At 38.0% G+C, this 144,179-nt stretch overlaps 1 protein-coding gene across 2 annotated transcripts; it reads left to right on the forward strand.

The window, feature by feature from the left end:
- Window positions 1-36,970: 36,970 nt before the first annotated feature.
- LOC131040576 (flap endonuclease 1) lies at window positions 36,971-114,618 on the forward strand. 2 transcript variants are annotated; one of them, XM_057973521.2, is made up of 18 exons: window positions 36,971-37,232; window positions 37,341-37,457; window positions 47,423-47,481; window positions 47,611-47,670; window positions 47,808-47,861; window positions 48,018-48,066; window positions 48,195-48,242; window positions 74,773-74,838; window positions 75,158-75,208; window positions 75,399-75,518; window positions 75,628-75,712; window positions 78,501-78,582; window positions 112,789-112,903; window positions 113,010-113,066; window positions 113,163-113,209; window positions 113,291-113,345; window positions 113,507-113,626; window positions 113,781-114,177. In XM_057973521.2, exons 1-17 carry the CDS (start codon window positions 37,221-37,223, stop codon window positions 113,570-113,572), a joined length of 1,143 nt encoding a protein of 380 aa, XP_057829504.2. In that variant the 5' UTR covers window positions 36,971-37,220; the 3' UTR covers window positions 113,573-113,626; window positions 113,781-114,177. The 2 variants fall into 2 exon arrangements, with proteins under 2 accessions (XP_057829504.2, XP_057829503.2); XM_057973520.2 differs by lacking the exon at window positions 113,781-114,177 and adding an exon at window positions 114,272-114,618 and having other exon boundaries at window positions 36,973-37,232.
- The last annotated feature ends 29,561 nt before the right edge of the window (window positions 114,619-144,179 follow it).

Here is a 144,179-nt window from a genome sequence, read left to right on the forward strand (position 1 = left end):
AATGCCTTGCTTTGCTAGCTTAGATTTTTAAGTCCTATGTCGCCTACCTCTATTGGTTTGCAAATTTTATCCCAGCCAATAAGTGTTATTTTCTTATTTTCAGACACACCCTGCCAATAGACAGACCTCATTTTCTTTTCCAGCTTTGCTTTAGCACCTTGCGTTAATGTTAAGCATGACATTTGATACGTGGGAATTGCAGTAAGGACTGCTTTCAACATTGTAGCCCTTCTTGCATTTGATAACCATTTCCCTTTCCATGAGTCAATTTTATGCTCCAATCTTTTTTCAATTGGCTCCCACATTTTATTTACCCTACATCCTTTATCCAATGAAAATCCTAAATATCTAAAAGGTAGCTTACCTTTTTTAAAACCTAATGTTTGACAAATTTCTTCCTCTATATTGTTATTAATGTTCAGAAAATATATTTCTAATTTATTTGCATTTACCACCTGTTCTAAAGCCTTGAAATATTCATTTAGAATTTTCCCGAATTCTTTTGTCTCTGTGTTCCTTCCTACACCAAAGAGCATTGTGTCATTTGCAAATTGTTGATGTGTAATGTTTGCAATTCCCTCTGTAATCTTAATCCCTTTGATTTTCTCCTATTCTTGAGCCTTACTAATTTCCCTACCAAAGGCTTTAGCCATGATAATGAATAATTTTTTTTTTATTGGATCCCCTTGTCTAAGCCCTCTTGATATTTCAAAATACCCTTTAGGGGTTCCATTAACCGATATTGAACACCTAGGGCTTGATATACAATTACAAATTAGTTGTATGCATGATCTTGTGAAACCAAATGCTTCCATACATAAATTGCATAAGAATCTCCATTCTACTATATCATAAGCCTACTTTATATCTAGTTTGATGAGCATGCTAGGTTTTAGGTTATGCTGAGTAGAGTGGATAGCATCTTGTGCTATGATAACCACATCAAGGATGGATCTACCAGGAACAAATCATGTTTGCTCTTTCGAAATATTGAATGGCAATAGTTTTTTTAATTCTATTTGCCAGTGCTTTTGAAAGAACTTTATACACCGTATTACACAGTGAGATGGGTCTAAAGTCATCCAATTCTTTTGTTTTCTCTTTTTGGGGGATGAGTATAATAAAGGTATCGTTTATCTCCCTCAGTATTCTCCCTGCGTTTCTCATGTTTTCTATTGCTTCTGACATTTCTAATCCTAAAAAGTGTCAACAATTTTGAAAGAAACATGCTGGGAAACCATCAAGACCAGGAGCCTTATCAGGGTGCAACTCATTCAATGTAGCTTCTACTTCTGATAATAAAAATTTATTGGTAAGCATTTTGTTTTGTTCCGCTGTAATGACTCTAGGTATACCATTAAGCAACTACTACCATGAAGAAAGGTCTGAACTTTCCCAATTGTTTAAAGTCTTTTTGAAAAAGTTTATAATTTCTTGAGCTATCTCTTTAGGGTCTTCCACTATGTTCCCCTGCTCTTCCTTTTATCCCAATGATTCTGTTAACATTTCTTCTAAAGTTTGTGCTATTATGATTTTTTTTTTGAATTTCTATCTCCATCTCCTAGCCAATTCTCTCTAGAATTTTGTTTCCAATAGATTTCTTCCTTTGTCAATATATCTTTGTACTTGAATAGCAACTCTTTTTCTTTGGCATATTTCACTTGATCCATACCATCTTTTATAACACTTTCATTTAGTTTATCTAATGCTACCTCTAATTCTTCTTTTATTGTAAAGATATTCTTAAAGTGTTATTTATCCATTGAAGCATTTTATATTTTAACTTTTTTAGTTTTGAAATGAAACAAAATATTTTAGATCCACTTACATATTCCTCCTTCCATCATTTTTCCAAAAGGTTTAAAAAATCTTTATCTTGGAACCACATCTTTTAGAACTTAAAGGGGCAATTCCTTGGTCTTAACTCTTCTTTCACTTCTAGCAAGACCGGAAAGTGATCAGATCTTGCTGAAGTTAAAATTGAAGAGCCGAGTGTATGTATGAAATCTGTTAAATCTCCTTTGAAAAAGAACCTATCAAGTTTTTCTGAAATATGGATGAAACCCATCCTTCTTTTGTTCCAAGTAAAAGTTCCATTGTTTGTTTTAATGTCCATTGGATTATTACTTCTTACCCATTCCTTAAAGTCTTTTGAGTTCGAGACTCCTGTTGAGTACCGCCTGTAGACACCTAAAATTGTCCAGTCTAATTAAATAAATATCTTTATTTATTTAATTAATTCATTTATCCTCTTCTAGCCTTATTTCTCATTTAAATAAATACTTTTATTTATTTAAATTATTCTTTTTCCTAAATTAAATAAATACTTTTATTTATTTAATTGATTCCACTTCTTCTATTAATTAAATAAATCTTTATTTATTTAATTAATTCATTAGCCTTTTCCACCCACGACACATGTCATTCATCTCCTAATTCCTACACTACCTACCCTCTCATTATTTTATTATTTTCTTTACCTACCCTCTAATCATAGCCGACCTCTTTTATACCTCTCAATCTTAGCCCTCTATTTCATATAGTGTCTTCTATATAAGGAGATGCTTCCTTCATTATCAAACCCTGACTATTTGATCAATTGACTATACTACGCCTTTGCACTTTCATATGCAATCAAGCCTACTTGCAACCACATTTCCGTTCTTTGTTGAGCTCTTGTGCACATAAAATCTGAGAGCAAACATATCAAGCAAGATCAATGGAGATAGGAAGAATGGAGATTCAAACCCTATTGGACATGTGATGGTATAATCTTTGTGATTTCATTTGATTTGCATTGTCTTAGGTAGTCTTCATATGTTATGGTGGATCTTTGTTGTTAGGCTAGGGTTTTGTGGTTGAATTCGTTTAGTCTTTCAATGTTATTGTTGTTTCCATTTTCACCATATACATTTTGGCACGCCTGGTGGGACTCTTGTCCCTTTGCATTTAACATCTTTTATTGCAGAATTTGTGTTTTGAAGTTGTAGATCAGACATTTCCGACAACATTTTGATATTTTCACGTCTGCGTACTTTTAGATCACGTTTTTGATTTTCTGTCACGTCTGTGACATCTGGAATTGCGTCTGCGTCTTCGACAATTTTTTTTTTGGATGATTCCTGAAACCATGTTTGTGTTCTAAAACCGCGTTTGTGAGGTCTACACGCGCGTCTACATCCAGAAGTCGCGTTTGTGTTTTGTAATCGCGTCTGTGTCGCATATAAGCGCATCTGCGAATTGGTATAGCGTTTGTGTTTCAAACAATCGCGTCTGTGTGCAGTTGTTTCATTTTGGGGTTTTGATTCCATTTTTCATCATTTGGATTTTTCAAATTTGGTTTATTTTGAGCTAACATCTTCAGATCTAGCTAACAAAATTGGTGCAGCTTGTCTTGAAAGCAAAATCATTTTGTTGAAGGCCCCTATTTCACAAAGTCTTTTGGATTTAAAATTTACCTAATTTGTGTGCTTGCAGGAAGGGGTGATCATTTGAAACAATCCAAACTACTAATAGATCTTTGTTGCAGGACCTTGGCAAGGGTTTTTGATCTTTATTGTGTGCCTTGTTTTCATAGACTAGCAAACACTTCAATTGGTGCACTAAAATTGAACCATTGTCTTTTGTGTCTTGAGCAATAGGCTCTTTTTGTTTAATCTTTAGAGGGCCTGTCTCCCTGTGTGGTCATTAGGACTACTAGTGAGGAGAGAATGACCCAAGTGGTAGCAAAAGAAAAGCCATCTTCTTCCAAACCACTATAAATAACTGTATTCGTGGTGAAAACTATGGATAACGTGTGTTGATTAGTTCATACTGACACTATGTCTCCCCATAAACCCGTTTGATCAAATTTATTTGATTAGTTGTAGGGCATAACCCCTACTGGCTGGGAGCCTTCTGTATTTATAGAGCTGAAAGTGCCGCATGTATGGCCACACGAGCAGATGCCCTTACTAGCACCTTTTTGTTTTAGAAGCCAAAATCCTTCTAGTTGTTGGGGCAGGAGGTCGGACCTCTAGTAGCGGCCCACACACATACAGTTCTTAGTAGAGATACAAAGTTCACCACAGGGAGTTTTCGTGGGGACTGATGCTTGGCTGCCCCAAGAAGTGAGTGCTGAGGGTGGAGCCAGTGGGGTCAAGCATCTAAGTATCCGCTCTGAATAGCGTAGCCTTGGGGGAAACTCCATGTGGGATCAACAACTATTATCATGGCCAGCCATAAGAATTGTGCTTGACTTATTTTAAACATTCAAACATTCAAGAGCAAACATCAAAACATTGTGTCTTCAAGTGTATACAAAATAATTTTACATCAAACAACACACTTTTTTTTGAGTCATTTTGAGTCTAAACACTTGCAAACATTGAGTCCTCATCAACACTGTGTCTTCTTGTCACAAAAAATAGTCAAACGTTCAGATTTGGTCACAACAAGCAACTTTACAAATTGGAAAAATTGCACTCAGTTTGCAGAAATGCGTCTGTGTCTGACAGGATAGCGTCTATGTTGTCAAAACGTGTCTATGAAGGGCAGAATAGCATCTGTGTCTTTTTAGCAACTTTGCATTTACAACATCTTAGAATCGCGTTTGTGTCTGACAGAATAGTGTCTGTGTTATTTAAGCGCGTCTGTGAAGTATACAGGCACATATGTGTTCAAGATTGAAAACTTTCAAAAATTCAGCAAACAAGAATAGTCAGTTTTAGACTTATTGAGCTTCCTAGGTTATCTCTCTGGGTTTTCATCTAGCATTCAACCTGTCTTTGGGTCTCACAAAGTCCATCATTGCTTTACACCTTACATTACATTCACATTTGTCTAAACTTGAGTCAAAAGGTCACTTGCTTGTCCTCGTCATACTTTGTCAACACCCTACATACAACAACATTTTGCTAAGTGGTCCCTCATCAAGGTCTATCACCTTTGGGTCTCATTTGGTCTTACTTAGAGTCAAGGTCAACTTACCTCATCAAGAGAAACTATCATCTCTTTGGAAGCCACGCCTACTCTACTACATACATACTTGGTCTTATACTTTGGACATTGCAAGTACACTTCAGATTCATTTACATTCCATCCAATTCTTGGTCTTCCATGCTCTTTCCATTTTCATCTAGTCTCACACATCTTGGTCAATACCTAGTTCATGGTTGAAACCCATTCCCAAAAATCTAGGAGAGAAACCAAAGAGGCTCAAGAGTCCGCAAGCATGAGTGTCTATGAGTATGACAATGATGTCTTTTTCAATTATAATCATAACACATTACCTGACATGGATGCCTATAGAAACATTCCAAATGTTGAGAACATGGACACTACAAACAATAATGATACACACAATGACGATATGGACAACTTTTTCGTACATTCAGTAGAAGTGGAAGACTCCATTATGGATCCCTGTTTCAATCGATTGGTTGAGGAAATAATGAGGAGAGATAGACAATACTTCTTACAAATGATGGCACAAAGTGGAGCCAAGATACCTCGTGATTTTGACATGTCTCAAATAATGGAAAATCGACCTTTGCAACAACCTCACCTCAACATGGATCGAAGGAGGCCTAATAGTGGAGGTAATAGAGGAGCACATCTTGTGCTTGAATCACCATCATCTTTGTTTCAAAAACTAGAGGTCCCATACACACATGGTCAAGCATATGATACTCACCTTCGCAGACCCTTATGGAAGTATTATGCAGAAAAATATGCTCAATCATATACCAATGCTAAGGATCAACCACCAAAGCAATTGGATATTCAAAGGCATGCTCAAAATTTGGACACAAGGAAACCCCGCGTCAAATTTGGGGGCAACACACTAGAACAAACTCATGACATGCCTATAGAGTATGGTATACAAGGACAAAGCAGATATTCTATTCCTTAACATGACTCTATACCAAGTGGTCCTTATACGCATACGCAACATCATTATAGACCTCCTCCATATGAACATGTGTATGATCAATATCATCCCTATATGCAACATGCTCCTCCACACATTGGTTCGGGCATGGGGTATGGTCCAAGAAGTCGGTCTCCACCTAAGAGCAATTTGGAACAACAAACTAGGGACTTACAAAAGAAAATGGAGGACATAAATACACCGAAGCCAACTTACACAATGAGAGACATATGTCCTTATCCATTTGACAAGAGCATTCCAATGCCTCCATTTCCTACACACTTTATGACACCTAAGTTTGATAAGTATAGAGGCAAAGGGGATCCTAAGGCACACATAAGACAATTTTTCACAGCTTGCATTGAGGTAGCAGCAAAAGAGACATATTTGATGAGATTATTCCCACAAAGCTTAAGTGATCAAGCTATGGAATGGTTCTCCCAACTTCCACCTGGTATTAAGTCTTGGGGTGATCTAGCAGAGGCATTTATTCAACATTTCTCATACAACATAGAGACAAAAATATCAGTCACTACTTTGTGTAATGCCAAACAAAAGGGATGGAGAATCTTTTTCATCATTTTTACAAAGATGGAGGAATCTAGCCAGCAGATGCTCTTGTGAAATTCCACAAAAACAAATGGTAGAAATGTTCACCCAAAATGTTAACAAAGACATTGGCTATGATCTAAGGAAAGCTTGTTTGTCCACCTTCAAGGAAGTCATTGAAAAAGGCTTAGCAACAGAGAAGGTCCTAATTGAACAAGGAGTCATTAAGATATTCAAGGAAAAAAAACAAGACTTTAAAGGAAAAGACAAGCCAAGATTTTGGAATAAAAACAAGAACACAGTCAATGATGGTGTTGTTGATGCCAATACAGTACGACCCAAAATCATTTTTTCTGGATCAAGCTCTACAAACAATCAAGTGAATACTCATACAACTTCCAGATCACCAAGGAAGTACACCCCATTGGGAGAACCACTTGAGTCAGTTTTCAAAAAGCTAGTGGCAAACAAGATAATCACAATCCCAGATCCACCTCCATATGAACCAAAGGTTAAACCAAATTGGTGGAATGATGATGAATATTGTGAATTTCATAAGAGCAAGGGCCACAAGACAGGAAATTGCCATCGACTGAAGAACATCATACAAGATCTCATTGATAGAGGTGACGTTGAGATTGAAGGACACTCATCCAATCAAGAACATGAGATGTTTAAAGAACCATTCCCAAAGCATGACAAGGGAAAAGCCAAAGCCACTAATGACCAAACCAACTATACCAGAGCATCTTATAACTATGTGTAGTCACACAAATCTGTCCATTTTAATTAAATGAATATTTCGTATTTATTTGATTAAAAATCCACTAGCCATCAATTAATTAAATTAATATTTAATTAATTCATCCCCAAACATTCTTCTATTAATTAAATAAATTATTCGATTTATTTTAATTAATTCATTAAAATCAAATTCCCATTAATTAAATAAATAAATCAATTTATTTAATTAAAATCCCCCTTTTCCTCTTTTAAATAAATTAACATTTATTTAAATCATTTTAAAACCCCCCCACTTGCATTTTCCTACAAATGCAACTTGCACACATTTTGAAATAAATAAATTTTTATTTTAAATAAAATCCTATTTTCCCTCACCCACCAAATCCACTTGCAAAATCTAATCCCCTTCTAGATTCTTCTAACCACTTCCTGATTAGCCTAATCCATCCCCTAATTATTGTCACATTCCTAAGCAAAATGGAGTCACTTCTCAAAGACTCCAAAGTCTTTGAAAAACATTTAATGCTTTGTGTGTTCAACCAATTAACCCCCAAAGTCTTCCAAGACCACTAATGGCTCTTACATGACCATTTATGGCTCTTACATAACCATTTATGGTTATTTCAATCTTGTCTCCCCAAACATTTATTGTCTTGACCATATTCATCCATTTCACATTTGCACAAGAGTTTATCCATTTGATAAAAGCTTTATTCTTTGAATAAAGAGTTTATTCATTCAACCAACCTTGACTCAAAATCCCAAGGTCATATCAGGCATTTAATGCTTATTCCCTCTCCTCTTAACCTATCTCACAGTGACACTTGTCATCCTGGGATTGGGTTGAAAGCCCTCACATGGATTTGAAATCATTCAATCCTGACCCTTGTTGAGATTACTCAATCTCAACCATCCATTGCTCCATTTTTCCTATAAATAGAGCCCATTCCTTCATAATCCAGATCCTGAAAACTTGTAAGCATTTAGACTATAGCCATTTTAGAGAGCATTTAGCATAGCATAACTAAATCTTGTCTTTTTGGTTAAAATACTTCATTTTAGCATTAAAATAGCTTTTCATTTCATATTTGGAGCTATTCTACAATCTCAATCCTCCATAAGCATCCATAGTGCAAAAAGCTGCTGAGAGCTACACTATTTTGGAACTTGGAGAGGAGAGGAACAAGGGAGAAGAAGCTAAGGCCATGCTAAGAGGCAGTTGGAGATGTCTCATGATCATTTGTTCTATTTATTAGATATATTTAGCATGTCTCTTTTAGTGTCTCTTTTGGAATGCCTTCATATGTTTTAGTTTTTGATTGACTAACGCTAATACTTTGTGTGTTTTTGTGTTGTTTGATCTTAGACTAAACCATTGTGTGCCATTTAGGAGGGCATCATTTGGTGAACCCGACGTGAATCGAACACCAAAATATCATTGTTTTTAACAAACTAACATGTTTGAATGTTGAACTTGACACACAGGTCGCGCTTTGGCGCTTTTGTCGCGTTTTAGCGCTATTGTTTTTTTTGTCTTTTAGCGCTTTTGTTCTTACAATAGCGCTATTGTCAAAGAATTAGCGCTTTTGTCAAAGAATTGGCGCTTTTGTCAGTATTTTAGCGCTTTTATTCATTAATTAGCGCTTTTGTATTGTTGTAAAATTCTTTTCTTTTAGCGCTTTTGTAATATTTTAGCGCTTTTGTGTTAAAGTAGCGCTTCTGTTTTCACACAGACTAGCGCTATTGCAACAGAACGTTATAAAAAAAAGCCTTGTAACCGAAAAATTGAGTATCTTAGGCTTGTGGAAGCCCCCCTTGAACACCGATTTTTACTAATTTGTTTTTGTTGATACAGGTTAACAACTCACTATAAATATCACAAATTTGTCATTTAGTGCTTAAAAAGAACTTAAAACTACAAAACAAAAAAAAAAGAGAAGTTTCATTGTTTTCTAGTTAGGACTCATCTTTATTTTTGGTGCTTAAAATCAACAACACAAATTTGATTTCCTTGCATCAATTGGGACCTAAAATTTACAATCCACATTTCAAGAATTTGGTGCACATAAAATTGACAAACCACTTGTTTTTTATTTATTTTTGGCAAACAAATTTTCCTTCAAAGCAAAACGTGTTTTTCATTAAGTTGACCAGGATTTTCAAAATTCTAGATTACAAAACACATTGCCTTTGAAGTTAAAAAGAACACCATGACTGTTGGAGCAACATCTCCAAATAGTTAGATCATATTGCCATGATGGATTAAAAAGAACAAGTGAATTTCGTGTTTGGCACGCTTGTGCACAAAAGTCAGTCGAGTGGACCTACTTCTAACACACACTATCCTCTCCCTTGGCTCTCGTGGTCCTAGGTGCAAGAGAAAAGTGTTAGTAACACTCAAAATTTTATTTTTTAAGAGAGGCCTGCCAAGGGATCGATACTCTTGGGAACGACCTCGAGCGGTAAATCCTTCGAGCCGCTATAGAAATCAGGTGAGAGCGAAAGTTGTAGCCTTGGGTATAGCTGTTCCTATAGTGTAACTGGCCGAAAGGACAAATGGGCCCCACCACCAGTTACAAGGCTCTTAAGTGAGTCACTGCAGAATGAACTTGTGTCCAAAGCCATCGAACATGACTAAACACTTTTAAGTAGTAGCCCACCTGTTCTATTGATTGAGGATATTTGAGGTATAATTTAGTGCAAGAGCATAGATGGTTTTGCTCCCAAGATACTCACCATACATATTTCCTTGAGTAGAAACATAGCTTTTTGAAAAGTCACTTGTGGCTTGATAAAAGTGGTGACTCCCCCATCATAGGGATCATCTATTTGTTATGCTCGTGCAAGACTTAGTATATCACATCCTTACCTGCCACGGCGGGATTCATAAGGTATGTAGTACCAAAGTCGAAGAAATATCAAGATGTGGGCTAAATTTATCACAACTGGCCATTTGACCTTAGGGATAAAGAGTGTTTGAAGTGTGTTCGTTTTACAGACCTAGAGCAAATTGAGCCGACTTCAGGCTTTGGAAATACACCTTAAAATGAATCTAAAGGAAGGGTCAGAAACGAGTCCAAGAATTGGGTTGATCTAGACCCATACTCATTTGTGCCTTTTTAGGCAACATTCTTGTGTTTGTGTGCTTGCTTTGTTTTCTTATCAAAGAAAAATCAGAAAATCAATCCCAAAAACAAAGTATTCATCCAACATCTATCAACACAACCAAAAATACCAAAAACAAAGTGCAAACAACACAGAGTCACAACTTTTATGACCATTCTTCACATCTTGCGAAAGAAGAAGTGTCATCAGAATATTACCTTGAAAAGAAGACCATTAAGCTCAAAAGCTTTAATCAAAAGGAGGAAATTCTTCTATCTCAATAGACAAATCTTTGTCTCACATAGAGTCTTTCTACATCGCATGCATCTATACCTTCAAGGTAAAACAAACGAATTTGATTCTGAATCATTGAACCGCAGAGCTTTTATGCAATATAGAGCTCTGAGTTATCACAAAAATCAAGGAGGAAAGATTAATCCCAATTTCTTCCCAAACATCTGTATCACCTACAACACAGCTCGAGAAGTGCCACCAACGCCTGAAAGGGAAGAGGTAGAGTTTGTCCCATTTGTGACACAGAGTTTTTATTGAAGTTGAAAACATTTTCATCCATCATCTTTCTCATCCATCATCATTTCATCATCAATCCATCCCAAAACTCTCAAAACATTAAGAGGTTATTGTCCCAAGATTCCATTTTAGATATTGCTTGAAATCAAACACATCACATCACTTTTAGATTGTTTCTACATCTAGGATAAGCTCATCCTAAGAGACACATCTACGCAGGTTAAAACTAGTTCATGAGTAAATCCTCTCATTACTAGGTAGTCAAAATCTGTAACACATCTCAGATTTCTCTACACCTTATCACATCCAAACTTATCAAACAAAAAAGCAATTCAAAGAAAGGAATTTCGGTTACATCTACCTTAAAGTGATAGAGATCCCCATACAACACAAATCACCAACCAATCAATCTTTCATTTCATCACCACTCATCATCATCTTCAATCAACTTCAAAAACAAACTTGTAAACAAAATGGCTCAAACCCGATCACGATCAAGGCAACGAGAAATGGAAATTGAGGAAGAAGAGGACAACCTCAATGAATTTCAAGAAGCACGTGGAGGAAATGGGAATGATGAAAACCCAAGTACTCCCACTCCTTCAACAATCGAAAGGGTTCAGCATAACCCTCATTTTAACAGATTATTCGATGAAATACTAAGGAGCAATGCGGATGCTCACTTTTTACGACTTGCTCAAGAAGGAGCCAAACTCCCCTCAGACTTTGATCTTGCCCAATTAAGACAAGCATCAGAAAGACAAAGTCGCCATGAGGAGGAAAGGCGTAGAGATCCTATCAGATATAACATCCCTCGAGGTAACCCACCACCTCCTCCTCCTAATGAAATGGAGATATTGCGGCAACAAGTTGAGAATCTCGCCCAACAACTTCATAGTGGTGTTAAGACCAATCAATTCTCACTTAACGACATCTATCCCTATCCGTTTGATAGGAATCTTTATATGCCACCCTTTCCACGCGGGTTTGAAACACCAAAATTCAAAAAATATAGAGGAAAGGGAGATCCCCGCGATCATGTCCGAGAATTTCATTCCGCTTGTCTTGAAGTGGCTTATGAGGACACATACCTAATGCGCCTTTTTCCCCAAAGCTTGGGAGGAACAACCACATCATGGTTTTCCCGACTACCAGGTGGCATAAGAACATTTGAGGAACTCATCCAGAAGTTCCTATCACATTACTCTTATAATATTGAACGCGACATCACCATGGCTGATCTATGCAACACCAAAAAAAAACCAGGTGAATTATTCTCAGTATTCCTGCAACGATGGCGTCAAATGTCTAGCAGACGTTCTCTTCAGTTACCTGAACAAGAACTAGTGGAAATTTTCATTTCCAACTTAAACGAAGAAATGGAATTTCACCTGGATGTCAAAGATACAGATTCTTTTAACGATATGATCACCAAGGGTATAAAATGTGAACGGGCACTCATCAAAAAAGGACTCATCAAAATCTTTAATGAACCCAAAGATGGTCCTCGCCCGCGCTTCAATAGCGATAAACCGAACTTCTGGAACAAGAATAAGAATATCGTCAACGATGGAGTTGTGGATGCTCGGACTGTCCAAAATGCACAACCTGTGGTTCGATTTGCAGGACAAAATCCTCCACCTCAAAATAACACAAATGTTCCTCTTAATCAAGGTCGCATCACATCTCATGATGAACCAAGACCTCATCCACAAAAACAAAAACGCACATACACTCCCTTAGGGGAACCCATTGAAACAGTGATGCGACAACTCATTTCTCAGAATTTGATCACTCTACCTAAGTTATCAAATTATGAGCCTCAAGTCAAACCAGCATGGTGGCGAGATACTGAACACTGTGAGTTCCATCAAGGAAGAGGGCACAAGACAAGTAATTGTCATCGATTGAAAGATCTCATTCAGGATCTTATTGACCGAGGAGAAATTGAAATTGAAGGGCATGACCCAAAAACAACCAATAATGATCATCAGATGTTCAAGAATCCACTTCCATCGCAAGATCAAAGGGGTCCTTCCACGTCTAGACGAGGTCCTGATGCCACTGATTATACGCAAGCTGCGTATAATTACACTGTCAATCACCTGTATGATGCCAGTGAACAAATTGCAACTATCACCTTCAAAAATCCCACCTCAAATTGCAATGTTGTTACACGTCGTGGCAAGGTCACCATAAAGGCAGCTCCACAAGGCACTACCTCCATCCCAAAGCAGTACAATCTTGTGGAACAATTAGACAAAACCCCTGCGCTTATATCCATCTTGGAGCTTTTGCGTCTGTCACCCTCTCATAAAACAATCTTGGATCAAGCACTCCAAGAGGCGTCAGTCCCTGCAAACCTGAACACGGACCAATTTCAAGCCATGGTTGGAAGTCTAAAGTCATCACCTTGTCTCACTTTTTCCGAAAGTGATAACTCTTCCTTCCAGCAACCTCATAACGCCTCACTCCACATTGAAGGCTTTGTCAACCAACACAGGATCAAGCGAGTCTTTATTGATAATGGAGCAGGCCTAAACATTTGCACACTACAGTTGGTCACAGCATTGGGCTATGCAGTAGAATCAGTGGATCCTCGCAAGAAGATCACCATCAAGGCCTATGATGATGCAGAACGTTCATCCAAAGGAGCTGTGGTACTACCAATCTGAGTAGGCCCTGTGGTAAAGCACATCATTTGTCAGGTTCTGGACCTTCCTCTGCCATATAATCTATTATTAGGGAGACCTTGGATACATGCCATGCAAGCCGTTCCATCTACCTACCATCAATGTATCAAGTTCCCACATAACGGTGCAGAGATCACAATCCTGGGCGATGCAAATCCCTTTGCATTTTGCCATAATATCAGCCATCAACCAGAGATTACTGTTCCTAATAATAGGGAAGCCATTTCCTCCACATCATATGTAAATCCCGCCTCTCTTGCCAGTTCGAACACCCCTATACCCAAGCAAGAAAAGCTTAAGATGAAAGTCGCAGAGGAAGGTCCTGGAGAATACAACTTGAGTCAGCTCTTTTGTGTGGGACAAATGCCCACTTCTCCAAGAACACATGGTAAACCACAGCAGTTGCTCCAGCAACCACTAAACACGCCAGCATGTGCCTTAATGCCTTTCATCCTTGGAAAGAGTCAAGAGGAAGAAACACAAGATGAGGACCTAGCGAACTGGATCTATAAGGATCCCATCACCACCGACATACCGCGAGTTACACTTCCTACAGAACAATATGGCAAAGGCCTCCTCATTATGCAAAGAATGGGATATGATGGTCAGAGTGCTTTGGGATACTGCAAACAAGGACGACATGAACCGCTGCTGCCAGAATTCAAGCCCAAAGGTAATACAGGCCTAGGCTTTGAAAAAGAGATCCTTCCTAAACTCAGATTTAAAGGAAAACCTAGCAAACCATTTTGCCCGCCTACTGCAAAGAGGACGCCTTTCATAATCAAAGCACCATCAAGCACTATCCCCACTGCCCCATCAAGGCTCACAACTCCACCGCAACTATCTACAATACCAATCATCCCACCAAACGAACTAGTAATCCCATCAAGAACACCAATAGCAGCAGCAACTATCTCCGAACCCGCAGCGACATCTATGGCACCAGTAGTTCCAGCAAAAGCCACTGAGTCACCATTACCAATACTTCCAGTGACAGATCCTTTAAATCCCATCACGGTTCCTGCAGCACCGATCACCACAAAAGTACATAAACCAATCACGCCTGCAGTATTTAACTCCAAAGACATCCCAGTATGGTATAGCAATCGGATGCTGGAAAGTGATTCAGAGACTGACTCACATGAGTGGGAATTTGATTCAGTGCAACTTAACACTTCAGATGAGGAAGACACATCACCACCTCCGCCACGCAAAGACATCCCTGTTTACGGAGAGGCACAGATAAAAACCACTTGGGTACCTAAGTTGGAAACATCTTCCACAGACCCTACGTCTCATCCTACGCCTGATTCTGACAGGGAAAGTACCATCAACTACCTTCACCACACTGTCTTAACCCTCACTGATACATCTCCTGCACTTAACCTAATCGATGACGTAATGCCCCTTATCCACCCTGAACTTATCGAATGGAACCAACCAAATCCCCCATGTCTTGACCTCTTCCAAAACGATGAGGCTATCATTGACTTTTTGGAATTAAGGGATAATCTACCAAGCGGGGATCACAAAGCTGGATTCGCCATTCAACTTAATAGCGCAGCATACTTCGGGGCGGATGCCAAACCCTTTAGCTGCAAAAATATAACATTAAAACATGGATCTTCCAGTGAAAACCACACTGTGGCACTGTTTGATCCAACAAAAGTAAAAAGAAAGAGCGTATCCAACAGTGAAAACCTCTCTGAGGCACTTGAGGATGAAGGGTTTGACATTCTCCCTGCTAGTACACAACAGGAACGATCGACGATTCTCATTGAGGAGACTAAAGAATACAATGTGGGGACTCCTGAAAACCCTCATATCATACATCTGGCATCTCTTCTCACTCCAGAGGAACAGCCTCAATTTATCAAGTTCTTCCAGCAGCGTCAGATCAACTTTGCATGGTCATATGCAGACATGCCTGGGCTTGATCCTGATTTAGTTATGCATCATCTCACAGTAGCAAAAGGAGCCAAACCGGTCAAGCAGAAGCTTCGTAAGATGCATCCCCAAATTGCAGTGCTAGTCAAAACAGAACTCAAGAAACTCCTGGATGTTGGTTTCATTAGACCAATTGATTATGCAGAATGGATCTCCAACATTGTGCCAGTCGGCAAACCAAAAGGGGGCATCCGCATTTGTACAGACTTCAGAGATCTAAATAAAGCATGTCCTAAGGATGACTTCCCTCTACCAAATATCGACATCATAGTAGATTTGACAGCAGGACATGCCATGCTTTCACTCATGGATGGATTTTCAGGATATAATCAAATAAAGATCGCACTAGAGGATCAACATAAGACAGCCTTCACATGTCCATGGGGCACATATTGCTGGAATGTAATGCCTTTTGGTCTAAAGAATGCAGGAGCGACCTATCAAAGAGCAATGACCACCATCTTCCATGACATGATGCATACTATGATGGAAGATTATGTGGATGACTTACTAGCAAAATCACTTACTAGAGAAGGACATCTCCATATCTTAGATCAAATCTTTGATAGACTGGAACAATATCATGTTCGACTCAACCCAAAGAAATGTGTCTTTGGAGTAACCTCCGGGAAGCTTCTAGGATACATTGTCTCAAGCAAAGGCATTGAGGTTGATCCAGCAAAGGTTAAAGCAATCATGGACATGCCACCTCCACGGAATATCAGTCAGCTAAGGACACTACAAGGACGGCTTCAATCCATCCGCAGATTCATTGCACAATTGGCTGATAAGTGTCACCCATTCACACACCTGCTACACAAGAACATCCGCTTCCAATGGGATGACAAATGCCAGCAAGCATTTCAGGCGCTTAAAAACTATCTCATGAATCCACCATTGCTAATGCCACCAGATCCAAGTAGACCGTTGTTACTTTATATCTCAGCAACAAGTACAGCACTGGGTGTGCTACTGGCACAACATAATGCAGAAGGTAAAGAGTGTGCTATTTACTATATCTCTCGCACACTGGTGGGCTATGAACTCAATTACACGCCTATTGAGCGAGCTTGCCTAGCAGTAATCTTAGCAGCCACTAAACTGAGGCACTATCTATTGACACACAAGGTGCAACTCATTGCAAAAATTGATCCACTCAAGTACTTACTCAGCAAAGCAGCATTAACAGGTCGTTTGGCCAAATGGGTAATGATTCTAAGTGAATTTGACATTGAATATGTGGACCGTAAAGCTATCAAAGGTCAGGTCATTGCAGATCAGTTGGCAGATGCGCCACTCACAGGTGATCATCCTCTTATTTCCAATTTTCCAGATGAAGAGATATTCATGATCACAACAGCACAACCATGGAAGCTATATTTTGATGGTTCATACACTAGACACGGCTCGGGGGCAGGCATTCTATTTATCACACCTCAAGGTGATAGCATCCCGAAGTCTTACAGGCTCACATTTCCATGCACAAATAACATAGCAGAGTATGAGGCCTTGATCACAGGACTCAGATTAGCCATACAATGGAAATTAAAAGAACTTCAAGTATATGGCGACTCGCAATTGGTCATTCGACAAGCAACAGATGAGTATCAGACCAAAGATGATAAACTCATGCCATACAAGCAAATGGTGGACAATCTAAAGACATCATTTACTACTATCACTTTTGAGCAGATACCAAGAGATCAGAATCGAGCTGCTGACGCCATGGCTACCATCGCATCTCTACTAGATCTTCCACAGAATTCAACACGCTACGAGTTCTTGGTAGAACAACTTTGGATCCCCACTTATGATATCCCTGAATCTGAAATGATATGTCGCCTTGTTGGTTCCGAATCCCCATGGTACGGTGAGTTTTACACCTATCTTCGCGATCACACCCTTCCTCCCAACCAATCAAATAACCAACGTAAAACCTTCATTCGCCAAACTACTCGATATACCATTATTGTCGAAACCCTATACCGACGTAGTCTTGATGGTACTCTCCTTTGATGTCTGGAACAAGATGAGATAACAAAGGTTTTGGAAGAAGTACATGAAGGAATTTGCGGGACTCACTCAAGTGGTCCATCACTAGCCAAAAAGATCATGCGAGCTGGATACTATTGGCCATCTATGGAAAAGGATTCCTACTACTTTGTCAGGAAATGCAAGAAATGTCAAATTCACGGTGACCTAATACATGCACCAGCACAGGAACTGCAACCAATCACAACACCATGGCCTTTTTGTCAATGGGGCCTTGACCTTGTGGGTAAGATTCATCCATCTTCATCCAATGGCCATAAATTCATTATTACCGCCACCGAATATTTCACCAAGTGGATCGAAGCTGTTCCACTTACCCAAGTCACCGGCAAGCAGATCGCCTCATTCATCCTCAATTACATCATCTGCCGGTATGGTGTGCCCATGTCCATTGTCACAGATAACGGTCTTCCTTTTAAAAATCAGGATGTCCGTGAGCTTTGTGAGAAATTTCATATCCAACACCGCTTTTCCACTCCCTATTACCCACAAGGCAATGGTCAGGCTGAAGCATCCAATAAAAACATATTGAGAATCCTAAAGAAGACAGTCAATGATGCTGATCGTGATTGGCATGTTCAATTGAATCCAGCATTATGGGCATATCGAACTAGCATTCGAACCCCTACAGGTGCAACTCCTTATTCATTGGTCTATGGTGCAGAAGCTATCTTACCTATTGAGGTTGAGATACCATCATTACGAGTTTCCTTGCATAATCTCATCGATGATGAAACCTACAGAGTATCCCGTCTTCAGGACTTAGAGTTACTTGATGAGAAACAACAAGCTGCATACAATCACCTCAAAGCCTATCAGCAACGCATGAGTAGAAGCTACAATCACCGAGTTAGATCTCGTACATTTGAGGTAGGTGATCTTGTTCTTCGAGAAAATCCTCGCAACCAACCAAACAGAGAACATCAAGGCAAGTTTGAATCAAATTGGCTCGGCCCATATGTTGTCACTGCTGTATTTGGGTCCGGGGCATATCAGTTGGCTACATCAGAAGGAGAACCGCTTGCAGATCCAATCAACAGCATGCACCTCAAAAGGTTTTATACCTAAGGTGTACAAAGCATCAAGCTCCACTGCACATCAGAAAATACCAAAAACATTCAGAAAATGTCCTGAAGAAAATACAAAAACATTCACAAAAGTAAAGAAAAATCATGCATCCAAACAGTGAACAAACACTCTGGTGGCACCTTGGGTAAGTACGATGGTGAAAACCTGGCAAACAGGCGCCACTCGTAAAGGCAATGACTCCAATATCTTTCAGGCTCGCTGCGATCATATTCATGCACACACACATCCATCCATCCCAACCATGGCTTGTTACTTGATCTGCAATTAAGATAGTACTCCATGCGTCTGGTATCCCGCTTTTTCATAAATCATGTCAAACTGGGGGGCAATACCCTTAACCTATTGATGGAAGAGGATTCTACATTGTCTTATGTGTCATTACGCTCTTCATTCAGGCAATCATCAAAAATATCAAAAACATTCAAAAATGACTCTCAAAATACCACAAACATTCAAAAACTATTACACAAAATCCAAAAAACATCGACAAAACCATTGAAAAAACACACAAAAACATGGCAACACCTTGTACATACTCATCCATGCAGATACCAAAACAAACATTGCGACAAACTACTCACACAATGACCATTTACCAAACAACCACACAATCCACATCAACAATCCCAAAACTGTCTTTAAAACAAGGATGCATCCTTCCTTACCAAAACGAAGACAAAAGTGACGTTTTCTTTGACAAGAAAATTCTGTTAGGCTATCAAATACTTGGTTGATTCGTGAGTAATTCATATGTTTATCGGTATCGGGATCTTTTCAGCATTGTTTTATATCGTTTGCACATTATTTCCGATGAAGTTCTGGGGCATGTACTAATGGTGTCTACGTGGGAAGTTCACTAAGCTATGTGATCATAGGCAAATGCAGTCATAGATCACTAGGCCTTGCTGACTACAGCATATACCTCGACCATATGAGCATGAGCCATTACCAAGGATCCATATTCTTTATTCTTTATGTATATATACTGTTTGGTTGCAGGTACAATGCTCATCCTTTGGTTCCTCTTCCTCCAAATTGGATAAAGGTTTTTATTTTCTTAGTACGGTATGAACTTGTCTCAGGATCTGATCAGCCTAAGATCAAGGAGGACGCTCCAAGTCATGCATGAAAGGAGATAATCCTTGTCTGTTCCGCAAGCAATACTCTGGTCGACTTGACCCTTATATCAAGTCGTTTGTATTAACTTGCTATATTAAAATCCATGAAAGGAATACTCAGGTCATCTTGAATCATTATGTCAAGATGCTTGTATTCTCTTCCAACATTTTTAAAGCTCAATGATGAAAACAGAGCACTATGGATCGTCATTTCACCTCATCTGTTTATATCTTGCATTCCGTTGCATATCACCCATCCATTCATTCATATGTAGGCTTTTACATGTAAAAAATAAAATAAAAATAAAAATGAGAAAATTAAGCTGGTCTTGGATAACAAATCACGACCGAGTACTCTGATACATCATCAATGCATCATGCAAAGTCTTAAAAACCTTGCATTCCTCATAATCATATCATCCTTGCATTTAGGTGCATCTTGCATTACTTCCATTCATGTCATTTTTACACATAAACGTTGCATATAAGTTCGTTATTGACATTAGTTGCAGTAAAATCATTTTTCATCATGGCATCAATCATCAATAATTAGATCCATTCATGGGATTAAATTATCTTTGATTATATTAACTCATTTTATAAAGCATTCATCTTCTATCAATTATCCATTATCATTTTATTAAACTTTTCATCATTTATCATTTGCATTCATTTCTTTATAGTTAAAAGATGCATTCATTCATTACTAAGTATCTTTTTATACTCATTGAAAGATTCATTCACATTGCATTCATTATCATTACATTAAAGGTGCAGTTATTATCCCCATTAGTTATCACATCATCCCATTATCATTTGCACTTACCAACATATTTAAAACGCATTTAGAATCATTCATTTAGGCATTATCATATAAACATTTGTACTTTACATTTGTTTATTCATCTACATTCATTTTAAATCATCATATAAACACTTGTACTTTACATTTGTTTATTCATCTACATTCATTTTTAATCATCATATAAACACTTGTACTTTACATTTGTTTATTCATCTACATTCATATCATCATATAAACACTTGTACCTTACATTTGTTTATTCATCTACATTCATTTTAAATATCATCATATAAACACTTGTATCTTACATTTGTTTATTTATCTGCATTTATCATATAAACATTTGCACTTAAAACATTTTGTTTATCCATATTACATTCATCTAAACACATCTAGATGCATATCCATACATAAAATCATTCATCTAACCATTACATTAACATCATCACATAAATCATCTCATCATTACATTGCAATAGGAAACCATCAAAATCCTGTTCATAAAATCCAGCATACGCATATTATCATCATGGCATTCCATACATAAAACATTACATCAAAATTCACATACATCATACACATATCATCCTGCATTCATATGTCAGTATCTCACATCATAACTCATCATAAGAACATATCATCCTGCATTCATATATCAGTATCTCACATCATAACTCATCATAAAAACATGCATAAAAGAAACATCTCATCAAATGCATACATGTCCACATATACATCTAAGCAATAAATCACAAACCTGCATAAACATCCATACATCATCACATGCATATCATCACAAAATAGGATCTCCTCATATATATCATCTCATATATCAGAGTACAATGAAGTCTACAAAATCGGCTACCAAGAGCCATCCAAGATACAGTCCAAAACATAGACAATGATACAACACATGTATGCAAAATGCTCTCTCAGATGCCACTCTGGCCAGATGCTGTACCTGCCCCACCCCTACCTACTCCACCGCTGGTACCTGCACCACCTGATCCATCTCTCCGTGGAGGCCTCATCGAACCCCCACTCCCTCCTGCATCCCCTGATCTCTCCTGCCGTAAAGGACCCATCACTCCCCCACTGCTCTGCATCCTCTGTGATCGCTCGGATCTGGCCTGCCGCATCTGGGTATAGCTGAGAGCTCGCTGGCTAATCGGTACCACCTGGTCATATAACCCACGCCAGTACTCTATCTCCGCCTGTGCTCGCCGTATCTCTCTCATAATCTCCCCTGACGGCCCCTGCGCACCAGTCCGGACTCTCTCCTGTAGCTCCGCTAAACTCTCCACCGCAGTATCTCTCTCCCGCAGCACCACTGTCAACTCTGCCTCACGTGCAAATAGCTGCACATCTCTAGCTGCTATCTCCGCCTCTAATCTCTCTACCCGGGTCTGTAAATAACCTATCATGTGCTCCCGCAGATCCCCAGTAGCTCCCTCCCCCATGGCCATGGCTGCCGCACCTGTATCACCCCCTCCACTAGGTCCCTCCTCTGCACCACACTCCCCTGCACCACCCTCTCCTGCACCTGTATCCATAGGGATCTCTCTCTCCATCCCCCTCCCACTCAGCTGCACTCCTCCCTGCATCAACGGTCCCTGTGATATCTGCAGAGGTAGTCCCCCTCTCCCTCTCCGCTGTCTCGGCATCCCCATCCCTCCTCCACCTACTCCACCACCACCACCTCCTCCTCCTCCTCCACCACCACCTCCTCCTCGACCTCCTCCTCTCCGTCCTCGTCCCCTCTCATCCTCAAACGCTGGGATCGGCTCCGCTGGATCTGATATCCGTCGGATCGGGTGCGCCGCCCGATACTGGGTATACTCTGCTGTAACCCCTACATCAACGACCCTCGGTCGTAGATCCCATGGCCTCGCCTGCAATGTCCGGAACTCTGCCAATGCCTGATCATAAGGTAGCACTGGACCCCATGCATACCGCTCTCGAATCACTCGAGCATACTCTCCCGATCCGCTCGGCAGACCCTACTGCCGTCCAAACTGCCTCATAACCCGTCCTGACACCTGTCTCTCTACGTGATAAGAGGTCCTCCCAATGAGGAATCGGGTCATGAAGACATAAGGTAGTGCCTCCGTATCATCCTCCCATGGCTCACACTCCAAGTATGGCCGCCAGATCACTGCATCTAGGTCATCTAATGCTCGCCTCCACCACTCTAGCTTCCCCAAGTGGGGCTGGCTCATCATACCACTATACATGAACATATAGGGCTGGTCTACGGCTCGGAATCTCAGACTCACTGGTCGAGTCACTGGTAGATGCTCCCATGCCCACACATGCAGCAGCGTCATGCCTACTGCAAGCGAACCTCTCCCCCGGTACACTACCTCGTGCAGCTCCTGGTACATGTGCGCTAGCACGCACAGCCCCCAAGCATATCGGGTCCCCTCTGTCACCATCATCTCAATAACCTATCCCCATCCGACCGCCAATCCATGTGACCGCCTGTCTGGACACAAAAGTCCTCCCACGATCCTTGACAAAACTGCTGGAAGGGGCTCATATAGTGTCGCTATATCCTCCCAGGCAATCGACCCATCATCAATGAATACGTCCTCATCAAAAATCCTCTGGCAAGACACTGTCCCCCAGGATCGATCATACGTCACCAGCTGCCCTCGAATCGGAATCCGAAGAATACGCCACACGTCCTCCAAAGTCACCGTCATCTCGCCCTGAGCCAGATGGAACGTGCATGTCTCACTGTGCCATCGCTCTGCTAACGCTGTAATCAGGCCGTGATTCATCCGAATCACGGGCATATGCATCACCTCATAGAGCCCAGTAGCCGCAATACAATCTATCTCAATCTGAGTCAAACGATCTCGCAACCCCTGTGTCGCGGGGTGGCGCTCGCGTAACTGCATCACGCGTAGATCCTCCTGCACATAGACGTTCATCCAAACACCATCAGTTGTTTTGTTATCAAACTTTCTTAAGTTTAAACCTAGACTATCATCAGATACTTTGATCAAGTATCTTCGGGTCTCAACAGGTAAGCAATCATGGCCGCCTAGACTTCAATAGGCATTTCTCCTAACAAATGACCTAAGTCTCATCGGGCTGCTATGGTTCAAAACAACTCCCACTTCACCTCACCATCCATCAATCGTTAGGCATCCGGAGTTTTATTTTGTCCAAAACTGGGGCATCTTATATCCTAAAGCAAAAGCGCTATTTAACCTACAAAAGCGCTCATTCTGAACAATAGCACTACAACCATATCAATAGCGCTCAAAAAGCCCTGCAATAGCGCTACAAAAACAAAAGCGCTAAAACAGCTACACAATAGCGCTATTCCGGTCAATAGCGCTCGATTAACTACACCATAGCGCTAATTAATCAAAAACGCTAAAACCACTATACAATAGCGCTATTAAACATCAATAGCGCTCAATTGACCCTACCGTAGCGCTAATTTATCAAAAGCGCTCAAACTTGCCTACAAAAGCGCTAAATACATTCAATAGCGCTACAACTAGCCTACAAACGCGCTATTGCGGCACAATAGCGCTAATTTATGGAGCAAAAGCGCTAAAAACATAATTCCAGCGCTCTTGCTCCGACTTGACTTGGACTTAGCTAAAAATATACCAAACATGCATAAAAAGTGCGTTTTCGAATTTGCGTACCGCTGGTCCATAGTCGTCTGGGCGCTGGTACCGGCGGACTCGCTCAAATCGCTGCTCGGTGATCGGAAACGGCATCGTAGCTCCTCGTTGCTCCTCCAAATGTCACTATCAGAGCTCTAGTTTTCAACTGGTCGCGGTCACAAATGATCCTATTTTACCCCCTTTCACCCCATTTATACCCCCCGCCATCACCGTAACTTCGCCCCGCTCATCGCCGTGGTCCCCGTGCACTTCCCGAGCCTCCCATTTCTCCCAGTTTCCCCCGATTTCTTCTATTTTTCCCCAGTATACCTAACTTCTTCTCTTCTATCACCCTGCCAATTTTCATTCTTTTTCGAGAGATTGCCCGATTTTTCGAAATTTTTCGGCTCATCTCTTGAGGGGGCATACCACCCATTAAATTAACATTTTATGGGGCATTTCTTCACACCAGTTTTTCTTTCTTTGAAACGATGCGATAAACTGCACCGTCTCAAAGAGGGGCAAATGTAGTCACACAAATCTGTCCATTTTAATTAAATGAATATTTCGTATTTATTTGATTAAAAATCCACTAGCCATCAATTAATTAAATTAATATTTAATTAATTCATCCCCAAACATTCTTCTATTAATTAAATAAATTATTCGATTTATTTTAATTAATTCATTAAAATCAAATTCCCATTAATTAAATAAATAAATCAATTTATTTAATTAAAATCCCCCTTTTCCTCTTTTAAATAAATTAACATTTATTTAAATCATTTTAAAACCCCCCCACTTGCATTTTCCTACAAATGCAACTTGCACACATTTTGAAATAAATAAATTTTTATTTTAAATAAAATCCTATTTTCCCTCACCCACCAAATCCACTTGCAAAATCTAATCCCCTTCTAGATTCTTCTAACCCCTTCCTGATTAGCCTAATCCATCCCCTAATTATTGTCACATTCCTAAGCAAAATGGAGTCACTTCTCAAAGACTCCAAAGTCTTTGAAAAACATTTAATGCTTTGTGTGTTCAACCAATTAACCCCCAAAGTCTTCCAAGACCACTAATGGCTCTTACATGACCATTTATGGCTCTTACATAACCATTTATGGTTATTTCAATCTTGTCTCCCCAAACATTTATTGTCTTGACCATATTCATCCATTTCACATTTGCACAAGAGTTTATCCATTTGATAAAAGCTTTATTCTTTGAATAAAGAGTTTATTCATTCAACCAACCTTGACTCAAAATCCCAAGGTCATATCAGGCATTTAATGCTTATTCCCTCTCCTCTTAACCTATCTCACAGTGACACTTGTCATCCTGGGATTGGGTTGAAAGCCCTCACATGGATTTGAAATCATTCAATCCTGACCCTTGTTGAGATTACTCAATCTCAACCATCCATTGCTCCATTTTTCCTATAAATAGAGCCCATTCCTTCATAATCCAGATCCTGAAAACTTGTAAGCATTTAGACTATAGCCATTTTAGAGAGCATTTAGCATAGCATAACTAAATCTTGTCTTTTTGGTTAAAATACTTCATTTTAGCATTAAAATAGCTTTTCATTTCATATTTGGAGCTATTCTACAATCTCAATCCTCCATAAGCATCCATAGTGCAAAAAGCTGCTGAGAGCTACACTATTTTGGAACTTGGAGAGGAGAGGAACAAGGGAGAAGAAGCTAAGGCCATGCTAAGAGGCAGTTGGAGATGTCTCATGATCATTTGTTCTATTTATTAGATATATTTAGCATGTCTCTTTTAGTGTCTCTTTTGGAATGCCTTCATATGTTTTAGTTTTTGATTGACTAACGCTAATACTTTGTGTGTTTTTGTGTTGTTTGATCTTAGACTAAACCATTGTGTGCCATTTAGGAGGGCATCACTATGATTCAACTATCAATCACATTTCGATGGACAATTATGTCTCTACCATTATCATCAAGGACAAAATACTTGAGAATTCTACCCAAAGACCCAAGATTGTCCTAAAAGGCATTGGATCTTCTTCTGAACCTACCTCTGAATGTAATGTTACAACTCATCGAGGTAAATTCACTTTGCAAGGTGCTCTAGCTAAAAACACCGCTTCCTCATCAACCAAGCCTAAGTATGACCTTGTAGAACAGTTGGGGAAGACACCCGCGCTTATCTCAATCCTTGAGATCTTACGCATATCCCCCTCACATAAAGCTATTCTTGACAAAATCTTAAGAGACACTGTCATCCCCACTGATATGAATGTGGACTAGTTTCAAGCCATGGTGAGATACCTTTCCATTCCACACTCCCTTACATTCACAGAAGCTGACGATGTCTTCGTGAGTCAGCCACATAATGCACCTTTACACATCGAAGCCTTCATACACAAACAACAAATAAAACAAGTCTTGATAGATGGAGAAGCAGGTCTAAACATTTGTACGTTGAGCATTATTAAACAATTGGGATATTCAGATAAAGTTGTGAATGCTGCAAACAAAATTACCATCAAAGCATATGATGATGAAGAGCATTCATCCAAGGGCACAATCACCTTACCTTTAAGAGTTGGGCCAGTTACAAAAGATGTGGTTTGTCAAGTCCTTGATCTAGAGCTCACATACAACATATTGCTATGACATCCATGGATTCATGAGATGAGCGCAATACCATCTACATATCATCAGTGTATCAAGTTTCCACACAATGGAGTTGAAGTGACCGTCAAAGCTGACCCAAATACATTCATATATTGTAACAATCTGTGACCTAGATTGGAAATAACAATCCCAGTCAATCGAGAAGCTATTCCTTCATCAACATATGTGGATCCAGAATCATTGAAAGCTTCTACATTAAAACAAGCAGAGATCAAAGAAAAGTTCAAGTTTAAAGACATGGGATGTGGTGAGTATATCTTTCATGTTGATCAACTCCCACTATCTCCTAAGACATTTAGTCGACAAGAACAACCTACAAATAATTTGCAAGGAATTGGGAGTGAACCACCTAGTGTTGTGGCTACTAAGTTTGAATGCAAATCTCCTCTAGTGGTGCAAGCAACTCTTGATATCAATAATCCTAAGAGTGGTTCCAACAAAGAATCTATTGAGCATATCGCCAACCCTCTTGAGAACTCACATAGCTTTACCATTTCATCCACTCATTCCATTTCCACTTCTCTCCTAGACTTGGATCAACAAGAATTACAAAATCGCTTACTCATTGGGGATCAAAAATCAAGCTTTGAAAAGAAAAATCTAAAAGTAAAAAATAAAGAGAAGTCCTTTAATTCAAATCAAAATCAAAAGCTACTGGACTCCGCAAAAATCAAAGTCAAGGATAAAAATCCTATGAAGCAAAAAGAACAAGAGTTGATCTCCCTTAATATCAAAATAACTGGGGGCAAAAGTTTTAAAATTTTAAGTCAAAAAGCACACTTGTTGATCCTAAGTCCCCATCATGTCATCCTACTTTCACTTCTTTTCACAATCATAAACCTTCATTCCTCATTCACTTGTTTTGCACATCCTTTCCCTTCTGGTGATACATCATGGACCTTTAATGGAGCTTCCTCGGGGGACTTTGTTATCAGGGATGCCCAAACTTCTTTAGGTGAAACACACATGGGAAAATATAGTTCACACACTAGTAATTCTATCTCGGTTCCTTCATCAAGGAAGACAGTCACTCGAGCTACACATAATTCAGTCAAGGAAAAATATGGTTATAATCATAAAGTCAAGCCTCGCACATTTGAGGTAGGTGACTTAGTTCTCAGAGAAAATCCTAAAAATTAGCAAGACAGAGAGAAGAAGGGAAAATTCGAACCAAACTGGCTTGGTCCTTACATCATCACAACAACATATGGATCTGGTGCATATAAGCTCTCAACCACAGAGGGTGAACCATTGGAGGATCCTATCAATAACATGCACCTTTGTAGGTTCTACACATAGCTCTTCAGAGTATCCTAATTCAAAAATACAAAAAAATCAAAAAAAGTAAAGAAAAACATTTCATCCAACAGTGAAAACCACTTCGGTGGCGCCCTGGGCAAGTACCATGGTGAAAACTGGGTCACCAGCGCCATGTGTAGAGACATTGCTCCTCCCTTCTTCAAGATTCCATTTCATCCTTCACTTTGCACACACTCACAACCTATACATCCATAATAAACATACCCATTCCCATCATGGCTTGTTATTGATCTACCTAAGATTGGTTAGCCATTCATAATAATCCCTCCTTTTCATCCCTTTCCATCCATAATAAATCAGCTCCTATTTGTGGCTAAGGCAAATCCTATGTCTAGTGATGGGTGTGGAACTGAGAGCATCACATGTTCCGAGGAGTACAATTTCTTACAGCCTTCTTCAGTCTATCTGCGTACAATCTGCAATGAAGCAACATTTGCATCGCCAATCCACAATAAAGTTATGTCTTCTTCGCAATAAAGTATCAGTTGCATGGATTAAATCAGTTTTAGATGAGACACAACATCAACAATGAGCTTCAACAAATCAAATCTTTCAACTGACTTAGACAATATTATGGTTTAGTACGATCTATCATTTTTGTGAAAGTAAACATTGTGACCACAATCAAATAAGACTTATACGAGTGACAAGAGACACTAAACTTGAGGACTACAGTGGATGTTGGTGTCGAGTCTTTATTTTCTTTTGATTTTATCTTTTTGATGACATGTCTTTTAGCTTTTCCAAGATGTCTCTGACTAGAGATTTTATCTTCAGGATGTCTTTGACTAGAAAGGCGAGGATGGGGTATCGTCACCTATTTTTCTTTGTTGTTTGTGGATTGTCTCTTAGTAATGCTATGACTTGTCCAAGGATATGAGGACACTAAGAGTCTAGTGTGAACTGGGGCATTCCTTGTTTGTGACTGTCTTATCTCCATGCAAACGGGTACAATGACTTTCTGGGTCGAACATATGCCTTGATTGTCATAATAAAGCTCAATGATGATAACGCACAAGAAGCTCTTTCACTTTCATATATTCTATCTTCCATCCCCCTTTCTTGATTGACTTCCATCATCCTTCTTGAGTTCGTGTAGCCTTCTATCACATGACTGAGTATAATGACACACCAAAAATATTTGCATTTCATGTAGTTGCACCTGCATTACCACATATTAAGCATTTCATACATACATATAGATATCACAATTGCATCACATCCTGCACACAACACATGTTAGCACATCTTACATTTTCATCATGTAAATAGTTATTTGCATTATCATATTCATCTGCATTTCATACATTCACATTTGCATATACATAACATATTAAAAACATAAAAGAACAAAAATATTGCATTGCATCATAACATATTTGCATCTGTATCATAATCATCATCATTAAACATATCATAAGAATCACATAGAAACATACATCATGAATCATATAAAAGCATCACACAGGTACACATGCATATAGCTGTCGCAAAGATGAATCATCTCATATATATATAATCATAAGTGTCGTGATACAATGATGTCAAAATCATATGGCTACAATCACCTGAAGGTGTCTACATCATAATACAAAATGCTACAAAACTGATACATAGGGAGCCCTCTAAGGCTATGATGAACTCCCTCCCTCAGAGCCGCCTGGCCTCTACGGAGTCTGAGCCCCGGAAGGACCCGCCCCAGGATAATATCTCTTGCCTCCCCTATCTGGTGGTGGTGGAGGACCCATGACCCCACCACTAGACGCCAGTCTCCTGTGACTCCCTCTAGTGGTCGTTGCTGTCTGTGATGGTCTGCGAAAGCTCCTAGCCCGTTGCTCTAGTGGTATTGCCTTGTAGTATAGGTCTCTCCAGTAGCCTATCTCCTCCCCTGCCCACGGAACATAGGTGTATCCAGCCCCTATGTCCTCTACCGCTTGCCTTCCAGCCCTCAGTGTTGTCTCAGACTCAATGTAATGTTGGATGGCCTAATCTCTCTCCCGCTTGGTGTCCCTGAGTTGCCTCCCGAGTTGGTCCCTCTCCCTCTCTAGCTCCTGGATCTCATCTGCCTGTCCCTGGCAGATCTCCCTCATCTCTAGTAGCTCATCCTCCTCCTCCTCAGCCCTCTCTGCCTGTGGCTCCCCCTGTACTGGTGGCTGTCTCTGTGCCTCTGCCTGCACCTGTACCTGTCCCCGTCCCTGTCCCTGTCCCTGCACCTGTCTAGGACCCTGTGTTGTTGGCACCTGTACTGGCAATCCACCTCGGCCCCTCACACCCGAGCCTATCTCTCCTCTCCACCTCCCTCCGTGGAGCCACTCTCCTATCTCGAATTGCACCCCGCCTCATCCGTCGGCCTCTACCCCCACCATCTCCATCATCATCCTCATCCTCGCCACCATCCCCATCAATTAGCTCTCCTGGATCTATCAGGCATGGGAATGGATGCTCAGCCTAATATGCAATATACTCTGCATCCATACCCGCATCCTTAATCTCTAACCACATATCCCACGGCAAGGGAACCATCTCAACTAGCTGCATCACTACCTGATCATATGATAATAGTGGCCCAAAGTGTGCCTGGTCCCACACTGTCTGCGCATACATATCAGAACCCCATGGCATCTGCTGAATCCTGTTGAACTGCCTAAATACCCAGTCTACCAGCTACCTCTCTAATACATAGGGTGTCTGCCCAATCAGATACCTGCTCCTAAAAGTGTATGGCAGCTCTGCTGCGTCATCCTCCCACTACTCGCACTCTTGGTACGGCCTCCATATCACACTGTCAATCTCATCCAAGATTCGACGCCAGTGCTCCAACCTGCCAATCTGAGGCTATGATGTAATCGTATCGTATAGATGAACAAAACTACGTCCATGACCCCTGCCCCTGAAATGTATCGGTCGGGTAACTGGCAAATGCTCATATGCCCACACCTGTAACAATGTAACTCTGCAGCCTAATCCTACGGATCCATGATAAACGAACTGGTGAAGCTCATAATACAAGTGTGCCAGCACACACGGTCCCCAGGCATATCTGGTATGCTGTGTAACCAGTGTCTCCAAGGTGCTTCCCCAGCCCACAGCCAACCCTCATGTCGCTCTGTCAAGACACAGGAACCCACTGATCACTCCTCCCAACACTGCTGGTAGCGCCAGTCCTGTCACTGTCATCGTGTCCCGTGCCACGTGTCCAACCCTCATCTCTAGTCCTGGATCCTAGAACACTCGTCTTAGTGCATCCCTGTCTCCGTCTTGATCGTAAGGTATCAATGCCCCATCGATCAATATCTTCAGTATCTTGTACACATCCTCTAAGATGACTGTCATCTCGCCCATCGGCAAATGGAATGTGCATGTCTTAGAATGCCATCTCTCAACAAGTGCAGTCAGCAATCCCATGTTCGCCTGAAACTCAGGCACATACAGAATATATCGCAAGCCCATAACCTTAATGGCAGCTCTATCCTTAAAATTCAACTTTGGTCGCAACCTTTGAGTCGATGACAATCTCTCCCGTGACTCCAGCATAGGTAGATACTCCTGCAGTCAAGCAAATTAACTGTGTCAGTTAAAGTGGCATTCACTGTTAATCACAAAATGTTGCTTATTATCCTAAGCACTTATGATACTCTATCCTAGTGACACTCAATGTTCATCACAAAGTGTTACTTCTATTCTAGTGACACTCACTGTTCATAACAAAGTGTTGCTATTTATCCTAGTGGTACTCACTGTTCATCACAAAGTACTACGTTTTTGCACTCACTGTTCATCACAAAGTGCTGCTCATATCAGTACTCCCTGTTCATCACAAAGTATGATGTCTTGGTACTCCCTGTTCATCACAAAGTGCCTTGATCTATCTTATCCTAGGGCCTATACTTGAGTGTATCCTCTTGAGTAGTTTCCTAATTGGCAATGTATGTTCTATCACAAAATTGTCAATCCTAGCCCTATCTACTATCCTAGTCTTCCCTAGAGGACCTGCTTGAGTGTATCCTCTCAGGAGCTTATCCAATCGACAGCGTATGTTCATCACAGAACTATCGATTTGGCCTTGAAGACACAAACGTGCCTTCATGACATAAACGCGCTTACAGACTGCATAAACGTGCCTGCTTTTCACAGACACGCCTGAAATACATAGACGTGCCTCTGTCTTGCATAGACACGCCTGTCCTGCACAGACGTGTCCTCATGACGCAAACATGTCTGTCTAACGTAGATGCGCTCACATTTGGCACAAATGCCTTTTCATTCATAGACGCGCCTGACACAAACACAGACGTGCCTAGCCAACCCAAATGCGTCTGGCACCAACGTAGACGTGCCTACACATTTTTGACATTTTTTGACATTATCCTAAAATGCATTAAATGCGCTACCTAGCATGTATTAATGACAACATTTATTATAACAAAGTACAAGGAGGTTTTGCGATACTTACCGGCTCTCCTACATCTGCTGACCTCTGAAATCGGCAAATGCGATCGAATCTATGTACCAATGCCATCACTGTTGACTGTTGCGGCTCTATTCTCGCTCTGCACTCTGATCTCTTGGATGTGTGGATGACAATGAAGATGTATTCCCCTCGTGGTCTATCTTATAGACTGCCCTAGCGCTAGCTCTAGCCCTCGTTTCCCGAGTCAGTCTTAATTATCCCGTGACTCTTTCACTCCATCCAATCCAGTCAATCCATTCTAGCCTTTCTTTCTTATCGAGAGATTGTCTGTGATCTTTTCAGACATTTTCATCCTATCTCTCGAGGGGGCATATCATTCCCATATTGGGGCAACTTTGTATCAGTTCATATTATCTTCTTTGAAACAACGCGACAAGCTGCATTGTCTCAAAGAGGGGCAAAATGTAGACACCTAAAATTGTCCAGTCTAAATAATTCATTCATTTATCCTCTTCTAGCCTTATTTCTCATTTAAATAAATACTTTTATTTATTTAAATTATTCTTTTTCCTAAATTAAATAAATACTTTTATTTATTTAATTGATCCCACTTCTTCTATTAATTAAATAAATCTTTATTTATTTAATTAATTCATTAGCCTTTTCCACCCATGACACATGTCATTCATCTCTTAATTCCTACACTACCTACCCTCTCATTATTTTATTATTTTTCTCTACCTACCCTCTAATCATAGCCGACCTCTTTTATACCTCTCAATATTAGTCCTCCATATAGTGTCTTCTATATAAGGAGATGCTTCCTTCATTATCAAACCTTGACTATTTGATCAATTGACTATACTACACCTTTGCACTTTCATATGCAATCAAGCCTACTTGCAACCACATTTCCGTTCTTTGTTGAGCTCTTGTGCACATAAAATCTGAGAGCAAATATATCAAGCAAGATCAATGGAGATAGGGAGAATGGAGATTCAAACCCTATTGGACATGTGATGGTATAATCTTTGTGATTTCATTTGATTTGCATTGTCTTAGGTAATCTTCATATGTTATGGTGGATCTTTGTTGTTGCTAGGCTAGGGTTTTGTGGTTGAATTCATTTAGTCTTTCAATGTTATTGTTGTTTCCATTTTCACCATATACACCACCATTTTTCTTTGATCGATCCAAAATTGTGTTGAAGTCTCCTCCAATTATATAACATTCATTAGGGTTCTGTATTAAAAATATCTCTATTTCTACCCAGACTTCCCTTTTACTATTACTTCTAATTGGCCCATATATATTGATAAGAAAAAATCTCAATGAGGTGAATAGGCTTCTAACCCAGCCGCCCTGCCAATAAATTCTATTAATGATTTTCTCATAACAAACCTTCCTTGGATCCCAAATTATGACTAGTCCTCCTGCAGTCCCTATCCCTGGGACATTATCCATCTTCCATATCCCCAATTTCTTACTAAAGTTATTCAGTTCTTCTTCATTGAGTTTGGTCTCTTGTATCATAATTATTTCTGTTTTTAGGATTGACAAATTGTGCTTAATTAAGCGTTGCTTTTTAGGCCCCTAACATTCCATGTTATGAGCTTCATTTGTCCTAGGGAAGGCACTTCCCCTTCCTTGCATTTAATAGAGAGGTAATCTTAGTTTGGTCCTCTGCTTCCCCTGCCATCATTCTTAGTTCATTTAGGGATTTCCTTCCTCTCTTCTTTGCTGACCTTCCACAATCTGAGGTATCTTTATCAAGACAATTTAAGGCCAAACCTATTTTTACTGAGTCCCTTATATCCTCTCCCCCTTTAGCAATGTCATCAATAAGAGCTTCTTTTATCTCAGTTTCAACCAGTTCCTTTGCATCGAGCTCCAAGATATCTCTTATTAACCTTTGTTTTTTTACCAACACCTCTATATTATCCTCTTCTTCTGAGTCATATTCTACCCCCATAGGTTGGTTTAAGTCCATCATATCATATACCGCTTTTAATTCTGTAGGTATTTGCTCTTCTTCTAATTACTAATTATCTCCATCTTTTATACAGTCTGTCCTTACCACCTTATCCTCATGCTTACTTACCTCTTTCTCTTCCAAAATATCTCTATGAGCTTCACCCAAACCGATCAATTCTCTTCTTGCTTCTTCCTGGAGAGATACTGCTTCTGATAAAACATGATTCAGAGCAGCTTTACTTTCAGAAGCTCTCACATTAGCTTCCACTTGGGGGTTGGTTTGGTATAAATCATATTCAAAGGCTGATTTTTCAATAATAAATCCACCAATATCATTGTTCAATTTTATTTTAATCCCCTCATCCTGTGGGGGCTTTGTATTTAGATTGAACCCAACCTCTGCTACATCCTTTTTTATTCTTATATTCCTTGAATGGGGCCTCTAAAAAATTATGGTCTGATATAATAAGCTTCTTGCACCATAATCAGTTCCAAAGGTTTTAGATCTCTAACATTTGTTTTGATGTCAACACATAGTTTAACCTCTATAGAGTTGGAAAAAATATCCTTTACCCCTATAAAGGAGCTCCAGAAATTTTCAATTTCTACTAGGGTTTCTATATGTAACAATTCTATTGGCAAAAATGGTATTCTAATCCATTAAGGGAATGTTTTAGGCTTGTATGCTTTAGGATTAAAATTATTTTGTTAATATAGAATATGGAAACTAAAGCCTCTGTAAATTACAGGTTCTCCAAATAACATTTCTTTTTTCAAAGATTCTTCTTTACAGTCTAGATATAGAAAATCATCAAGAAGGATATAAATACTTACCTGGTTTGAGAATGCCCATCGCCACTAGCTTGCAACATTGTTAATTGATTGCCCTGATCCACTCCATTTCACAAATGGTCCATGTTTCCTGCATTGATTCCATCTTGTCTCCATAGTTTTGTTGTGGATGACAAATGCTTTGTAATCCTCCCTAGTGAGATGAGGATTTTTTGCTTGCTTTGTCATAGAATCTCTTATGTTTTGCCATCGTGGAGCAGATTGCAGAGAGTTAACCTTATACATTGTGTTGTGAGCAAATTTGGGATTTGGTTTCCCTTGTGGATGGAAATTCCGTGCAAAGTTACCTTGGTTATTTTGGACAAATCACCTATTCCTCCTAGCAGTTGCATCCTTATTGAATTGATAATGGCTCATTGGTTTCCTTGGATGTCCCAGGGGAAATTTGTTTGTTTCAGTCATATGTCGTGGATTAACTATATATATTTTATTTGCTCCTATAGCCACATGGTTTAAATTTTGTTGATTTTGCCAAATTTTCTCTTTTTTCCTAAATTTCTTTGATTTGACTAACTGCCATTTGTTCTCTTTGTTTGGGTTTGCAGGAAATTGGTTTTCCCTGTGAGGTTTATTATCCCAGATTCGCATATTCGCACAAATTAAAGGAGAGGCATTTTTTTTTTGGAATTGTAGTAGTCCTTAATTTTATTACCTTTTATTTTTTAAAATTACAATATAAATCAAATACATATTTATTATAATCTTACCAAATATTATTTATTATAATCTTATATGATTTTTTTGGATGCTTAAATTTTTTCTTTATCATATAATATAGTCTTAAAATGTCATAATAAAAAAGATCAAATACAATCATATATCATCAAAATTAAAATTTAATAATATAAATGCATATGATTGTATTTAAATGACTGTAATAAAATATATTGCTTATAATTTTTAAATATGACATACTATACATTAAAAATTATATTCTACCCATGATTGAATGTTTAGTTTTATTTAAAAATATTTAAAAAATATTGTTGAATTAAATAAAAAATGTTTTATATGTCTTAACTTTCATATTTAAAAAATGAATTAATACTTATGGAGATAGTCCATATAGTTTTAGGTTTCTTCTTATAAATAATTGAGGTCATTAATTATCTTATATATTGAATTATCATACCATTTTATAATTAAATTCTTGTTAATAATATTATTAACATTGTTATTAATCAATTTTTTTTTTTTTTTTGATGGGTAATTGGCCGAAGCCTGAATAGCTTTTGATGGATCAGTGGGGACACAATAGGGGGCCCATCCTATGGAAGACCAAGAGTCACAAGTTAAAATTCCATTTCCCAATGTTTTAACCAGTTAAGCTCAACCCCTTGAACGTCATTAATCAACTTTGTTCATTTTAATATTATTAATATAATTTATATTTGTATTATATTATTATTTTTTATTATTAATTAAATTTTATTACTCAATATATCCAAGCTATAATTTACCATGGTCGTCTTTTTTATACAAGTTATATATTAAAAAAAAAAAATCTAAATACAGCCAACATCCACCAAATTTTAAAAGGCCTCGGCAAGAAAAGAAAATGAAATCTTTAAAATCCAGAAAGTGGTGACTTGCCCCGTAAGTCTTAAAAAGCGAGCTCACTATGCTCATCACGACATTTGGTTTTAGTATCATTCTCCGTCACTTAACGTTTCTTCAGCCAACGCCATCAATAGACGAACGAACTCGTATAAAATTTCATTGGCGGGAAACCCTGCAACTGCAACCAGGGTTTTGTTTTGAAAGCACTCAATCTCACGTCAAACCCTAATTTGAAAACATTCTGCAGCAAGTTTTTTAATCACTATGGGAGTAAAAGTAAGCAATTTTCCTATAATAGTGAATATTTCATAGTGTTTTTGAAGTTTTCTTTGAATTCTGCATGGAAAAAAACATGCCTTCTGTTTTTCATTTTTTGTCTGGCAGGGTTTAACGAAGCTTCTAGCAGACAATGCGCCGAAGTCTATAAAGGAGCAAAAGTTTGAGAGCTATTTTGGACGGAAGATAGCCGTTGATGCCAGCATGAGCATATATCAGTTCCTGGTAAGCTTCATTTTTCCAATGGAATTGTAGAACAAACTTTCTAGGTTGTAAGTAAAATAGTTTTTGCAAGTTGGTAGATTTTCCAGTTTTTTTTGCTTATGGCTTTCTGAGTTGATTAGTTATGGCTTCAGTGATATGGTTTATGTGCTTATAACAACTGATCTAGCTAGAACTAGGGTTTAGGTTGTAGGTTTTCTGAATTTATTTAATACTTTGTGTGGAGAAACATCTTACAACTTGTTCTGAGTTGGATTTTCTGTGAATGCATGGATGCTTGCGAACATTAAAGGCTGGCATTTTGTAAATAGTTAACTCTTATACCAATTAAAAAACTTGGACTTCTGGGTCACTAGGAAGGTTGCGTGAAAATATTGAAGCTCACATTTTATAGGTGTTTAACAACAAAAATAAGAACTTTTGATGAAGGTAGCCCATAATACATCATTTACGTCTGGAGACTGTTGTCACAAAGGTTGCACCCTGAATGCTAAGTATGAAACTCATCAATCCTGTGAAACATGGGATGAAGTTTAGGCCCGTGGGTTGCCTATTACGAAAATCAACCTCCAGAGCGAGCTGGTTCTCGTATAACACCTCCTAAAAACTATGGATTATCTGGGAAAAGGGATAGAAAGCTTGCTTCTGAAACTGAATGTACTACTCTAATAGGAGGTGATTGCACCAAAATGGATCTAAAGTAACCTATCTTAATTCACAATCAGACTTCAAGATTTAAAACTTGGTTCACAATTCAGCAGAGATTATGAAATGCATCAGTGTTTCATATGGAGGTTATGATTCAGCTTTTCTGAAGGAAACGATCAATTTCACAACTTAAAACATACTGAACCAATTTACACCAAATATGACCTGCATTTAACACAATAATTCTTGTTCTCACAAAGCTAAATGAGACAAAACAAAGGATAATACACAAAGTTTTATCAATCATTCGTAAGACAATGTAAGAGACAAGGTCTGCCAAGAAGGAGCTAGCTGATTTTTATTGAATTCTGAAAGAAATTGCTGTTACAATGCTTGGATCTGTAAATAAATGAGTTACAATTGCTGAATGCTTGCTGTGCATGCAAGCAAAAAGAAAAGAATTAACTGAGAAAGATAGAAGAAGAAAGCTTTATAGAAAGGTCTCCTAATCATAACTGAAAGACAGAGCCAAGGAGAACTAGCCTTGAACTGAATGAAGAACTAACTGCTTGTTCCGTGGCTTCATCTTCAATTTGCATGATCTTTGATTCTTGGGTCGAATTTGGAGAAAAGGCATGCAGAGAAGGTGCTACAAGGCTGATAACAGGCTCCAAACTTGTCTCAACTCAAGTGTAAGCTATGTGGGGTCTTAAACTGATGTTTGACAGCTGTATACTCCCTCACACTCCTTATTTTCAGCCTCAAAACTAATGAATGAACTGCAAACACTATCTCTTGACTCTCTAACCTCCCCTTGAGTTGATGTGTATGATAAATCCGCTGATTGCTTGATCTTAGTGATTGGTTCGAAGTTGGATTTTAACTTACCTTGAAATTTGTGTAGGATATCGTCAAAGAATTCAAAGTATCATATATCACATATTCTTTATTCTAGCTTATATCATCTTCCTTTATGTTCATTTTGATATATCCTCAACATCCCTTGATCTCAAATCTGCCATGGTTAGGAATAAAAATGCAACAAAGAGAACCTTGACACGACTTATGCACTCATTTTTACTGCTCTCATACATTCCTTGCAAGGTGTAGAGACCATTATACCCTGAGTCATATTCCTGTGATTGTATCTATTGCTCCTTACTACTGTCAAAATTATCCTTCTGAGTGCTGCAACCATTACTTGATCTCAGTTCCTTGAACTATTCATGTCCACTATCTTGCATTTGATAGACTGTCATCTCATCATTGTATGTCACTGCTCTGTCACAGTGGTGATCATCTCTGCTACTATCTCTGCTTTCTCTTAAGTCTATACCTTGTCAAAATCTAACATGTAATCATTTTCTAGGACTGCAACAATACTTTATAACAGTCTCATGACTGTTGCCTCAAGCTTTGCCATTGAAACCTCTATCATTAAACTATTCTTTCATCATCACAAAAGCAATGAATCTCTTCATTTTTATGACCTTGACTGGCAGTATGGACTGCTCCTTGTATTGTTGAAGGATCTCCAAACTACTATACCACTGTTTTTTGATAACTCTTCTTTGTTATCTCCATTACTGCCCTAGGGCTGAGAGGTCTCCTTATTTGGTAGCTTTGGCAACTGCTAGTATAATGAATGCACGTTGTTGCTATTTCTTTCAATGTTCTCCTTTTCCTACTGAAATAAGCCTTCATCTCTTTCTTCACTGTGAACTCTTGAAGCTGTTAATGCTGTGTTTTCATCTTTACTTTCATCTGAGACTCCTTTGGTATTGACATCTTTGAGGACATCCCCGTTTCAGCACTTATGGACTGTGTCTTTTATTTCAAACCCCTATATCACTGTCTAAGATGACTGTCTTTGAAATGCATCTCTGTTTTGGAACGTTGAAGATTGCCGATCACTGTTATTTATACTAAAGTTTGCAATTGCTTTACAAACAGCCCACTGTCTTATGATAGTTGTGGCAATGTGTTACTGCCATACTTTACCAGCAAACACTGTCTTTGCTCTAACAGTGCTTTATGACTGTCCTTAAGAGGGTTGTGTATGAGACTATATTATAATTGTAACCTCATGACTGCTTTAATTGCAATCATTTTATGTTTCTGTATTGGCAATCTTTTCACTGCTTTTGACATTGAATAGGACTGCAATAAGGTTCAATGGACTGGTAACTACTTGTTCTGGCTTCTCTGTCTTTCTTAGTGTATCTCTCGTCATTGAAAGTATCCAATCTTCTTGTTCTTATATCAAACTCTTAATTCAATGCCTTATTTTCTAAATGTCCTCTTGATGAGGGGTCTATACAAGCTCCTACTGTGATTGTGTTCTTTGAAATTGTAAGTGATTCTCTTGGTGCTCACTAGTTACTCATATTTCTACATATTGTTGCCATCAAGTCACCCTTCTTCATACACTGTCTTTTGGTATTTGGTCTGCAAATATTGTCTTGAATGCTTCTTGTGCCTTCAATATTGATATTCAAAAGTTCATTGTGACTCTTATTATTCTGCCCCATAGTCACTTCATTCATTATGTTTGAAGCTTGATCAGTGATCTCTTTCCCAGATTTGTATTGTCCTAGGCCTTGTTGGTGATGTATAGGGTACGAACCCTTGTCTGCTAGAAGCTTTCCAATCTAAACCCTTTTGGTTAAATGATAACAATCTATTTTATTGCCACTGTCTTTGTTGAATACTTTCTTAGATCCTCAATGGTATCACTTCAAACCTTAGCATGATGATTCTCCATAGCCTTTTTGATACCTTCATTACTGTTCTAAATGAGCATATGGCTGCTGTTGTAAAGGTCTTTCTATCATGCTGCTCTTTATGGAAAAGTTCATTGTGTTCTCTGCTCATTTGACCTTAGGGAGTGTTGATGGCTCCTTGATAGTTTCTGACTTCTCTCAGTGCCCTCAAAACATGCCTACAACTAAAAAAAACTCAAATTCTTGAAGTCCTCTTATCTGCCTTACAGCCTTGGTCTGATCCTTAAAATGACTGTTATCTACTGCTCATAGGCAGTGATCTTTTTCCTTTTGATTGAGATTCTTGACATACATAACTGTAAGCTTCCCCCTCTTGTCTTCAACAAACATATAGATTCCTTTTGGAGAGTTGTGATCATATCTTTGCAAGCATCTTCTCAATCAGATCTACAATGTTACTGTCAATCCTCCTATCTTTTAGAAGTGTGATCACTGTTTCTCAATGCCGATTTGTCTCAGATCTGTACCATTATCTCTATGAAGGGATTTACTCACTTTCTTTTTACCAGGATCAAAGAGACATTACCACCCTTGACCAAATCGTTGGCCTGAATAATGAATAATATATTTACTCCAAAGGCAGAAAATAAGCAGTAGGAAAACCCTTTACCATTTATGTTCATCACCACACAAAACAAACTATGGCTTCTATGTTTCAGGCAGTCTCCTTTTGCTTAATGAATGATAATAAAAGCACCTCTTTTTTATGTAGAGTAGGATTTCTAGAACCCTACCTCACATCGATCTTGATTGGAAACTCCCCTTTCTTGTTACTTAACTGCACCTTGAAGATTTGAGATGGTCTTTGCGTCCATGAATGTCTGCATGATTCCCATCAGTGCTTCTTGATGAGTCTAGTGGTGTAATGGAGGTGTGAAGGCTCTGCATGTGTGTTTGTCTCGCTGGAAAGCTTTATTTCCATGATAAAGCAAAACTGAAGACTGAAAAAAAACTCCATGAAAACAAAAGAAAACCCTAATAAGCAGCGTGAAACTTTACTTTCCTCTTCTTTTCTGAAAGGTCTTGACTCCTCCACGTGGAATAAGGCTTTTGATAAGGCTCTTTTGACATGCAAGGTGGAGGACTTAATTTAAATTTATAAAAACTAATTTCCTCCAAGTCATTGACAGAATATTGACTTTTACTTATAACTTTGGAGGCACCTATTTTGCCTGAAAGCTTTTTAAAACCTTTTGAAATTTCTTTGCTATATATATAAGGAATTTTTTTAATTGCTTTTCAAGATGAACTTGAATATAAAAGGCATTTGCCATTTTTCCTTTACAATTGAAAACATAGGCCTTATTAACAATCATAAAAACCTTTCCTTCAAAACTATTGGCTCTTTTTGGCAATAAACATTTTTTGTCATGAAAACAAAAATAGGTAATAGAGATATTAGAGAACAAATTTGAGGTGACAATCTGTCAATGACATAAGGGTTAGAATATAGTAAAAAGAAGAATAGGAGCCAGTTTTCATTTTTGAAGTAATAGGGCTCAACAAGATTTGAAGGCGTGACTTAGGTTGAATGGTAGAAATAAAATAGCTTTTAAAAGCTTTGTTTAGTATTTTAATATGTTTTAAGGCATTTAACACTCACCTTGCTATCAATTAAGCATGAGATTGCAACCAAGAGCGATATACTTTAGTTTAGAAGCTATACTATTTCTAATTTCCCAAAAAATTACTAGAGACTTGCAGCTTGTTTTGTTTGATGGTTTTCTACCAAGTTACGTGTCTTGGTAGGGGTTTGGGTGTGGGTATTGGTATCAGGTAGAGTGGTACACCAATTTTTTTCCCTTGGGTAAGGGTGTACCCGACTATATATATAATATTCAAAATTGTAAATTATAAAAAATAAAAATAGTGATCCTCATAATTGCCAATAAACAAAATAATTAAATACTTCATGTTCATCATTTGCAAGAATGAAAACACTATTTTTTAAATAAAAAATATCAATACACAATGAAAATTACAATCAATATTTAATAGTTTTCATATTTCTCTTCATCAAAAACATCACAGTTAACATTTGGTTCAATTCCATTTGAACCACAACCAATTGGATTGCTACTCTGATTAGTTGTGTCACATGCAGAAGTTGTCTCATTTATCGAGTTATAATAGGCATTATAACCCTTTATTACTGTATACGGTGAAAAATGATGATGAAAACTATTGTAAAACCATAAAGATTCAACCACAAACAATCTAAGTCCTAGAATGAAACATTCACCAATACCAATAGAGATATCTAAGATCATGTAAATCAACAAAATAAAACAATATTATCATTCATATGTCAAGTAGGGTTTCAATCTCCATTGTCTCCTATCTCCATTGATTTTGTTTGATATATTTGCTTTTAGATTTTATGTGTGCACAAGAGCTCAACAAAGAACGGATTGTGGTTGAAGTAGCTTGATTGCATAAGGTGATTAGACACATTGATTAGGGTTTATAATGAAGGAGAGTATCCTCTTATATAGAAGACATTTTAGGAAATGAAGGGATAAGATTAAAAGGTGAAGAGAATAAATGGTCGGCTAGGATTAAAGGGTAGGTAGAAGAAAATTAAAAGATAGATGACATGTGTCATTAAAGGAAAAAGCCAATGAATTAATTAAATAAATAAATATGTATTTAATTAATAGAGGAAGTGGGATCAATTAAATAAATAAAAATATTTATTTAATTTAAGAAAATGACAATTTAAATAAATAAAAGTATTTATTTAAATGAGGAAAGACTTAGAAGAGGATTAATGAATTAATTAAATAAATAAGAATTTATTTAATTAATAGAAGACTTAGGATAAAATAATTAAAGATAGGACAATTTTAGGTGTCTACAATTACTGTAAGAATTTGTTGAAAATAGTCAAGATCTAGAGCACAATGAATAGCACAATAGGAGAGACAAATATTTGATAAGAATAAATTGTATTCTAATCAAGATGCAAATTACTGATCAACTGGATCATTAAAATTGCATGCAATGTAGATGAGCTTGCTTATAAAGGAAAAGCTAAGAGACAAGAGAGCACACAAAGATGACATGTGGCTCAATGAGATGCAAGGGTAGGTAGGAGAAATAATAAAATATTCCACATGAGGTGGATCACCCACCGAAGGTGAAATTATCACTACATGATAAGTGGATATGATAAAGTAATAACAATATCACACCATAAAAGGTGGAAATTTTCTTACATACACACTCCCAATGTATGCACATCTCCCTAAGTGTCTCATATGCAAACTACAATGTTATGCATGTACTTAAGTAAACTTAAGTAAAGTGTAATTATATCCAAGATGAATAAATAATTACACCAACAATTACGCATAAATTAAATTTTTTTTCTTCAAAACTTGGAAAAATGAAAGATTCACTCATCTTTGATGGTTTAATTTTCTTGGTGTAGGTTTAACTCTTTTTGGTTTGTCAAATGAGTTGAATGAGGGCAAGTTGATGCTATAGGTTACTTTTTGCTTTAAAAAATGTTTTGTGAAATGGATTTTTTAAGTTTTTTGAGTCCAGTAGTTGTGGGCCCCCTTGCATTCGCTCAGGGTACTGCCTAGGCACAATGGGTCCCCTCTGAAGCACCCATAGGTGACCTGGGGTGCCTGGCCTGGGCAATATCCTGCGGGAACTCAGAATCAAATCAAGACTAGATTCGACCAGGTTGAACCAATTCTAGTATGGGAGGTTCCTAGTGAACCTGCTAATACAGGTTTTATATATTGACTTTTGGGAATTCATCTTTGTAATGTCTCCATTTGTACAATTTTAGGAAATGGATGATTTATAAAACATGTTCCAGCTGAAACAATAATTAAATGATCAATGTAAATGCCAAACTCTAGCTAATTAGCAATGATAGAATATCATAAACCCCTGTAAACAAAACTTACACTTTCAAACAACAAATTTAAACCCTTCTAATGCTGGTATACATCCTCAACTGCAACATAAACAACAGATGTGAATTGTATGTGTCAAACATATCAGATATGGCTGCTGAACTATGAATGTTTTATTATGGACAGCAATTCTGTCATTCACCAATGTTTATATGAAACCCTTATGCACTGAAATTAACCAAATACGTAAGTGGATTTGGATAATAAGTTGCTTGATAAATTTATGAGAGCAGTAATAAACATGGAAACACCAACATAGAAACCTTAGATCTGATTTTTTTATTTATGACAGCCAATTTAATCAGCATTAATGTATGTAATAGCAGCAGCAAGCTCACCCTATTCTACCAAGCATGTGCTTACTTCACTACTCACATTGTCAATTTGTAGTAACAAAACTTCAAGAAATTCTACAGGGTATTGAAATACTCATGAGGCATTATAGATAAGATAGCAAGACATTATTTGGGAATGCTTCACGAGTTCAAAAGTAATGACAGCATTGTAAACAACCACCCTAATATGCTTAGGAAAAAATTATCCATATGGATAATGAAAATGGTAGTAGAACATGTACAGATGAAATTTAGTGAAGAGTAAAATGGATCCAAAATCTAGATAGAAGACAGAACAAAAAGTAGAAGTGTCCAAGACAGTACTGCCTAGGATAGTATTGCTGCCAAGATAGTGTCCGCAACTAGGTAACTCAGAAATTAAAATGAACAGATGTTTCATCTCCCAGCACATGCAAGAACTTTTATAGAGCCTAGGAGAACATTTCAGCATCCACAATTCTATAAAAGGAGGTGGAAAGCATGTGATTAGGACATGGGAGGATAAGCAATGTTGTACCAAGCAAAGGAAGGAGGATTCAATTGTTCATATGTTATGCCCTTGTGTGTGTGTGCGTGCACGTGTGTAATAGAACATGTATAGAAGAAATTTAGTGAAGAGTAAAATGGATCCAAAATCTAGATAGAAGACAGAACAAAAAGCAGAAGTGTCCAAGACAGTACTGCCAAGGATAGTATTGCTGCCAAGATAGTGTCTGCAACTATGTAACTCAGAAATTGAAATGAACAGATGTTTCATCTCCCAGCACATGCAAGAACTTTTATAGGGCCTAGGAGAACATTTCAGCATCCACAATTCTATAAAAGGAGGTGGAAAGCATGTGATTAGGACATGGGAGGATAAGCAATGTTGTACCAAGCAAAGGAAGGAGGATTCAACTGTTCATATGTTATGCCCTTGTGCGTGTGTGTGAGTGAGTGATAATTAATGTTGTACCAAGCAAAGGAAGGAGGATTAAATTGTTCATATGTTATGCCCTTTTGTGTGTGTGTGTGTGGCAATCTTGTACCAAGCAAAGGAAGGAGGATTCAATTGTTCATATGTTATGCCTTGTGTGTGTGTGCATGTGGGATAAGTAATGTTGTACCAAGAAAAGGAAGGAGGATTCAATTGTTCATATGTTATGCTTGTGTGTGTGTGTGTGTGTGTGTGTGTGACAAGTAATGTTGTACCAAGCAAAGGAAGGAGGATTCATTTGTTCATATGTTATGCCCTCGTGTGTTTTGTTTGTGTGTGTGTTAAGTAATGTTTTACCAAACAAAGAAGGAGGATTCAATTGTTCATATGTTATGCCTGTGTGTGTGTGTTGATTCAATTGTTCATATGTTATGCCTGTGTGTGTGTGTTGATTCAATTGTTCATATGTTATGCCTCTGTGTGTGTGCGCCTGTGTTATGTCTGTGTGTCTGTGTGTGCCTCTGTGTGCGTGTGGGGGTGTGTGCGCCTGTGTTATGTCTGTGTGTCTGTGTGTGCCTCTGTGTGCATGTGTGTGTGTGTGTTGTACCAAAGGAAGGATGTGCTTGTGTGTGTGTGCTTGTGTGTGTGTGTGTGTGTGTGTGTAACTGTACTCGAGGGAAAAAAATATTGCCGTACTGCTGTAACAGGTTTTGTAACCCGCACCCGCACCCGCACCCGCACTTGAACCGGCACCCGCACTTGAACCGGCAACTTAGACAATATTGTAAGTGCAAGGGTCCTAAAAGGAACTCATCATCTATTTGTATCGAACGATTCATGTTCTAGTGGATTGGTTGGGGGGGTCATAAATATTAAGCTGCTCTTGCAGTGACATGTTCGACATATTCCTTATATGTGTTCCTATAGGTAGCCTAACTGCCATTATCCTGGAATGCTTCAGTTCATATTAATGTTTTTTCTCTGTGTTGAAATATCTCGATCCCTGTATGGGTGTAACTACAAGGAGGATCATTGATAATGACAATATAATTGATGCTCACAATTGCTTAGATGAATCTTGGGATTTACCTGCTCTATTACAGTGGCATAAGTGGATAAAATTTCCATGACATTAATCATGTCCATTAGTTTTCTATGACTGTCTGTGGCCTACACCCTAAATGAGCTTTCATCTGCTTTACAATCAATTTACATTGTACTTTTGTAGCTCTTAAACAAGTGGAATGATTATGTACCGAAGCTCTTGTTCGACTTGCATTATAATTAATTTGTGTTTCGTATGCTTTACAATATGATTTTTTTTACAGTTACTTTACTAGTGTCAGTGTTGCAGATTGTTGTTGGCAGGGTTGGCAATGAAACGCTAACAAATGAAGCAGGGGAAGTTACAAGGTAGGTATCATTCCTTTTGGCTCATGTTATTGACAACAGACAAGTTTCAAATATACAGCAGCTTTGAAGCTCCATGGTGAAAGTGAAAGCCAATTAAGCAATATTTTGAAACTACAATATTTGTTGCAGCCATTTACAAGGAATGTTCACTCGTACGATTAGGTTATTAGAAGCTGGTATTAAGCCTGTGTAAGTTAAACAAATCTTTCTAAATGACATTTATATTTCCAGAACATCCTTGTGACTATCAAAGAATGAGAACAAACAAATTGATTTGTTTGTCTTTTATATATGTTGTGTGAAATGATATTGTTTATTTCTACCAGATATGTTTTTGATGGAAAGCCACCTGAGCTAAAAAAAGAAGAACTTGCCAAGCGGTGAGTTTGTGGGCATGGTGAAATCTAGTTTTTTTCTTTTTCAGTTCACAACGTCCCTTCTACATAACATGTCTTTGGGATGGTTTAGAATGCTACCACTTTTTATGGTTTTGTAACCCTGCTCTACAAAGGATTTGTATGCTGGCTTGTGCATAGGCTATCAAGGCGAGAAGAAGCTACAGAGGACTTAGCTGAGGCCATTGAGGTATCCTTGATCCCAGGAATTATATGTTGTTTTTACCTTTGAGTTATGCCCTGGCTTTTTGCTTGCTTTTCACTTTCCTTGTACCTTAACTCCATTGTTGACACATGAATTTGATTTATTTATTATAGACAGGAGTCAAGGAAGATATTGAAAGGTACAGCAAACGAACAGTCAAGGTGAGCAATCTACACTTCATTTCAATTTGATTGCTTACTAAGACAAACAAAAGTATAGCTAACTACTTGAAATATGCATATCAAGAGGAAGGTTGACTCAATGATTTGCAATATAGCATTACAAAAAATCCTTTGACATTCTGTGTTGAATTCTACTAGTTGTGCTTATTTATAGGCTAGCAGTTAATGAAAATTATGATCTTTTTAGTTTTCAATGCCATGTACTTAGAAAGCACAATTTTTGTTATATTAACATCAAGCTTGGATAAGGCTAGAGAGGCCAATTGTTGGTTTTTGTGGGCAGATATTAGCAAGTGACAATCCATTGACATTGTTGTTAAATGTTGTGAACAAATCCCTCACTCAAGGCTGTCAATTGTTCTGAAAAGTGCAAGGATTTTGTTTTGCTAATCGAGTTTTATAAGAAGCTATTAAATGTGTTGGGTTCTAAATGTGATGTGGGTTATGATTGAATCAGTACTAGCATAGATATATTAAATATGTCTATCTAAAAGATTTTGAGAGATAACAGCCTTGAGGTGCCTACCTATCTGTTGGTGTCTGTTTTATCATCTACCAAACATTAGGATAGGATACCCGAAGGCATTCTATCCTCTCTTGAAAAATCACTACTGATTCCAAGGTCTATATGTGGGAACAAGCGACTTTAGTGGAATAGCTTTTTGGGTAGTGTATGCTGAAATTTCAAGGGGGACTTACGTTTAACAAGTATCTTGAACTGCTGGACTTAGATGGATTTAGCAATTTTAGGCTCTTCTTTTTTTTGGGGGGGAATTTTCTGGGATTTAGACTTTCAAAAGAAAGGGAAAAAGAGATAGGGTTTGAGAAGGCTAATCTAATCCTACGAATTTTGGACACGGTATCAACTGGGTGTTCTCGAGAAACCAAACCTTGCTTCACCACACTAGGGACAACTACACAAGGCCAGTGCAATCTTCAATGTGTTGTGCTTATGATCGAGATGTTGGGATGCACAGGGGATGGGCTCAGACTAACTTTACACGGCAAGATGGAAATCATCCATTTACCAAAAGTGTGAGTGGAGATACACCATCAATTGACACTTATCAAATCCTTCATTCAAATTAACAACAATGAAAGCAAATCTAAATTAATTCTAACTAAGTGTTGAGGCAATTTAAACCATGCAAATCATTCAAATAATAGAGATTACAAAGCAGCGCACATGCAATATATTATCTGGAAATGACCTTAAGCAACAATACATCAAAAACCTCACACCCTCCAAATGAGAGGAGGCAACCTTATATAGTTCTCAAAAATAAATGAATGGCCGAGATCAAACAATGATCAAGGGCCAAGATTGAAAAACCTAAACCCTGATTAGGGTTTCCCGAAACATCACTAGTTCAAACAAATGGAAGAGTGACAAGTGGCGCAACTGCTAATTTCACTAAGGTGAGTGGCCACTTTCCTCTTTCAGAGATTCAACGTATCTGGACACAATGAGCTTGACCTCCTCCATGGTGACACTTGGCAAACCGCCAATCTGGAAGTCAATGAGGTCCACATCATCGACACATGTGGCAAGGATGCCTTCCCACTCCATTGCTTGGGTGAGGAAGTTGTCATTGATGGAGAGGAAGTTTGCAATCTTTGAAAGATCGCCTTTGTCAATCATCCCTGAATCCCTGAAGAAGCTCGCCTAAATCCTGGCTCTCAGGTTCTCTGCTTGTAAATGCTTCTCCCTTAAGCTTTCCTTCTTCCAGATCTCTGACGCCACACGGAATACCTTGCCCAGGATCTCTCTAACACTTGCCTCTGTCTCAAAACACTTGGTCTTGGATTTCTTCGGAACCTCAATTCGAGTAACTAGAGTATAGTACCACGTGCCGAAGTCGTACCTGCATGATGCCTGCATTCACTAAGCTTCTCTTTGACATGCCTCGGATAACCTTCAGATGAGGGAATATTTCATTCTGAATTTCATCCACCTCTTCCCAATTGGATGCTAGATCCTAGATACGATCAATCAACAAAGAAGTTGCCTCATGTGCCGATGCTAAGTTTTCCACCAGGGTGTCAGCACGCACTGAAGCGTCTGAAATCCATTCCTTTTCTTGAGTGTACGAGCCCTTCATATCATCATAGTCTTTCATTGATCCCTGTTGAAGAGGCTGTGGTGGAGTAGCCGGAACTTCACGGTTGAGCGGGCTGGTAAGATGGAGAACATACTTCTTCCACTGTTGGTTCTCTTCTTCAAACTTCTTCCTCTTTTCCTTTTCATGAGCTAGCCTTGCCTTCAGAACGTTGCAGGAGTCATCAAAGTATTGGACTTCTTGGTCCTGGGTAGGCTTACCTAGCTCTATGGTGGTAACCTTGTAATCATCCGCGGTGACATTGTCTCTGGTCTTCCCTTCTTTGGGCACTGCTATCTAGATTGTTCTGAATCCGGCACTGTCTCTCTGAATCAGGGAAAACTTCCTGGCGGGTTTGGGTGGTTTAGCTATAGTGGGTTCATTCACCTTCTCCAAGAATGTTGCGGTGGCCTCCTCGGTTGAGTGGGCCTCCTCGGGAACCTTGGCCTTTATCCTTGCTCTCAGCCAATTCGGAATGGTTGATTGTTCTACAGTGTTCCAATCGAACTCATCATCTGCCTCTCCTGGGTTTGCTGGTATGCCATCCAAGAAGATTGTAGGTGCTTCAATTTGCTCCCTGTTTGGACTTTGGAAGACCTTTTCCACTACTTCCTTAACTGGCTGGGAAAGCACTCTTACTTCATCATCAATCACATAGATGTTCATCTCTTGCTCTCCAGTTGCACTCTGATCAGGCGCAATGGAAGCAACACTTAGGATGGAGTGACTTTCGCTGGATTCTCTTCTCTCACCTATAGGCCTTTTCCCTGTGACCTTTGTGGAGCTTCCACCCAACTCCTTCCTCTTTCGAGACCCAACACTCTCTGGATTTCGAGCATCACCGGCGGAGGTACAAAGATCGACGGACAGAGTATCATCTACTCCCATTAATTCATAAGTCAAAGTCACACCTTTGGCCTTCAACTGTTTTGTCTTTTCAGACGCCCACCACCTTGAGTACTCAACCACCGACCTCATGAGGTCTGCTAGATCCGATTTCTCTCCCTCTGTCCAATCTATTAAGACTAAGGGTTCATTGTTCATCTTTTCAAAGCCCGGCTGCTGAAATTCTAGGCTTTCTTCTACCTGATCAGCAACTCTGAACACTTCCGTTGCTCTCACCATACTCAAAGGAATTCTTGACCAGAACCTCTTCCGGATCTCGAAACTATCCTCTTCCGGATCTCGAAACTATCGGCTGCATTAGCCCAGTAGTCTTCTAGATCCAGTTTGTGCTCATACGTTGTCCCTTCGATCTTCTTTATCCTATGGAATGTATCGAAATCTTTTCTTGCCTTGTACTGATAGAAGGGATACCAGGCCGGTTCTTTCTCAGCGGTGGCTGCAGCTTGTGATGATGGACATGTTTCCAGCCCATTACCAATTGTAAGTGAGGACGTCCTTGCCGCCTTCTGCTTATCCCTTTGAATCACTATATACTCCTCCAATTGCCCCACAACCTCGAGCAACACCACTCGGTTGGTAGGGTAAGCTGGAAGCTTGTATGGAGGCCCAGAGAATCCTTGAATTCGAAGGTAAGTGAACTTTGGATATTGGATGTACCAACACCCGAACCGATTGATGAAGTCCATAGACTCTTGAGAGAGCCTCTGGTGCAAGCCACCTTGAAGTGTTCAGGTAATGTGCATCACGAAGGTATCATTCACCCTTTTGAAATGGAACTTCTCCTCCATGTGGAGCTGGGGATAGCAATCATATACTGGAAATTGGTTCTCCTTGTTCCCAACTTCTCCTCTACAAGTGAGACCTCTGTACCTGTAGGTCCTGGCCAAAGAATAAAACAAGTAAGAACTCATGAAGAAAGTCCTATTCGCCTCCAGGTTCCTTTGCTGGCTGTCTAGGTTGTCGCTGATCATCTGGGCCCAGTCTATCATTTTTACTCTATTGATTATTTCATTAATGAAATAATACATCCAGGGTTCGAATGGAGCTCCCTGAGGATTTCCTATTATTCTATTGAGCAGGACAATCATGTCCCCAATGTCCTCCTTGAAGTATGCTCGTACTAGGCTCTTTCTTTGGAGTTTGGAGGCGCCCTTCCTCGGCTTGTCTAGCCAGGAATGGTTGACTATGGCATCATATTCCTCTAGGTGTTCCTGGTACAGACTGTCAGCTTCTGTCAGCTTCGTCCTTTGTCATATAGATTGTGTTGTGGTACTCTGGAATCCTGAAGGCCTCTCTGATGGCCTCATCGTTGACATTCGCTAACACTCTTCCATCAGGTGCAACAATGTCCTTACTGATGGGGTTGTAGTGTTTGGCACATTCGACTACTAGTTCATTGCACTGCATGGTGGGGAGGAAGCCAGCAACACGCACGATACCACTCTTCATCATCTTTCGCGCAATGGTGGTAGCCAGAAGGTTGTCTAGACCAAACATTCGCTTCTTAAACTCCCTCAGATTGATGTGTCTGAGGTTGGTGTCGTTGATGTTCTTCCACTTTGAAGTCATCCTCGACTCTGGAGGAGCATCTTTGTCTACTTGGAATTTCATAATGTCTAGAGCCTGCAAGCAAACAATGGAAATTTTAAAGTTAGAAAATGATTGGTAAAGTTTTGAAAATAACGGGGCTGCGAAATGGCTAAGTGTTGGAAAATTTTCCATTTTTTTATTCTCATACTTAGCCATAAAAATCGAATTTTCACCTTAAAACCCTCAGTCTTAAGGCTGGTTGTGGTTACCACCAAGTGTCAAAACTTTCAAAAAAATTTCATACTTAGCCAAAAAAAATGATTTTCTTCCTTCAAAATTTTTGAAAAAAATCATTTATTAAATTCTGGAAAATATTCAAAAAATTCACAATTTTAATTTCACCTCTGACTTGGATAGAAGTAAGGCTAGAATTTTCTCCAAAATATTCAGAAAATTCAGAAAAGTTGGATGATTCTTCCTCGTACTAGTTGCCTTTCTCCAAAAATTTGTAAACCTTCTGCCAAAAAATATTATCCCACTTCTAGCAATATCTGGAATTTTCTCCAAATGATCTTCAAACTGACATACTTTACTAAGCTCTCCTTAGTAACTTTGAACTTCTTGGTGTAATAATGAAGTTGATAATGAAGTATTTGTAGACAAGGTTAAACAAAACCCCTAGAATCATCCAACTCATACTTCTAATTTTTAAAAAAAACTTTCCATTTTGATTTAAGTTTGAAGATATTCATCAATTCTCCAATATTCCCTTTCAAAAAAAAATTTCCATTTTGAATTAATATCTCAATAATTTTCCAATATTCTCTCAATATTCTCAAAAAAACTTTCCATTTTGGATTTATTTTGAGGATTTTTAGATATTTCTTCATTTTGGATTTAATTTTGAAATCCCAATGGATTTTGTGACATCACTGGCATCTTTGTTTGACTTTCCAATGTGTAGGTGGATTTTTAAAATGTTATCTCCATCTTCTTCAAATTTTGGTGGACTTTGGATACCTCTCTCACCTCTTGAAGACCTTGGGCGGACTTTGGATACCTCTCCACCTTGGGTGGACTTTGGAGAGTGCTCCCACATGCTTGGGCGGACTTTGAAGAGTGCTCCCACCTTGGGCGGACTTTGATCACTCCTCCTCCTTAGCCTCCCAACCTTGGCGGACTTTGGAGAGTGCTCCCACATGGCCTCCAAATGCATGGCGGACTTTGGCTAAGGCATTGGGGCGGACTTTAGGCTTAGCTCCATCAAGACCTCCAGCAAGGTGAGAATTTTGGCTAAGGCATTGGGGCAGACTTTAGGCTTAGCTCCCACATGACCTCTCTAGCCTTGGCGGACTTTAGACTTGGCACCCACATGACCCCTTTAGCCCTTGGTGGAATTTGGATACTTCTCCACCTTGGGCGGACTTTGGAGAGTGCTCCTACATGCTTGGGCGGACTTTGGTGGAGGCCCCTTCATGGTCTCTTCAAACTCATGGCGGACTTTAGGCTTAGCACCCATGTGACCCCCAACGGCATGGCAGACTTTGAGGTGAGCACCCATGTGACCCCTTAGACCTTGGCAGACTTTAGAGTGTGCTCCCATGTGACCCCTTAGACCTTGGCGGACTTTAGAGTGTGCTCCCATGTGACCTCCCCAAACATGGCGGACTTCAGGGTGAGCACCCACACAGCCTCCTAAGGCATGGCGGACTTCAGGGTGAGCACGCACACAGCCTCCTAAGGCATGGTGGACTTCAGGATGAGCACCCACAAAGCCTCCTAAGGCATGGCGGACTTCAGGCAAGGCTCCTTCATGGCCTCTCTTGCATCATGGTGGGGTTTGAACCTGCAAAAAAATACTTCAAAACCCTTGTTAGCCAGACTTAGAATAATTTTCAGAGAAATTTCAAAATTTCATAGTTTGATCTAATTTAACCGGATTAACTTGAAATTCGAAATCCATGCTTAGGTGGATCATCTGAGGCATGGCGCCCCCTAAAATCTAGGGATTTGGCTTTTTAGGTCAAAACTTGGATTTTTTTTGAGTTCTAGTCGAAGCTGGTCAGTGGTGCAAATGTAAACCTTAGGTTTGCATCCCGAAAAAGCAAAAAGCCTAAAATCTAGGGATATAGCTTATTTAGGTCAAAACTTGGAATTTTCGAGTTTCGGTCGAAGCTGGTCAGTGGTGCAAGTGTAAACCCTAGGTTTGCATCCCGAAAAAGCAAAAAGCTTAAAATCTTGGGATTTAGCTTTTTTAGGTCAAAACTTGGAATTTTCGAGTTCCAGTCGAAGCTGGTCAGTGGTGCAAGTGTAAACCCTAGGTTTGCATCCCGAAAAAGCAAAAAGCCTAAAATCTAGGGATTTAGCTTTTTTAGGTCAAAACTTGGAATTTTTGAGTTCGTGTCGAAGCTGGTCAGTGGTGCAAGTGTAAACCCTAGGTTTGCATCTCGAAAAAGCAAAAAGCAAACATCCCTAAAAAATAGGAAAAACTTTCTAAAAATAGACATATCGGGGATCGGGCTAAAAATGCCAAAAACAAAACTTCCTAAAAAATAGGAAAAAGCAAAAATGCAAACTTTCTAAAAATAGAAAGTTGTCCAAATTCGTCCAAATTGATTGCGATCTTCATCCTTTGGCCTTTCTAAGCACTTTGGTGGTGTTCACACTTCGGAATCACATAACTTGCAAAAACTAACTTTCAATTGTCAGGGCCTGGAATGCTCTGAACTGGACAAGGCTTGGTGAAACTACAGCAAAAGGTCACAGGACACTAACAAAATCCTAGAAAGCAGGAAAATTAGAGGGTCCCCATTTGCAATGGGCCGATGTGTGAAACAGGTCACAACTGGGACTTCGGCGTAGCCTTCAGCACATTAACCCAATAGCCGATATCGACTTGATTGCCAAATGTGACTTATCGGGTATCGACTTAACTTCAGATCGGAACCCCCGGTAGCCGATGTCAACCCAGATCGCCTAAGACAGCTCCATTGGGTATCCGAATAGCTTTCGATAGGAACACCCGATAGCCGATGACAACCCTGATCGCCTAAGATAGGTCCATCGGGTCATCGACACAATTCTAATGCAGTCTTCCCGATAGCCGAAGTTATCCTGATGATCGAAGTCGACTTCATCGGGTCATTAGGATAACGTCAAACCTACTTCTCCGACCTGCGATGGAAGAGGATACATCGGCAAGAGTCATGCTGATAGAGCTCACAGATTTCCTTCACACTATTTCATCGGCAAGAGTTAACCCGATCAGTATGAACAATGGTCAAGTGAATTAGAGGCACATTTCCAACAAACTTTTGTATATAGTCTTGTGCTTTCACACACTTAGGTATATTGGAAGGCCCCATAGGTATTTTGAAATCTAGCCTTGATAAGCTATAAGTTGTTTGTAATCTATGGTGCATCTATAAGTGTTTAGCCTTGGGAAGTTACTTGCAACATACTTGAGTTGTTTGGATTGATGTATTTGTGGGCTCACAAACTATTCTATCTTCCTTCCTTGGCTTATTTGGAGTCGGGGGATACCATCACTAGCGACTATTGTTGTCAACATTGGTAGCTTGCAATTCACAATTGTATGGTGATCAATGGGACTTGTTACTTCCAATTGCATTTTGTACAATAAGTTTTTATTTGCACTAGATTCACAGTAGGATAGTCCAACCAAAAATGTTATTTACAACAAATAACTCTCCACTAAGCAATGAATCATACAAATTGATTGCATTTGTAGCCCAAAAGGATCTAAAATTTCAAAAATTGCCAAGAAAATGTGAGGGTATTTTTGAAAATTGGCATTTGGCCCTTGTCCCTTTATGATAATCTCTTTGAGTTGGTTGTTTCGGCAAATAACTTCAGCACACTTTGTTTTTGGGGGCCACATTGGATCTCCCAATGGAACACCTGCTCCAAGGAAATTGATGGGATAATGACTACTAAGTTTGATTCTAGTCAGACACTTTGTCCCCTATTGAGTCTCTTAATTGCTTAACTTGTCATAAATCCTTCCATGACCGCTCTAATCATATTGACTCTAGTTCTAACTGCAACCAACTGCATTGTGACCCAAACTTGATTTCCCCTATTTTGATGGTATTGACCTTGCCAGTTGGATATATCATATCGAGCAATATTTTACTCTCCACAATACTCCTTAGCGTGACATGGTCCTTATTGCCTCAATTAACTTGGAAAATGAACCAATCTAGCATTGCAAATGGTTCAAGAGCCAATCTTTAAACTAGTTTAATTAAATTTACACGTCTTTTGGTTCATTTTTGCTAGAGTGCTTTGAAGATTTTATTGGACTTTTGATTAGATTGCAGCAACTTGGTTCTATACATGACTATTAAATTTGAGAAACTTGCCAACCAAATTGAAGGCTTGGAAAATGCTTTCTTCACCAGCTATATTAAGGTGGCCTCATGGCAAAAATTCATGTCAAGGTCAAAATGTTCAAACCTAAGGATATGACGGCAGCCACAAGTTTGGCCTTGGCCTTGGCCAAACTTGTAAGAGCTATGTTTGCTTGATGTTGAAAGTCCACCCAAGATAGATGAATGGGAAGATGCTAAATAAGCCTAAGAAAGGATTTTCCTTTGGTTAAGGATTCACCTATTGATGGTGCTTGTGAAATCTCTATGCATGCATTGGTTGGAATTTCAAAGGGTTTTTTAGAAATAGGATCTTATAGGTCTTATTGATTCAATAACAATCATAATTTTATTGACCCCAAATTAGCCAAACAAGTAGGTTGTTTTATCCACCTTCGTTCTATCTTTAAAGTAATGCTTGCCAATGGTGACACCATACCTTGCAAGGGTAAGTGTTGAATTGTTCGCATCTCCATGGGAGACTACACCATCAAATTTGACATGTTTGCCCTTCCTTTGGGAGGTTGTGACATTGTTTTGGGAATCCAATGGCTCTATAGTTTTGGTCCCATCTTGTTGGACTTTTTTGAACTTTGGATGCAATTCATTGTTAATGGCCAAAAACACACCTTGCAAGGACTAGCACTTGGGTCTATTAGTCTTATTAGCTCTTATCGCATGGAAAGGTTACTCAAAAAGGGGTCTCATTTGATTATTGCCTCAAGTTTTTGCTATTCAATTTATAGACTTGTTGTGACGTATTCACACATCGCCCCATTATAAATGGGGACCCCTACTTTTTGCTTTCTAGGGTTTGCTTTCTTGGTCCTTTAGGGTTTTGTCTGTTAGCCTTTGCATGATGAGTGCTGTTAGGGGGATCGCTGGATAGTAGGCTCTGCTTGAGCTAGGTTGAGTCAGTAGATGCTCCAAGTTAGGGTTTCTTTCAAGGTCTTCCTTAGGCTTAGTTTTGTTGGTTGTGTCCCGTTTGAGTTCGAGGAAGTCAGTGAGTGGTTGATAAAATTTGGCTAAGACATGGAAGGAATGAATCAAGGATCACGACTAAGGCAAAGTCAAGTGGAAAAAGAGGTGAATTAAGCCCAAAATGAGGATTTCGCTCCTGACCCTTCCAAAGGGTCCAGGGCAAATTTCTCCACAAGACACTCCACCTCGACCCAGGCTCTGAGCTAACCCTTTCCTAGGTTTGAATGAAGGAAAAAGCACTTGTTTGAATGAAAAAAATGTGAAAATGGAGTCAGGATTTGAGCCCAAACATGATTTTCGCTCTTGACCCTTCCAAAGGGTCTAGAGCGAAATTCATGTAAAACCTTATTTTTCACCAAATTCTTGGGCTACATGTCAGCTTGAAGAGCAAATTCATGTGATCATGAAGGAAGGAGGCCTAATGAAGTTTGTCCAAGGTATGAAGAGGAAAAAATAAGTGAGAAATTAGCTCAAAAGGTGAATTTCACTCCTGACCCTTCCAAAGGGTCTAGAGCGAAATTCCAAGGGCACACCCATTCTTCACCTTGTTTGCACTAAGAGTCTTGTTCCTTAGACATGTGGTGAAGGTTTTGATATGTTCTTGCCTAAGAAGTGTTTGAAAGCATTTAAGGATGAAGATTATGACCTAAGGCATGGATTTTGCTCTTGATCCTTCCAAAGGGTCCAAAGCGAAATCCAATTTTCCTCCATTTTGCTCCAGGATATGACCAAAATTGTAGACTTTTGAGGCATAATTGAGAAGGTTTGATGCAACTTTGCCTTTGAGAGGAGATTTTAGACCTTGGGATGATGAAAGCTAGCCTCAAAAGAGAATTTCGCTCCTGACCCTTCCAAAGGGTCCAGAGCGAAATCCTCCATTTTGCCTTTGGCCTTAAAAACCTAGTTTAACCTCGCCTGGTGCCAGTTGGGTGGTGGATTGTCTTGATTGCGAAAGGAGGAAGTTAATTTGATCAAGTTTGGAGGAGAATGAGATGAAAGAAAGTGAGAAACTAGCCAAGAGTGAGATTTTCACTCCTGACCCTTCCAAAGGGTCCATAGCGAAAATCCTTGAAGACCTCAATTTCTTCCTTGTCTAGGCCAATTTCCTAGTTTCTAAGGCATGTGTGGAGGTGTTTTAAATGTTCTAGCCTTAGGAGGTGAGTAAAGGTGGATGAGATGAAGGATTCTAGACTAAAAGATGAATTTTGCTCCTGACCCTTCCAAAGGATCCAGAGCGAAATTCTTGAAAACACTCCTTTTCCCCTCTGCCAAAGTCAAGACCAAGATGGAGATGCAAGAAGAACGACCTATGTTTGCCTCCCAAAGAAGATTAAAGTTGGAAAAATCAAGAATCAAGGTCAAAAACATGATTTTCACTCCTAACCCTTCCAAAGGGTCTAGAGCGAAAATCCTTATAGCTCTTGTTTTCTTCCTTGTTTTGGCTAGGTGTTGGCATGATGGAGGATGAATTGGTATGTTCTTGCCTTGAGAGGGAGTTGGATGCTTTGGAAGATCAAGATTTTAGCCTAAAAGGTGAATTTCGCTCTTGACCCTTCCAAAGGGTCCAAAGCGAAATTCATTATAAACCTCATTTGCTACCTTGTTTGGGCTTCAATCCTTGTTCCTTAGGTGGAAAATGTTCTATGTTTGCCTCCAGAGAAGATTGAAGTTGGAAAAATGAGCAATCAAATCCAAATCATGATTTTCGCTCCTAACCCTTCCAAAGGGTCCAGAGCGAAAATCCACCTAGAACTCATTTCCTTCTTTGTTTGACCAAATTTTGATATCCAAGGCATGTTCGAAGGAAGAAAGGACGTGTTGTTGCCTTTGGGAATGTTTGAAAGCAATGAAAGGTAGAGATTTTGTTCGAGCAATGGAAATTCGCTCCTGACCCTTCCAAAGGGTCCAGGGCGAAATTTCACTAAACCACCTTTTTTCCCCAGTTTTATGCCAAGGCAATTGCAGACTAAAGTGAATTGAGATGGGAGAGGTCCTTAGGAGTGACTTCAAGTTGCTAGAAATCATTGAAATTGAAGGAATTGAGCCAAATCAAGAATTTCGCTCCTGACCCTTCCAGAGGGTCTAGAGCGAAATTCCTATAATCACCTAATTTCCCTTCAAAATAAGTTAAATCCTTGGTTTTCATGGCATAGATGGAAGGGAGGTGGCTTGACCTTACCTTTGAAGGAGATTTGAAGTTGGAAGGATGAGGGAATATGCTCAAGATCAAGAAATTCGCTCCTGATCCTTCCAAAGGGTCCAGAGCGAAATTATGCAAAACCTATCTTTTCCCTCAATTTTATGTCAAGTTTAGTGTGGATCAAGATTAAAGGTGTCCTTAGGCATGTCCTTGAATTGCCAAGAGTCGTCAAATATGAAGAAATGAGCTCAAAACAAGATTTTCGCTCCTGACCCTTCCAAAGGGTCCAGAGCGAAAAAACCTAAAACCATCCTTTTCTCCAAATTTTGAGTGAAGTCAGGCCTAGACTAGGGTGAGAGAAGCCATTTGGAATGCCTTGGAAAGATTTTTGATCATTAAAAATGCAAATTTTGAGCTAAAGAGAGAATCTTGCTCCTGACCCTTCCAAAGGGTCCAAAGCGAAATTCTTAAATCTACCTATTTCCTCCTTATCTCAAGTCAGGACTTTGAGTCCTAAGGCGTGGTTGAGGTTGAAATGTTGTTACTTTGCCCTGCAAGATGAATTGAAGTGAAGGAAATGAAGAGTTGTGACCTAAAACTTGAATTTCGCTCCTGATCCTTCCAAAGGGTCCAGAGCAAAATTCCCAATTTCACCTAAATTGCTCATGATGTAGACCAAGAGATGGATTCCCAGACCTTGGTGGAGAGAAGACTAGTGTATGCTTGCCTTGGAAGGCATTTTAGAGTAGAGGCATGATAGATTTTGTCCTAAAATGTAAATTTCGCTCCTGACCCTTCCAAAGGGTCGGAGCAAAATTCTTAAAACCTCTCTTTTGCCCCAAATTTACATCAAGCTTGGTGTTGGTTGAGAATGAGGGCATCCTTGGGCAAGTATCTAAGCAAGGACGGTCACAAAGTGAGAAGAATTTGAGCCGGGAATGCAAAATTCGCTCTTGACCCTTCCAAAGGGTCCAAGGCAAAATTCTTATAGGGCCTGTCCCTGGGGAGAATCTTGAGCAAGCTTCATTTTAATATCTTCTTGTTGATGATTTAAGGTGGAAAATGCTATGTTGAAATGAATTTGTTATATGACCTTAATCATCTTTTGGTTTGTTTTGCAGATGAAAGAAGACCAGGCTAGGGCAAGGACGACCTCCTCTAGTGCAACATCATCAAGGACGACCTCCTCCAGTCCAGCATCATCAAGGACGACCTCCTCTAGTCCAGCATCATCAGGGACGACCTCTTCTAGTCTAGCATCATCAAGGACGACCAATTCGCTAGCTACCTCCAGAACCTTCACTTTGCCACACTAAGGAACCACAAGATGACAATGAAGGGCGTTGCCAGCATTTCAAGGAAAGGTACACCCCCCATCCATCACGTCAAAGACAGAGGAGAATCAAATAAGGTCAGTGCAAGGGTCCGTTCAAGAAGCAGATAGTTTCAGAAGAGTTAATTAAAGTTAGCTTCTCAGCATCATCAAATTGAACATCTACCAAGTTACAAGTGTCAAACAAGGTGGCATCCTAGTCATCACTCCTCCAGTTGGATTGGTCCACCTCAACGTGTCCAGATTCAATGTACCTGACTCATCAAAGATGACACTAACTTCGATGTACCTACCCTGGTTATCCATTGGTCGAATATTCCAGAGAAGACATGTGTCCAAATAATGCAATTATTTCATTGGCCAGAATTGAGTTTGTTGTAATAAACCCTAATTAGGGTTTTCATTGTAAAATATTGGCCATTGATCGCAAATTGATCTGAGCTATTGAATTGTATTGAGAGTATTATAAAATGCTCAAGCTCTTCATTTTGTAGAGGTTACTAGTTGGTTGATAGAGGTTAGAATAGCTAATGATCGATAGTGAATATAATAGAAATTAGAGTAAAGTAGGAAGAGAAGGCAAGAAATTGTTGCCTTGATTGCAAATGAACCCCCTGTTCATTGAAGATATGGTGGAATGTGTCGTTTCTTTACAATACACATGGTCTCTTGTTGAACCTTCATTGTAGATGGTAAATGATTATATTGAATGAAGAAAATTGTTGAATGCCCCTGTGTGGAATCCGTCTAGTTCATACCATTAGCCTCTTACTGATTGTAAGTGCGCCCTGCGTGGTCAACTGGCATAAAATGAGCTTAATCTTAAGTCGTTACACGTCTATTGTTCATGCATTATCTTGAATGGTGATCAATGTCTGATGGTGTACGATTTGAACGTATTGGAAGCATCCCTTAGAAGATCGCATTGAGTTGATGTCGGATTGTTCAAGCTTGATGGTGAGACCCAGCCTAGTAGGACTCCACCTAGTCATTCATCCATCTTCTTGCATTCTAGGTAGTAGAGTAGACTTCCTGAACCCTGGCTCTTTAACAATTTGTTTGTCTTCCAGTTAGTAAATAGGACTTGTGATTCCAACAAATCAGACGTTTAGGTCATCGAGTGTAAGTTCCCTTGTGATTCCAGCAAAATCACATCGTATCTCAAAGAGCTTATCCACACGTAGAGAACCTACATATCAAAACCTTGGAGTTACTCCGATTGATCCTTCGGCGATATCTTCAGCAGTCGGGAAACTTTGTTCAAGAGAGGATAAGATACCTTGGTATTTTATTCTGTGTTCGCATTTGTACAAAAAACACATCATAGAAGTATGTGAGGAACAAAAAGAGAGATGAAAGCTATACAAGAGAACTCTCATAGAAGTATGTGAGGAACAAAACCCCATGTGAGGAAAAAGTCCCCCCCATATGAGAGAAGAAGAGAAGTCAAACTGTGATCCTCCCTCAATGAAGAATCTGCACCAATGATAGAAGCTCGATGTATGAAGAAACTGCTCCACGAACGTCGAACAACATTCCTCCCCTTAGGAAGAAACAAAACCAAAGGTGTATCCATGATGTCTCCCCAATCATGAAGGGAAGATGTATGAAGAAAACTCATGATGAAAGGAATCTGAAAACTGCTCAAGTGTCCCCATGTTGATGCTGAAAGATACCCCTTCCAAAGGTGGTAAACTGTGCCACACTGCTGAAAAAGGCACTCCAAGATCTAGTGGAGATGTATGTAGAACAATATCCAAAGACTCATGTGTCTCCTCAAAAAATAAAGAGACCTCCTCCAACTGCTGTACATAAGTATCCACAATCATGTCAACCTCAAAAGAATGATCATGTAGAGAATGAACAAGAGGGTCAGAGTGTGCCCTCGCAACAATCGAAGAAGGATCATCTTCATCAAAGAGAAGATGTATGTCATCAATGATGTCTCCCAAATCTGCAATGTAGGATTCCACAAACAAACCTGCAATATCTGTCATGTAATCATCCCATGAATCTGAAGCTGGAAGACAATGTATATCCTGCTGCACTGAATCACATGAAGGCAAAACTGTAGCACTATCTGCATCATCAGGTGCAATAGGTGATGTGATATCAATATGAGAAGATGAAATACAAGACTCAAGAACTGGGTCACATGTGAGAATCCCCAAGTTCAAGTGTCCAAAGTTCTCCTCAAAATCTGAATCATCACAATAAGTGTGATCATCATGTGTAGAATCATCAAATGTGAAATCATCATCATCAACAAAATCTGAAAAGGTGTATAACCGAGATGCATGATCAACCACCCCAGTCGCAATGATAGCTCTAGTCTCCATGTCTCTAATAAAAACCGAGTCAGGTGTGAACTCCACAACTCTCTTAGTTGCGCCATGTGTGATTTGATAGATAGAAAGGAGATTGTTTGTCAAGTGGGGTACACACAACACATCATTGAAGGAGTTATCCCCAATGTCAATAGATCCTTTCCCAATCACATCCATGTATGTATGATTGCCCATCAAAATCTGAGGCATGGTGCAAGGCTCAAATGTAGAGAACATAGACTGCGAAGATGCCATATGATGAGAAGCCCCTGAATCTAGAAGCCATCTCTCTGAATCATGATTGATAGTAGCACATAGAGCTTTTCCTTTTCTTGTTCCAAAAGAGTGAGTTTTTCCACTTGTAGAAGCCATGAATGCTTGCCCTTTTCCTTTTGAATGTGAGGAAGTGGAAGTTGATGAATCATCCTTCTTGTAGACTTTAGGCAAATCAATGTTATGCTTTTTGATGATATGTGTGAGCTCATCAATCTTCTTAGTATGGCAACGATGTTCCTCATGACCAATCTTTTTACAATAAGCACAAGTAGGTCTTTCCCTCTTTGGTGAATTATCTCTCTTGGAAGAGGATGAATCTCCTTGTTGTGGAGAAGATTGTGCTTTTTCCTTAGGCTTTGATTGCCATTTCTTCTTGTTTGAGTTGTCCTTTCCTTGATTTCCTTTGTTTCCTTGATTTGCTACTAATGCTTGAGACTTAGAAGAAGCCTTAAGAATGCCCATGCTTATCAACTTAGTTTGTTCCATCATCAACATTTCATTGAAAGCATCAAATGTAGGCATTTTGTAGCTTGAACCCATTGTCATCCTATGAGTTTGGAAACTAAAAACAAATGCTGCATATTCTTGTGGAAGCTTCCCTATCAAGTTGAATATCAATTGAGTATCCTTTTTATCAATGCCACAATCTTTGAGTTGTGCCCTCAACTCATTTGCCTTAGTGACATAATCTTGTATAGTATCAAAGTTCTTGGGATCTAACATGGTGAGATCACTATCAATTTGATATCCCCTAATCTCATCAACTTGACCATACAAGTCTTGAAACTTTTGCCAAGCATCCTTGATTAGAGTACATTTCTCAATATGGAAAATGAGATCCTTTGATATATACTTTCTTAAGGTACCAATTGCCATGATATTTTTAGTGAGCCAATCTAAGTGACCAACTGGATCAGCCTTAGGATCAGTTGGAACAACAATAGTTCCATCAATGTAATGAGTGAGTCCTTTTTCCATAAGTTTACTCCATGCATCAATTTTCCAAGTAGCATAATTATGTGGAGTTAAGAGAGGAAACTTAGAAGAACCCATAGCAGCAAAAAGGAAGGAACACGAGCAAAAAAGCACAAGAGACACCCCCCAAATTCAATCAATCAAAGTACCCCCCCCTAAAGTGATGATTTTGGCACTTTATACTTAGTGCGATTACAATGAGCCACTTGCAAAACAAGGCAAAGTGGGCTTATGATGCAAATTTTACAACTTCTCGAATGAGATACAAGAGACTTCAATCAATAGTGCAATGAATCTAACTGAGATTCAAGCAAATATACAAGTACCAAGAGAGCCAAAAATGGCCTAAATCTGAAAGTACAATTTCTACTTACAATGACATCAATCTGATAGCATCATGTGAAAGTAGATGAAAAAATATGCACTTTCAAAAAAAACGGCACCTAAAAAGGAGGTCGGATGACCCCAAACGAAGCCTCTGAAGTTGCAAAAACTGGGATTACTCAGGGACAGTCACCAAAAACTGCATTTTCTGAAAAATCCGTGCATCAAAATCAAAAAATTCTTTCACCACTGCGGAGAGCACAAAATTCTAGCCCATTTCAAAAAAAATTGCACCCAAAAAGGAGAAAAAATGAGCAAGTTATGGCCATTTGAAGTTGAACTGCAAAATCAAAAATGCAAATGAGAGGGGGTCCAAAAATTTTCAAACCCTGCTGATGTGGCGTTGACGTCAGCAAGTTACGCGATTAAATTTGACGACCGTATGACCGTCGCAAAAATTTCACCTCCATGGCTGACTGAGCGTCTGTACTGTACGGATAGACTGCGTGGCGTGCTGACTGTGTGTTCCGTACTGTACGGAATTGTTGACTAGGCAAAGGTGATTTGGCTGCTGATGTGGCAGTCTGTATTGATGACGTGGCGTATGGAAATGGCCGACTGTCTGTACGGTTTTCCGCGTGGCGGAGGAGCTGGCCGAGGAACCTGCGGTTGCGGACGAGCGGTGCGGGCCGGGAGGAGGCGGAGATGGCGCTGTGGGGGCCGCTTCGGCTGTCTTCGGCAGAGCAGGGACCGGCGGGCGGGAGGAGCCGGAGCTGGAGTTGCCGGAGGCTGCCGGGAAGCGGAGGTGGCGTCGGGTGCTGGGCGGGCGGAGATAGCAGTGCCGGAGCGGGGCGGAGGGCGCCGGTGCAGCGCGGGCGGAGCTGCGGACAAACGACGTCGGTAGGGAGCGTGTGCGGCAGCGGCGTCGTGGACGAGGCGCCGGCGGGATCGGACGGCCAGAGGAGCTGACGTGACAGGTACGTACGTTCTGCGCAAAGTACCTGCAACACGCGGTACGAGCGGCACGGGGGGGTCTGCGGACCCCCCAAAAAATCCTTTTTTTTTTTTTTGATTTTTTGCTTTTCAATTTTTTTGATCAAAATTTTTTTTTTTTCAATTTTTTTTTCGATTTTTTAATTTTTCAAACAATTTTCAGAATAAAGGAAATTTTTTTTTTTTGAAAAAATTATAAAATATTTTCGAAAATCCGTACAAATAGGGCAAAAATGGAGAAATTTTTTTTCTCACCAAAATAGGCCAACTTTATAACCAAAATTCATGGAAATGGCCTTCCGGACGCAATGGAGAGGTCGGATCTGGTCTAGGACGCCTCCAAATGATGATGCTCCTCAAATCTGCCTCTTGACGTCACAATAATGCCTCTTCAAGACGAATCAATGAAGCTCCAATAGCTCTGATACCATGTTGGATTTTGCCAAGATCAAGAGGTCAATGAAATGTACAAGATAGAGACATAATATGGGACAAGAATAAACTGTATTCTCATCAATAGAAAATGATCAATAATTGTTTCATATAATGTAGATGAGCTTGCTTATATAGGCAAGGCTAGGGATATGTACGAGCACACAAATATGACATGTGGCTCAATAAGAAACAAGGGTAGGTAAGAAATAGGTGTGGGTAGGTAGGAGAAATAATATAATATTCCACATGAGGTGGATCACCCACCGAAGGTGGAATTATCACTCCACAATAAGTGGATATGATAGTGTAATAACAAGATCAACACCATAAGAGGTGGAATTTCTCCTACACACTATCCCAATGTGGCACAAACACCCAAGTGTCTCATATCCAAACTACTATGAAATGCATTATCCTAAGTAAACTTAAGTAAGTGTAATAATATCCATGATGAATAATTATTTACACCAACAAGACTCCTTTGTGTTTCAACCACCCAAGGATCTCTAGGAATTATTGCCTCAAAATGACATCCATAGGAGAATCATTGTTGATGAGAAGGTGAGGCACAAACATGGCTCTAATGAGGAAAACTGGTTTTTGTTAGTGTTAACACCATATGGGCATTGAGTTAGGAATTTATTGTTTGGAAGAATCTACCAAAACAATAAGTGTTGTTGCTTTATCTTTACTTGATTGAAGGAGGAATGGAGGATTGCAATGCAACAAAGGAGGCTAGATTAATGTTGGTTCCATTTTTGAATATATTTCAGCTCATCGACCTAATTACCATGACATGAATGTTCCTCATGATAACCTTGTAGTAAGCATAGGTTGGCTTTTCCTTCTTTTAAGAATTTGACTTGGAGGAAGAGGATTTGTAGTTTGTTTGAGAGGATTGTGCTTGTTCTTTTTGTGAGTTTTTCTTTAACCTTTTTTGTTTCTTGTTAGAGAGAAATGATTCTTTTTGCTCGTTTGGGTGACTAGGCAACAAAGCCTAGGATTGAGATGGCTTTAAGAGACCCATGGGAAGTAGTTTCTCTTCTATATGCATCGACATCTTAGAGAAGATTGCAAATGAAGGCATAGTAGATGCTAATCCCATAAACACCTTGTGTGTGAAAGTTAGAATTAAGTTGCATATTTAGGGCAAAGGTTGTGATGTCATGGAAATGGGGACAAGGCAACAACAAAGTTCAATGTTAATAAGTTAGTTTCAACCATAAAACCAAAACAAAGAACTAAAAACCATTCCAAACATATCAAAAGAGATTTTAAAAAGCATGAAAGAAGTTTAACAAAATAAAAGAAAGGAGAAGAGCCTCCCTAAGATGCTTCCATGATGCCTTTTGATGCTTCTCCCTTGTTTCTCCCCTCTCCAAGTCCCAAATGAGTGTAGCTCTCAACTTTTAGCATTAGCCATGGATGCCATATGGAGATTCAAGATGGTTGAATATGATAAGTAAATGCTATGCAAGTGTAGATAGTGATGCTATGAAAAAGCTCTATGCTAATACCAGTATAACAACAATATTCTAATGCTTCCTTCTTTGCTTGAGGAGAAGGGTTCTATTTATAGAAGAAATGGGGAAATGGAGGGTTAAGATCGAGCAATCTTAACAAGGGTTAGGATTGAAAGATATTCAATCCATGTGAGACTTTCAACCCAATCCCATGTTGACAAGTGTCACCATGAGGAGGCTTGAGAGGAGAGATAAGGAGCATTAAATGCTTGAGGGGACATGATGGTTACCCTAGTCAAAGAAATAAATGCTTTGAAGAGACCCATGAGTCAAAAGGATGGTTAAGTTAGAGGAAAGTCTCTAACCAAAGGTAAAAGGTGAGTTAACCATAAATGGTTATGTAAGAGCCTTTAATGGTTTGGAAGACTTTAGAGGTTAACCATTTGAAGACTTAAAGCCTTAAATGCCTTTCAAAGATTTTTAGGGCTTTGAGAAGTGACTCCAAGTTGCTTAGGAATGTGACAATATTTAGGGGATGGATTAGGCTAATTAGGAAGGGGTTAGAAGAATCTAGAAGGGGGTTAGGATTGCAAGTGGGTTTTGTAGGAGAATGCAAGTTGGAGGAATTTTGGGATTTTCAATTAAAATAAAATCATTTATTTCAATTAAATGGTGCAATTTGCATTTGGGTAAATATTCAAATAAATATTAATTTATTTAAATGAGAAAAAAGAAGATTAAGCATTAAATGCTTGAAGAATTTAAGAGAAACAATTAAAGGTTTGAGAAAACTCTAGAAGGAAGCCATTAAATTTGAAGACTTTAAGGGAAACCATTAAAGTCTTAAGAAGACTTTAAGGGAAGCCATTAAGTTTGAAGACTTTAAGGGAAACCATTAAAGGCTTAAGAAGACTATAGAAAGAAGCCATTAAGTTTGAAGACTTTAAAGGAAGCCATTAAGTTTGAAGACTTTAAGGGAAACCATTAAAGGCTTAAGAAGACTATAGAAAGAAGCCATTAAGTTTGAAGACTTTAAAGGAAGCCATTAAGTTTGAAGACTTTAAGGGAAACCATTAAAGGCTTAAGAAGACTTTAGAAAGAAGCCATTAAGTTTGAAGACTTTAAAGGAAACCATTAAAGGTTTCAAGTGGGTGAGGATAAATAAGATTTTAAATAAATAATTTATTTAAAATAGTTGTGCAACTTGCATTTGTAGGAAAATACAAGTGGGTGGAGGATAAAGGTGATTTAAATAAATGATTTATTTAAAATAGTTGTGCAACTTGCATTTGTAGGAAAATACAAATGGGTGGAGGATAAAGGTGATTTAAATAAATAATTTATTTAAAATAGTTGTGCAACTTGCATTTGTAGGAAAATACAAGTGGGTGGAGGATAAAGGTGATTTAAATAAATGAAAATAGTTGTGCAACCTGCATTTGTAGGAAAATACAAGTGGGTGGAGGATAATGGTGATTTAAATAAATGTTAATTTATTTAAATGTGAGGTGGGATTTTGGGGGATTTAAATAAATATTAATTTATTTAAATGTGAGAGAATATTTAATTAAATAAATATGATTTATTTATTTAATTAATGGTCTGAATTTGGTTAAGTGAATTAAATCAAATAAATTGAATAATTTATTTAATTAATAGGAGAAGAGGGTTAACATGAATTAATTAAATATATTAATTTAATTAATTTATTGATTGATGGTTAAATAATCAAATAAATACTGAATATTCATTTAATTAAGTGGACAGATTTATGTGACTACAGGTTGTTAAGGGCACCAAATACCATGTCCTTTCACACACTTTACATTGTGCTCTAAGGTTATTGACCTTTGTGATGAAATCTTGGATGTTTAAAAGCTTTTTGGATCAAGACACATAAAATCAATGTCAATCTAATAGCCTCTAACTTCACTAGTTTTACCATAGAGACTTTTAAATTGTACCAAAGTATCATGTGGATTTGTACATGCATCAATCTAAAACAAAAGATCAAGGGAAATATAGTCCCGAAGACATCCAAGTGCTTTATTATATTCAAGCATCCACTCATTTAGAAACGCCAAATAGAGTTTCATGTACTTAAGTAAAAGATGCCTTGTGTCGAAAAAAGTGAAAGTGGAAGTAGTTGATTTTGATTCCAAAAGAATTTTACCAAGACGATTTGAAAATAAAAAATGCATGAATCCTAGTTGATAAAGTATCATGTGGATTTGTACATGCATCAATCTAAAACAAAAGATCAAGGGAAATATAGTCCCGAAGACATCCAAGTGCTTTATCATCTTAGGATTCATCAACCTTTTGTTCAACATAGGGTCTATGTCCTTGTTGCATTAAGGCATTCAATGCATTTTGTTGCCATGATGCATAGTTGTATGGAGTTAACAATGGTAACTTAAAATGACTGGTAATGAAGGAAAAGTAGAGCACAGGTGGAAAAGAAGATATGCCCAATCACAAAATACATCAAGAGACCCCCATTGAATTCGTTCAATCAAAGATGCCCTCTAGCAAAATAGTTTCGTTACTTTAGAGATTAGCGTGTTTACAAGTTGGAGTTGTTCTATGTCACTATAGAGATTAGTGCATTTACAATGTCCAAAATGGACTACAATATTGAAGTACAATCTAATCTTAAAATGAGAACCTCAAACTTACACTAACATGTAGTAGTGCTTGACAAATATTCACTTTAAAAAACAAGACTCAAATTTGAGTTTGTTTGTGGAAGTCACAAAGCTTTGAATTTTTCCAAAATTTGTGATTGTTTATTAAATCTATAACAAGAAAATTGATATTTTTGGAAAAATAGTAAAACTTGAGTAAAAAGTGATTGCACCAGTGTGCAGAGCATGAAATTCCACCTCATTTAAAGAAAAGTTGAATTGAAAATAGAGATCACGAACCCAAAATAGGACCCTTTGAAGTTAGATTACAAATTCAACATTGTCAATGCTAAGCGGGGCAACATGTTAATATTTGTTGGAACTATCACCAAATTTAGAGTTTTTGCCAAATGTATAGAGATCTTCTAGCTAACTTTGGGGCTCTCCTAATTTGGAGACATTGCCCAAAATAGCCAAATACTAATTTAATTGCTAAATTTGGCAAGGTGCTAGCAACACTTGGGGGACATTTGGGTGGCTTGATGGTGGTGCAATGGTGGTTGATCGGATGTCGGTAGAGCCATAATGGAGGTTTTGTGCTACTTGAGTAGTGTAGAGGCAAAGGAGTCGTGGGGGTGGCAAAATTGAGTCCATTGAGTGGCTAGAATAGGGCCAATTGGGCACATCCTTGGTTGGTGGTGGCCAAAGGGGGTTGAGTTTGTGCAAGCTTAAGGCCCTTTAAATTATTTATTATTTAAAAACGAAAACTTAGAGTAGTTAATAAATTTTCTTTTTTGAAAGTATAGCACAACATTGTTTATAAGGGTCATATGACTTCTTGGACAATATTTTTTTGCTTCACCTTGCAATTTTGCTCAAATTGGACAATTTTTTTAATTTGAAAATGAGGGCTCTTAGGCTTTTTGAATGCAATGGTTGGGTCATCCCAAAATACTTCAAAGTGATGGTTTCTTGTTGACTATAGCCAAAAACTTCCTTGTTTCAACTTCTTATTGTTTTGGCCTCTAGTGTCCAAGTGGGACAAAACAAAGGCAAATCTAACTTTTTCGGCTGTTCAGGACTCAATGGCAAGCTTATATTTTCTCTAGGAAGCACCTAAATATATTTGTGATTGGCAAGATTAGAAAGGAATTCCACTAGAAATTAGTATTTTTTCAACACTTTTTTGTTTCTCTAGATAATTTGAGGAGGCGAGAGAAAAGTGTACCCATGGTTTAGAAAATAACAGCCGTATGCTTCCAGATTTTTGAAACAATATTAACCCACTACTTACTCGCCAAGACTTGTGAGTTTATTGGTGGGCCGAGTCGACTCACCAAGGACTCGCGAGCCGAGTCTAGACGAGTCCTGGCACAAGACTCGCGAGTTTGTGCCAGGGACTTGCGCGAGTCCTAAGTCGGGACTCGCGAGTCCAACTTAAAGACTCCCGATGCACAAAAACACACCCAACAAAAGAGATAAGAACATGTCAAAAAATTATCTAAATCTTTTCTTTTTCAAGTCAGTCTCATTCTCTTCATTAGAATATATACATGAAATATAACATTTACTTTAAGTTATATTTCATGTATATATTGGCAGGATGTTTGAGAGTGGTTTCAGATCTCTAGGAGTTATGATGTAAATTCTAGGTTTTAGAAGATCTTTTAAATTTTCAGACAGTCAAATTTCAGTAATCAGTAGGCTTCTATTAGCATTCTCTTGCTCTCTCTATCTCACTCACTTTATCTGTCCCGAATTTTAGACCTATCTATCTCCCTATCACTCTTCCTCTATCCCCTCTCTCTACTACTCTATCTCATTCTCTCCTCTCTACCCCAAGATCTAGACCTATTTCTCTACGCCTCTCTCTCTCACCCTCAGACCTGAGCAAGTGGTGCTACCCTCAACCTAATTTTGGCGAGCTGGAAAAGCCACATCGGACTCCTAGAACTAGAATCCTAGAACTAGACCCTCTAGTTCTATCTCTCCCTTGGTTTTCACTAGAGCTGGGAAGAGGAAGATGTAGTCTTCTCTTTAGTTTGTTCATTGTTGTTTTTCACATTTGGACATATCATTATATGTAATTTTGTAAACATTTATAAACTTATGCTGCTGTTCTACATTTTAAAGTTTGAAACTATGAGTATGAATGATGAAATTTCAAATATTGAGTGTTTGGAGATCATATGACATGTGTAATGTTTCAATTATGGCTCTTATGTTCTTTAAATGCATTCATTTCTTTTTGTTTTTTTTGTAAAACTACGATTTTTTTTTGCCGAGTCCTTTCCCGAGTTTTTGCGGAGTCCGAGTCTGAGTCTAATTTTTTGGGCTATCGAGTGCGTGTCGAGTCTGAGTTTTCCAACTTTGCTCACAATCACTCAAATACCATGTAAAATATATCTGTGTAGCCCCTCGAGAATGCAAATGTGTGAAAGGAAATCAAAAGACAAAAAAAAAGAAATGATAAAACAAGCTATATTCTATTCAACTGGTATGCAAAAGTTAGATTACAATGAGATGCTCATATGAGAGCAATAGGTGGGTATATAGGATATTCCACCAAGATACTAAAAAACACAACCGATATGGGATAAAGTGAAAAAGTCCCTGAGTTAATTAGGTGTGGAAACAACCTCAATAGAGAGTCAGCTATGTAAAGAATCCCAACAAAAGCATAACACAAGGTCAGATCCCGAACCATCAGAACTAAGTGCAAGTATAATCAGACTTCGAAGGGAAAGACATCTTGAAGAATCATGGATCCGAGAGTGAAGAAAGCAACTATGATATGAGACCAGTGATATCATATGCTTGTAGCAAGGCTTGGGCTGGAAGAACTAACATCATCATTATCCATCACTTCAAAAAGGCTAATTTAAGCTTTGACGATGGGGACCAAGATTGGATTTCCTTGGAAGTCAAGTACAGTCCCATAAAACCTACGTAGTCAACTTCTGACCTATGAACCTATGGTGATAGAGGACAAATCAGTAATATGCATCTGCTTCAGTACATTGCAGTTTCTTGACAATTCTAATAGAGAGAAATGTAGAGGATTTCAATAGTAATGATGCGATCAAGGTGTCTGATATGATGCATTTTTGGTGATACTAGGAACTGAATGCAGGGTGCACTTTATAGAATCTGGGCTCACCATGCTAATTTTGTTACTCTCAGGATAAATGCTTGATTTTTTTTTTTAATTACTTTCTTAGGATAATTATGCATTTTTCTTGAAATTATGTTACCTTTTGTTGTTTGACAGTCATTTGATTTATAAGATTTTTACCCCTAATCCTCATTTACGATGTTATCTTCAATATCTGGGCTTTATTGTTGAACTGATTGACACTAGCTTCATTATAAGTGCTAGTAGGAACTAAAAATGTATGAAATCATGCAATGATAACCTTTTTTTTAAATTTCAATCATCATCTTTGATTTGTCTTTAAGTATTTTATTGTAATGGACCTATAGTATAGTTGACTTTCAAAGTTATTGCGATAATTTTTTAATAATCATATTTGCTTTGGTATTGACATATTAGTGGATCTGGTGCGCCACATTCTAGTATTCTGCAAGGTGTTTTTATTCAAACATCTTGATTGCTTATATGATTTCTATGAATTATAATTAATTATAACAATTTATATTCCTAGCCCAAAATGGGTTGTATCATTCATTTTTGGTTTGGTTTTAATAGGTAACAAAGCAGCATAATGAAGATTGCAAAAAACTTTTGAGGTTGATGGGGGTTCCTGTGATTGAGGTAATGTTGTTCAAGATTTTAATCATCCTCATTTTCATGTTGAATCCTCAGAACTTTGCATTTATTATATTGCAAATATGATTTTCATTTCTTCGCTGTATCCTTTCAATATCAAACAGTTCCTTATGCTATAGCACATCAAGGTAGTTTTTGCATCTTTTTGGTTGGTTACTGCAAAAGGTTTTAACTTTTTACTCTTTGGTTTAAAAGCATATACTATTCAGATGAACTTGTACATACTCTTGCTTTATCCTAAATATGAATTGTTCCTTACATTTAGAATTATGTTGTATGGTGACATTATTGTTGGTGTTGACAGGCTCCTTCTGAAGCTGAGGCAGAGTGTGCATCATTATGTAAAAGTGGCAAGGTGTGCATTTTTGAATATTGGTATTGCTTTGTCATTCAATGTTTGGCGCTCCTTGATTTTGGCAACCAGGGTTATTTTTAGCCCAATTTTTATCTAATCTAGCTGAATGTACTTATGAGCCCAAAAGTATGGCCTACTTCGGTCTTTTTGTGGAAATTAATCTAGACTCTTTCATTTTTCTGTTTTGAAGGTTTATGCAGTAGCTTCCGAGGATATGGATTCGTTGACATTTGGCGCTTCAAGGTTTTTGCGGCATTTGATGGAACCCTCATCAAAGAAAATACCAGTAATGGAATTCGAGATTTCAAAGGCACATGTTGGACACTTTTAGAACCTTTAGTTTATTGAAATAGTTGAATAAACTGTGTCAAAAGGAGTGCTTGAGACATTGAAACCTCCTCATTTATTGTTCTCATTAGGTTTTAGAGGAGCTGAACCTTACAATGGACCAGTTTATAGACATGTGCATCCTTTGTGGGTGTGACTACTGTGATACTATTAGAGGTATGTTCATCTATGTATGCTGATTAATATTGTGAAGTTGACACATACTAAATTTTGGTAATATTCAATGCTCAATTGTATATTTCTTGTTAATGATGCAAATTTGTTTTCAACCAGAACAATATATATGATTTTTTAAGATTAAATGACACAAGAAGAAGAAACCTTTGTGCCAGTTACTGCTAGACTCTGGTTAGGTCACATTGTTAGCTTATTGGAATTTTCATCTTGTTGTAAATATACATATAGCTTCGGTCGGATAACCATTTAATTATGCAAATGTCTAATTGGCCTTTGGCCTTAGATATTTGTATAATTAACTATTATCTCTATCCTTACAGATCAGTATTGTACAAATTAATATTGTATCATATAAACATCGAATCGGTTAATTAAGTATTACCGATTCTATGCATAATTAATAATAACATTTTCATTGTTAATTAATTTTGCATAGAATCGTATACTACTAATACCGATTGGTGTATGTTTTACCAATTGATTTATATTGTTATGCTGATCGCTGTTTATATTTACTAATCGTATCCCATAGGGTAACGACCATATGTGGAACCATGTCGGTTCCACATAGGGTCGCAACCCTATGCGATCGACTAAGCATATATATCGTGCCACATAGACATTGTGGTTGGTAACAAAAACAAGAAATCCACTGCATAACATATATATAGGCAATCACAATCACAGCACGATAACTTCAGCATATCGTGTGGAGATATTAGTTGATCTGCAAGGAGTCAACAGTGCTTTGATAAGGATCAGACATTTCTGTTTTATTGTACCTGCCATATTCAAACTTGGAGAGTTTGAATTGCATCTGCAGTCATTGCATTTTATATATATACAGTGTAATTTGCATTAAAGGAAATTCTGATACATATATATTAATGTGATAATTGAACATTACATTGCAATCTGAAAAATTAATCAAGAGTGACAATTAAAATTTTAAAATATACCATATATAAGATCTGATCTAACTTTAACACATCTTAGAACATTCTATTTACCTTCTTTTTTAAGTTTTTTGCATTTGCTCGTGGTTCACCTAATGTTACTTTCAGTTTGTATAGACATCAGTAAACATACGGTATCCATGTTTTATCCTGAAACAAGTATGTCTTTGTACTACAAGAGAAACTATGAAGTGCCCTAATTGGTATAATGTTATTGTAGTTGTTTAAAGCGTTGTTAAAATTTAAATTGAAGTGGAGTTAATGGATTATATGCAATACTTCGTTTAGTGCAAGGTATTTTAAGAAAGTAAGGCATTTACAATTCAATGCATATTCTTTTCTAACAATGGAAAATAAATGTCTATCTTTTAAGATGACATTTTTTTTGGGGCCTCTCATTTAAATAACTGAAATCATTGCTTTTTTTGGTCATTTGTATTAAAACGTTGAATTTTTTGGTATGTCTAAAGGAAAATTTATATCATATTGTAGTAATATATACTTTTATGAAAATTTATTACACCAACCTTTGCACTTTCATATGCTTGTTTAAAATCAAAGTTGATTATGCCAACCTTGAGAATGCAAAGCAAACAAATGTGAAAAAGAAGTGATAAATTACAAAGTTTTTGTATGCCTGGTCATGAGGTTAAAACTCAGTAGTACAAAAATTTGAACATGATATATGGTTGATGGTTGAAACTCCTTTTTGGGCTACAAGGTTCTCATTGTACACTAAATTGGTGTCTGGTTTGGCTGTAACCTAATTTTTTTTTCACCTTTACCTATATGTGTGTATGTGCTTGAGATTGAAACATGTATGCATGTACACATATTTTAATGAATTATAGCGGTCATATTATGCTTTAAATATGTACCAGGTGATAGAATAGTAAATAAATTTAGTGCTTAGGGGTTAGAATTGAAATAATTGTTAGAATTTGTAACATTCATGCTTAAATAATTAAATGTAACAAGGTGCAAATTGTCTCATTGGCTAAGAAATCAGAACTTAGAATATTGTTGATGCAGAAGAAGATTCATATGAGTTTGAAAAGATTTCCGATGGCAAACTAAAATAACATAAAGATTCACACAGGTGTTTTGTTATAAATTGTTGCCGTCTAATGTTTTCATAGGCCGTGTTAATTGTTTCCAAATAGATGGCTTTTGAGCTAACAACCACTTAGTTTGATGTTATTAGGTTAGTTGTGAGGAGCACTCTTTATTGGAGAGTTGATACATACCATTTGTTGTAGATCTACAAGCCAAAAATATGTGCAAAATGCATTAGCTATTTTTACTTTTATTTTTGGATGTTGGAGTTCCTTCAACAACCCTGATTAGCTATTGCAATATTAGTTTTAGTGGACTTTTTATTGTCATTTATTCATATTAATATATCTTTCTTTTGTTCTCAGTTTTTTAGACCATCTTCAATCAAAATTCTACCTTGATACATGAAGCTAAAATACAGAAACCAAAATATGAAACAACCAAATGACTTTCCAGAATTTTTTGTCTATTTAAGTTCTTGTTACATTTCTCAATCAGTTCACATATTATTACAAAATGAATGTTTAGAAAATTTTCTATTGATAGTTTTTACTCAGTTTATTTCAGTAGAATTTTGAACTGGGAACTGTTTTCAACTATTTTAGACCTTTGTTTGAATCTTTTTGCTTGAAGGTTTGATTTTACCCAACCTCTATTACTTAACTATGCCCATTTTTAATATTTCTGTTTACATATCTTCCAACTTTGAAGTGAAATTTTGACTTGGGATTCATTCTAAACTATTTTTAATTTAGGCATTGGGGCACAAACAGCATTGAAGCTTATACGCCAACATGGTTCCTTAGAGAAAATCTTGGAAAATTTGAATAAAGACAGGTATGGTTTTCTACATCATCATCTGCTTTGCTTTGTATGAAGTAGTTAGTATTCTTGAAGGAAAATGGTAAATGGTGTTAACTAAGAGTAAAAAGCACTTCTAATGGTTCATGGGTCTATAGATTATTAGAATATTGTAATGTTTCTTTAATGATCATCTTAGTCGTCTTTAGTTAGTTTCTATTTCCAGCTTTGGTTTACGATTTTTTCTTTTAGAAACATCTTCTCTTGTAAATTCTTTATATAGAGATCTCACTCCACTGTTTAATAACATCGAAAATTTTAATATGGTATCAGAGCGATTTGATGGGTTTTTTTAGAATTTGGCAAATTTTTTAAATTAAAATTCATGAGCCTCCTTCCTGGAATTTATTTCCAGAAATTTTGGCTTTTGTTTTTTGTCTGCAGCGACTTTTGTTTTTACCGTGCGATTTTATGGGTCTGTGTTTTTTTGATGGCGTTTTGTGTCTGCGTGGCTAGGGCACACGATTTTTCTGTGTTTCGCGGCCCGAGGTTGTGTTCTACTTTTGTTTTTGTTTCCACGTTTTTTTAGTAACATTTCTCTCAACATTTGTTGCAGATAGCGACGGCTCATTTTTCCTGCCTGTAAATGGCTTTTTTTCGCGAAGATTTTCTCTGGTCGCGAGGCTTTGCTCCACAACTTCTTTGCTCTCAAACATGTGTGACCTGAAACTGTTTCCAGTCCACGCTTGGAGTTTTTCTGGCAGTGTTTTGCATGCGTGTCTTTTTTTGGGCAGCAACTGTGCAATTTTCTGGTTATTTCCGCAGGTCTGGTTCGTGTCCTTTTACCCGTGACGAGTCTGCAGGTAGCACCTGTGTTTGATGTTTTGGTGGGTTTATAATTTTGTCCCTTAAAAAATTATTGGTGGGGGATTTTTATAAGAAATTTTTCCTTAAAAAATTCTAGGAGTGTCTTATAACTTTTGTCCATAAAAAATTATTGTGGGTTTTGTGTGATTTTTTGCCTTAAAAATTCTTTTGTAAAAGGGTTTTACCATTTTTCCTCAAAAACAAAGTTTTGTATTTTGATTCGTGTCTCAGATTTTGTCTTGGGTTTTGATCATTTTTTCACCTCAAAAATCGTGTTGGGTTTTGATCGATTTTTATCCTCAAAAATCTTGTTTGGTCATCTGTAATTCTCGATCTTTGTGTGGAATTTTGGGTTTTGCTTGATTTTTTCCTCAAAAATAATGGGAACAATTGTTCCTATCTTACGGTTTTTACCGTTTAAAAAAAAAAACAAAATAAAACGATGCTTTGTAATCTTTAGTTTTTGGGGTTTGTCGATTTTTCCTCAAAATCGTGGTTTTGGTATATGCAGCTGTTCTCAGCGTCTCTGGCTACAGGGAGGGGCAGCTTTGTTACCCAACGTCAGGTTGGATGATTTGTGATGATTTGTGGTGATATCCAGAAGTTCTGCAGATTCTGGGAGGGTCAGTGGTAGGCTCATGTCACAAAACGTTTTGAGAAGAAGGGGACAACCTTATTTGTTTTTCTTTAGTAGTTAGAATGATGACCATTAAGGGAGGGTATTAGAATATTGTAATGTTTCATCTATGGTCATCTTAGTCATCTTTAGTTAGTTTCTATTTTCAGTTTCAGTTTACGATTGTTTCTTTTAGAAACATCGTCTCTTGTAAATTCTTTATATAGAGCTCTCACTCCATTGTTTAATAATGTCGAATATCTTAATATAGATTTGTATCAATTGTTGAAAAATTTAGTAGCTAATTTTCGATATCTCTACCACAAACAACAAATTCCATTTGTGGCTTACAATAATTTGTTAAAATGTACCTCTTTGCTTAGAAAGTTATTCTTTTTCCACTTAACTTGAAACTAAAAGTGAAAAGTTGGTTTTCGTTTGTGAACTGCATTGATTTTTTTTTGATTGTTAGAAAGATAGGAGCATTTCAATTTTGTTTATAGGTGCTGCTGTGTTGTAAACACACACGCCCCATTGCAAATGGGGACCACACTTTTTGCTTGGTTGCTTAGTGTTTTGCTTTGTTTAGTTTAGGTTTGGCAATGCTTTCGTAGTCTCTAGCCTTAGAATGAAAATGGTTTCGTTTGTCAAGTCTAGGAGTGAGTCTAGGAATGAAATTGCAATATCAAGTTTGAAGGTGAAAATTGCAAGAAAGGGGTGAAGTGTTGGTCAAAGTGGTATGATATCCTTGCAATTCTGCGATTCTGCGTGGAATTTCAAGGATCATATGCATTTCCCCCACAATGTAAGCTCTCCTCGTAATTTTGTTTGGAATCGAGTGCAAGGGTTCGTCCTTGGCAAGGTATAGTCAAGATAGGGTCTTCAAGTCTAGAAACTTGATGAGGTGATGGGTGATGAAAGAGTGAGAAGTCATGAGGAAATTTTGTTTGATGAGGTAAAATGTTGTCATAAAGTTGTCAACAAGAAGTTGTTCACAAGTAAAGAATTCATGGAAAAGATGCAAAGTCTCTAAGATCGAATGAAAGATTAAGGAATGAGTAACACGAGGAATGAACAAACGAATGTCATTTTCCTTGGATAAATTGCAAAATCCTTAACTTGAAAAAATACATGAAGGAGAAAAATCCACGAAAATTTGGGACCATAGAGTTTTTCCATGGAATGCTAAAATCCTCAAAAATTGCAAGGAGGCCTGAATTTTTCCTCAAGTGCTTGAAATTCATGACTTTTCAAGGGCAAGAGTGTCAATTTTGCCACGCACTTCAATAATCCACGAAAATTTGATGAAGTGAATTTTTTTTGTAATGTCCCCTCCTTAGCCAGTTTTGTTTACAAGGTTAGTCTATTAGTGGTCCTTGTAGACTAACAAGTGGGATAGAGGACCCAAGCAGGTAGGTCTCCATAAAAATATGTCAGGAGGTTTCTTTATTGATTTGTCAGAGCATTAAAGCTAATTACTCCAGTTAAGCTACATCGAATTTCATAATCTCTCCTTGGGTCACCTAAAACACATTCATAATATAAATTTTCACCTTTCCTATGTTCTTATTCCTAGAGAGAGAGTGAAAGGGGAAGAGAGAGATAAAAAGTTGGTTCAAGTGGAAAAGCATATAACCCAAAGTGAGCGCTCTTAAGTGGAATATTACTATGTGGAAAAAGTAACTATTATTTAAATCATAAAATCTGATTTGGAGTGATAGGGTTTTAGCCCTAATTAGGGCATAACTTTTGAGAATTATAAAAGGGCAAACTTAGGAGCCAAGTCATTATGATGGATAATATTTCTCTTTCTCGCCTCCTTTGAGGATCTTGGGGACGTAAACCTCCATTGTTTCTGCACACCTACAGCTGTGATAGACCAGCCAAGGGTGTGAAGAGGAACTCCATTCATCAGGGGTTTTCTATTGAGCATAAGGTGAACCAGTTTTGGTATTTCTGAAGCCTCCTTGCTTGTGTGTGAAGCCATATTTTCTTCTTTGGAGGGCTAGGCAATACATTTTTTGAACATCTCTGCACAAGGATATAATAGCAGCATATTAGAACGAATCGTATGAAGACTTGGCAGTGATTTTGAGGAGTTTTTTGGGCCAGCAAAGGAGTTGTGACAGCAGCTGTGGTGAGATGGTTGTTTGCTTGGCAGGCCAACCCACTCTTCTTCTCTTTGCAAGGTCAATACTATTTCAAACTACCTTCTAATTGGTTCCCTACTGTCATACCATCATCCTAATACAGCAAACAAGTTCTGAAAGGTTGCAGCAGCCAACAGGATTTCAAAACACATTAAAATCAGACCTTCAGCAGGCCATACCATCTAAGGATGTTGGAGTTCACAACAAACACCAACTCAAGGGGAAACTACAGTCTATGTATTCCATCATTGTCGCCTTCAGCAGACTACCTTGTGACAGCAGTTTGGGAAGAAAGAGAGCAGATTTCTGATCACAGTAAACAATTTTTTGAGTGTGCACCTTGGCTATGTGCGACCTTCAAAGTCCAACTTTGTAACTTTACAAGCTACCAGGTATGTTGGTAGTGGTCTTAAGGACTTCATTTGCTTTGTAGTAGCACTTCTATCTAAAGATTTGTATACTCAACTTCAATCGAAATCTGATAAAGATATTAAGTTGAATGTAATTGTTCAAATCAGTTTTTAGTTTACTTGTTATTAGTAGGAAGCCTTTATTAACTCAAAACTTCAAACACAAAAAAAACACACATTCTGCAACTTCTGTCTAGCTTGAAAGATCACATTCAAAAGACACATAGTATTATTAATTTAATTAAAGAACAAGCAGGTGTTCTACTTCTACCGTTCAAATATTTAGTGTCCCAGAGAGTGTGGGACATTACATTTTCCTTGAACCCTAAAAACTCACCGAAAAATTGCAAGCGAGCAGAATTTTCCTTGACATGCAAGAATCCACGAAAAAAATGAGGTTGCAATAATTTTTCAGTGAGTCTCAAAAATCCATGAAATTCTTAGGCAGGGCAGAATTAATGCATGCACAAATTAAAAACATTGTTTGGAGAATGAAGTGCTCAATCTTACATATACACCATTCAAGGTGTGGGGAAATGAAAGCATCAAAAGGAAGCCCACCTGATTAGAATATATGAAATTTGCTCCAAAAAATTCAATTTTTAAGTTCTAAATCATGGCCGACTTAGCATGAGGTGAAATACAAGTCAAGGTTGGCTGGGATAATGTATCAAAGGTGTCGATGCAAGGTAAAAATGAAATTCAAGGCAAGGAGAACCGGCTTTCCTTCCTCAAATGTGAGGGATCCATATACAAAGAAGATCAATGCCTCTCATCATTATTCAAGCAAATTCGAATTCAAATGGGGGATTGAGGAGCAGACCCGAAGGTAGTTTTCAGCAACAAGCACAATTTTTGTCAAGAAAATCAACTTGCAAATCCAAGTTGTAGACAAGGAGAGGATAAATTCAACAAGAGGAGTAATCAGATTTGATGTGGAAAAGGTAATTTTAGTGAGAACTCAGGGCGGAGCAGCAAATTCAAGAGCAGAAGTGCAAATTCCATCAAGGCAGAGTGGTGAACACCAATTCAGTCCAAAATAATTCATTAGCAGAGCAAGGAGCAAAGGGAAACAAATTCCAGAAGTAGCAGAAAACAAATCAATGCAATTCAGAAACAAATTCCATAACAGTAGGTGTGTATATCATGACAGACATGTGCAAGATGAGTACAAGGGAAATCAGATTTTAAGGCTGAAATGGTGAAGGAAAAGAAGGGAAGTGCTTGAGGAGCAAATTCAACAGAAGAATAAGGAATAAGTTGTTAATGAATTGTAGCTTTGATCGGATTATTCCTATTGATGAAATCGAATGCATACTAATTAACATTAATCTTAATGTTGATACTAATTATACCATGCATTGATATTGGATATCGACATTCACATTGGTGAGCATCAATAATAAATATTGATATCATACTATGCTTCAATAATAAGTATCGAGCATAATATGGTATCGATATTTAATATCAATTTTGCATTGACTATTATATGAATCGATAAAGTGTATCAACTTTGGTTTTAATTATAACATGATTCGATAATGAGTATCGATTAAACAGCATACATATCAATTAGTATATTGATTAGTTAATGAGTGTCGATTAAACAGCATACATATCAATTAGTATATTGATTGATTAAGATCAATGCCTCTCATCATTATTCAAGCAAATTCGAATTCAAAAGGGGGATTGAGGAGACCCGAAGGTAGTTTCAGCAACAAGCACAATTTTCCTCAAGAAAATCACTTGCAAATCCAAGTTGTAGACAAGGAGAGGATAAATTCAACAAGAGGAGTAATCAGATTTGATGTGGAAAAAGGTAATTTTAGTGAGAACTCAGGGCAGAGCAGCAAATTCAAGAGCAGAAGTGCAAATTCCATCGAGGCAGAGTGGTGAATGTCAATTCAGTCCAAAACAATTCATTAGCAGAGCAAGGAGTAAAGGGAAACGAATTCCAGAAGTAGCAGAAAACAAATCAATGCAATTCAGAAACAAATTCCATAACAGTAGGTGCGTATATCATGACAGACTTGTGGAAGATGAGTACAAGGGAAATCAGATTTTAAGGCTGAAGTGGTGAAGGAAAAGAAGGGAAGTGCTTGAGGAGCAAATTCAACAGAAGAATAAGGAATAAGTTACAGCAGAAGAGTGTGAATCTGAACATGAAAATCAGATTTCAAATCAGGTCAAGTGGGTGAAAAGGTAAGGAGAAGATTTTTGAAAGGAAAATCAGTCATTCACAAACAGATCTAAGTTGTTTTCCTCATCAATTTCAAGAAATTTCCAGATATGAAACAAGAACTCTTAAGGATGAAATGTCATTTTCAGATTATGAAGGGGGGTTTTGTGAAGCTTTTTTATGAATTGTTAAAGTTGTTATTGATGTTCCACAACATTTTGAGGACTGATTGCTATGAGTTTTCTTTTCAATTTCTTCAACATGAATTGAGAATGCAAGATAGTAAATATCATTTTCCTATCAGCTTCTTGCATTGCACTTACATAAGGTTCCATTCAAGGAGATGATGCTATTTGGGAATATGAACCATCACAATAAGTCAAAAGATCGGATAGTGTTGAGTATCAAGAGATATTACTAGAGATGCAAAGACATCTTTGTGATTAAGGAGAAAGTGTGCAAATGCAAGTTGAGGTAGCGCCCACTCAACTCAACCAATCAAATAACAAGTTAGCATGTCTGGATTCATTTAACTTGACTCATCTTACAAGGAGAACAAGTGGACATGTGTATGCATTGAATGAAGTGTTATCATCTACTCCTTGTAAATTGTGCCATTGAGCCTATGTTAATGTAAGGTGGTGAAATAGGGTTCACTAGTTTTTGCATGCAAACTAAGGGTCTTAGGCCTATTCCGCTCATACATTGGAAGGAAAATGATCCACATGGCTCAAGATCCTTGAGCATAAGGTGAATTCAATGATCCTTTGTTGTGAGTTGAAAGTGACTATGCAAATTGTGGGAAGAGTGAGGAGATGACCTTTTCAGCTTGTATTGGACTATCATAGATTGAGAACCTGATTCCGGAAATGGAGACAATAAAGTAGACTATAATAGACCTGCAGTCCAAATTTTAGGCAAAATAGGGAGGATTGGGCCAATTTGATTGGCAGAGTCTCGAGATTGGGTTGATTTGATTGGTAGAGTCCCGACAATTTCAGCTTTGAAGAATTGGAGATTGTAGCCCTCTTCCTGATTAGCTTGTACCTTTCTCCGTAGCCATGTCACCTGTTCCTATAGACACAAATGAGAGGAATTGTTGGGTGGAAAGTTGTTTGCCTAAGTCAAACCTCGGGTTTGGAATCGACTATGAAATAGAATTGAATTGAACTTGAAAGGAAATCATGATGTTGTATAGCAAAGGCTAGATTTGAGAATAAAAATGTCTTATACCCCGATGATGCAAATGCTTCTTTGAAGATGATCACAAATGTTGATGCAATAACATGACTCCACACAAAAGACCTAAAAGGGAATCATAAAAGATATGCTTGCATGAAGGTTGCCACAATGAAAGACATGTTGGGATGAAATGCCTTGAATGTTAGAATGTTGAATGCTTGATCTCTAGTTTGCCTTGTTGATTCTGTGGACTTGTGATTCTAGTTGATTACCCAAAATGAGGAGGATACCTTGCTTATATACCTCTCTTAGGCATTTTGGGGTGCAAAAATCAGAGTAGGCCGACATGGGAAAAGATTTCCCGCTCATCGGGTCCACGCGTCATGTGATTTAAATTTTGGGCCAAACATTGGGGATTGGGTTGATAATTTCGACACAATCCCCCCAATGTGGCCCCAAATTGGGACGTGAGGTCCAATTTGGGAAGGAGAAGTCGAAATTGCATATGAAATTGAGTTGGGAGAAATAGGACCGGAGATGGTAGGTCATACATGCTAAAAGAGGGCCTAATTGAGTAGGAAATTGCACAGGGATGCAATGTACTCTACATTTAGCCCCCACTTTAGCAGGAGTATGAGCTTACACACATACTAATGACAAAGTAGAAGAAAGAGAGAGAGAGAAAGAGAGAAGCATTGAGCAAGCCTGCAAAGAGGTAAGACATCACTAAGTTCAAGGGAACAAGCCCCCTGAACCAAGAATCTTAATTCGTACAACCACGCACAAGGACACAAATAAAAAAAAAGACAAACAAAAGACGCACAAAAAGGGGTTAGTACTAAAAACAAAAGGCTGCAAGTCAACTAGTCAAAGTGACCTCAAGAATCATATCTCAACCACTAATATCACACTTGGAATGCTATTGCAAGAACACAAGTGATCATTTGGAAAGAGCAAGAGCACACATCAAAGATGAGACAAGACTCTATGGTCCAACCAACTAGCGAAGGGATGCTATGGGATCATAGAGGAGAGAGAGAAAAGGAGAGCATGGATTTTGTAGGCTAGCAAGCTGCATTATGCTAGGTGATCCATGAAAGAAGAGGAAGAGTAGAAAATAGTCTAGCAAGTTGTTTTATGCTAGTTCCACTCATCCCAAGAGAGCTCAATATAAAGAGAGTGTAATAGTCTAGCACGCTGTGTTATGCTGGTCAGCCCATCTTGAAAAATGTATTGGTGCAAAGGAAAAGTCAAATAGTCTAGCAAGTTGTGTTATGCTAGTCAACCCATACCAAGGATAACCAAAGAAAGCATTGTCTCCTAGGAAATCCACAAAAAAAGGTGCAAAAAGGATAAGCAAGGAAAGCACGGTCTCTAAGGAAATTCTCAACTTGAATTGATAAATGATAACCAAGCAAGGCATTATGCAAGGAAATCCACAATAAACGGTGCAAAAGGATGACCAAGGAAATCCACAATATAGTATACAAGGGGGCTGCATATATGCTCCCCTCCTTAAGATGGCAACGTAGAGCTATGGTGACATCTGAAGGAAAAGAAGAACAAGGATAAACACCTTCGATCACCAAAGAGATATCCTTAAACAACAATATACATGCAACCCTAGCCAAAGAGGCATAACTCTTATGAGCCAAGGAAGAAATGATTGTGAGATATCTTGCAACAAGTTTAAAGGGATCCTGTTAAAGAGAAGAGGAAGAGATCTTTGCTCAAAGACATCTACCTCTAAGAGGAGATCTTGAACAAAAATAATATCTTTGAAAAGGAAAAGAAAGGGGAACAAGAATTCACCTTACCCATAGCTAGGTAAAGGGATTCTTGATGAAGGATAACACACCTTTGGCCCCAAGTGAGGGGTTTGTTTATAATAAAAATACATCATCAAGCAAAGAAAAGGTTGTACCCAAGGATACACATCTCTTACATTAAGAGAGAATCCTTGAGCAAACAAACAATTCCACACACGAAATGATATTGTATTATAAGAAAATACTACTCAACCAAGGAAAAGTGGATCCTTAGAAAGGAGAAAAAAGAAAAGGACAACCCATTTTGCACCTTGAAAGAGAGATCATTTTAACAGACAAGCACTTTCAAGCAAAGAAGAAGTTGTAAACAAGAACGTAAGTATCCTTGTGTAGAACAAACAATTCTATGCAAGAATGGACATCAAATGATAAAAGATACAAATCACTGAAGGAAAAATGGGTCTGTAAGGAAGGAAATAAGACTGAAAACACCACCCTTGCTTCCAAAGCGTGGAGACAAGGGGAAAGTGGAAAAGATTGCACACAATTACTAGGAGTAGATTATTCATAAGAAGAGGTACCAAAGCAAAAAAAGAATAAGTCCAACCAAATGACATATATATGTACTCTCATGGAGGACCAATTTATGTAAGAAAGGACCTCAAATTATGAAAAATACATCTCAGTGGAAAAGGCAACCTTAGAAAAAGAGAGAAAATTGAAAGGAAGGAGGACTATTATGTTGCTGTCCAAATATGATTGAAATTGAAATGTATCACCACAAATGACAAAGAGCCTCCAATGAAAGGTAAACTATCAATGTCATAGGGTAAGGAGCAACATTATAGGATGAATGGAGTACTAAGGTACTACCTCTTCACCAAGAAAAAGCGCAAGATCAGTTGTAAGTGTAATATGAGCTCTATCATATTGGTCTTGAATAAATTATTTAAAAGCCTTACAATCTCCAAGAGAATGAGAGTAACTATGATGAAAGAGACAATAAACATCACCTCCTTTATTCTTGCAATTATTGTTGTATTTCATGAAAGGAAAAATAACATTCTTATCATATTTCAATCTCCAAAAGATTCTTGTTGCTAGATTTTCTTGATTATCAATTTGGATAAGTTTTGCCTATTGAGGTATAGGGCAAGATATATTAGTGGAAGAGGAAGGGTTGTCTTCTTGCGATAAAAGAATTGGTAAAGGGGGAGGAGGAATGTGTGATGAAGAAAAGATTTTGAAACATGTCAAGGGTAGATAAATGAAAATTTGACAGAATAGACAGTTTTGATACGGAAACAACACCAAGTCAGCAACTGAACTGACCTCTATTGTCAGCCTAGTAAACTTGCAATCCACATATTCCCATACCACAAGTTGGAAATAACATCCTTGTAGCATCTCCAACTAAAATGAAACAACACACCAGAAAACAATATTGCACTAGCATCACCCACTAATATCATTCAAATTGTAGGGCGACTTCCCTTATCTGCTGGAGGCACATTCACCCTACAATAGTGACTGTTCTAGCTGCTAACGTCATAGTTGCTGTGAGTCCCTTCGCTTGAGTGGCTGCAAGTGAACACCATCACTGCAAGTGGTAACAATATGACTAGAAACAATACCAATCAACACAATCTCTTAAAATCTCGGGATGCTCTTGCATAAGACTTCTCATGTAAGAAGTTTGTGAGCATAGCGCTCACAAAGCAAAAGTATTAGAAAATTTCTCCCGTTTCTGTTTCTCTCTTCTGGCACCTAGCTGGAACCAGAATCATCTTTTGCTGCCACATTTGGCCATCTACTTTCTGCACTCTTGTGGACTTCCATCCACCATAACTGTATCTTCTCTTCCTAGTGCTTCTTTTTTCTTTTCTCTCTTTGTGGATTTTGCTTGCCACTATTGTTCCTTTGTTAAGTTCTTTCAAAATTCTGTGATAAAAAATAGAAGAGATGGAGATCTGATCTAAAAGTTGTATTTTTATCTGCTATATTGTGATTTTAAAGATGCACCACACTTATCAATTTTGGTGTATGCATCCTCCTCAATGTAAGCATCTTATATAAGTGGATGAGGGGTTACGTAGTGAAGAGACATGTCTTCCCACGTTGGAAGACATATATTTTCCCTACGTATCTCTCACCACAACACATAACTAATCATTGTTTACTTACTCGATCGGAAGAAGTGCGACTTGTTTGAGATTTGCTTTACCACCCGATACCATGAATGGTGTAACCGTTGGTCAAATGCGATAAGTTAACTTTGGTTTTATTTATCACTTGTTAACGTATATACTACAAGTTAACATTATTAGTATATGTAATCAAATTAATATATATCGGAAGCATGAAATAGCATGACCGATGTTACAAAAAATTAACACTCCCTCTTAACTAGGGAGGACACATTTCATGTTAGAGAAAACATCACAATTCATCCATTGATTGTGAAGAGAAGAGATATCACACCATAGTGATATTCAGAGATATGGTTCAACAATGAATATCAAGTCTCTTGATACTCACCATAACTCATAGTTATCAAGTAAGGTATGTGCACTGGCATCAAGTCACATGATGCCTACCATACTAATAATGATTTCATGGCATGTCCACGAATATTATATTCATAATATTCACCATGAAGATCTCTATCATAATTATGGTTTATTTAATGATATCAACCAACAGATATCTACCATAATGTCTCAAAGATATATATACTATCATGACATGTCCATAGATATCAAGTCACATGATATCCATCAAGATAGTTAAATTGATAATTGTAAAATTGTCACCTTACAATATCAATTTGAAACAAGTGTTCATTATTGAAAAGTCGTCACCCTTCAATAATGTTCATAGAAGGCCCATGCAGTCATGGAGTCACACACATGACAAATAAAAGAGTTTACACTAAAAATCTTTAAATATATTAGTATATCATAATAAATGAGACTCTATCTCAAAATTAAATAACATTTTCAACCATACCAAGTTTATCTCTAAAGTGTTCAATCTTGATCCTGGAGAGAGGCTTGCTAAGAATGTCTGCAATCTGATCACCTGTACTAATATAATTCAGTTGGATCACATTTCTTTCCACCATATCTCGAACATAGTGATAAGGAATCTCAATGTGTTTAGACCTGTCATGAAATACTGGATTCATTGAAAGCTTGATGCAACTCTGATTGTCACAGTAGATGATAGTAGGATTTAAGGGCTGACCAAATAGTCCTACAAGCAAGTCCTACAAGCAATTTCTGGAGCCATACAACTTCTCTTGCTCCCATGGAGGATGCAATGTATTCAGTTTTTGTAGAACTCCAAGCAACTGAAGACTGTTTTCTACATATCCATGAGATCATTCCTGATCCCAAACTGAAGCAACATCTTGATGTGCTTTTCCTGTCAACTATGCTTCCAACCCAATCAGAATCAGTGAATCCTTGTAGGTCAAGTTCTACATGTTTATATTTCAAACCAAAACCAATAGTTCCTTGAAGATATCTCAGAATATGCTTTGCAACAACAAGATGTATTTCCCTGGGTTCACACATGAACTGACTTAGTGCATTAACAACATAACATATATTAGGTCTTGTGTTTACCAAATACATCAGAGATCCAATAATCCGTCTGTAGAGTGTAGGATCTGCAAACTCTGATTCTGCAGCTGTTTCCTTTAGCTTGTGCAGATTTGTCTCCATAGGTGTGGTCATGGATCTACAATCCAACATTCTAAATCTCTTGAGTATATCAATGGTGTATTTTCCTTGATTGAGGATTATACCATCTACCTGTTGCCAAACTTCCAATCCAAGGAAGTAGTGAAGAAGTTTTAAATCTTTCATATCAAACTCAGAGGCTAATTCTTTCTTACATTGAGAAATACAATTATCCTCTCCTGTGATTAGTAGATCATCAACATAAAGAATAAGAATTAATAATTCACCATTGATTACCTTGTAGTAGAGATTTGGATCTGATTCATTCTTGGAAAACCCCGATTCAAAGAGATAGTTATCAATTCTTTCATACCATGCTCTGGGGGCCTGTTTCAGTCCATAAAGAGCTTTCTTTAATCTGCAGACATGTGATTCAGCCTTATGAATCACAAAACCTCCAGGTTGCTCCAAATAAACTTCTTCTTTAATCTTACCATTCAGAAAAGCAGTCTTGACATCCATTTGATGGACTTTCCATCCTTTGGATACTGCCATAGCCAAAACTGCTCGGACAGAAGTGTATCTGGCAACAGGAGCAACTATCTCTTCATAGTCAATACCTTCTTTCTGTGAGAAACCTCTGGCAACAAACCTTGCTTTGTGCTTCTCAATGCTGCCATCTGCTGCATGTTTGATTTTGAAGAGCCATTTAGAAGATACCACAAATTTGCCTTTAGGCCTAGGCACAATATCTGAGACATCATTTTTCAGAATTGATTGATACTCTTCTAACATAGCATCTTTCCAAACTTGATGCTTGAACGCATCTCCAACACAGGAAGGTTCTGCATCAATGATCTCACTCATCAAGGCAGTATAACTGGAAAATAGGTTAGGTCTCTTACTTTCTCTGAAGGTCCCCTTTGGAGCAGCATAATTTTTAGCTTCTTGAAGCATCCTTTTAGCCTAAAGTAGTCTCTTCCTAGTTTCGGGATAATGTTCTTCTAAAGGTAAGCCTTGAACTTCATGCTTAGTACCTTCAGGGGTCTTCCTCTGAATCTCAGGGGTGAAATCCTCATCCAAGCTTGTAGGAGGATCTTGGTGTTCCAATTCATTAGAGCTTTTGGACCTCCTGAATACTATGTCTTCCTCAAAGATGACATCTCTGCTTAGTTCAATTTGTCTTTGACCAGGTATGCATATTCTATAGGCTTTAGAGGTTTCATTGTACCCAACAAATACTCCTTTCTTTCCAGAAGGTTCTAACCTTGACCTCTTTTCTTTGGGGACATGAATATAGACTGGACACCCAAATATCCGGAAATGACTTATGTCAGGTTTGTTACCAGTAAAGGCTTCTTCAGGGGTTTTATTGTCAAGAAGAGAATGAGGACATCTATTTTGAATGTACACAACTGTCCTAGATGCTTCAGCCCAAAATGAGGTTTCTATATTTTGGTCAAACAACATAGCCCTAACAGCTTCTACTATAGTCGTATTCTTTCTTTCAGCTACCCCATTTTGTTATGGGTTACAAGGTACAGTTAACTCCCTCTTAATCCCAACATTTATACAATAATCTTTAAATATATCAGAAGTGTATTCCCCCCCATTGTTTGTTCTTAAGGTTATGATTTTCTTACCTGTCATATTTTCTGCAAGAGCTTTGAATTCCTTAAATTTAGAAAGGATTTCTTTAGACTCTTTGTACCTCAGAAAATATATCTAGGTCTTCCTAGAATAATCATCTACAAATTTTACATAATATAAAAATCCCCCTAATGAGGGTACAAACATGGGTCCACATAAATCAGAATGAACTAATTCTAATAGATTTTTGGATTTACTGTTGCTAGAATTAAAAGACCCTTTAGTATTCTTTCCCAAGGCACACCCTTTCTAGGCTTCTTTAGATTTTTGACTTAGCTTGGGTAAGCCGATCACCATCTTCTCTATCTTAGGTAGGGCATGGAAATGAAGGTGCCCTAATCTTTTGTGCCAAAGTTCATTCGAATTTGGAGTCTCATGATTCAAGGCTAGAGGTGGAGTGGTGCAAAGTCTGTAGAGGCTCCCTTGTCTTACTCCAATGGTGTGGGCTTTTTTGATGGTGGAGTTCTTTGGCCAAGCAAGTACCTTTCCTTCCATAAAGGTTAATCTGTAACCCTTATCTTCAAGTGCAGAAATTGAGACAAGGTTTCTCTTTATACCAGGTACAAATAGAACTCCAGTCAGTTGTAGGGATATGCTTGACTTTAGGTTGATATTGCAGGTTCCTATTCCCAAACTGGATAATTTGAGTCATCACCAATTGTCACTTCTTCATTTGATTTTTCCACAAGTGTATCTAGGTGCTCATGAAATCCAGTGATGTGTCGAGATGCTCTGCTGTCAATCACCCATGTGTTGAAACTAGAGGTGACTTGACTAGAGAGGGCTGAGTAGAAGACTAGCTTCTCAAAATTACTCCCTTTCTTAATTTCTGCCATTGAAGCTTGTTGATTGATCTTGTTGGGCAATTCATTGCATAGGGCCCATATTGGTCACATCTGAAACATTGTACTTCAGAAATGTCTCTCTTCTTCTTTGAAGACCTCTTCCCATTTGAGTTGTTGTCCCTCTTTCTCTTAAAGTTCTTCTTCTTTTCTTGTGGGAATTAGAGTTTAGAACTTGAATGTCTTCATTACCATTGTTTTGTTTTATTCCTCTTGTGACAAGCAGAGATTCCTCTTGAATGCAATCGGTTTTCAATCTATCAAACTTCGGAAATTTAGAACGAGCATTGATTCCTTGAATGAACGATTCCCATGAGGTAGGAAGTCTATTTAGAGCCATCATAGCAAGTTCTTTGTTGTCTACTAGATGTCCAATAGTGGATAGTTGATCCCTAAGCTCAGTGATCCTCAAAAAATAGGATGTAACTGTTTCTCCTTTATTCATCTTTATATGGTGTAGTTGATTCTTTAGGGTGAGAGCCCGGCTAGTGTTGTTGATTTCATAAATGTCAGCTAGTGCTTTGAACATCTGAAAGGCCGTCTCATATTTAGAAATAACTGTCACAATGTGGTCTCTCACTGAATCCACAATTATCTTAAGGGCCTTCTCACTGTCCTTGCTCCACTGAATTTTCTCTGTATCATCAGAGGGTTCATGAATTTCACTTTTGATATGGGAGTCAATTTTATTTTCTTTCAAAACAAGCATGATCTTGAATTTCCAAGATACAAAATTTGATGCTCCATCTAATCTATCTTCAAACCTAACTCCGGTTGCCATTAGGAATATAGGAATGTGATCTAGTAAGAGTCTGGTGAAAGTTTATGAGATTGTTACAGAATTTTAAAATGATCTTCCTTAACTTCACTCTGATACCATGTTAAGTTCTTTCAAAATTCTGTGATAAAAAATAGAAGAGATGGAGATATGATCTAAAAGTTGTATTTTTATCTGCTATAGTGTGATTTTAAAGATGCACCACACTTATCAATTTCGGTGTATGCATCCTCCTCAGTGTAAGCATCTTATATAAGTGGATGAGGGGTTATGTAGTGAAGAGATATGTCTTCCCACGTGGGAAGACATATCTTTTCCCTACGTACCTGTCACCACAGCACATAAACTAATCATTGTTTACTTACCCGATTGGAAGGAGTGCGACTTGTTTGAGAATCGCTTTACCACCCGATACCATGAACGGTGTAACTGTTGGTCAAATGCAATAAGTTAATTTTGGTTTTATTTATCACTTGTTAACGTATATACTACAAGTTAACATTATTAGCATATGTAATCAAATTAATGTATATCGGAAGCATGAAATAGCATGACCGATGCTACAAAAAATTAACATCCTTCACAGCCAAATTTCCATTCTTTCTTTAGTCACCATTTCTTCATCTGTGCACCCCTCGCTTTCACTCTCTCCTCAAGATTTTGCTTAACAGCTCTACTTCCTTGACTATAAATGTATCGTCCGAGCTCAATTCTGTGAACGAAGGACTCAAATAGTTTAATTTATCAACTCATCTTCGTTTCCTTCTTATGCTTTAACTTGCACATCCTCCAACTTTTTTTCACCACCAAAAGGACATAAACCTGCTGCTTCGGTGCACAAATTGACAAAAAACAATGTTATGCAAGTCACTTGCTTCCATACACATATCCTCCAATGGTGCGTATTTCTTCTCTCCACTTCTCTTTGCCACAATTCCACATCCACTTGCATCCTTTAGGAATGATTTGAGTATCCCTTGAGCAATTTGCACCTCCTCTATGACTGCCATCTCTTCTTCCACTAGGATATTCTCGTCTTATTCAACCTAATTCTTCAAGATTGCATTGCTTTCCTCTTCTATAATAGGCTGCACCTCATTCACTAATATTTCTGTCCCTCCAAAAGACAAGAAGCTTTTGTAACTTCATTTTTCTCTCATGCAGCATTAAGCATTTTCTTCATCTCCTCTCTCACACCCTTGGAAAGGCATGTTCCACTTGTTGTTCACCTTAGAAGGGTCCTTGTTGTCACACGCTGTTCGTACTTGCAGCACCTCACCAATCTGATCAACACCACATACAACCTCACATTTGGGCTTCTTTGTTGCATCTACTTCCAGCATTTCTTCTGCCAACTCCTCTATGCCCATTAAAGGACATTTTCTCAGTGCCACTATTGTAGCTCTCCTCTCTTCATCTACTGCAAAGCTCGTGCCCTTATTCATTCACTTGGGCTGGTCGTAACACCAACTGCTCCGTCTGCTTCTTTCCTTCCTCCATGCCATCCTTGACACTTTTAGATGCCCTTCTCATGGAGCAATAGATCTCCTTAAACTTGTAGCTTCTTTTCCATTGTTGCCTCATCTTCACCGCTTTACATTGTTGCATTTTTCTTTGGCTCAATGCCCCCTCAACTTTTGGTGCGCTCACTGGCGCTTCCATACCTCCTACTAGAAATGCTTCATTTGCAGCCTTGTCCTCTTGCATGGGCTGCAGACATGACAACTCCACCATCTTATTACATCTCAAGGCAATCTGCTCCTCTTTTTGCTCGAGCCTCAAGATCCAAAGCTCTCTCAACCATTGTGTGTGCATTCTCAGATGCACCATCTCTTTTACTAACTTGGAAACCAATTGCTCCCAACTTCTTTCTCTTTTCCATTCTTCGATCTTCTCTTGTGGAGATTCTTCCAACCCTTTGCTACATATCTGCATAGTTTGGTACTTGGAGCTTCAACCCTCTTGAGGCCTTCAATCTTCTAGAAAGCAATGCATGCCCCCTTCACCGAGACAAGAAATGCATGTGCATGACCTCTTCTTCGTGTTGAACTAATCGCCAACGTCCCCTTTTGGGTTCGGGACATGGACTAATTGCCTCCCGTGGATCCGTTTATCTTTGGCGTTTGTATCAGATGTTAATTGGTCTATCTTTTGGCATAATGGCAAACATGTTCTAACAAATGATTTTAAAGCTGGATCACAGATTTGAATCCCCTCGGGTGAATGCCGAAGGGGGGATTGTTGGACTAATCGCCAGTGTCCCCCTTTGGGTTTGGGACATGGACTAACTGCCTCCCATGGATCTGTTTATCTTTGGCATTTATATTGGACGTTAACGGGTTGATCTTTTGGCGTAATGGCAAACCTGTTCCAACACTTCGACCCCTCTCTAGGGCTTGTATCTCTCACAACTTCTAATACATTTTCAAACTTTGCATTATTTTTGGTGGCATCTTGGTTGCTGTCACTCTTCCCTACTGTTGCAACACCTTTGTTTACAATCGTACATAGGGATACTTTGTTTCCCTCACAAACCTCTCACACTTGCCCTCTACCCAACAATGAATTGTAAGGTGTAGACTTTATAGACTACTTTATCCACTGTCCATTTAGTGGAGGATGGCCATACACCTACCCACCACTCTTAGTTGTTGGAGGACACTCAACACACCCAACTCACTCCAGAGCTATAACCTGCTTTGATACCATATGACTCATGTGTAAGGCTTCACCTAATAGGAGTCCACCAACCAGCCTCTCACAAAACTCATAAAATGTGGAAGCAAGATTGTTACCTTTGATGCAGGTAGAGTTGGAGCGATGCACCAATCTACATGCAACAACACACACAACCAATTTAGTTGTTGCAGGTGACCTTGCTCACCTCCCACAAGCCAACAACTTGGAGGTAAACACAAGTAAGCAAGCAGCACAACAATAAGTGAGAACAAGTGTCAAATCATTACCTAAGAGAGTAATGACTTTCTTCCACACAGATAGCTCTTATACTTGATATTTGGAGCAACACTAACACATTTTTTCTTCATTATTTAAGCTGGAAATACAAATTCAATTTATACACTTTGATTAAAAGTTATACAAACAGGGATTAAAGATTAATTTGTTCTCTCTTTCCCTCTCTCCTCTAACTACTTGGCCTCAATCTTCTTCTCTTTCTTACCTTTTTTTATTATTGAGAAGTAATTGGTAAAAACTTAATTGTCTTTACAGAATGATCAAATGATCATTATAAAGAATTACAAAAAAATGATGTTTTTAAAAAGAAACAGTTGTAAAATAGAAACAAGCTATAATGTACATTATGTTACATATTTAACCATTAAATAAATAAATAAGATATTCTAATACCCTCCCTTAATTGTCAATCTGTCAACAACACCAAGCTGCCCCCTAAATTTAGCTTATCTGGGCTGAGAGACTTGGTGAGAATATCTATAGTCTGAGCCGCAGTTGGAACATACTGCAACTGAACTGAGCCGTCTTCAACAAGCTTCCGAATTAAATGACAATGAGTTTCCACATGCTTGGTTCTTTCATGGAAGACAAGATTCTTGGCAAGTTTGAGAACTCCCTGATTATCACAGAACAAGGGAGTCACACTTGCTTGAGATATTTGCATATCCGCAAGCATTTGGTGAAGCCAAACCACTTCACAAGCTGCCTTAACTGCTCCTCGATACTCTGTTTCTGTCGAGGAGAGAGCCAGTGCCTGTTGCTTTTTACTAGTCCATGTGACTGCACTAGATCTCAAACTGAACACATACCCAAATGTTGATTTCCTATCATCAATCGAACCTGCCCAATTTGAATCTATGAAACCATTGAGTCTAGGATCGTGACTCCTAGTGTAAAGAAGTCCATAATCAGAGGTGCCCTTCACATAACGTAGCACACGCTTCGCTGCTACCCAATGATCAGCCTTGGGGGCTGTCATGAAGCGTGAAATGTAGCTCATTGCAAAACTGAGATCAGGTCTAGCGGTGGTGAGATAGACGAGACTGCCCACTAGTTGCCTGAATGTTGTTTCATCTACAGGAGGAGAATCAGACTTGGCTGACAATTTCAGTCTTGTCTCCATAGGCGTGGAAGTAGGTTTACAATCCTGCATTCGAAACTTGTCAAGCAAGTTCTTGGCATACTTAGACTGAGAAATAAAAATGCTATCATCAGTCTGCCAAACCTCAACACCTAAACAATAATGGAGAAGCCCCAAATCTGTCATATCAAAAGCCTTGCACAGGTCTTGTTTGATTTCTGTGATCAAATGTGTTGAACTGCCAGTAATGATCAAGTCATCAACATAGACAACAAGAAAGAGAACGTCATCACTAGAGTGGTTGATATACAAATTACTGTCAGAAGGGCTACGCTGAAAACCATGAGCAACCAAGTACTGATCAATCTTGTCGGCAACCTTGAAACCGGGAGGTTGCATCATGTGGACTCTTCCGGCAACTCATTGTTGAGGAAGGCAATTGTAACATCCATCTGATGGACTTTCCATCCAAACTGAGCTGCAATAGCGAGAAGAAGACGAATTGTATTCATCTTGGCAGTAGGTGCAAAAGTCTCCTCATAATCAATGCCCTCCCGTTGTGTGAATCCTCGAGCAACCAATCTGGCCTTTTATTTATCCAAGGTACCATTTGCATGATACTTGACCTTATACACCCATTTGTTGCTAATGGGCTTCTTCCCTGGAGGAAGATTAGAGAGAACCCAGGGGTTGTTTTTCAGAAGGCTTTGGTATTCTGCGTCCATTGCCTGTTCCCACTCTGGAATCCCTTTTGCCTTTGCATATGTCTAAGGCTCATAAATACTATGAATGTTGGCCATGAGAGCAAAATTGACTATAGACTATTGTTTGCTCTTATTTCTGGAAGATCTACCTTCAATGAGCTCATCAGGATAAAGATCACTGATGGTCTTAGCCCACTATTTAGGCCGGAGAGTAGAAGTACCAACATCAGATGCAGGAGGAAAAATTGGAATTGGAGGAAGATTAGCATCATCTGGAGGAAATTCAGGTAGTGCATCATCAAATTTAGATTCTACATCATCCCTCCCATCAGGTGAACCAAATGGAAGACAAACACCTAAATTAGAAGCCTTCAAAGGCTGATCCTCAGAATGCTGCTCAGATGAGGAAAGCTGAACTGGTCCTCGTTCTTCATCAAAGACAACATCACGACTGAAGATAAGACGATCAGTGTCTACATCAATTAGCCGGTAAGCCTTGTGGTTGTCACTATACCCAGTAAACATAAGCTTCTGACTCTTGGAATCCAACTTGGAGTGCTTGGCATCTAGAATCCATACATATGCTAAAGAGCCAAAAACTTTTAGATGACTGATCCTGGGTTTGTGAATAGTCCAGTCTTCCTCAGAGGTCTTCCCCTTAACAGCATGAGTGGGAGACCTATTAAGGAGATAGACTGCAATAAACACTGCTTCTGCCCAATACTTCTTAGGAACATTCCCGTGTTCCAACATAGACCTAGCCATTTTTGTAATGGTGCGGTTGCGATGCTCTACAATGCCATTTTGTTGAGTGTATGGTGTGGTTTACTGACATTTTATGCCATGTGTATCACAAAAAGTGGAGAAAGCAGTAGAACAAAACTCCCCCCCATTATCAAACCTAAGAGTAATAATAGAACAAGCAAACTCTTTTTCTACTAAGGCCTTAAATTTCTGAAATACAAGAAACACATCTGATTTCTGTCTAAGAAAGTACACCCACATTTTACAACTGAAATCATCAACAAAAAGTAAGAAATACGTACACCCAGTAACAAAAACAATATTCATTGGACCACATACATTAGTGCAGACCAACTGTAGTACCTTAGAGGCTCGCCATGAGTCACCATCCTTGAATGGTGTCTTGTGCTGCTTCCCAACGTGTGAAGCTTCACAAAATCGCTGATTTTGAGTTTGAATTTCAGGTAGGCCATGTACTAATCTTCTCGAACAAGCCGAGCAAGGTAGTGAATGTTCAGGTGACCATATCGTTGATGCCATAGACTGGTGATAGAGGATGCTTTAGCTGCGAAGGCATGCTCAAGAGAATCACCCGTATCCACAAGTCTATGAAGACCATGATCCTCAATGCCAATAGCTACAGTAGTGCATGTCGCACGATCAACAATCAAACACTTAGTGAGCATTGAATATCACATCAAGTTCAGGAGAATGTCACATAATCCAACTCACAGAGAGAAGGTTCAGTTCCATGCCAAGAACGTAGTATACATTGAGGAATATAAGATTACTCCTAGTAGATTGTATCTGAACGTTGCCCTTGCCAACAACGGTATACTCTTCACCTCCTTCAAATATGATTGAATCAGTATAGGGAGTGAATTTTGTAAACCAATCATGCCCGTGAGTGAAATGCCGAGAAGCACCAAAATCTATATACGAGGCAGAAGACTTCACATGGTCCGCAAGTCTTTTAGCAATGAAGGTGTAAAAGACAATCTCTTTCTGCTCCGTGTGCTCAACTACATTGACTTTAGGTTGAGACCCCCCCTGCTTTCGTTGTTCGGAAGCTACCTAATTGCGACAATCCTTGATCATATGGCCATATTTGTGACAGTAGTTGCATTGAACCTTCTTCTTTGAACCATCCCGAGACTGACTGGAGTCCTTTTGCTGAGATGATTGAGATTTGCCTGTATCCTTGTGAAAGGATTTGGTTGCAAAGGCTTGTTTTGAGGAGGATGAAGTGACACTGCTACCAAACTTTTGTTTCCAATGATCCTGCTGCAGAAGTTTGTATTAGAATAATATCTTTCTCTTTGTGTTATTAATGGTCTTTTAGTTTTAATTATCATGATAACGTTGGTCGCCGACGTTTATTTTAGTCCAGGTTGGCATGATGAGCTGTGGTCGAGGTGAAAACGATGGCTAGCCGGATGTAGAGAGATCTCAAAGCTAGGAAGGCTGTGGTGAGACGGTTCGATCCTATGACGCATGCAATGGCATGGAAACATGTGAGGTATTTAATGATTGTATTCTGCTATTTAGTTTGCGATAATTCAGACCACAATTCCAAAAGCTTTATTCTTTAGACAACTGAGAAGGGGAAAAAAACATAAAAACTTCATCTTGGGGGATTTGGAGAAGAAGAGAATGAGTGGGTCTTCGTCTGTGTTTAGGGCCGCCTTCTAGGGGCTCTCGTATCCCTCAGTTTTTCATAATCGGTCGTCATCGGCGACAATTTATCCAGCAAATCATGACAATCCGAAGCTCAATGCCTTTGAGAGCCATGTCTGCGAGGAATTACGACGGCTGGAGGAGTGCATAAACTATCTGAGCGCTGATTGGCTCTGGCAGGCTCTGGATGTTTGTCTCTATGTGCATTCCATGGTCAAAGAAAAATTCCCCCATATTGGGAAAAATTCTAAGTGGGTGAATGAGCATCTAGAAGACATGGTGAAGCTTCTAGACATATGCAATGCGCTGCATGAGAGCATGAGTGACATAAAGCAGCACAAGGTGGAGCTTCAACTAATCGTTCATGGCTTCCAGGGATGCGGACCCATCGGCGCCAAACAACTTCTTAGGGCTCGGACAGTGCTGGGAAACTTCAATGATCCTCCGACCAAGGCGAAGGAAGCTTCTGAGGGCAAATCTCGACTGGAGAGGGCAGAAAATAGCCATAAAACCCTAGCAGCTACAGCCAAAACGAACTGCCAAAGTAGCAATTTCGAATAAACAAAGCAATTTTTCAAAAAAAACTGTTAAAAATTCATGACGAATTTTTAATTGAAAAATTATTTCAAAAATAACCAAGGCTCTGATACCATAATACAGATGCAAAAGCATATGTTGTTCAAATAATCGATGTTGTTCAATTAATCAAGGAGACAAAGCTCCTTTAAATAGAGTTACAAAGATGATGTTTCTAAAAGAAACAATCATTAACTAGAGGCGAAATTAGAAACAACTTAAATGACCATTAAGGGAGGGTATTAGAATAATATCTTTCTCTTTGTGTTATAGAGAAAGATATTATTCTAATACCCTCCCTTAATGGTCATTTAAGTTGTTTCTAATTTCGCCTCTAGTTAATGATTGTTTCTTTTAGAAACATCATCTTTGTAACTCTATTTAAAGGAGCTTTGTCTCCTTGATTAATTGAACAACATCGATTCTTTGAAATCCATATGCTTTTGCATCTGTATTATGGTATCAGAGCCTTGGTTATTTTCGAAATAATTTTTCAATTAAAAATTCGTCATGAATTTTTAACAATTTTTTTTGAAATTTTTTTATGTTTATTCGAAATTGCTACTTTGGCAGTTCGTTTTGGCTGCAGCTGCTAGGGTTTTCTCGCTATTTTCTGCCCTCTCCCACGACCCGTCTCTCCTGCATTTCGCGCAACCACACGATGTGTTTGTTTCCCGCCTGCAGATTTTTTTTCTGCCATTTTTGGATGGATATCTGCATTTTTGGCTAGGGTTTGACCCTCCAGATTCAGTCGAAATTTTTTTTTGAGCACAGATTCGTGGTGGGTTTTTCGAGATCTCAATTGGGTTGTCGTCAAAATTTTCTGAGTGCCTCAATTTTCAAGCCAACGGATCCAGATTCCAACAGCAGATTCCTTTTGGGTTTTTCACAAGGATTTTTGGGTTGTCTTCGAATTTTTCTGGGTCAGTCGGATTTTTTTCGAAATCCGTGCCATCCGTACTTCATTTTTCTTGAAGTCTGTACCTACATCTATCTTTGTTTCTGCATTGGGATTCAATTTTTTTGAATTCCGTGCCAATGCATCTTCTCTGTTTTTCGTTTTTCGTGCATTGGGAAACGTGTAAGATGGCGTCATTGACCAACTTGATGTTGGAAGGCAGTCAGGTTTTGTGCACTTAGCATCTTCTTAGTACCTCGAAAAGCGTGAAGATGGCTTATGGGCATCGATGTTTGTTTCGGTTTTTAATATTTTTTTACCTAAAAAAAATTCTAATGGGTTTTAATATTTTTTTCCCATGAAAAAATCTGTGGGTTTTAATAATTTTGTCCTAAAAAATTATTTGGGTTTTTAAATAGTTTTTGTCCCTGTAAAAAAATAAAAAATCATGAGGGTTTATGATTTTTTCCTCAAAAATTGTACTTTGTTGCAGTCTGTTTTTCGTCGCACCTGGAGTTGCTGTGCGAACATCTGCACTAGTCTCTTAATTGCCTATTTTCGGGCATCTTGCTCATCTGCAATAGTTTGGAGGGTTTGTCGATTTTTTCCTCAAAATCGTGACAACTGTTCTTGGTGTCTCTGGTTACAGGGAGGGACAGTTCTCCAACATCAGGTTGGATGGTTGGTGTTGTTTTGGGTATCTCCAAAAGTTCTGCAGTTTCTGGGAGAGTTGGTGGTAGACTCATCTCAAGTGGCAGAGTTAGTGGCAGGCTCTTGTCTTCTGTTGCAGCGTGTTCTGAGAAGAAGGGGGCAACCTTCTCTGTTATTTCTCTTGGTAGTTAGAACGATGACCATTAAGGGAGGGTATTATAATAATATCTTTCTCTTTGTGTTATTAATGGTCATTTAAGTTGTTTCTAATTTCGCCTCTAGTTAATGATTGTTTCTTTTAGAAACATCATCTTTGTAACTCTATTTAAAGGAGCCTTGTCTCCTTGATTAATTAAACAACATCGATCCTTTGAAATCCATATGTTTTTGCATTTGTATTAGTTTGGTGCATAACTCTGAAAATTTCAGATCAACATTTGTTGAAGTAATTTTGAGAGTTTCTATGAAGTGCTCATAGGATTTTGGCAGACTCTTCGAGGTAATGACTACCATATCCTCTTCCTCCAATTTTCGACCAATAGCTTCAAGCTGTTCTCGAATGTCGTTAATCTTTGAGACATGCTCCTGTAAGCGTGTAAGGACATGCGTTCATTCATCATAATGGAGAACAACTGGTTCTTCAGAAAGAACGCTTGACTTTTGTTGGACGTCTCATGAAATTCCTTCAGATGCTTCTAGACTTTTGATGCTGATTTGCCAGAGGGAATCTGAGGCATCTGGTCATTTGTGATTGAGAGCTTGAGAAGCATGACAACTTCTCGATTTCGGTCATCAAACTTGTCTTGATTTGATCCGGTTGTGGTTGGACGAGACTCTTTTCCCAAAATGAGATCATCAAGGCAGTGATATTCAAAGATTGTCAGCGTACGAGGCGTCAAGTGTTATAATTCTTGCCATTAAATCTCTAACTGCCTTCCAACATTAAATTGGTTAATGACACCATCTTGCACATTTCCCAATGCACGAAAAATAAAGAAGAGGTGATAGCATGAAACCTGAGACACAAATCCCTATGCAGTAAATGAAGGCAGATGCATGTACAGACTTCAAAAAACGGATGAGGTACGACTGACACAAATTTCGAGAAATTTTTTTGGTTGACCTAGAAAAATCCAACGGCAACCTGTTGATGTGTATTTTGTACACAACCAAACACAGAATAAAATACCTAAAGGTACCTTATCCTCTCTTGAATAAAGTCTCCGAATGCTGAAGATGTCGCGAAAAGGATCAATCGGGATGACTTCAAGGTTCTTTGCTGTAGGATCTTTACGTGTGGATAAGCTCTCTGTGGTATGATGTGATTTTGCTGGAATCACAAGGGGACTTACACTTGACGACCTAAACGTTTGATTTGTTGGAATCACAAGATTTTACTGGCTTAGATTTGAAAAAAAAAGGAAAAAAGATGAGGGCGAGGAAAGGATCTAATTCTGACACTAAGAATGTAGGAGCAATGAATAATCTTTGATGAAATTCTAACTAAGTCTTGTTTTGACATCTCAGGACCATCTCCACAAGGTTAGTGCAATCTTCGGAGGAAAACTTTATGATGTTCAGATCATCACTACAGGCATAGACACCATCAGGCTGATGCATATCAATGAAGAAGCGACAATTGAAGTTAAGCTTAAGCTAAATGATTCTAGTTGACTACGCAAGGCGAGTCTGCAATCAACAAACTGCTAGTAGTATGGATATACGAATTTCACCATCAATCAAACACATTTCTTCCACTCATCTAATAACATGAAATCAAATATGAGAAGTATAGAGACCATGCAAATTGTTGAATCGACCCATAAATTTCACCATTTCTTCAATGAAGTTTTACAAGTCTTTTACAACAACATCTTGGCAACAATCTTTGCCTTCTCTTTCTATTCTACTCTAATTGCTATTCTATCAACTGACTATTCACTATTTCTAACTATTCACCTTCTAACTACTCTCTATTTCCTATTTGCCTTTACAAATGAAGAGCCGGGGCTTATATAGTGCCCTTAATACAATTCAATGGCTAAGATCAATTTGAGATCAATGGCCAAGATTCTACAATGAAAACCCTAATTAGGGTTTGTTACAACAAACTTAATTCCGACCAATGAAATAATTGTATTAATTGGACACATGTCGTCTCTGGAATATTCGACCAATGGATAGCTGGGGTAGGTACATCGAAGTTTGTGCCACCTTTAATGAGTCAGGTACATCGAATTTGGACATGCTGAGGTGAACCAACCCGACTGGAGGAGTGATGACTAGGATGCCACCTCGTCTGACACTTGTAACTTGGTAGATATTCAACTTGATGTTGCCGAGAAGCTAGCTTTAATTAACTCTTCTGAAACTGTCTGCTTCTTCAACGAACCCTTGCTCTGACTTCTTTTGCCTTTGATGTGTAGGATGATGATGTACCTCGCCCTGGAACGCTGGATTGGAAGAGGCTATTCCTGATGATGCTTGACCGAAGAAGGCCGTCCTTGTCGATGCTAGACGAGAGGAGGTCGTCCTTGTCCTGACTTGATCTTCTTTGATGAGGGTCCGCCAAGTAATTGATCCTTCGACTCCGGGGCCACCATTTGATGCCTACACAAAAGATTAGAGTTAGTCTTTGAGCATCAAACCTTAAGGCATGAAATTTAAGACCTTTCAAGGGTATAACTTAAGATATTAATTTGAAAAAGTCATGATAAATCAAGAATTATACATTTTCAAATTAATTATGAATGGAAATTGGATTTTCAAGACTTAGATTTTACAAAATTGCAATGAGATCACAATAAGTCTTGAATAAGAACTTCAGAATGATTTTTCATACCTCCCCCTTGAATGCTTAACTATAAAACCTTGAAAAATGATGAAAGAAGACCGGATTTTGATGGACAAGGCTTAGATTATAGTCCTCCCTTGGATGAATTATGCCTCCATTAGCCTTCAAAATGAATTTCACCTTCTTTAGTCTCCACTCTTAGCAAAAAATCGCCTTCAAAACACCTTCCAAAATCTGGAAATTATCCTCCAGCTTGCCCAATTTCGCACCTTCAAATATGCTCTTTAAATTCGCATGAGAGATAATGCAAGAATGATTTGAATTTGCTAAAGAACCTCTCCCATTATATAGAGCGCTCATCTTGATTTACCATGAGGCCGACCTAGCAAATAAACAAAAAAACAATAAAATCCCTTTTAGAACGAGGCCAACCTAGCAAATAAACAAAAAAACAATAAAATCCCTTTTAGAACAAGGCCGACATGTTTATTTAGTAGCAAAATAGGATAAAATCCCACTTAAAAGGAGGCCGACATGTTTATTTAGCTAATAAATGTGTTTTGAGCGCTCACCTTGATTTTTTAAGTTTTAAAATTAATTCCAAGGTTTCAAAGGTGGTTTTTATTTGTTTTAAGGCTTGGAAATTAGTTACAAAGGCCCTAATTCATGCGAACTTGATTTAGCTTCCCATGTCTTGAATTTGGCAAATTTAGTGAAAACTGTGGGCTAGCTTAGGAATATTAAGGTTTGATCAAGACTTAATGAAACTTGTTTCCTCCTTAAGCATCAAAAATATCCAAAGTGATGGTTTGAACCCTCTGTCTAGACTAGCTCACTTGATAAAATTGAAATTTTCTCAATCAATATTTGCAAAAATCAATCTTGCAATTTACCTTAGACTTAATCAAACAAGGTTGAATGATAGATTTTTTGATATTTTCGCCCTGGGCCTCCTGAGAGGGTCAGGAGCGATTTTTCCAATTAGGTCTTGAATATCTCATTTCTTTCACTCCAAAATTTCCTGGAAGGCGAGCTTATGCTTGTTTTGACCTAATCAAGTCTTGCATTTCAATTTTTACGAGGAAATTAGGTGAACATGTGAATTTCGCCCTGGACCCTCTGGAAGCATCAGGAGTGATTTTTGCTTTTTGTAGCTCATTTTTGATCATTCCAACTTCAATCCACCTCACAATGCTAGGAAATATCTTTCTTCTTTCTCCCAATCCAAGTTTAATTTCGTTTTGCAAGGCAAAATGGGAGATTTTAAGATTTTCGCCTTGGACCCTCAGCAAGGGTTAGGAGCGAATTTTGGGTTCTAGGCATATTTCTTCGTGCTTTTAACTTGAAATCACTTCTAAGGCAAAGAACATCATGCCTCCCTCCCATCCAAATCATGAATAGCAAGATCTTGTCTTAATTTTACCAAAAAAAAAAAAAAAAAAAAGTGAAGAACTTGGAAATTTCGCCCTGGGCCCTTAGCAAGGGTCAGGAGCGATTTTTGCAATTTTGACTAAAAATCTTCATTTTTCCAACTTGAAACTCCTTTGCAAGGTAGGTTCTCATCTTTCATCATGCTTTTGACACTTCATTTCAACCAAACCAAGCAAGAAAGCCTCCTTCTAAGCCTTTTCGCCCTGGACCCTCAGCAAGGGTCAGGAGCGAATTTTGCAATCTAGACTCAAAATGTTTCATTTTTTCACCTTGAAACCTCTTTGACATTCCAAAACCAAGCAAAAACATCCCCCATAAAATTTTCGCCCTGGACCCTCAGCAAGGGTCAGGAGCAAATTTTAGGTTTTCAACAAAGTCCTTCATCTTTTCAAGTTGACACTTTCTCAAGTGGGTAAAGGGAGATGTCCTTGTTTCATCTATGTCCAAAACTTGACCTTTTTCATTACAAGATGAGAGCTATTGGGAATTTTGCTTTGGACCCTCTGGAACGGTCAGGAGTGAAATTGCCTTCCTTGTCCAGAATTCATCATTTCGCATGCTTCCAAATCTTTGAATGATGTTCAATCTTCATTCCAAGAGACCTTGCACATAAAAATTTAGCCAAAATTAGTGACAAATAAGCTCAAATAAGATTTTCGCTCCGGACCCTTTGGAAGGGTCAGGAGCGAAATCTTCATTCCAGGCTAAATTGCTTAGTTTTTAAGTCTCAAACCATTTCACAAGGCAAGGTTAGATCATTTTCCAAGTTAGGAACAAGGTTTCAAGCTCAAACAAGGTGGCAAATGAAGTTTATGATGAATTTTGCTCTGGACCCTCTAGAAGGATTAGGAGCGAAATTCCTTATCTTGGCCAAAATCCTGACTTCATTTTCTCATTTTTCCATCCAAACAAGTGTTTTGCCCTCAAAGATGCCTGGGAACGAGTTGGTTCTAAGTTTGGGTCAAACTAGAATGCCTTATGGAGATATTCGCCTTGGACCCTTTGGAAGGGCCAGGAGCGAAATTCGCTTTGGACCCTCTGGAAGGGTCAGGAGCGAAATTTGACTTTTTGAACTCTCTGTCAGGATCATTTTATGGAATATAGCATTTAAGTATAAGCTTATACTTTAAGTTGTATTCCATATATACTTTTGGGATGTTTGAGAGTGGTTTCAGACCTCCAGGGGCTATATTGCAAAATCTAGTTTTTGGAGGATTTTCAGTTTTCCAGACTTAGTCAAATTTCAGGATCAGGACATTCCAGACTTAGCCAAATTTCAGGATCAGGACTTTCTAGACTTCATTTCAGGATCAAGACATTCCAGACTTAGCCAAATTTCAGGATCAGGACTTTCCAGACTTCATTTCAGGATCAGGACATTCCAAACTTAATCACTCACCAACTTGACCTAACTCAAGCAGAACCTGCTATCCAGGTGATCCCCTTGGCGACACTCGAAAGCTAAAGGCTAACAGACAAAACCCTAAAAGACCTAAAAAACAAACCTTAGAAAGCAAAAAGCAGGGGTCCCCATTTGCAATGGGGCGATGTTTGAAATGGTCACAACACAACCCAAAAAACTTCACCAAAAACGTCGAAAGAATCCGTGGTTGAAAATTAATTTCGGCAAGAATTTGAGGGTTTTTTGCAAAACCCTTGCCAAAATACATAGAAACTTGTGCACGAGGCTATGAAAAAATTGTAGGTTTGAGAATCTGAAGAATTGGAAGGGTTAGAAAACCCTAGCCGACACCCACACATTGGTTGCTGAATAAAAAGGCAATATCGTGTAGGCCGCGAACACTAACCAGAAGAAAATATTCCATTGCAGAAGATCCACCAAAAACGCGAAATTGCGTCATAGAAGAAAATGGCGGTGTTGGGTCTCAAATCAACATATTGGATAGGTTCTAAGGAAATGCCAACTCCAATGATCAAACCCTCCAATTGACTTGGCCAACTTATAGAGTGAACCTATTTGGTTACTAACTCTCTCACTTTAGGCTCTGCAGGACCTAGGCGGGTATACCTACTCACTAGTTGTTCCTTCAACTAATGCTTTTTATAGCAGACTTAGTGTCTTAATCTGATGTCTCCTAGTCTCAGAATGGCATAAGTTTCTTAAACAAACTGACTTCAGATGTGTGTATTGATCTATGTATCTTACAAAAGTATATATGTTACACTTTGGCTAAATTACCTACTATACCTACTCTACTAATCCTAATGCTTAAAAGTAAAGGGTAACTGGTATAGTTAAAGGGTTTGTTTACAAATGATCAGTGCCTTTCCTCTTATTTGGGCTACAGAGTCTTATATTTCTTCAGGACTTATTGTGTAAACTTATGAGACAGTTTTTAAACCCACCACCTCTCGATGAGTCTGTCAGTTACTGTTTCTTATGAGCTCTACTTCAATGTCTATATTGTAAACTGCTTGAATGGATTTAACCCTAACTTTAAAGAGACCATCCAAGGAAGAAATACAGGGAACAATTACAATTTACGAGTAAATCTTTTTTATCCAAATCTACAATATGAAACACAAAATTTTACTGGAAGAACACGAATAACCTTATCCACTTTTAGATAATATCATAAGCAACTACCTTCTAAAAATATGTTAACTCTCAACACATATGAGAAAGAAAATGCAACTGGTTATTTTTGATAAAAAGTTTTAAAGTACAAAATTGCTTCCACCTCTTCTCTCTCTATTCTCCCCCTCTTTACATTTTACATCACACATATATATGTGGTTGAATGGTTTTCATACCCCTTTGGGTGAAAAGACACCCCCCTTTTAAATAAAAATAATTCCAAATCCCGAAATTGCCTTAGTTTATGTAATTAATTGTCACTTTACAAGTTGTTTAGGCATATTAGAGGTATTTTAAGGCTATTTTATGGGTATATAATGGATAAATGGTCTTTAAATGATGTAAATACCCCCTTTGTTGCTTCACAATCCATTTTTTATGCCCATTATTGTGTTTATGTTATGGTTTCATATTGTGCAACAAATATAAAACATATTACTTGTACCTATTCAATATATATATATATATATATATATATATATTTAGAATTTTTCTCATTTCTTGTCTAGGAATCTGGAATTCTAAAAATTGCAAAATTTAGGGTTCCAACAGGCGGAAGGAAGAGGTGCCAAAAAATCGAGTAGAGCTGCCGGGGAACAACCTAGATCGCAAGCGAAAAAAATACGTGAAATCCGTAAACAAAACGTTGCGGAAATAAACGTTGATCGCAAAAATATATGTCGCGCGAACAAATATTAGATGTGGGGTGCAGAACAAATGCATCGTCACCAGTTGTGATGTGCGCAGAGAAAGGTCACGGGTGAAGAAAAAAATTCACGTGCAGAATCGCGTGACGAAAAACTAAGCCGAAGATGTGCAGAAAATGTGAAAAAATGACCTTGACATTGCCCACGAACTGGACACAAATTGCCCAGGAAACTTCGAAAATGCAGAAAAAACTTAAAAAAAAAGTAGTCTTTTTCAAAATTTTTGAAAAGATTTTTGACAGAGTTTTTCTTACGGCTCTGATACCATATTATTAAGAAGTAATTGGTAAAAACTTAATTGTCTTTACAGCATGATCAAACGATCATTATGAAGAATTACAAAAAAACGATGTTTCTAAAAAGAAACAGTCGTAAAATAGAGACAAGCCAAAATGTACATTATGTTACATATTTGACCATTAAATAAATAAATAAGATATTCTAATATTTTTATCTCTTATCTTTCATGTGTAGCTGGGATATTCTTCCATCGCTTTTATTTTCTCTTGCCCAACTTGTACACGCCTCTTCCTGTACCATTATCATAGCTGAAAAACTTAGATTCGGCATGACAAAATTTTGACTGAAACTCAAGATTGGCAAAAACTTGGCAAAAAAACATATAATTACACCAAAAATAATAGAAACTAATGCATTTGGAGAACAGAGTCTATTCTGACCATCAAGTTGTCATAATTCAAAGATTACATTTCATATGATCCCCAAAGTGTAATTTACATATTTTCATATTGTCTCGGAATAGGGGGACCAAAGTCTTCGATTTGGGGACGACAGGAGGATGACTATAGGCAGGGGGTTTGGGGGAGGAGCCCTTAATGGGGTTGAGGGGCAGTGCCCCTCACTGGGGTTTGAGTGTAGTGCCCTTTGTGGGGTTTCGGAGGTAGCACATTTGGCACATTCCTTGATGCAGTATAGGCTGGGGTGGAGGGGTGGAGCCTTTGCCACTAAGACCAAATTAAGGCATTCATTACATGGACCTTCATGGCACACACTGTCTTTCATAATTTTATTACTATATTTTCAACTGTTGTCTAGTATCACGTCCTTAGCATACCTGACCAAATCTTCTTTTGTCAGAGAACTAATGGGGAAGGTAGAGAATCTGACTGGCCTAAATGATGGGGACTATGTGTTGCAGGGAGGGATAAACTCTGTGGAAGACTTCTTTTGCATAACTGAAACTGAAAGAAATAAGTAAACTCATGCCTGGATTATAATTCAGTCCATTCTATGTGATGTTGACAACAGGTATCAGATTCCAGAGGATTGGCCATATGAGAGAGCTAGAAGCCTTTTCAAAGAACCACTAGTCACTCCTGAAGAAAGTCAACCAGATCTTAAGTGGATTGCTCCAGATGAAGAGGTGTGGATTTAATGTGTTTGCTCTGGGGTAAAACTCATTAAGATCTTATAATTTAACATTGAATGTACTTTTGATGATAATTTGTTTTTAATTTCTGATGTTTTAGGGTTTGAAAAACTTCCTTGTGAATGAAAATGGATTCAATCATGAGCGGGTGACAAAGGTGAATCCCTATAACATTTATTATTGTTCTAATCTGTTAGTGATTGGCAGGAAATGTTATGTTAAAAGTTAAAACTGACAATTGCTATTTGTTCAGGCAATAGAAAAAATTAAAGTTGCAAAGAGTAAGGCATCTCAAGGGCGGTATGTCTATTTTCTTATAGATTTCAAAGGTTTGAAAGTAAAAACTTGTTTTTATGTTGCTAATTTATCCTTCCTTTGCAGTTTGGAATCATTTTTCAAGCCTACTATAAATACAACAGTTCCAGCAAAACGAAAGGTAATGATCTTGCTCAGCATGTATTCATCATTGGTATGCAGAAAAGAGTTCTTGGTTACATGAATCTTATGGTTTCAATTACCTCATTTGACTTGAAATTCTTATCAGATGTTCCCTTAATATAAATGTAATTTGCTTATTAGCCTTTGGCGTTATTTCAGGAAACCACTACAGCCAAGCAAGGTAAAGAATCTGCAAACAAGAAATCAAAGGCTGGGAAAAAGTAACAACGACATTTTTATGGCACAGAGATACTACAAATCCTCTGAGGAAGCATTTTGGTAAGTTCATTCATCCTCTCAAAATTTCTTTAAGAAAATTGGTTTGAATAGGTGGTGGGTAATCTTAATAATAATTAAAGATTAAATATACATATATTGATATGACCTATGTTATCAAAGTAAGATGGTTATGGATGGATATTTCTACTTCCAGGAAGATTGTGCTAAACTTACATGACATGAGTATGGACATTGCCAAAAAGTGGGCAAGCTAAAGAGTTGAATGTTGACTTATGACCTGATAAACTGTTACAGAAAACTTGGAAGATGTTTCCAATCCAATAAGTATGTTAAAATGCTAGAACAAACAAATAAGATGCAAATAACTCAAAAGCTCATGTTTTGGTAAATTATTGGAGAGTCGATTCTTCAGGTCTGAGTTTCTCGAGTTTTTCTGAGGTTTTCACATAGCCTACCAAAGCTTAAATGGTGTTGGTTTGTGTGAATGTTTTGGCTAACATGATGAATTATAGAGTTTGACACATTCTAATTATTTTTTGTCCCCTTTCATCTGGACAGGATTTAATTGCCATCTGGTTAAATAACAGCAACTTTGGATTTTCAATGCTTTGTCGAGCTTAACTTTGTTGGTTATAATTATTTACAAAGGTTGTTTGTTCTGACACGTGGTTCTGATATTAACAGGTCCACGGTCGTAACTTGTGAGCTGTTTTCTATATATGATTCATGCTTGCAGGCCAGTTTTTGAGAGAAAATCTCTTAAGAGAAGCCAATCGTACAATACCTGTGGTTTTTGTTCACTATCAACATATGGTTTTTATGTATGGGCACATAAGGACTGTATCTTGAATATATAAAAAAAAAGAATATATTATCTTGGAACTTTCCTGAAGGGAGCTTTCACTGTAGCTAGACTCATGATTGATCCAAATGAATGTTCTCTTCAAGCTAAGTTAATGGTAATGCATGTACCATTAATTAGGTCATATAAACGGGTTTTCTGGTTAAATGATAGAATAATCTTTTACTTAGTTCATCTTGTAAACTTCGGGGCTCCTATGTTTCTCTATTCTCTAAACACCATAGCAATTTGAGACTCATGATTACATTCATGATTACATTTCCTGGTATATATGTTAAGTTGTTAACTACATGAATCCATAACATGATTAATAGTGGGCGTATCCACGAGTTCTAGGACATTAATTTGCTTACAGAAATAGAAGTACTTCAAATATGTATTTCAATACTGGCGACGAAAAAATGTGTTTTAGGAACGCAGGGACCACCTAGCTTAATGGTCTTTGTCAGCGCTATGCAAAGTGAAATCTGAATTTTGCTTAGTGGAAATGGTAGTAGCGTTATGTCTCATTAAATCAAACGTCATTAATAAAAATACTAGTAGTCCTCTTTGTTGGGTGGTGAAATTAGTGGGTGTAAAAGCTTTCACGAAAAGGTGGTGGACCTAAGAGTTGGATGCTCGTGGACAGACATTAATTATCGGTTCTCCTAGGCACGCAAACCTCCATAGCTTGCAACCACCGCTTACCAGATCCATTGAAGAGATTTCTGCTTGTAGATGCTTTAACTAGTATTTGAGAATCTCCAACTAGCGAATCTTAGGAAATTATGTTAGTGCACGAGTAAATTTTTTAAAGTGTGTTACGTTAAAATAAAAGTGAGTTCATGCACTTATTACGAGGATTATATCATTAGGTTTGTTATAGTTTATTAAATTATCACGTTGAGGTTAATATATTGGTTATTTGAATATTTGCTTGAATAAATTTAGGGAAGTTTGAGGGAGTTACCCATGAAATATGATAGGTGAATCTTATATATATTTAATGCATTTAATGTATTCGATAAAAAGATGAACAATATAGTAGAAATTTGCAATTTTGGTTATTTGAATATTTGCTTGAATAAATTTAGGGAAGTTTGAGGGAGTTACCCATGAAATATGATAGGTGAATCCTATATATATTTAATGCATTTAATGTATTTGATAAAAAGATGAACAATATAGTAAAAATTTGCAATTTTGACTATCTAATTTTTTAATTGGGAATTTGTGTATTTCACAAATTTGCATTGAAGCTTCTAGAGAAGGCCAAAATTTCTTTATATTCTACCACTATACTAAGATTGTTAAAACTACTCAAAATGCATAATAAATTTTAAGCTTAATGTGTAATTTATATTATTTTTGTAGTGTCAAAGGACATCAGATGAGGGAGATAGGTTTAAGAAAAGATTTGAATACAAAAACAAAATAAAATGAGTTGATTGGCCAAATATCTGAGACTAGTTAACTTTATATCACACACACAACTAACCTTATGAATTGCAAATGTTTAAATGGGATCGTCTCATTTGACTTTATGTAAACATTCATGCATGTATAATGGTATATATAGATAATAAACATTCAAATAAACATAGAATATCACTTGAATTAAAAGGAGGTGAAATGATTTCACTAATAGAAAAATATACATTAAAAAATATGCTGGTGGCTACAAATAGAAGAATGTGAATTGAATTCAATAGTGATAATAATTTACAGTAGCCACAATAAACCTAACTCAATGGTTGAGATCTGTGTGTGAAATTTGGGGAACTTGCAAAGGCACAAACACTTCAATAAACCATTATTTGCATGGGTTAGTTAATCAAAAATATCAAAATGAAATCCATTGCAAGTCGGCTTATTGCCTCCTAGAAAGTGCGAGTGTGAATTGCTCTTAGATTGCTAAGCTATCCAGTGACTAGACTACATTCAAACAGAGGATTTTTAAATGCATGCAACTAGGCGAATGCAAGATTAATTGATTAAGTGAAATGAGATTATCAAGCTAAATGATCACAACTTTAAATGAAGCTAAGCTAGATTATATGCAAGAAATTGAATCTAGATAAGAAAAATGAATCTAAGCTAATGAACTAGAAGTCTAAATGATTATAAGATTAAATGAAAGCTAAATGAAAGCTAAATGAAAACTAAGTTGATTGATGCATTAACTATGCAAAGCTTCTTCAAAATTTCCTCGATAACTTGCAACACAATATTAGCATAATAACGATGTAAAATTCTTTGATCCTGATTGAAGAACGAGAGCCTGAATTTATAGGAAAATCAAGAGGGAGACCAAAGATCAGGGTTGATCTTTAATGAATGATCGAGATCGATTCGAAGGAAGCACAATCCAGGTGAAATGATTTGATTGGCAATTTAATTCCATTTTGGAGAGATAAGATTAGAGTTCAAATTAGCAACTCAGATTCTTTCCATTTTTTTTGAGTTCAATTGATTTGTTTCCTTTTTTGAATTTTTGTGTTCATAATTTCCAATTGATTTTTCAAATTAAATCCTCTTTTTTGTTTTGTTTCATTTTTTGAAGATTTATGGCAATTTTTAATTTATTTTTCAAATTAAATCCTCTTTCTTGATTTGTTTCCCTTTTTCAAGATTTATGGTAATTTTTATTTATTTATTAAACAGGCAAAATATATTTAATTAAATAAATGAGATATTGGATTTTAAAAAGATTTTCTATTTTGAATTTTGAATTTTGAATTTGATCAATTAATTAAATGAAAATTTAATTAATTGTAATTGCCATGTTGCATTTTTTATACCTTAGGGATTAATTAATCACTCTCATGATTGATTTAAATTGATTATTTGATTGAAGACTTGATGAATTTTATTGAATTTAAGCACATTAGTCGAGATTAGGGGCCCATGGTTTTGGATGACCATTTTTAGGGTATTACATTTGCCCCTCTTTGAATTGATGTGCGAGCAACATATTGATTCAAAGAACAATTGATGTCTAGGACATACCAGTTCTGAACTTGATTGATCACAAACTAGATGAAGAGCGAGGTATTCAGTTTGTTTTGAAGCGATGTAACTGAACATATTGATTGAAAGCGATACCGATCCCGAATTTGATTGAACTGGGACCGATGAAGAGAAAAGATACCAAACTTGAACTTGATGGATCAAGAATCGGATCTTACTGATCTAGAACTTGATCGAACTAGACAAAGTGAGTGAAGATAAAACCAATCTTGAACTTGATGGATCAAGACACGATGAGCGAAGATAAATTGTCCAACTTGATTTGATGCGATGAAATTGAACACCTGCTTAGATTGAGCGTGCGATCAAAGATACTCTTTAAACCCTTGATTGAGTTTGAACGAATAATCAGCTTGATGAAAAGAGATGAAACTGATTAATGTTAAGAGACTAATTTAGATGAAGGCAATATCAGCTTGATTTGATGCGACAAAACTGATGCCCCTAGAGATTCATTTGATTCAGATGAATAAGAAATCTCAACTTGAAATGAAGTGATGAAGCTAAGATGCCCCTAGCGATAAGGTCTTGTTTGAAAAGATTAGTTGCTCGATTTGTAATGAAGATTTTGAAAGAAATTCTTGACTTTGAGGATTTGATCACTGATGATGATGTCATGAGTATGCCCCCTCGGGAGTGAAATCGAAAGATTGACAGGTTGTGTAGTGATTTCAAGCAATTTGATAAAAAAGATTAAGCGATTAATGATTTGAGCGCAAAGAATGATTCAGAGGGGAATTTGAAGATTTAGCGTTGATTGATGAGAAATTGAGCACAAATTGAAGAAAAGAATGATATTTGATGAAAGTGCTAAGTGGTCACAGTTGTGCGAAATTGACTAGGAAGATGATCTCGGATTTCGATTTCAAAATTCCTATTGAATTATATCATATGCAGATATGGGGTTCCCCTTGCCATAGTCACAGATAATGGCCGTCCATTCAAGAATAAAGATGTCAAAGAACTCTGCGAAAAGTTTCACATCCAACACTGTTTCTCCAGTCCATACTATCCATAGGGTAATGGTCAAGCCGAAGCATCAAATAAAACCATTATCAAGATCCTGAAAAAGGTTGTCAATGATGCTGGTCAAGATTGGCATGTACAGTTGAATCCAGCACTATGGGCTTATCGTACTTCTATCCGCACACCTACTGGCGCAACACCTTATTCCTTGGTGTATGGTGCGGAAGCCATTTTACCCTTGGAAGTGGAGATTCCTTCTTTGCGTGTTTCCTTGCAACATCTGATTGATGATGAGACACATAGAGTCTCTCGGTTGCATCAACTTGAGATGTTATATGAGAAACGTCAAACAACCCTAACACATTTGCAAGCATATCAAAATTGTCTCCGTCGCTCTTAGAATAAGAAGGTCAAAGGGCAACACTTCGAAGTGGGAGATCTGGTTTTAAAGGTAAACCCCAAGAATGCACAATCTACTAACATCATCAAAGGCAAGTTTGAACCTAATTGGGTTGGGCCTTTCATAGTTACTGCAGCCTATGGCTCGGGGGCATATTAGCTTGCCACCCAGAAAGTGAACCTTTGTCAGATCCAGTCAATAGTATGCACTTTCGCAAGTACTGTGCATAATTTTCTATCAACAATTCTTCAAATATGATCCTGAAAAAATACAAAAAAAAAATCAAAAAGCTCAAAAAAAACAAACAAAAAAAGTGAAAAAAGAAGAAAAAGAAAAAGAAGAAAGAGTAAAGAAAAATGATTCTCCCTCTAGTGAAAACCTGGCAAATAAGCGCTTTGGGTAAGTACCATGGTAAAAACCTGGCAAACAGGTGCCATGTGTAAAAAGATCATTGCTCCGTCATCTATCATGACCTCTAGCTATGCTTTCTCTCTGCAGGTTTATCGCACCTATCCTTGTCCTGACCCAATGTTCTGTTCCAGGCCTGTGATTGGTCAACATCATTGTCTTGCATACTTTGGTTTTCAGTCCTTGTGAATATGTTTCGGTCCTAGTCTCTATATATGTCTTTCAGATGTGCACTGGGTGCGTGCCCCTTGTCATGATCAATTACTGGAACTTTAAAAGTTGAATAATGTCCTGAAAAAATCATAAAAAATCGAATAATGTCCTGGAAAAATCATAAAAAATCGAATAATGTCTTGAAAAAATCATAAAAAAATCAAATAATGTCATGAAAAAAATCCAAAAAAATCAACTAATGTCCTGAAAAAATCCAAAAAAGTCAAATAAAGTCCTGAAAAAATTTTAAAACATCAAAATCCAAAAACAATTTCTTTGGCATTTTGCATTTTGTCAATAAATGGTCCCCTTTGTGCATAGACAGATCACTGAGCATACCTCCAACGAAACGCAATCAATCACACACTGTGCTTCACTGAAATCACGCATTAATAGATGAACTTTTCCATCAAACCAGACATTCAAACTGATTAAAATTGTCATATCAATCAATCAACATCAATGTCATTCATCCTTGGCACATTATCATGAGTCTTATACAGGGTGTGGTATGCTTGAAACCAGACTGTGTCCTGTCTTAGACGGGGTACCGCATGTCCTGAAACCAGATTGCATGATCGTCCTATCAACACTTTCAACTTTTGACAATGAAGATCAAGATGTTTGTTTGACTTGTTAGAATTAGCGAGTCTTATCATTTATTGATTTATCTTTCGATCATGTTCCTATGTTGCTCGATGATATCATTGAGTGATTTAGAGTAACCGGGATGGTTCATGGTCCCTTTTGTTTTTTTTGTTGTGTTTGCTGTTTATGGAATGTTTGTTACAAATTGGGGCAACTATATCATTGGGTGTCTGTGATAAGTAAGTTCGCTTTGTGAACGCCGCACATACCTCGACCCTTGATGTATGCACCCTAGGATGCTTCACTCATTCCTTGTGTGTGATATATCTTTCTTTTGCAAAAGGGGTTGCATTTCAGCTCTGGCCTTCAATGCCATGATGCTATGCATCCATTTTGCTACATTAAATAAAGGTTCTCACCTACAAAGTGCATTAGTGAAAGCAAGTTTTTCTTCGTCTCTAACTGTCCTCTGTCTAATTTCTTCTTACTAACATTTCTTCCGTCAGTTTGGGCAGTCAGTTCAGTCTCATTCTCCGATCTCCAAACACATAAGCCACATCTTGCATTCATTGGTTAGTACATTTGCATTATATCAAGCATTTTATCCATTTCATATTATAAATGCATCGAAAACACATAAAAATGTATCCATACATGTTCCACAATAAACAATGCATAAGACATCCATGTATGGAAAGTAAACACATCAACCATAACACATTGCATCCCATCATATAGATGCATATCATATCATATATAAAAAACAATATCGAAGTACAACATTGGACTGTCTGTCCTAAGTATGGCCCGCAGGCTGACTACATAAATGTCAAACTACATATGTCTCTGTCATAAAGAGCACGTGCCTCTGTCACTGGGTGCTCCCTCTGTCCTCCTCATCCTTGCCATTTCTCACAGATGATGTCCCTCCTGCCCCAGGTCCTGGCTGTGGTGGTCTCATAGGTCCACTCACCCCCATGCTGCTCACTGACCTCCGAGAACGTGGCCTGCTCTCTATCCTCGATCGTGCCCAATATGACGCTACTCTCTGCTCTGGTGGAACTGCACTCTCATATAGTGTCCTCCAATGGCGTATCTCCTCTCCGATCTCTACCAACATCTATGCCATCTCACGTGCACTGGCATCCCTAATCGACCCAATATACTCGGTGACTCTCTGCTCTTCTTGCTGTGCCTGGGCTATTGCTGTATCTTGAGCCACTGTAAGTCTGGCTATCTCCGCTCTGAACTGATCCTGCTCTGTCCTCAAGATAGCATTCTTTTGCACACCAGTGATATAGGTCATGGGGATAGCCTCGATCCATTTTGTAAAATACTCTGTGGCTGTAATGATAAACTTGTGGCCATTTGTAGATGTCGGGTGAATCTTGCCAATAAGATCCAATCCCCATTGAGAAAAGGGCCACAGAGATATGACAGAATGAAGCTCTTGGGCTGGCGCATGAATGTAATTTCCATGGATTTGGCATTTGTAGCACTTCTTGACAAAATCATGAACATCCTTGTCCAGAGTGGGCCAATAATACCTTGCACGAATAAACTTTTTGGCTAAGCTCAGACCATTGAAATGGCCCCCACATATACCATCGTGAACCTCGCATAAAGCCGTTTGTGCTTCGTCAGAATCCAAACACCTGAGGAGGGTATGGTCAAAGGAACGACGGTAAAGGGTGTCGGCAATGATGACATATTTGGCTATCTATCGGATGAAGGCTCGGTGTTGGTTAGTGGAAAGGTTAGGTGGTAAGGTTTGTGATTTCAAATATTGATAGACATCATTGTACCACGGGGAGTTAGGACCAACAAGAACACACATCACATCTGCTGTCGGAATTTCAAAAGAAGAGACAAGCAACTGTTCCACCAAAAATTCACATTTGTCCATATTGTGGGGCATATTTAACATGGAAGCAATCGTAGCCATCGCATCTGCCGACTTGTTTTGAATTCTTGGAACTTGACTGAAATGGATAGCCGTGAATTTTGTCTTGAAGAAATCTACCATATACTTGTAAGGAATAAGCTTTTCATCTTTTGTTTCGTAGTCATCATTCACTTGACGGATAACTAACTGAGAATCGCCATAGACTTGCAAATGTGTGATATTCCAGTGGATCGCTACTCGGAGTCCTGTGACCAGAGCTTCATATTCTGCAATGTTATTGGTACAATGGAAAGTTATTCTATAGGATTTGGGAATAGCATCACCTTGAGGGGTGACAAACAATATACCTGCTCCGGACCCAAACTTGGTATGGGATCCATCAAAATATAACTTCCATTCATTAGAAGATGTGAGAGCAAAGACTGATTCATCAGGAAAATCCGTCAACATGGGATGATCATCATAAATAGGAGCCTCTACAAGTTGATCCGCTATGACTTGTCCTTTTATTGCCTTTCGCTCCATGTACTCAATATCAAACTCACTGAGGATCATAACCCACTTTGCTAGGCGACCTGTCAAAGATACCCTACTAAGCAAGTATTTCAAGGGATGAATTTTTGCAACTAGCATTGTCTGATGACTTAACATATAGTGTCGAAGCTTCTGTGTTGCAAAGACCACTGCTAAGCATGCCCGTTCAATAGTTGAATAATTCAGCTCATAGCCCACTAGTGTTCGACTGATATAATAAATAGCCCGCTCTTTGTCTTTCTCATCTTGTTGGGCCAAGAGAACTCCTAGTGCCATTTCAGTTGCAGAAATATACAATATAAATGGCTTTCCTTCTATAGGAGGCATTAGAATAGGTGGCGACAACAGATAATCCTTGAGAGATTGAAATGCTGACTGACATTGCTCAGTCCATTTAAAAGCGACTCCTTTATGCAATAAATGCTAGAATGGATGACATTTGTCTGCCAATTGAGCTATAAACCGACGGATTGACTGTAGCTTTCCTTGCAGACTTCTTAGTTGACGGAGATTGGAAGGAGGAGGCATATCCATTATTGCTTTAACCTTGGCAGTGTCGACTTCGATGCCTCTGTGAGAAACAATGTACCCTAGTAATTTGCCGGCTGTGACACCAAAGACACACTTCTTTGGATTGAGTCTGAGCTTGTAGGTCTCCATTCGGTCAACGATTGGGCCCAGGATGGCTAGATGACTATCTCTTGTGACAGATTTGCATAATAAGTCATCAACATAGTCCTCCATCAAAGTATGCATGAAATCATGGAAAATTGTCGTCATAGCTCTTTGATATGTTGCTCCAGCATTTTTAAGACCAAAGGGCATCACATTCTAGCAGTAAGTACCCCAAGCACATGTAAATGCAGTCTTATGTTGATCTTCAGGAGCAATGTGAATTTGGTTATAGCCGGAGAAACCATCCATCAATGAGAGCATCTCATATCCAGCAGTCATGTCAACTATGATGTCTATATTTGGCAGTGGAAAATCATCTTTAGGGCATGCTTTATTGAGATCCCTAAAATTCGTACAGATTCTGATGCCCTTGGTTACTTTGCTAACTGGTACCAAATTTGAAATCCAGTCTGCATAATCAATGGGTCTGATAAAGCCCACGTCTAGTAAATTTTTTAGTTCTACCTTGACCAAGAGAGCCACATGGGGATGCATCTTTCTGAGTTTCTATTTGATAGGCTTGGCATCTACTTTTAATGGCAAGTGATGAAGGACTAATTCTGGATCAAGGCCAGGCATATCTGCATAGGACCACGCAAAAATGATCTTTTTCTCAAGAAAGAAATTGACAAAATCTATCTTTTCCTGTTTTGATAGAGAAGCAACGAAATGAATGACCTTAGGGTTGTCAGGTGTACCCAAATTTATTTCTTCGGTCATTTCCACAAGCAATGTTGATTTATCCTAACTTGATAGGGGTATGTCCAATCTTCCACCTTTGGGCGCCTCAGAGAGGTTTTCACCCGCAGGTACGTCTTTTATTTTTACTTTTGTATGATCAGAGAGTGCCTTATAGTTTTCACTCAAAGACTTAGCTTTTTGATTTTGTACTTTTTCTTTTCTTTTTTCATTTTTATGACTGGAAGATGGAGTTGACTCCCCAAAATATGTTGTGGAATCTAGATCAATAGCAAATCCTGCCTTATGATCACCTTGTGGTATGCCTTCCCGTAGTCCAAGGAATTCTGCATTTTCTTCATCATTTTGAAAACAATCCAATGTGAGTGGTTCTTGTTGGTCATGTTGGATAAGCTGCGGATAGACAAGGGGCATGCCATCATCAGTTTTAAGGAGGGAGAGGGCCGAGATGGTAAAGATGTAAACATCCGTGATATCACTGTTCGAACTGCTCGCATCTGATTCAGAGCTTGGATCCCAGAATGACTCTATCCAAGCATTAGGACATGTTTTAGGAGGGGGAGTTATTTCATGTTTGTCTTCCATGGGCAAATCATCAGGGTCAAGGAAAACATTGTCAAGGGCATAGGAGCTAGAAGAAAAAGAACTCCACTGCCATTCATTGGAATCAGTTTTGGGTCGGGTATCCTCAGGTATTGTTTCATCATCAGAGTCACGCCCCTTTCTACACGTGGTCATTTTGGTAGACGAGGATCCAATTCGCAATGGTACAAAACCTAACCCTAAAGTTGGAGGTCGCATCTTGGGTATAATAGGTTCTAGCCTTCCTTTCTTGTCAGGGCCTAAGCCACTGCAGCCGTCATATCCTTTCTTCTGCAGCATAGTAAATCCTTTGTCGTACCGCTCCACCGGCAACCTGACAGGTGGGGTCTCAGTTGGATCCTTATAAAGCCAATCTATGACATCATCATCTAAATTTTCTTTGTCAAGTTCACCCCATCTTGTAAATGTAGTGGGGGGCTGATATTGAATGACTATCTTAGGTTCCTTTTGCAACAAATGTGGTTTGCCATGTGATTTTGGAGATATTGGTAAATTCCCAATGAGGAATGTTTGAGCCATTGAATACTCTCCGCATCCTTGGTCCTGTATCTTCAATTTTCCTTTGACAACATCTAACAATTCATTAGGATCCACATAACTATGTGAGTGGGCCTCTCTATTGATTGGGACTTGCTGCTGTGGGGAATCCTTTAGAGTAGCACAAAATTGAAATGGATTAGGATCTCTTGGAATTGTTATCTCAGTTCCATTGTAAGGATATTTTAAACATTGATGATAAGTGGATGGAACTGCTTTCATTGCGTGGATCTACGGACGACCAAGAATCAAATTGTAAGGGAGATCGAGGTCTAGGACTTGCAGGAAAGTGTTTTCTGTCACTGGACCGACTCTGATAGGCAATGTAATTATCCCTTTAGATGGGCGCTCAACATCATCATGTGCTTTGATTGTTATTCTTCTGGAAGAATCAATATCATTTTCTGTATAACCAAGACCAATGACCACTCTCAAGGTACAGATGTTAAGACCCGCTCCACCATCTATCAAGACTCATCGGATTTTGCAATTATGGATAAAGACTTCAAGATGTAAAGGATCATTATGAGGGAGCTTATCAGGTGAAATATCGTTATCAGAAAATGCAACGTGTTGGGAAACAGCTAGATGTCCAATTCGGGCTTGAAACTGGTCAACATCAATGTCTGTCGGGACAGTGGACTCAATTAAAGCTTTATCTAAAACTACGTGATGCATGGGGGACATTTTCAACAACTCAAGGATTGATATTTGTGCAGGTGTCTTTCCCAGATGATCTAGGAGATTATACTGACTTGCAGGAGTTGATTTGGGAGGAACTGCGGGAGCTCCTTTCAGGACTATTTTGGATCGACGAGTGGTGACTGCGCAAGAAGGATCTTGTCCCTTTATTCTTAGGGTGGAAACATACTCATTTGACGCTCCAAAACAATTGATGACATTGTTAGAACCAGTATTTGCATAATTTGTTGTTTGGGTAGAGTTTGAAGAAGATGCTTTACCCTTGTCACGATCAAGCAAAGGAGTTTTGAAAATTGTATGATCAATGTTAGAGGTCACGTTGGGCGGATCTACCTCAATTACCCCTTGCTCTAACAAGTCTTGAATCATATGTTTCAATTGAAAACATGATGCAGTTTTATGTCCTTTTGATCGATGGTATTCACAATATGCATTATAATTCCACCAATGCGGCTTTACCAATGGTTCTGCCTTGATATCTGGCAACTTGATAAATTTTGCTTGTATTAATTGTTTCATTACTGACTCAATAGGCTCTCCCAATGGTGTAAATTGTCGAGGAGGTCCATCCCTTGATTGGAAAGGTTTTCGTTGCTGATTTTGTTGCTGACCTTGTTGTTGATTATATTGTTGAGTGTATTGTTGAGTAACATTGCTTGCTGGTGTTTGATTTTGTTCCATAGTTGACATATTAGGAGCACTCAATTTCTTGATTGTGAATGGGGGTTGATTTGCATTCACCGCTCTTGCGTCAACAACTCCATCATTAGTGACATTCTTGTTTTTATACCAAAATCTATTTTTGTCCCCTGAATTGTTTGTGTTGTCATTGTCTTTGTTGAGCTTAATGACTCCCTTAGCTACAAGAGCAGTTTCAATGTTCATCCCTTTCTTAATGAGTTTCTCAATGGTACTGGGACTTTTCAATTTGAGTTCATACATCATTTCGGGGACCAAATTTTGAATAAATAAGTTCACTTGTTGTTCTTCAGGTATATCTAGGGAAGAACGACTATACAAGCTTCGCCATCATTGCAAGAAAGTCACTAATGGTTCACCTTGCTTTTGCTTGGTGTTGCATAAATCTAACATGGTCATGTCACTGTCAATGTTGAATGCGAAGTGAGATATAAACTTTTGAGCCAATTCCGACCAAGTCTTTATATTCCCTGGCAGATGCGAATACCAATCCATGGCTTGTCCTATGAGACTTTGCGCAAATAAGCGCATTAAGTATGTTTCCTCATAACTCACTTCAGTACACGCCGCGAAAAATGCTCGAATGTGATCTTTTGGATTGCCATTCCCTTTATATTTCTCAAAATTAGGTGCCTCAAAATGCTTAGGGAAGGGAGGCATGTACAAGCTCTTGTCAATTGGATTAGGACATAAATCTTGATCTATATACAACTTCTTTGTTCCTTTGGTTTCCAATGCATCGACTTGTCATTGCAACTTCTCAAGTTGTTGTGCAAATGCGTTAGGTAGTGAAGATTTTGGAAGTTCATCATTTACTCTTGGGTGTATGCTTTGTCGATACATCTTGTTTTCCATCGGTTGTTGATGTTCCAAAATTGCTGTCTTTGGTGTCTCTGGTATATAATGTTCTTAGTACACTTCTTGCTACTGTGGTTGTGCCATGCCTTGATATTGACCTTGTTGCTATGCTTCTTGTGGTGGAATCATCGTTTGTAGCCTAGGTCGATATTGCAATTGAGGGTGTTGTTGATATTGCACAGACGTCAATTGCGGTTGTGAAATATGATAACTTGTTTGTCTTGGCACATATTGAGGCATATGTTGTTGTTGATGCTGACGAATCAAAATTTGCTGAGTTTGTGCCCATTGTTGTTGTCTCGGTGTAAATCCCATCATTTGCAAAAAACTTTGTTTGGGAGGTTTTTGTTGTTTCTCCTTAAGATGGGGTATGGCACTTGCATTGACTTGCTGTGTTGTTTGTCCAATCCATTGTGGTGGTTGCAAGTTTGCATTAACTTGTAATGGTGCAGAGGGCGCTGCAACTTGTTGTCAAATGCGATATTGTTGTTGTTGTGCATTGTTTGTTTGCACATTCGATTGTACCTTTTGTATATTACTCAATTGTTGCAACATTTGCTGTTGATACAAACCACTATCTGTAGCTCTTTGTGTCATCATTATCGAAGGATCTGTCAGAATAGTTGGCATAACAGGTAATTGAGTGTTTGGCAAATATATTGAACTTAATGGGACATAGGAACTTTGTTGCATTGTGGAATTGTTTTGGACATTGGTGAGATCAGGCATTCCAGTCGTAAAGCTTTCTTGCATCTTAGATTTTGATCCAATTTTATGCATGCGAGGAACCACTTCTTGTTGAGGGACAACTATCAATATTTGTGTGGTCCTCATTTGACCTTGTGTTACAGGTGTTGTGTTAAATAATAGATTATTTATTGTTTCAAATGGCGACTTTTGAGGAATAGTCACTATCAATGCCTTTGAAGCACGTTTACTCATCAAGGTAGGTTGAGTTTCTTGTTGCACATTTTCTTCATTTGGATGCAGAGAGAAACTTAACAGCTCACCGCCTTGTTGTTTTTGCACATTGATTTGCTCACTTGAGGAGGTCACATTACTCATCATGTCAAGATATTTTTGTGGGAACATCTTAAAGACCTTGTTCAAGAATTTATCCATCTTTTTTGTCATCTTAGGATCTTTAAGGAACATATCAATATTATCGGAAGCACTGGAATCTGATGAAGAATCTAGTAAAACATTTGGATTTATTTCTTGTGGAATGCCTTGATCTGAACCAAATCCTTGTGAAAGAGTTTGTTCCTCATATAATGTTTGAATTTCATGTTGCAGGTTCGGTTGATTCCAATCAAAAGGTGCATTTCCCCTTGGTGTTGGTGGAACACTCCCATGTCCTAGTTTCATGTGTACAAACACTGGTTCATATAATGGAGGTAGTCCAAGTTGAACCATTCCATATGGTGGTAATGATGTGCTTGACGAACCTTCAATTTGTACTGTTTGACTAGTTTGAAACTGTGAGTTTGATATGTTGTCAATGGGTTGATATGTTGGTTCGCCCATCTTCTTAGATTTTGACCTTGTTTCAACAGGCATGTCACTATGCAAATGCAATATTTTTGGAATTTTTCAAGGATAATATATGATATGCAACTAAATGCAAACTAAATAGATGAGAATGAAATCTATGGCAAGAATGCAACCTATGTTTTTGTTGTTTTTTCAAGATTTTGACAAACTTTTTGGAATGCAAATCTAAAAGAGACCCTTAGGAAATTGAAATGGTGTCTAGAACTCAAAGGACAAAAGGACCAAGTGACAAAAGGACAAAATGACAATGTCTCCCCTAATATGCTTGGATACTAAGCTAGGTTTGACCAAATGACAATGATGACAAAAAGACAAAAGTTTGATAAGGTCTAGACTTCCTAACAATAACTTAGGGTTTATCAAAGGTTTGGATTACTCAAGTATGACAAAACCTAGTTTTGACACTATATGCAAAGGGACAATTACTATGCAAATTACCCTAATATGATAATATAATGACTTAAGCTTAATGAAGGGACCTAGGGTATGCACATGCAAATGTATGATAATGTCAACCTAAGGCAAAACCTAAGGTTGAATTATGAAATGGTATTACTCTAATGCAAGAGGACACATGCAAATGGATGACCCTTATTGATATGCAAAGGAGTATGGCCTAGGTGAAACCTAACCTTTGTAGTTGACAATGAATTTGCAAAATGCAAACCTAGGATGAACCTAAACCTAAGTGACATGAATGTTGAGACAAGATTTTGAAAAATGTTTGACAACCATGTTTGAAGGTGTTTTGAACTTTGTTGAATGAAATACTCTTGTGTTTAACCTTGTTTTGAATCAATTTGTCTTGTTTTTGAAATGAGACACAACTCAACTTTTGACAAGTAAAGAAGACAAAATATTTTAACTTAGACTCAAGACAATCATGCTCATTCACACATTTCTTATGGCAGGTAAGGACAATAGGTACTTGAGAGGTAGACTCATTATGAGATTCAAGGAGAATACATAGATGCTTGACCCCATAGGCTCCCCTCCACGGCACTCACTTCTCAGGGCAACCAACCATTAGTCCCCATGGAAATCTCCCCATGGCGAACTTAGTATCTCTTCCAAGTATCCAAACTCCTCCTTCTGAAGCAACTAGAAGGATTTTTGGCCTCTAAATACAAGGTGTTTAATAAGGATTTCTGTTAAGTGTTACTCCTTGGTGTCATGCAAGCGTGATTTAGACATAAGTCCACCAAGATACCAAACAAATGTAGTCACGCAAACACGATTTAGACTGTGAGGCCCTACTTAGATGCTGATATGAGAAAGAGTCCAAGGGTCATCACTTCCCAAGTAACTACAATTCCCACGTAACCCTTCCTTCAAAGCTTTTGCCCATCAGGTATTTATTTATAGTGAGTTAGAATGCCAAGGTACTCTAGCTGTGCTCACTTTGGGTCGTTCCCTTCTCACGATTGTCACTTGCTTGCAAAAGAAAGCAAATGGTCGAGAAGGCAGACCCTCTAAAGGTAATAAACAATCCAAAACATGAGAATGGTATCGAAGATCTGGATTTCTGATCACCCTAAGAAGGATGAGAGCATACTCTCCTACTCCAATGTCAAACTCAACAAACAAAGTAAACACATGTTCATTCCATCCTTCTTAGCAAACATACTAGGTGCCTAATTATGAATTGCAAACACAAAGTTTGGTTGGAATATAAGGCAACCTGCAAAATCACTAAGTTAGGAGTTTGATTTGCTTGGTCTTTGACTAGCGAACCTGCATAAAATTTGTTAGTAGTTTCATTCTTGTCTTTGCCATGCGTAATGCCAAGGTGCTGCACAGAGAATCAGTACCAAAGAAAACTAGAACACCAGAACAGAATGCAAAACAAAGTAAATTGCAAGTAAAAACACTGATTTTCACCTCTGTTTATGGCCTTACATAGGCGCAGAATGTCTTGACACAGGCACAGAATGCATTGACACAGGCGCAGATCCCTTTGACACAGGCGTAGAATGCATTGACATAGGCGCATAATGCATTGACATAGGCACAAATCCCTTTGACACAGGCGCATAATGCATTGACACAGGCGCAAATCCCTCGACATAGGTGCAAATCCCTCCTACATAGGCGCAGAAGTGCCCAAAAAGCCCTGAATTGCCCTGTTTCTTGGGTTTTTCACCCGCAAATCAGCTCAAAGGCACTCAAAACATAGTTAAGGGGTTAAGTTTCACGTCGGGTTCACCAATTAATGTAGATAGGAATCTGGAAATCATCAAAGCAAATAGAAATTAAACTAGCTCAATCACAAAACTAGATTGCAATGATAACAAAACCTACAAACATTCAATAGAGATATGGAAATGAAACATTCAATTCAAACGCAAACCATCACAAATGCGGATGTCTCCTCGATGATTCTCCATTGTCCTTCTTTCTCCTTCAAATAGCTTTGTTTTGTGGATCTCACCTTCAAGTGCATAAGCATAATGTGAAAGCAAGATTGACAAGATGGTAGTGCAAGAATACTAGAAGCGTGATTGATTCGGGGATCTTTTGATTGAAGAAATTCATCCAATTTATAGACAAATTGGAGAGATGACAAGATTAGCATGAAGAGGTTTGAAAGGAAATTTCAAATCAAGAATGACAAATATGACAAATTATGACAAATTGACACTTTCTATGCGAAATTGATTGATTGATAATTATGACAAATTATGACAAATTGCTATGTCAAAATTGATTGATTGACAAATTATGACAAATTATGACAAATTTGCTATGTCATTCCCATGAAATTAGGAGAAATATTAGAGAAAATAGAAAATTAGATGAATTAGAAATTAGGAAATTAGAAAATTGATGAAAATTAGAAAATTAGGAATTAGGAAAAATTAGTAAATTGGAAAATTAGGTAAATTAATTAATAATTTTTCATTCATTAATTAATTCACAAAGAGAGGAGGAATTAGTTAGCCAATTAAATAAATATTTAATTGTGACAAGAAGATTTAGGATAAATAAATAAATTATTTAACCTAGAGGGAAAATGACAAACAAGATTAAATGAATAAATCATAAAACCTTAGAAGATGAATTAGAAATTCAAGGATGACAATTAGGTCTTGACAAAAGATAATTGACACCGATTCGATTATGATTCTGATTAACAAAAGACCAATGTTGACAAACATTTTGATTGATAAATGCACCAATTGACGAGGAACAATGACTAATTGATCCAAATTGACATGATTGAGAAGGACGACGATCGATATCAAATCGATCACAAAATGACAAGATTGAAAATGACAACGATCGATGACAAATCGATTGCAATACGACAAGATTGAAAATGACAACGATCGACAACAAATCGATCGCAAGATGACAAGATTGATAAGAGGACAAAACCCTAATTCCATCATCGATTAGGATTGACGATGTCCAAAATGAAATCGAATTGACGATGTCAAAATATGCCAAATGAGCACACACATTGATGCGACAGGATAAAATCGACCAAAATCATGACTGAAGATTGTTATCGACTAGACCAAATTCGAAAGCAAGACAAATGAAGAATGCAAAAGAAGGACTCGATGCTCGCAAATGATAAAGACCAAGTGCGCAACATAGGAGGAATGCGCAAATGTTAAAATATGACTCCGCAAGCATTGACCATTTTTAGACGTCTACATTTTCAAAACTAACAATTATGCGGAATTAAATGCCTTTTCTTTTGGATTGGATATGGAAATCTCTTTGGGAATTAAGGACTTAATAATTGAAGGTGATTCTATGGTGATTATTCAATGTGTTATGAAAAAGAAATCGAATTGTTGGAATTTGCAGTATATACTTGATCCCATTTTACAAAAATTAGAATTGTTTGAATCTTTCTTGGTATCCCATTGTTACAGAGAAGTTAATAAGATTACAGATTATTTGGCAAATTTAGCCATTGATAGCAATGCTAATCAGCGAGAGGTGGGTTTTGAGGAAATTCCTTCTAGGTTATAGGAAGGTTTGCAGTAATAGTCATATGATTTTCTTGAGTAATGTCGATGTAAAATTTTATGATGATAATTATTCACGCTTTCCCCTTTGATTTCAAGTATTCATGTTCATTGTCTAGAGAAGAGTTCGAGGTCATGGTATTTGATATAATTGTGTTTTTCCAAAGGTTTTTTGATACTTTCTTTTTTGGCAAGAAGGTTTTTGGCTCATGGGATTTGGCACAGGGCTTTGGAAAATTTTGTCTTCTTCCATTGATAGCAGCTATGGAGTCTACATTTGAAAATTATTCGATGGGTTTTTTTGGCAAATTGTCATATGGGCTCTATGCAAAACTGATATTATATGTGTTGTGACCGCATTTTGTATGTGGTTTTGGGTGGGGTGTATAAATTGATCCGTTAGATACTATAGGTTTATTTTATGAGCTGTGACCGGAGGTTTTCTTCCCAGGGTTCTTTCCTCTGGTATGCTCTTTGAATCCTGTGTAAAAATAAAAAATATTAATTAAAAAGTTTAGTGGAATAATCCACTTTTTTTGAAAAAAAATAAATTTAGAAAATAGTTAAAATGATTAAATGATGATAGAAATAGAGAATATAATGATTAATAAGATTATGTGGAAATATGATTAATTAACTTAATTAAATAATTAAATAATTATTTAATCAATTAGAGGAATAATTAGTACATGATCAATGAGACATTTTTAGGTGTCTACATTTGCACCTCTTTGAGACAAAGTCAGAATGATGCTGTTTCAAAGAAAACACAAAATTATGCGCTAGTATGCCTTGGTACTGCTGTATAGTTTAAACATGCCCCCTCAGAAAAGGTGGTCGGAAAATTCAAAAATTGAGACCATGTTTTCAATACTAGTGTAATGAGCAAGCATGTGAAGTTTCGTGCGATTTCAAGATCGTTTAAGTAGGCTACAAGGTGTTTGAAGCTGGTAGGGACAATGGGCGTCGAGGTGTCCAAAAAACCCTAATTTTGAACTATAAATAGGAATTTTAGGTTTTCATTTGCTCATTTGATATTTGGTAAATTCTTTGATTTCACTGCAATTTGTGTGCTTTCTTCCGAGTTTTTTTATCACCATGGCTGGTTATAGAGCTCGATTGCACCTGTCTGACCGAGTACGTTCATATCAGAGACCTCCTGGGACTGGTGGCATGGTATTTTCTAATTTTTTCTTGATATTTTTGCCTATTTTGTGCTATTTTTCAAAAAAAATCTGTGATCAATTTTTCCTTGGCTTCACGCAATAGCATATCAATTTTCACGCATTCACATTAAGTGTACCACAAACACTTTAAATGCTACACAATCACCTTAAATGTTACACAAAATCTCTAAGTATACCTCATTCATTCATATCATTATGCATAAGTGTTTAGTGTTACGCATGTGCTCATATCATTACACATTAGCTCTTCATGTCACAAAAAAGCTATAATTATACCGCATTAGTAATAACTATCACACATTCGTTGTATGTGTTATTTTTGTCATGCGTTTGAAAATATTTTTTTGTTTTTCGTGATCTGATATCTGATATTTTCAACATTTTTTCACTGCAGGAGAACATTGGAATGTTATACTGCCGACAGAGCAGACCAAGTGGACTTGATCTTCATGCTAACTTACTTGATGAGGAGATTGAGCATATTTGACAACTTGGTTTATATCATGTTTTACACTTACCAGAGGTTACGACCAATAGAGCCATGATTACAACTTTGATAGAGTGGTGGCATTCTGAGACTTGTTCATTCCATCTTCCGACCAGTGAGGCATCCATCACTTTAGAGGATGTTTGGTGTATACTGTGTATTCCGATTCATGGTGAGAGATTTGTGTATGACCATGATGATGGCATTACTAGATTGTGTGCAATTTTTGAGTGTGAGATACAAGACTTGCATATCAGTGGCCAATATGACATCCCTTGGGCCCGGTTAGATTATGACAACATGACTATTGTACTATGCGGTGTTGTTGGCAGTTGGTTGATACCTGACAGATGAGGTCACGCGTTTCCAGTTGGATGGGGCATAGTGCTCCATGATATGATTGTTCATCATCGATTGTATGCATGGGGTCCATGTCTACAAGCCATTTTATATTATCAGATGCATGGGATTGTATATCTTGGATATCGGTCTATCAGTTGTGGTGTGACACTACTCCAGACTTGGGCATGGGAGCATATTTCTATCTCGAGGCCTGTTATTCATGTTGATTTGCAGCCTGGTGAGCCTTATGCTTTTAGGTACATAGCAGGTATCAGACACAGGGGTTCAGGTAGCACCTTGTATTGGAGACATCAGTTGGACATACTACAACATTTTATTTGGAGACCATACTTAGATTGTCCCAGTTGGGTGGATGACGCAATGCACTTGCCTTTCTGCTGACAGCAGAGATATCTGATCGGTAGGACTTTTGAGACCCAGCGGATTATTGAGATGTATCTTCCAGGGTGGGTACTGAGACAATTTGGTGAGGTACAAGTGACAACAGTGGTTCCCGCTTATTTTGCTTGTGTATTTCAGGAGGTATCTGATTGGGGTGTGTGCATACAGCCACATATTTCTTCTATTGAGTTTGATTCTCTCCAACCATTACTCTGGGGTTGGGGTAGAGGTAAAGTGGATCCAGGGACGACGCCGAAGTATGATGCATGGTTTTCCAGACAAAGGTCGGTGCCACTGACTGATCCTCTTGTTTTGATTACAACATAGTAGATTCTCCATCCCAGACATCACTTGAGGATAGACGCAGGGGAGAGAGTTGGAGGAGGAGGGGAGGGTGTAACCAAGGGAGGAGGTGAGGGAGGAGAGGGAGCAGAGGGAGAGGATGTAGACATTGGTGAAGACACCGAGTCTAGCAGTGGGGATAGCGATGATTCTTCTGAGTCATCGAGCAGCGAGGATGGAGATGATGATGGGGATATGGCAAATCTGGAGGATGTGACTATTGTAGAGGATGGGAGAGGACAGGTGGGTGATGAGGACAATCTGCCGACTCTTAGAGCATAGATCCAGAGTTTTGAGGAGGAGGTTGCTAAACGAGATGTCGAGCGAGAGAGCTACCATGCAGATTATGGTGCTCTTGAGGCTGAGAGAGATTGTCTCTAGAGGGAGAGAGATGAGGTAGTTTGGAGAGGTCAGATTACCATGGATGCCTTTGATCATCCTTTTAGACTAGGTACAAATGTGTGCGACCAGGCAGATAGGTATTTCACCATTGCGCAGGAGGCTATATACTATCGGCAGACATATGAGCGAGTTATCCCCGAGAATCAGAGAGAGCCTAGTTTTAGTGCCTTTATAGGGAGGAGATTAAGTAGATCTACTTCGCAAGGGACTAGCAGTGGTGGCATTATGGGACCACCTCGACATCTTGGGGCAGGATCTAGTGGACAGGATCCACCTGCTGACAGAGGCAGTGTTGGTTGAGAGATTTTTTGATCCTGTTATTTGAGCCTTCGGGCCTGTTTATTGTATTCATACACATTATCATTTTTGAGTTATATATATATATATCTATATATATATATGTGTGTGTGTGTGTGTGTGTGTGTGTGTGTAGGTTTTGGCAGTGATCTATTTATGTTTTATTTTTCGTGTATGCTTATATGATGCTATGAGTTTTATGATGCATATCTATTTGATTCTATGTGATTCTGAAATGTAATGGTAGTATGTATGTATTAATGATGATAATGAATGTAATGGTAGTTATATGAATGCATATTAACTGATATTTATGAATGCAATGGAATCTATATGAATGTTTAATGAAATATATATGGAATATATTTTTGTTTTTGTATGATAATGGCTGAACAATTTTTTAACTCAGAGACACCATGAAGAAAAGTTACTTAGATGATAGAGAGAAGAGATTGATGATATAAAGAATGTTAGAAAGAATGCAATTTAGAGAGAAGATGAGAAATCAACAAACTATCAATAAGAAAATGAGATGAGAATGAAATTGAAAGAATCACAAACCTGTGTCACATATTTTATTGCACAATATATATTCATCACTGAGCCTTATTATTGAACAATGAAGCTTAGCACATCAGGGTATAAGGAACCAAGATGTAAAGATATCTCATTGTAGAAACAAACACGTAGCAGACAAGGAGTGAACCTTCCATTCTAGGAATTACACTAGGAGTCAAGGTATGTGTGGCATCCAATAGTTGAATGCTCCTATCACAGACACCCACTAGAGTAATTTCCCTATAATTTCATTGGTTCACACCACAAACAACAAACAAAGAAAAATATAATGCCCATCATAGCTCCTCTAGTCACTTGTGGACATCCTTGAGTAGGATAGGAACAATATCTATTGCCAAATGATAAAAGATAAAGACTGACCCAGACAAAATTCAGCAACTATACTGACCTTGTGCCTTCGTTCTCAATTGCTTGATGTGATGGTTGATAATGTCTGATCTCATAAAGTTGCGAACCCTGTTTAAGACTAACCTGTCTGATTTTGAGTGTATCCTCTTCTGTTTAAGACAAGATAATGATCACTTTAATATGGATATGATACGATTGATAAGACAGTTTTAGCAGTTGATTGCAAATGTTTGACTGGATAGTTGTATCCTTTGTTAACTTTGTGCGTAGTGTTTGTTGGATATCTGCTAGGGTATTTGTTTCTCACAAGACATTTTATTGCAAGTTTTTTGATTGATTGATTTTTTATTTTTAGTTCTTTTGCAAGAGCTTTTTCGATGTTTTTGGATTATGTAGATAGATATTTAAATGTTTTTGATTTATTTTTTTAGGACATTTTTCAGATGTTTTTTTGTTTTTGAAGGATTGTTTTGCAGATGTTTTTGGTTGTTATGTTTTCCATATTTGAATGTTTTTGGATGATTTTTTCAGGAGTTTATATGGATTTTTTTGGTATTTTTTATGGTTTTCACTGTTTTGGGGTTTTGATTTTTCCAATGTTTTTGGATTTTGAGTTTTCTAGTGTTATGGGATTTTTTCCAGACTTTATTTGATTTTTAGGATTTTTTCAGTTATGCCCCCAGTGTGCAGACCTGTATGAAATGATGATCTGCAGAATGCATGTGGAGACAAATGAATTTTTGACTTGACCTATGTTAATGTAAAATGCATGATGAAGATTCATTTCCTATTTGAATAAGGTTGTCTGTGTTTGTTTAAGCATTTGTAATACACCAATTGAAATGAAGGCACAAAACATTTCATAGATAAGCAATTAATCGATCCCTAAGGCCCTTTGGAACATTCAAATCAACACATTTAATGACTAGGATTTAAAAATGGAGACGTGAAAAAATTCCCTATTGGTTCTTGAAACTTTGATCTTCTTTTGCCCATGTGTGCGCAGATGAGTTAATTCATTCTCTTATGTTCACTAAAGATCCTTAGCATCCTATATGACTAGCTACATGGAGTATCCTAACTTCAAAAGCATCCTAAATAGAGCCTCGCTATGAGCAAGCCTTGGGAGATCCGACAAGGTTATAGACTGTAATTTCTCAAATAGTGCTCCATTGCCAGTAGACGTTCATAGCCTTGATGGAGTTACTTGCATGTTCCCATAGTCAAGGTTTTTTTCGCACTTTGTGTGCATGATATTTCAATTCTATATCATTGCTCTTTTTGCTTTGAGATGGATATTTGGCATAGCTCTTTTTCTTTTTATTTTCTTGCCTTGACTTGACTTGTAAGTAATGAAACCTACTAGGGTGTGACAATTACAACAACGCTGAAGTAAAATTTTAGATTTTTCACTAGTCATATGATCAACTAGGTGTCTCAAATGAATTAGAGATTTATTATGTTTGAGATATAGAAATTGATAGATTTTTGGTTAGCAAGTCTCAAATAGTGAAATCACTACCTAACCATAAGTAAAGCGCCCTCACAGGGTAATCTTGTAAATGAATGACCTTAGGGCCTCAAAGACTTCATGTCTATATATCTAAAAAAGGAGATGACCCTTATTTCTCTTGGATGCAAACGAATGATAAAATTGGTCAGTTTCCTTGTTTTATTGATGCTTCTATATGAAAATGCAAAAACTTTGAGAATGTGATGCATTTGAAAAAGAAACTATAGGTAATGTAGTGTTTTGAATAATATGATATGCAATGCGGAAATTAAAACCTAAACTACACAACCCTTAGGTATAATATTGTTTAAGGTGCATGGTGTTCATAGGGTCAGAGAGTGGATCTCCCTCCAAGGTAGCCAATTTATATGCTCCATTTCCTATAACCCTTGTTATGATGAAAGGACCTAGCCAGTTAGGTTCGAATTTCCCTAGCTTTTCTCATTCCGCTAGGTTCCTTTGATTCTCTTTAAGGACTAGATCTCCAACTTCAAATGTTCGTGGGCAGACTCTTTTATTATAACTTCATCTTAGTCTATTTTGATATCCTTGTAGATGGTTGAACATTGTTTGTCTTTTTTCATCTAGGGTTTATAGTTCTTGTAACCTTGCTATCATGTAGTCTTCGTCTGATATGATGTTCTGTAAGGAAACTCTTAGAGACAGTATTTCTATTTCAATGGGAAGTATTGCTTTTGTACCATAAACCAAGGAATATGGTGTTGCTCCTATAGGTATGCGTACTCCTGTTCTATAAGCCTAAAGAGTGGGATTTAACTAGATATGTTAGTATCATCCTGTGCCAGTGACAATTTTCTTAAGAATTTTCAATATTGTTTTATTTGTAGCCTCTGCTTGTCCATTGCTTTGTGGATAATAAGGTGTGGCAAATCTTTGTTGTATGTGAAATTTGTCACACAATTATTTCACTTCTTGGTTTTTAAATGGACGTCCATTATCTGTCACGAAGCACATTGGAATCCCATATCTACATATAATGTAGTTGAGCATGAATTTTGATATCTGCTTTCCCGTGGTGTATGTAAGAGAAATTGCCTCAACCCATTTGGTAAAGTATTCAGTGGCTGTTAAGATGAACTTGTGCCCATTGGAAGAAGTAGAGTTGATTTTACCCACTAGATCTAATCCCCATTATGAAAATGGCCATGGTGATGTAATGGGTTGAAGATCTTGTGTTGGTGCATGAATGAGGTCTCCATACATTTGGCGTTGTTTACATTTTTGTACATACTTATAAGCGTCCTTTTCCATAGTTGGCCAGTAATAACCCGTTCTCAATAATTTCTTTGGCAATGGTGGACCACTTTGGTGAGCCCCACAAATTCCATTATGGACTTCCTTTAAAGCAAGGTGTGCTTCATTCTCATCAAGATATCGGAGAAGAGTTCCATCGAAGCCCTTTTTCTACAAAGTATCAGTTGTAATGGTTTATCTAGATTCCTGACGAATAAAGGTCTTCTTTTGATTTCTGGATAAATCCGGTGACATGTATTGAGTATATATATATATATATATATATTTCATTGTACCAAGGTGATTCTGGACCCACAATTGTGCATACATATTCTGTTGGGTGAGTCTCATATGTCGGTAGCATCAACTGTTCTATGATGAACTCAAATAGAGTTTCATTAGCAGGCATATTTAGAAGAGATCCTATGGTAGCCATTGCATCTGTTACCTTGTTTTTTATCCTTGGGATCTGTTCGAAGGTAATTTTGCTGAAGTTCTCTTTGTAATCTTCTACTATCTTTTTATAAGGCACGAGTTTTTCATCCTTCATGTTGTAATCATCATTGACCTGGTTTACAATCAATTGTGAATCACCATAGACCTGTAATTCTTGTATTCTCCACTGTATAGTTGTACAAAGTCCTATAAGAAGAGCTTCATATTTGGCTATATTGTTTGTGCATGGAAAATTTATCCTAAATGATTTAGGTATAGAATCCCCTTGAGGAGTAATGAAGAGAATCCCTGCTCTAGACCTGTGACTTTTATATGACCCATCAAAGTATAATTTCCACATTAAAAATGTTGTTAATGTAAACACTGATTCGTCTGGAAATTCTATGAGTAATGGATGACACTCTTGTAAAGGAGCCTTTTCTAATTGATCTAATATAACTTGTCCTTTAATGGCCTTTTTGTCTATGTACTATATATCAAACTCACTCAAGATCATGACCCACTTAGCCAATCGCTTGGTCAATGTTGCTCTACTCAATAGGTACTTGAGTGGATCAAAGCATGCAATGAGTTGTACCTTATGATGTAGCATGTAATGTCTGAGCTTTTGGGATGCAAAGATTACTGCTAAGCATGCTTTCTCTATAGGGGTATAATTAAGCTCATAGCCAATTAGAGTCCTACTTATATAATAAATGGCTCTTTCTTTTCCTTTTTCATCATGTTGTGCCAACAGAACTCCGAGAGATGATTTTTTTGTTGATATGTATAACAATAGAGGTTTTCTTGGAGTAGGTGATACTAACACTGGTGTGTTTAAAATATAACCTTTTAGAGCTTGGAAAGCTTCTTGGCATTGTTCTGTCCATTTAAAAGTAACTCTTTTCCTGAGTAAATGTTGGAATGGGTGACACTTATCTGCCAACCGTGCTATGAATCTCCTTATGGATTATAGTCTTCCTTGTAACCCTTTGAGTTGTTTAAGTGTTGAGGGAGGTTGCATATCAATTATTTCCCCGACCTTGGTAGGGTCTACGTCAATTCCTCTATTTGACACTATAAACCCTAACAGTTTACCTGTTGTTACACCGAACACACACTTCTTCGAGTTTAGTCTAACATTATACTACTCCAATCGATCAAATATTTGTGCAAGGACCATAAGGTGGCCTCTTGTTTGTGATTTAGCCAATATGTCATCCACATAATCTTCCATTATGTTGTGGATCATGTCATGAAACAACGTTGTCATGGCTCTTTTATGTTGCTCCGACATTTTTGAGGCCAAATGGCATCACATTCCAGCAATATGCTCCCCATGGGCATGTAAAGGACATTTTATGTTGATCTTCTGGTGCAATTTTAATTTGGTTGTATCCTGAAAAACCATCCATTAAGGATAGCATTTCATTTCCAGTGGTTAGGTCAACTATCATATCGATATTGGGTAGCGGGAAGTCATCCTTAGGACAAGCTTTATTTAGATCTTGGAAATCAGTACAGATTCTTATTCCCCTTGTGGGCTTAGTCACAGGTACCAGGTTGGATATCCATTCTTCATAATCAAAAGGTCTAATGAAACCTACATCCAACAACTTTTGTAGTTCTATTTTAACCAGTAATGCAATACTTGGATGCATTTTTCTCAATTTTTGCTTGTAAGGTTTAACTCCTGGTATTAAAGGTAAATGGTGTAATTCAAAGTCTAAGCCTAGCATATCTTCATAGGAGCAAGAAAATTTGATAGGTCGTTGCTTGAAAAAATAAATGAATCTATCTTTTTCTTCTTTGGTTAGTGATTTTGCCAGATGGATGTTATGTACAACCTCCCCTTCTGCTATGTTTACTTCTTCTATTTCCTCTATAAGCAATGCAGAACTTTCTCTTTCAATAGGAAGGTTACCCAACTTGCTCTTGCCATTATGGGTAGTTTGATCTTTATCTTCTGTTGTAGAAGCACTTTCTTCTCCAAAGTATATTATTCTATCCAGGTCTACAACAAACCCTTCTTTGTGATCACTTTGTGGAAACCCCTCTCTGCCTTGGAGAAATTCTGCAATTGCTTCGTCATTTTCAAACCAATCTAGCATTAGTTTTCCTTCTTGCCCCCAATCAATCAAGTGTGAATGTACCAAGGGTAAATCATTACTCCCTTCCATGGTAGACTCTAATAACATGAAGACTTGATTGTTTGAATGACTTTGTGTATTTTCATCTTGTATAGGCTTTATTTGATACCTTAATATTACACTTGTTGGTGGGCTAGACTCATGGAGTGATAAGAACTCGTAGTTGTGAGAGTCTGTCTCACTTTCAATGTATGTTTCATCATGTGAGCTATCATCACTTATTTCTTCTTGTTCCCGTCGCTGAATCTGTTGTAGATTGACTGGTCTTCTTTGGACATTAGTTACCCTTCTTAAGCCTGGTATAAGCCTTTGTAATCTTTCTTCATCTGATTCATTAGGTTGAGCATGAGTCATTTCTCATGGTAGAAGTAGTGAAAATAACCATGGATGAGATTTAGCTAGTGGTGGTAAACCTGCATCTGTTGCAACATTAGCCTATACTATTGTATCAACAACTGCATCATTTTATGACTTGGTGCTAGGTTCTTGTGGTATTTGTCTCATGTCTTCTCCATCTGATTTTTGCACTAGGTAATGTGGGTACCTGATTACTTGTTTGAGATGGAGATGGAAGTACCTGTCTGGACAAATCCCTTTGTGGTATGTAGTCTGATGGTTTCATTGGTTGATTTAGTATATCAAGGGTGCGATGTCTTGCTTCTATGATATGATGTACATGCTTATATCCCAATCCTTGATTCCCTGGATTATCATTAGGAACAATAGGCTATAGTCTTCCTTGTTTCTATAACCCTAGGCCTGTGGTACCATCATATCCATATCTTTGGAGAATTTTGAATCCATTTCCATACTGATCTGTGGGTATTTTGGGTATTGTCATATGATCTTCTTCTCTCTATATACAATGGTTAACATCTTCGTTCAGGGATTCTTCTTATAAGTCACCCCATCTAATGAAAGAGAATGAGTATGTGTATCTGACAATTTCTTTTCCTTTGTCTTATTTTTGTACTATACTGTGAGGTTTCCCAAAATACTCAGGAGAAAGAGACAACTGTTTCCCACTTAAATCATTTGCAATAGAATACTCTCCACAACCCATGTCTTTTATTTGTAAGGAGGATGTTGTACGCATATCCTTTTTTGTTTCTATGATTTTTAATGTCTCCCATTATGTGGTGAGAGGTGCTGCTTGATTGATAGGTACTTGATTATCCATACTTTCTTTCAAGTAATTTCAATGTTGGAAGGGATTTGGATCACCCCTTTTGGTGATTTCAATACCATTATATGGGAATTTGACACATTGATGAAATGTTGATGGTACTGCTTGCATGGTCTAGATCCATGGGTGACCCAATAACATCTTATATCCTAGTTCTCTATCCAAGACTTGAAAAGTGACCTCTGTTGTTATAGGTCCCACTTGTATGGGTAATTTACAATGCCTTTTGACGGACGTTCTTCATAATCGTATGCCTTGATATTTATCCTCTTGGAAGAATCATGTGAAGTTCAAAATATCCTAGTGCCTTAACCAGTTTTAAAGTAAAAATGTTGAGATCGGATCCTCCATCTATGAGTACTCTTTTGATTCTTCTCTTATGAATGTAAGCTTCCAGATGTAGTGGGTCCTTATGAAGTAGTCTATCAATAGGAATATCTTGTTATGTGAAGGCAATATGTGTGTCTTGTGT

This window comes from Cryptomeria japonica, chromosome 4 (genome assembly GCF_030272615.1).
Source record: "Cryptomeria japonica chromosome 4, Sugi_1.0, whole genome shotgun sequence".
NCBI lineage: Eukaryota > Viridiplantae > Streptophyta > Pinopsida > Cupressales > Cupressaceae > Cryptomeria > Cryptomeria japonica.

Excerpts from the sequence above, each read along its gene's own strand:
- LOC131040576 (XM_057973521.2), top strand. Across the intron at positions 74,839-75,157 it reads TGGGGGTTCCTGTGATTGAG|GCTCCTTCTGAAGCTGAGGC; the intron begins GTAATGTTGTTC and ends TGGTGTTGACAG. Across the intron at positions 113,346-113,506 it reads CAGTTCCAGCAAAACGAAAG|GAAACCACTACAGCCAAGCA; the intron begins GTAATGATCTTG and ends GCGTTATTTCAG.